General features: G+C 41.2%; 1 protein-coding gene across 2 annotated transcripts; it reads right to left on the reverse strand.

Annotated features, from left to right (window-relative positions):
• Window positions 1-1,026: 1,026 nt before the first annotated feature.
• On the reverse strand, window positions 1,027-91,837 carry TOP1 (DNA topoisomerase I). Of its 2 annotated transcripts, XM_049870135.1 has the most exons (22): window positions 91,529-91,836; window positions 91,178-91,202; window positions 58,888-58,990; window positions 49,894-50,017; window positions 48,683-48,738; window positions 47,183-47,251; window positions 45,825-45,920; window positions 44,762-44,837; window positions 41,223-41,329; window positions 33,682-33,797; window positions 29,792-29,913; window positions 27,978-28,100; window positions 25,949-26,136; window positions 25,544-25,688; window positions 14,558-14,701; window positions 13,566-13,751; window positions 12,521-12,589; window positions 11,867-11,981; window positions 10,290-10,417; window positions 7,138-7,232; window positions 6,754-6,903; window positions 1,027-5,061 (listed from the first exon to the last, which is right to left on the reverse strand). In XM_049870135.1, exons 1-22 carry the CDS (start codon window positions 91,559-91,561, stop codon window positions 4,959-4,961), a joined length of 2,373 nt encoding a protein of 790 aa, XP_049726092.1. In that variant the 5' UTR covers window positions 91,562-91,836; the 3' UTR covers window positions 1,027-4,958. The 2 variants fall into 2 exon arrangements, with proteins under 2 accessions (XP_049726092.1, XP_049726093.1); XM_049870136.1 differs by lacking the exon at window positions 47,183-47,251 and having other exon boundaries at window positions 1,033-5,061; window positions 91,529-91,837.
• Window positions 91,838-144,179: the final 52,342 nt, after the last annotated feature.

The raw sequence follows: 144,179 nt of genomic DNA on the forward strand, positions 1-144,179 counted from the left end.
CCCAGTTTTTTTTTTTTTGCCAAGAATATGTAACATTTTTAGAGATGCGTTCGCATGTCCACATGTAACAATGTATCTAGTTACACATATGTATTTTAAAATTATTATTTAAAACAATTTAGAAATGTTTCCTTTTCCCACTCTCATATTTCTAGTAATTACTGCACTCAAAGTCTACATGAATCTTTGATTTCTATGCATTTGTTGCCATTAGAGCCACATTTCGTGTTGGCTAATTTCTCAAAACACAGCACCTTCACTGCCTTTTGAGACAGCACTTTTGACACATCAACTTTATTGGGGAGTAATTTTTCCCTCAATAAAATGTACCATTTCAAGTGCGAAGTTCGATGAGTTTTAACAAATGTACATGTCCACCTAATGCTATAGGACATTTCTATCACTCCGAAAAGTTCCCTATGCCCCTTCAGCAACCATTAATCTACTTTCTGTCATCACAGAATAGTTTTGCCTGTTCTGAAATTTCATATAGATGGAACCATAGAGCTCGAACTTGTGTCTGCATTTGGCATTTCTGGAGATTCACTCATGTTGCTGCAGAGAGTACTTTTGAGTCAGTATGCGATGCAATGACTGGAAATTTTGACCTAAGCATAATTACGTTTTTGTATAACCTTAAAACAGACCCCCCTCCACAGATATTAACGACCTTCATAATAACCACTTACTGTATTGCTTGAAACAGTATTATAAACATTTCAAATGTATTGAGCATGGACAGGCGAGTACAGTGAGCACAGCGAACTTCCAGGTAATCATCACTCAGCTTCAACAGTTATGAACTCATGGCCACTCTTGGTTCATGTCAAGCTCTATTCACTAACGCCTCCCAGGTTATTTTGAAAGACACCTCAAATACGTTATCCATAGATGTTTCAGTGTTTTTCTAAAGGACCAGGATTCTTTAAAAATAAATAAATAAATAACTATAGTACTATTATCAAACCTAAAAGTTAAAACCAAAAAACCCAACACTGGTTTGCAATTTAAAGTGATCTTTAAAAAGCTTGTTTATACATAATATTTGGGATTGTGAGAAATAATCAAGTCTGTGTTAAATTTCTTTGCCTTTTTGTTTATCGTGTCAGGGGATTTACTTATAAATGTCCAAAACTAGCCTGAACTGAGGTCATTTCAGGGTAATGTTTTTTAAAAAACAAAAACTTTTTGGTTCAAAACAAGTTGAGAGAGTGCCCATCAAGTGAGGGGCTTTGTAAGGACTGGAATATAACATTTAAGGAACTGACAAAGAAGGTGACTGAGAAGGAACAGCCGATGGGGACCTAGGAGTAAAACTAGGAGAGGGTGGCATCATGGAAGCCAGAGAGAGGCGTTTTAGAACAGAGTAGTCACATATTCTATGATTCCACTTATATGAAACTATCCAGAAAAGATGGAGCCCTGGTGGTGCAGAGGTTAAAAGCTCAGCTGCTAACCCAAAGCCTGGCAGTTCAAATCCACCAGCTGCTCCGTGGAAACCCTATGAGGCAGTTCTGCTCTGTCCTGTGGGCACTGCGAGTTGGAATCGACTTGACAGCAACAGGTTTATTTTTTTTTGTCCAGAAAAGGCACATTTACAGAGACAGAAAGTGGAGGCTGGGGGTGGGGAAGGGGACTGACTGTAAATAGGCATGAGGGGTCTAACTGCAGGGGACGGAAACGCTCTGAAGCTGATTTTGGTGACAGCTGCACCATTCAGTGAAGTTACTAAAAAACCACTGTCCACTTGAAATGGGTGAATTTCGTATGTAAAATACACCCCAAGAAAAGCTGTTTAAAAAAAAAGTGGTCAGCAGTGTCCATTATCACAAAGCGCTTAAGTAAAGATGTAGAATGAAGAGCCTATTCATTGGTTTGGTCCCTACGAGGTCACTGGCAGTGGGTCAGGAAACTGGGACAGGTGGGACAGACGCTGGTGGGATGACCAGGTGGTGAAGCCAGCAAGGTGAGTGTAGATGACCTATTCCAGGTGCTTGCTTGTGAAAAGGAGAGAGACGGGTGGTGGCTGAAAATGGTTTCACTTTTTATATGGCAGAAGTCTAAGATTTGACAGCTTTTGGCAAGAAGAGACAGGACGTGCTAACCAGATGTGGGGGCTGAGGGAGAGAGGGAAGCCAAGTATGCCCCTGACATCTGGCTTGGGTGGCATGTGGAAGCTCATTTCTTATAGATGATTCCCCTATCTCCCTTTGCCTACAGCTGGACTCAGCCACACACAAGGGCCTGATGCGAGGGAGTTTCTCAGACCCTGCACATGGCAACTGCTTCTCCTCTATGGGTTTCTGTACTTAGAACATGGCTCCAAGTTAAGAGGAAGGAACAGACCTACTGGATGAATAGGCAACTGGTGAGTTTACTCTTGTGACCGAAGGTTCGAGCATCCTTCAAGGCCCTTTGCGCCGGGCCTCCAACTCCCTGTCCAGTCTCTTCCCTGACCCCCAGTGGCCAGATCAGTTTCCCGTTTTCTGGCTTTGCTCTTCCAGGCCTGCACACACTGCCCAGGATGCATGAAGTTGCACAGCACCTGCCCTCAAAAGACTTGCAGGGAGGCTCTTTCAAGGAAAGATAGGCGCTACCTTCCTGCTCATCAGAAAGAAACTTGTCTACAAGGTTTCTTATACCCGATTTACAGTTGTAGAACAAGATTTGTCTCCTAGTTTTGGCAGGTCCTGCTCAAGTCCCAAATCTGAGGTCTACTTTCTCGCTACTCATCCACCCACTAGTCATGAAGTACACTGACTAGAACCAGAAGAGCCTCTCTGTTGCTATTCCTTACATGCAATGGTCCAGCTATCTCAACACCACAGAATTTAAAAAGCACCTGGTTGTAATCCTCTTGCTCCCTAACAGTGATGACTATTCAACCACCTTTATTCCCTGAGGTGACTGCTGCCTCCCTCACTGGCCAATAAAATACAAGCTACCAAGAAGGACCTCCAGGATTCTTTACAGTGGGCCCAACACCAGTCTATCCAGACCCCAGTCCCAAAGAGATCAGAGACCACCCAAGGAGATAGCTCTCATCCCTAAACATACCTGCGCATGCTATCAAGCCAGAGGGCCTGCCTTTCTGCTAAGCCACCCATTCTGACCACGCTGGCCTCCTTGTTCCATTTAACCTGGAGACCTCACCCTGTATTCTGAATTCCAGACTTTCCTATAACATAGGATGAGGAAGAACGATTTTCAAAGGGACATGGAGCACTGGCAAGTAGTCACAGGGACTTGCCTCCCTCTTTGAACCAATCAGTGCAAGGAAAAGTCTACATTCCACCTGGGAGAGGGCTTCTGGGATGGTGCTCTAATTAGCTTGGTGCCCTTAATTCCTCCCATTCTGACTGTAAGCTTAGCCACATAAGCAAACCCAAAGAAGCTCCTTTATTCTGCTTCTGGGCAGCACACATGGAAAAAAAAAACTGCCTCTCAAATACACTTGCTTCATCTTGTTCAACACACATTACCCATACTCAGCTTCAGATACAATTCTTGTAACCCACCTGTTCCTGTGGATTTTCTGCACCCCCCCTTACTTCCTGGGCCTGCCTCTAGCTAGGGATGTGGACTTTGGATCCCCTTTTGAGCCATACCCACAGCAGCAGGACAGATTAACCACCTGCCAGGCTAGGGCCAGCCTCAGGGGAGGGACCCGCCCCTGAGACCTGAGTGGTCAGACCACATCCCAAGCCCAGCCCCAGGGTTCCTACGCTTGCCTGGAGCCCTGGGTAACAAAGAGGCAGGCACTAAGTTTCCGTTAAGTTGTAGGAATTTATTTTAAATAACCTACAGTTGATTAAAAGGGAATTCATGATAAAAATAGAAGATACTTGAGGAAAGATGTGGGAAATGGACTCTGCACACACGCTAAACTAACAATGCCTCTAAAACTAATGATTATAGCAAAAAATGTCTTCACATTAAAATTCTGCTTTTTATGTTTTTTTCCCCCATTTTTTTACACAATTACAAAAGAAAAAATAAAAGCCCGGAAATCTTGATTATTTTTCCTTTTTTGGACCAAATACTCATTTTCCTCTAAATTTAATGACCTGTGAAGCTTTTTATACAATAAAATCTTTCAAGTGAAAGACTGGGGTTTAAAAAGAAAAAGAGGGATACCTTAAAGGGTACAGAGAATGCTCAGAACAAAGGATGATGGGAAAATGGATTCGGTCACCGATTATTTCATTATCCTCAGACTCACTCGCCCCTCATCCCTCCCGACCCCAATCCACACGATCTTTAAGATCAAGAAAAAGGTTTAAATATTTTAAAATAATTAAAAAGAAATAAAAATTCACATTTAAAAAGGAACACACAAGTCAGGAAATATTTTCCCATCATGCTTTTCTGTGAACAGGTGTCTGAACCAAAACACTGCCGATGTCACAACTGCTTCAAGTTTAATGAAAATTGGTTCCCATGACGATAGATAGTGACGACTCTAACAGGTGCGCTGGGTTTTTGTTCTACTTAATTTTAAATTCCTGAAATGGGGAGAGGGGAGGGAGTTTAGGAATTCATTTCTATTAAAATATAGAAGTTATTGCAAAACCCTAACTGTAAAAACGCACCAATATAATCGGACTTCGTATACAGTAGCTAAGAGAATCCAAACGTTTCAGTGAAACAGTGAATTTGCCTGGCAGAACTCTGACAAATTCCCATCCACTTGCCCTCTTGAAAATAAAAACAAAATTCAAAACAAATCATACAGCTAGAATTTTGATATCTGAAATATTTTTAAATAAGTTGTCCATAGGACAACTGGCTCAGCTCTCCCTTATAATATCTCCAGGTTTATCTTTTCGCAAAGATGTTGGTTTGTTAAGACTTGCTGCCTCTCTCCCTCATGTGCGACGGCAAGCGAGGCTCACAGTTTATCCATCTTCCCCAAACCACACTGTTCCTTATCAGAGAACCCTGCCCCTTGAGACCGGCTAAAACTCGAAGTCCTCATCAGCCATGTCGATGGCCCAGGCAAACTTCTCCCGCTGGGTTTTGTTGTAAATTTTCTCAATCGGGACCCCCCATTTCTTGCACCTGCAAGCAAAGGAGAAAGAAGGGTGATTAGTGTGACCCAGACAGGAATGGCCCAGACCTGGGGCCTAAACGCAGGTGGGCTGCCTTCTCCTTTCCATCAGTCTGGTGAGGGAGCCCAAGAGCAGCTTAACCACACACTAGACATGTTGTGAAGGCTTTATATGATTAATTCATTTAATCGTGAAAACGACCCTCTGAGGAAGGTACTACTATTATGCTCATTGTATAGATGAGAAAACTAAGGCAGAGAGGGTAAGTAATTAGCTTATAGTCTTAATGCAGCTAGAGGGTGATGGAGCTGAAATTCAAACTCAAGTAGTCTGGCTCCAGAGTCCATACTCTCAACCACTGCCACTGCCTCTCAAGAGCTAACTAAACCTCTACTACCACACATGAGCAAATAAACAGGGTACAAGAACTGGGTGGATCCTCTGGCCCAGACGGGCAGGTGCCATAGGAGATGATGCCTCCATCTACGCAAAGAATTCAACACCCCAACTGAATATTTTCCAGAAAGCCACTTTTTCTGGATGTTATTACATGACTGTAAGACAGCGTGCGAACAAGCAAGCAACAGAGAGAAACATTATCTGCCTTTGTAAAAAAAGATCCCTCTGTCTCTCTTTGTGTAGATCCGTCAAATGTGTATTTTCTTTTTTTTTTTTTTCTCTCTTATTCCTACCTTTCTTCTTTCATTTGTAAAAACTTTAGTGAAAAGTGAAAGATGCTCTCAGAAGCCCCTCTATATACACCCACCACATACACCACCTGAATATTCACGAGTTTATTTCGGGCTTGGAATGACAAAATGAAGACAGTAAACAAAACCAGATGACCACCATTTTAGCAGAACAGAGCAAGTGGAGCCGCTAGGATGGGTGATCTGGAAAGTTCTTTGCCTGGCAACCATGGTCCAAGGATTCAAGAGGAGATATATTCATTCACTGCATAAATAATGCGTAAATTTTAAAAATATTTGTTCCAGAGACCAGTCAATTGTTACCCAAAAGAAAAGATGAGGAGGCAAGGAAGGGAAGGGAAGCTATATCAATGGAAAGAGAACAAACAGAATGGAAGTAATAAGAATGCTGACACATTAAAAAAAACTGTAACCAATGGCACAGAACAATCTGTATAAAAACTGTTAAAAAGCAAAAACCAAACCCAGAGCCGTCGAGTCAATTCCGACTCATAGCGACCCTACAGGACAGAGTAGACCTGCCCCGTGGGGTTTCCAAGGAGCGCCTGGCAGATTCAAACTGCCGGCCCTTTGGTTCGTTCGCAGCCGTAGCACTTAACCACTATGCCACCAGGGTTTCCAAAATTGTTAAAGGGGAACCTAATTTGCTGTGTGAACACTCACCTGAAACACAATAAAATATTATTAAAAAAAAAAAAAATGCATATATTTGTTCCTTTTAGTAAGGGCTAAGAGTTTTCTATTCTTGTCCCAAAGTTCTAAAAGGCGCCTGCCTCTTATAAATAGAACATAAACACACTCAAAGGTAACCTAACAGTAACTTATCCAGGATGTTCTGATGTATGTGTAGACAACGATCTGGCACAGCAGAAGCCAGAGGTTTCCACAGAGGACTAAAAGTACGAGGCGTAGGAATGGCATGTGAAGGTGAACAATGTTCTCAGAAGCCCCCCCTATCTTTCTTGAGCTAGCAGCAAGGGCTCATTGCTCACCAAGCCACTGAGATCCGAGGGTCCAGATAATTGAGTTTGGAGGTTCCCAAGGCAATTTGTTTATTCTCCTCTCGGTCTGTGGCCTGAACTTCCAGCTTCATCAACTGCTCCTCCAGTCTCTGCACAGCCTTTTTCTTTGACTCTACCACCCTGGAAAAATGGCAAAAAGTCATCAAGAACCAGGCCTGTCCTCTGCACCAGAACACACTACAACCCTAACCCGTCAATTCTGGGAAGCAAAGGTATAAAAGCCCCAAGTAGAGAGATTTTCAGAAGACATCGCGTGGAAACCCCAGAAAAGCTGGGGTCTCAGGGACTTTGACTGGTGTCATCCACTTTTCTCATTCGACCAACTCCCAGCTTCGCACAATACCAGGTACATACTTCTTGGTCTTTGCATCTTTCATGACCTTGGCATCGGCCTTAGCACTTTTCAGGTCTCTCCGGGCATCTGCCAGTTGTTCCTTTTTGGCATCAATCTGTGTGGGAAAGAACAGCAATAAGAATCAGAAGCAAAACGCACCAAGAGAGAAAAGAAAAGGGCTCTGTCACAAAAGACGGAAAGTAGTCTCCACCAGCCAGCCTAAAACACCAAGGTGTGGCTTCATGAAGGCAAAGCGGGTACATGCTGACTGGTATTTGTCTACATTTTTCAGTGAGCCTTCAACAAATGAGGGTTCCACAGGGCAGGAGCCTCTTTAGGCTCAGGGAAAAGACCTTCCTGGGACTGGGAATCTGGATTCTAATCTTTCAATCAGAGAATACTTTGGTTTTCGACACCTTGGGAGGGCTGTAGATAAGAGCTGTTTATCAAATGGATCCTGTGCTAGGTTTTAGCCTTCATTTTAAGAATACTGTAGGAGATACTCTTTATGAAGCCTGAGACAGGATCCTTGCATCTACTGAGCAAGCCTGGGCTCTCTGCCCAGATTCTGCCAGTGTCCTGGTAAGGAGTTGCCAGCTTTTCAAGAAAAAAAAGATGCAGTGACAAGAATATTCAATGGACCAAAAAATGGCAATTAAAAAAGGGACCCAGGTATCCAAACAGCTCAACCAGTTTGTTCCAAACCAATACATGGCATGACCCAACTTTGTCATTCTGTTTTAAAAAGGAAAGAGATCTGAGGTGGGAAGTAAATTAGAGTAGTTACGACTCAAGAACAGAGGTATGAAAACATTTTCATTTCCAGATGAAATCTTGTGGAGTCCCCATCTATAAAGGAAGAGACAATGGCAGTTTTGCCTTTTGTTGCTTGTTAGAACCCTTGAAGCATCTCTGAAGAACCTGACAGTCCTGTTCAGACAGCAATGAGTATCCAAGCCTGTGAGCTCACTCTGCTGGGGGCAGGAGAGCCCCATACCTGGTATCACCTGCTGACCTGTGAGGTCAAGGGAACCTCTGCAGAGTACATACGTGCCTGACTCACACACTTTGGGCAATTGTTCACTGAGCCTAGAGTCATCTATTATATATACTCATACAGCCAGAGACTAAAAACAGAGGGCACTATTGTGAAAGAATCATTAAATACATTTCACTATGAATGGCTTACTTCCAACATCTATGCTGTCTAAAGCCAAACTAAGGGAACTGATTCTATACATAAATGCATCACAGACACCCCAAGCCAGATTCTTTTAGGGCCAGAAATGCAGCAAACCAGAATCTTTTAACCATTTCTGCGAATGCTAAATTTGCAACGCTACTCAAATTCTCTCAAAGTGTCAAAGACTCCATTGATTCACTTGGCAAACGGGGGCGTGTGTTTGCTTTGTGGGCACACAGGGGATGGTTCCGAGGTTTGGAGGGCTCGTCTGGCAGGCAGCCTGGGCTGCCCAAACAGTGGTTCCAGAGTGAGACCAACAAAAGACCTCCTCATGCTCCAGGGAAGGGTCTCCAGAATTAGGTAAACACCACCTGAATATTCATGAGTTTATTTCGGGCTTGGAATGACAAAATGAAGACAGTAAACAAAACCAGATGACCACCATTTTAGCAGAACGGAGCAAGTAGAGCCGCTAGGATGGGTGATCTGGAAAGTTCTTCGCCTGACAACCATAGTCCAAGGATTCAAGAGAAGATATATTCATTCACTGCGAACATGGACATCCCTTCAAGAAAGCTAGGTGGCACCTACAGTATAAACCATAGATTGCGTATGCCTTCTGACCCAGATGTCCTACTCCTGGGTATTTATCTTGAGGAAATCTCAACAGAATTTGCAACCTGAAAATTTATGTCTTGCTCTATAGCATTTTTACACTCCAGTTGTCCAAATATAGTATTCTGTGGGCTTGGATTAAAGATACCATATTTGTAATTTCGCTAACCTCTAATTAAAATTTAGCATTTCTTCTTTAATTATGAATGTAGGTAACAAACCATAGTGTATCAGTAGTACTTTATTACCAAAAGAAATCATATTTTCATGGCATATTGCAACTGTTGCAGAAAACTTAAAATATCATTTATATTAATTACTGTCTTGAAATTTATAGTAATTACACCCACCTCAAAATCTGATTTATGAAGTTAATAAAGAATTACATCCATTACTATACCACGGACTTGCCTTCCAAACTAGGGGGCTCATCTTTCAGCACTATATCATACAATATTCTGTTGATATCTATAAGGCTTTCCTTGGCTAATTTTCCAAGTAAATCACTAGGCCTTTTTTTCTAGTCTGTCTTAGTCTGCAAACTCCGCTGAAACAGGTTCCCCATGGGTGACCCTACTGGCATCTGAAATACTGGCGGCTTAACTTCCAGCATCAGAGCAATACGACCAACTGACAGATGGGTGCTGATACCTAGCCGTTACTAACACAGAAGTGCTCATCATCAAACGTTAAGTGCCTTGTGGCTTAAACGCTCAGTACCAGGCACAGAGTAGGAGGGAGGAGAGAGGCACACAGAGGAGGAACGGCATCCACTGGTTTCCGTGTCAATCTCTTTCTCTAGTAGGGCAGCAACTCTGGCACAGTCAAGTATTCAACAGATGTCTGATGATCAACTATGTAACAATGATTCATATTGGATGTGTCAAAATAAAAATATTTGTGCTAGGATTATGGGGGACATTATTTTCCAAAATTCTTTAAATATTATTTCATTATCTTTTCAATTTGAAATAATCTAATTTGGGAACAGTCGTATTTTTGGGCTGTAGCAAGAAATTGTGAAGAAGATTCTTTGTATCTATTTCCTCATGTATAAACATAGTAATTAGCAATCTTTCAAAGAGGGTAACGTCAGATTTAGGTTTTCAAAATAGGAAGCGGCCAATGTAGAACATTTCTGTTCGTAAAATAAATACTTTCTGAACAACGGCCATCCTGATACTCGCCATCTTGACCAGGAACAGCTATTATCAATTCCCTTGTTAATCTTCAGCACGGACCTTTCTCCTGAAACAGACCCAGAGATGGCCTCCTAATCTCCCAACCCAAAGATCTGAATTATAAATAACTCTCATTTTCAGATAAGCTACCCACAGCAGACATTTGCTACCCTACCACCCAGATCCAAGATACCTTAGACTGCAAGTTCATCATGGACTTCTCAAAGGTTTTTGGTGGTGCCCTCTGATGGTTACAAAGAATTGCAACAGCTCGATTGGCACGGTTATAAGAAAGGATCTTTGCTGGGATGTTCTCATCCGCTGTGAAGAAAGGTAATAGTAAGAGGGTCAGTTTGTATACCAAGAAAGCACACACAACTTGTCTTCTCCTAGAGCTTTATCCCCATGATTTTAATGGCCCTGATCTCACTCACATGATCAACTCAAATATCCTCTGAGGCACAGGGTCAAAATCTGAGTATAAACAGAGTTATAAGAAAATGACGGCAGAAATTTCATATGTAAGTTTAGCCTGGGTAAATTTTCATTACAAGAGGAATTCTGGGTCTCAGCAGTAGTATAGCTAAACCTAAACCTTGCTCACCCAGGGAGTTCTGGTCAGACTGTTTGTCTGCTTGCCTCATCTCCTGCCTCCCCACCTAACCACCCAATGAAGCCTGAAGAAAATGTGGGACTGGGACAGCAAGTCTGTAGAGAAGGACAAGACCAATGGGCCATGAGTTTCATATTTTTAAACCACAAGGCAGTATATTTTTTAAAAGAAAAAATTCAAATGTCATCTAAAAATTTTTTACTTGAGTTTTGTGGCTCTCTTTATTCTACCCAAAATACTGACCGTCAACATACTCATCTCTGGGTTTTCTGGCTCACACTCTAAGGCCACTTGACACATTTGCAGAGAACAGAAGAACTTAGCAATGACTGAGCTTCAGGAGCCCTGGTGGCACCATGGTTAAGAGCTCGGCTGCTAACCAAAAGGTCAGCAGTTCAAATTTACCAGTCGCCCCTTGGAAACCCTATGGGGCAGTTCTAGTCTGTCCTATAGGATTGCTATGAGTCGTAATCGACTCAATGGCAAAGTTTTGGTTTTAGGAACCCTGGTGGCACAGTGGTTAAGAGGTTGGCTGCTAACCAAAAGGTTGGGAGTTTGAATCCACCAGCCGCTCCGTGGAAACCCTATAGGGCACTTCTACTATGTCCTATAGGGTTGCTGTGAGTAGGAATCAACTCGAGGGCAATGAGTTTGGTTTTCCGGTTTTGAGCTCCAGGAAAAACGTCTGTGGATCTTAGCAATACCTTCTGTAAGGCAGTCCTTAGAAGAATATTACCTACTCGTGGGGGGAAAAAAAATGACAGAAACCCCAGGGAAAGGATTTGCACCTTTATTTTTCTAGTAACCATGACAACCTCACTCTCTCCAATTTAACGGAACATCACAGTACTACGTCTTTACCCCGTGAACTTTACAGTTAATGTATATACAAAACACAAAATGCAGGGATTTTCAGAGCAGATGCGAAATCCCTGTCAGCATTTTGTGAAATCAACCTAGAAGCTGAGGTGGGAGTGGGGGAAACAGCACAGATCCTATGTTTATACAACTAAACCTTAGCTCTCTACTAGAGGTCTTGGGGGGAAAGGGAAACAAGATTACGGAGAGAAAGTGGAACTGATCTAGGACTTAGCTAAGCAAGGACATCAAACACTGTTAGTAGGGGTGTGAGCCCTGTCTGGCCAAGGAGTACTTACGGGCTGTGAGTTCTTTTAGCTGCTGCTGTAGCGTGATGGAGGCATTGTATGTACGGAACACCTTGGCTGTCAAGCCCTCCATGAGGTCCTGAAGATGCTTATTTAGAATACCAGTCTGGTGGAGACAAAGCAGCAGAGAAGATATTGGGATTTGGGTAAAAGCCACACCATCCCTGCCCTTTCTGGCAAACCCTAGGAGTCATTTCTGCCAGTGCAGTCACAACGTTGCCTAATTTCCTGCTGGCGGGAAATTAGGAAGAGAGGGTAAAAAATTTCAGACTACAGGGTTGTACAATACCTCCCTATGAAGTGCTTAAATCTTAAGCAAGCAATAAAGTTAATGTGCCCTTCCCTGATAAGACATCAGGGATAGGTCTTGGGTCTTTAGCAAAGGTGGCTGGGCATCTGCAGAAGCCAGTAGAGGATAAAAGGCAAGGTCTGTCTACCCCTGCCTTGGAGCTCTGACATTCCTTCTGAGCGAATCCTGGCCATGGATTTGCTGTATGCCTTGAGGGAGGAAGAATGTACGGGATGCCACAAGGTGGGGCCAGGCTTAAGGGAGAGCTCAAGTCACCCCCAAGCCACCCTCTTATTTGGGAGCTTGTGAGGTTCCCGCTGGCACTCCCTTCCCAGCCAGAGGAGTACTTCACGCACATTGAGTCTATCAAAAAGGTCATCTTCAGGCTGCTTGTTCTCCATAAATAGTTGTAGGTTCTTAAAAACCTAAAAGAAATAAACAAAGCCTAATTATTATTTAAAACCTTTTGCTTTGAATAATTTCACACTTATAACCTGCACAGCACATGTGGCTCACTCACTGTCTCTACATCTGTGTATGTGCACAGTGATCACTATTTTTTCTGACCCATTTGTGCCTAACTTACATATACTATGGCCCTTTACTCCTAAATATTTCAGTGTGTTATTTCCTAAGAATTTCCTTTACGTAACCATAGTACTTAGATTCATAAATTCACAGTAAGACATACTTTAATCTACCACCCATATTCCAATTTTGTCAGACGATCTAATGATATGCTTTACCTTCAGTACAGGATCCAACCTAGGCTCAGGTATTACATCTAATACTTGTCAGGTTTCTTTAGCACCCTTTAATCTGAAGCATTTCCGAAGCACAGCAAAGCCTAATTACTGACTGAACATCAGACTGAGGATGAGCTGGGTTATGGGGACACTGCACTATGTAGGTCTCTGAGTCAAGTCCAGGACTTTGGGGAAGATCAGGTTGGGGGATTATGGAGCTGCAGCTACAGGCTCAGAGACCTGAGTACGAAAGGGCTACATCTTCACTCAGTCAGGAGTTGAGAAGAGGTTGAGCAAAGCTGCAAAAGTGATAAATGTGCACTATGACCAGGAGATGCTGAGATGTGGTTAAATCATTAAAACAGTATGCTGGGTTAACTGTGACATCGAGTTTGCTCTGAAGGTCAGCTCTCTACAGCATGCTCTGTTGACCAGTGCTACAGGAGACAGTCTCTCATTCCTAGGAAGAGAGCAGAGGACGCCAAGGACAAAAAGAAAGTACGCGGACACCAAGCAGTAGCTCTTCCTTCTTTTTCAAAGTCCTTTTTTTCTAGTGCCCAGCACAGTGCAGAACATACAAAAAAAACATCAAATGCTTGTTGAATGAACAACTGAATGAAAAAATAATCAGGGACCACAGGACACATTAACTTACTCGTTTTTCAACGGGGACCTTGTTATAGTATCTGATCGAGTCCTTCCCAAGAAAGTCAAACTCTACCACGTATTCCTGACCATCCAACTCTGGATGTAGATTGATGTGCTCCACGCGAAGAGAGCAGCAACCCACAGTGTCTGCTGTTTCTCCTTCCTCCTTCTCATTGCCTGCTCTCAGAGCAAGCTGCCAGGGAGGAGAAGGAAAAAAAAAAAGTGAATGAAGAGACTGGAATCTCAGAGGATCTCTAGGAAACCCAAAACAGAAGCCTCCCATTTCTCTTCCGGGACAACGCACCGGCCTACGAGGTCTGGAAACTGTGGATTCTGCGATGTCACCTCCTCCCCTGTGGGGTGAGGTGTGGAGAGACACGGCCATACACAAGCCTCCTTTTCTCTACTTTGTTCTCTCAAAGGAGGATGGGGGAAAAAGAGATACTAAAAAAACAAGCCAAAAAACAAACCAAAAAAAACAAAGCAGGAAATAAAGAAGTGTTTCTACTCTCAGTAAACAGACTCAAAAAGGCTAGTCTAAATTCTGTTTAATTTTGAGACAATTCAGAATCTGTGCTAAAATATACCCATTTTCCTCTGAAGAGTACTAAGAAACTGATTTCCTCCAGAGCACTGTTTTTCAAACTGTAGTTGTCATCTATTATCAAATTAATTTTGTGAATTATAATCATTCTTTTTTTTTTTTGGAGTAGGTTTTATTGTGGGTCAGTCAAAAACAGTTTGAAAGCTACTGCTTTAGAAAATGTAACAGTATTTCTGACACATGCAGATTCACGCACACAGATCCTCCTAGCAGGCAGACTGTATTCAGGATAGGAGCAGACACACTGTGAACGGCTCTCCATTTCTTTCTTACTAGACCAGAGGTTCAGTGACCTGCCACTGTCTCTACAGTACTTAGTAGAAGGCCTAGAGTGGATGAACGCATCTTTGTTGAGCTCTACACATTAGCTGATGCCAAGAGAAAGGTGCTCCCACCTTGTCGATGAAGTACAGGGCTACTGCTCTCTGCCGTACTTTCATCTCTTTGGACTTCCAGTCTTCTCGATATTGGTTCCGGATCTTGTCTACACAATTCTTCAGCCGCCGAGCAGTCTCGTATTTCTGCCAGTCTTTCTCGCCCTGCAAAGACCCAACCCAAAGGTGGATTGCTGAAGGGACGCAGAAGTAAAATATCCAAGTTCAGAGCTTTGAACCAAACGAAGGAACCTGAGCTGAAGCATGGTAGAAAAAGAGTAGTACCGAAGAGAAGGCTTGGGGCATTTAATCCAATGAGAACTCACAATGTCCCACTTAACTGTCAAGCATGCTGGCTCCTGTCTAACTGCTAATAAAGCCTCTGGCTTTCATTCTGAAAAATTTTTATGTTCTTGGGAAAAGCCCACATGGCATGTCCCCAAAACTGACTTTTCTTGTCGGTACAAAGGGTACACAATATCTTTAAGATGCAAAGGGTCTATCGACATTGCCATTCCTCAATTAGCATCACAGCCTTGCTGCCGAATCTATGACCCAACGGCAGTTTTCTGCTAAGACTCAATTCCATTAAATCCAAGATGACCATTCAAAGTTTAATCAAGCTGTCAAAGAAACAGAACCAAAGTCTACAACATGTAATTACGAAGAAATACAACGAATTCCAGGAACAGCTGTAATTATTCACTATTTTCTAACTTCTGCATTTAAACATGTGCCTTGATTAAATAGAGGAAAATAATGTTTCTGGGAAGCATGTTTTTTTTTTTTTTAAACATTAGGTCTTTTGGTGGAAGGTTTAAAAAGTGATTCTAAAGCCAATGAAGAATTATTAAAAAGCGTGTGAAAAGATCCAATTTAAATGACACCAGAGGAAGAGCTGTGCTACCACGCTGGATGGAAATAAGCTCTAAGGCAAGAGTTGACAAGGTACGAAACAGACTACATAACATGAACAACACAGGGAAGGAACTGACGACTCTGAGAAATTCTGCTCTTACCTCCCCGACCCAGCAACAGATAAGGGTGGTATTGATCTCTACCCACGTAAGCATGTTCCTGCCTATGACACGGACACATGGTCCCTGAGGCATAAGAACTGTGGTCAAGTTAACTGGCCTTGTGAACATGCAGGAATGTGGGATACACAGAACAAAGTGTCTTCCACTTCTAGACCTAAACTAACGTTCAGAAATTAAAGCTTACATGGAGTGTGCTAAGGAGTCATCAGCACTCTCCCGGGACTGTGTGTGTACTAGTTGTATGTACTTGTTTGGCTATAAAACAAGAGGTTCAGTAACTATCGTGTGCAGAGGTGATTTAAAAGTTGGGGATACAGAAGAAACATCTAAGTCCTTATTTCTGACATTGGGGAGCTGAAAATTTCTCAAAGTACATTTTGACATTTAAGATGGTAGATTAAAAAAGGTGTAATACAAGCTGTCCTCATGTACGAAATCAGTAATAAATCTCCATGACAACTGTTTCTACACACACATACACAGAAAAAAACAGACCCTAAAGGTTCATTTCCAACAGCAGAGCATCAAGCTCAGGAGTAGGCTCTTGCCCATCACTCCAGTGCACATAGGCCTACCAAAGCCAATCCCCTAGGGTAACATTTGCTCAGTTCCTTAATCATGCCACTGAAATGTACGGTAGGATTCAGGAAAACAAAATTTAGAAAAACCCAACAAATAAGTCATTCACAGAGGATACCACTGCATAGGTTTGATTCTCTTAAGTAAGGACACTGGGATAGGGTAGGGATAGGTAGAAGTGTCTTGTTCAAGTCTAGCAGGTAAGGGATGGCCTTCAGAAGTATGCTTGTCCCTGCTGTTTTCAGTCTCTGAACAGAGTTCCCATTGAGGGCCACCATGCTTGGATACGCTTTTTCAGACTATTTCTAAACAAGGTGAGTCTGGGCGTTCTAGAAAAGGTCTTTATCAAAATCATCTCAGTAGAACAAGGTATTGACTGTAGGGGGTGGGGCGGGGTTGCTTTTAACCCTCTCTCCTCTTCCTCAACTCACTGATCCCTCCATAATGAATAAAAAAATCTAATTTGACTGGTTAGGGCTGACATTCTTCGAGCAACTTTTTTTTAATCTGGTGGGCCCATAATCATTTCTCTAATACAAGCTGTTTATTCATTCAGCAGTGGGTTACTTAGGGTCAGGACATAGACTCAGGGTGGCAAGTGGGAGAAAAGGAGGTGGGCTAAACCCTGTTCTCTAATCCAGTTTTTCTGAGAGATTTGTATTGGAGATGACGACATTTGCAATATTCTTAAGGGGCTCTTTATTTCTCACTAGCCTGGTGACCCCGTATGAGTCTGTCATTGTTTAGAACCCCATAGAAGAGGGAGTGAATGGCATTCTAAACATCAAACATATGTTGCATTAAAAAAAAAAAAAAAAAGACACAACTGGGCTATCTGTCTATACCACGTCCACAGAAAAAAATCCAACCAGAATTTCACACATGCTCACTTTTAAATACGGTTGTCTTTTTATAACTGATTTGCAGAGCTCTTTATACATTCTGGATGCAAGTTCTCTGTCAGCTATACACAGTATGAACATTTTCTCCCAATAATCTCCCCCCCCTTTTTTAAACCCCAATGAAATGATTCCTCTTTCATTCTGATTAGAAATTTTCAATTTTAAGATTTTATGTTATACAAATATACATATTTAAGTGTGCAGTTTGATCGGTTTTGGAAATTACATACACACCCATCTTATGAATGAAGTGCTGCTAATACTCTTGTAAAGTCCTTTTGTGGACACGTTTTCATTTTACTTGGGCAAACATATAGAACTAGGATCAGTATCTCATTGTGGTTTAAATCTGCTTTTTATTGATGATTATTAATGATGCCGAGCACTCTTATGTGCTTATTTACGTATGGCCAATTCTATATCTCCTTTCGTCAAGTGTTTGTTCAGGTCTGTTGTTTCCTTTCTGATAAGGAATGTTTGTCTTTTTATCACTGAGTTATAAAGAGTTCTTTGTATATTCTGGATACAAGTCCATCAGACGTACTTGCTGCAAATATTTTCTTCCAGACTATACTTTAACAGTGTTTTTTGTTGAATATAAGTTTTAAATTTTTATTGAGTCCCATTTCTCAATTGTTAGCACTTTCTGTCCTAAGAAATCTATGTCATCTTCAAGGTCATGAAGATATTCTACAATGTCATCTTCTAGAAGCTTTAATGTTTAGGTCTATGATAATCCTTGATGAACAGATTTAAAACTTCTAGAATCTTATACCAAGAAGTCTGGCTCAGAATATAATTGTTTTTTTAAAATAATTAGGTCTTATTTTCGCTAATAAAACGCACCAAAATCAGAGCTTTCCAAGACTATGAATTTTATAGAGACATTTTTCTTCACATCTAGCCCTTTAATCCCCAAGCAGTTACATTTAAAAGACTGTAGGTACACATATCTTTGAAATCTTTTAGGATTATAGGTTCTAATGAAAGAAAATACAGAAGTGTGTATTTGGCATTGAGAGTATTTTAAAAAGATTAAATGCAATGTGATGTCAACTTCGACACTGAAGCTCTTCATCTAAAAGAAAATCACAATGGTAAATTTTGTTTATAAAGTTTAAACTGGTTTGAAGAATTTTATTTTTTCTAAGGGCTACTTTCCCAAGTTATGAGACTGGGTAAAGCTTCCAAAGTTGGGTAAAGCTTCCAAACTTCCTTTTGTTAACTACCAGATTCATGGCTTATCTGGGATCAGAGAGCTTCCTTGGTTGGAATCACAGGTTCCAGAAGACTGTCATTCCACTGCTATTTCCAATCCTCTGGGCACCAGATACATGGTTGGAGAGGAAGGAAATGGAAGCACTTGCAAGAAAATGTTTACATAAAAGAAATCCTGGAAGGAAAAGCAGGAACTAGGATGAGCATAGAAAGATGTGAATGAGCCCAAGACAATCTTCTCAGTTCCTGGAGTACATGTTACTGTGGCTCTCAAAAGTCCTGATCTTTTCAATGATCTTTGAGGCTAGGAGCAGTGTAATGACAGCAAGTAGGCCAATCCAAGTTTCTGGGAAGGGGCATGGACAGGGTACATCAAAGGCGCATATTTTAGCTGTGCTCTTTTTTAACCCTGACTACCCAATTTTTTAAAAATTCCTCAAATATCCACAATTCACAGGTTTGAGTTAAATTTCTTGATGGAGCAGAGATGGAAACAGAATAGTGAGAAAGAAAAAAATTACATGGAGAGGTGAGTAAGTAAAATATAGATACAAGAGCAAGGAAAAACAATCTTGGGACAGGAGAAATCTCCAAAGGCTGAGCAGAAAGATGTAGAACTAAGCTCCATCATGGTGGTCTCTCATAAATCAGACCTGAAGTCCTCCATGAAGTAAACCTACCAATTAGCACCCTTCACACTCTACTCTAAAAACTTATTCTTTTTAGACTTCTGGTTAGAGTAAGTCAGTGAAAATCTGCTTTAACCAGCTTTTTCTTCCTCCAAGCGTAGAGCAATGAAAGTGTTCCATGTAAAAAGGGCACCTGGAGCCAGGGTCTGTGTTAGGCTGGGTTGAGGCTGGGTTTGGAGACTCTCTCTATAACAAGGAACAAGCAGAGGGATGGCAAGGAAAGAGGAGGAAAAGAAAACGGAAGGGGAACAGGCAAGAAACTATATAAAAACCACCTTTCACTCAAAAGGTTTTACAAACAAATTCTAAAAGACACGAGAAAGATGGCTTAGAAAAACTGCCAACAAAACAGTAATTAGTACATGAATTCACTTCCGATAACATTTTATAAAACAATCTGACAAAGACATTTGAAGAAGTATGTTTAGCATGTGCCAAGAGAAAAAAGATAATATCCACTAAAAATAACAAAATATTTAAAAATCAAAACAGGCAAAATGAACTAAAATCTGGTAGATACAGATATAAAAAATAATTAGAAATCCCAAAACAAATAATAATTGAAATGGGATAACTTCAGACTAGATACACTTTAAAATTGGTCAATTGGAATTAGGTCTAGAGAACTCACTGACAATGATGAACTCAGACCTGAAGAAATAAAGACTATGAAAATATAATTTAAAAAAACATGATCTGTAGATTGAAAAGCTCCAATACTCATCTAAGATGACTCTACAAGAAAAAATGGAACGGGCAGCCTTAAAGCTGTGGAAGAAATAATGGATGAGAATTTTCTAGAATAAACATCCACAAAAATAAATCTATACCTAGGTACAGGGTAGTGAAACTGCAGAACATCAATAACAAAGACATGTTCTTTGTTGGAGAAAAGACAGATAACGAGTTAGCATGACAATAAACACATTTTCAGGAAAGCAAGGGGGAGAGTTTGCTGCCTATGGAGCCTCGTGAAAAGAAACGTCAGGAGTATATACTTCAACAAGAAGAAAAATAAACCTAGAGGGAAGGAATAAGATACAAGAAACAATGTGTATAGAAATTAATCAAATATTTGACTGTTACAGCTGTTGACTAGGGTGAGGATAAAGGTTTTACAGATAGTTGTGTTTAAAAACAAAAAGTAGAAGTTAAACAAGCAAAAGAAATGTGGTTTAAGAACTGGAAATGAAGAACTAAAACTACCTTTATTTGTAGAAATCTGCAAAAGACAGAGTTACTTAGAGTTGAGTAATGCTGTCAGATATAAGATCAACATTAAAAAATCAACTGCACTTCCACTCTACTAATAACCTACAGTGGGAAAAAAAAAATCCCATTCACAACAGCAAAAAAAAAAAAACCTGAAAGGTTTTCAAAGTTTTTAAAAATGTGTAAAACCTCTGAGAGGAAATTATTTACAAATGTATCTTAAAATTAAACAGTAGAGGGCCAAGAATCGTCAAAGTCAACTTTGAAGAAGAGATGAAGGAAACCTGTCTTATCAATAGTTAAGACTTTATAAAGCTGTAATAAAGATAGTACGCTACTGATGCAGAAACAGACAAATAAACGCACAGGACAGAGAGCCTAGAAACAGACATACATGTAGAAACTTGACATATGACAGAGGTGGTAATACGCTTAATTTTTTCTGGGACAACCGGTTATCCATTTGGAGAAAATGTATTAAATCCCAACCTCATACCATATACAAAAATATATTCTTCGTGGATCAAAGATCCAAATGCAAAAAAACAAAACTTCAAAGATGTTGGCATGGATACGGAAAAACAGAAACTTTCACACACTGTTGGTGAATGGTGATGATGTAAATTTGTTTACATACTTGAAAGAACAATTAAGAAACATCTAATAAAGCCTCTTTAAGAGAAATTCACACCCATATGCACAAGGAGAATGTGTTTATTCTAACACGGTTTATTACAGTGAGACTGTAAATACCCCTAAATGGCCCTAGACAACAGAATCGGTATGTTTTATATTTATAAAGGATACTATTTAACAAATACATGAGAAGTATGTCAAGGTAATAAAATCTCAAAACAGAGCTCAATGAAATTAGCAAGCTGCAGAATGATCCCAACAACCCAGCCTTTAAAGTTAAAACTTGCAGAACAAATACTATATATACTTTATATATACATAAGTATACTATAAAAATACAAAAACACAAATGAGAACGAAAACATCAAGTTCATGATCATAATCTCCAGGGGAGGAGGAGAACGGTATTCGGGGATTATCAGCTGTGTCTGTCAGAATATTTTTTATGAAACAAATGAACAATGCCAAGATTTAACAAAGCCAGAGCATGGGTATATGAGTGTTCATTATACTATAGGCTTGTATATTTGAAATATTTAATTAGGAAAATAAAACCCCTTAAGCTTTTATCTTTTTAAGAGTGAATGTCCATCCAGGTGGCTCTGTCAAACCCTGTCCTCTTTTGCCCAGTGGGAGACAGCTGAGGGAGGACTGGCAGAAAGCTGAAGAAATCACATTTCTCTTTGCAGCAAAGACACTGCTTTCCAAGCCTTTAATCGCCTTCAAAGAAGGCAGCGGTGGTTCAGTGGCAGAATTCTCTCCTTCCAAGAGGGAGACCTGGGTTCAGCTTCTGGTCAGTGCAGCCCACACAGTGCAATGGAGGCCTGCATACTGTTATGATGCTCAACAGGTTTCAGGGGAGCTCCCAGACTAAGAGACTAGACTAAGAAAGAAAGGCCTGGTGACCTACTTAAGAAAACCCTATGGGTCACAATGGCCCAATCCCTTTGTGCATGGGGTCACCATGAGTTGGGGGCCGCCTAGGTGGCAACTAACAACAACAACCATCTTCATGAGTATTCTTGGGATCTCATACCAGTTGACGACAGTCAGGCACTTTGTCCTGAGTATAAAGTTGCAGGCAGGGGCTAACTCTGGGTAACTTCCAGGTCGCCATACACAAACCTTCGCAAATGCCTACTATGTACAGGAGTTTCTTGGATATCGTCTGGAATAAAACCGGCTGCTGGCTCTCTGCCCTTGAGATGATCCACTTGGCCTATCTAATAAGGACCTCAACCCTCTTCAGAGACTTTTCTGCAATCAACTCTAATTTCCACCTGTAAGAGCACACAGTATACATCATATATTTGGAATCAGTTAACCTCTCTCCATCCCTATTACAATCATCCTAGTCTATGTCATTACCACTTCTTGCCTGGAATCCTGTAACAGCCTCCTCTTGGTCTCCCTACTTGTTTGTGTCCAATCCAGTCTCCACAGAGCTGCAGTCAGAATGATCAATTATGCCACAAGCTTCTTAAACACAAACCTGGTATTACTCCCCTCTTTAAAACCCAGTTCAGGGTCTTCTTATTGGACTTAGGATAATGTAACATCTCTAAAAGAAGGGATCAGAAGATCTGGCCTCCTCTCACGTCTCTTTCTTGCTCATTGTACTCCAACCATCCAAAAAACCCAAAACCAAACTCAGTGCCGTCGAGTCGATTCTGACTCATAGCAACCCTATAGGACAGACTAGAACTGCCCCATAGAGTTCCAAGGAGCGCCTGGTGGTGGATTTGAACTGCTGACCCTTTGGTTAGCAGCCATAGTACTTAACCACTACGCCACCAGGGTTTCCTACTCCAACCATACTTTCCTTCTTTTAGTTCCTCACGACTACCAAGCTCCTTCTCACCTCACGGGCTTCAGATAGATTTGAGTATGGGTCTAGAACATAGACTCGCCCATTCCTTCCATGGGTAAATCCTACTCATCCTGTACATCTCATCTTAGATGTTACTTCCTCAGAGAGGCTGTTCCTGAACCCCAGAGGCCAGGCCAGGTCCCCTGGTTTATTTTCAAATGGTACCCTATACCTTCCTTCATAGCACTTATAACAGCTGATATCTGTAATTATGTGCAATGCCTGTAAATCTTGCTGAAGTAGTTATGTTCAAGATATTCCTCGGTTCAAAGCCTTCCAATGATTCTCCATCAAATGCAAAACATAGCTGTCATGGATTGAATTGTGTCCCTCCAAAATATCTGTCAACTTGGCCAGGTTATGATTCCCACTACTGTATGACTGTCTACCATTTTGTCATCTGATGTGATTTTCCTATGTGTTGTAAATCCTATCACTATGATGTAAGGAGATGGATCAGTGGCAGTTACACTGATGAGACCTACAACATTAGAGAGTGTCTTAAGCCAATCTCTTTTGAGATATAAAAGGGAGAGCTGAGCAGAGCGACACGGGGACCTCATACCACCAAGAAAGCAGTGCAAGGAGCATAGTGCACCTTTCAGACCTGACGTTCCTGCACTGAGATGCTCCCAGACCAAGGGAAGACTGATGACAAAGACCGTCCTCCAGAAATAACAGGGGAAGAAGGCCTTCTCCTGGAGCCGAAGCCCTGAATTAGGACTTCTAGCTTACTGGACTGTGAGAGAATAAACTTCTCTTTGTTAAAGCCATCCACTTGTGGTATTTCTGTTATAGGAGCACTAGATAACTAAGACAATGGTCTAGCCTCCTTAGCATGGCATTTAAGGCTGGCCTCAATTCGGCAGCAGGATGTCATAGGAATAAAATATTTTTATTTTATTTTATTTTTCAATTTGGCGGCAGGATGTCATAGGAAGGCATCCAGAAGCTGAAGATATGTAAGTTAGAATCCAACCTATGCTATTTACTAACTATTGAATCTCGAGCAGGTTTTTTGGCCTCCCAGAGACTAAACTTCCTTATTAATAAAATGGTGACGTTAGAACATGTCTGGTATGGTTGTTAAGAGAATCAAATGTCAACTTATGTGAAAAAGTTTAACAGTAACACATGTATTATTTTGATAATTTTTATTGTAGTAAAATATGCACAACATAAAATTTACTATTATTGACATTTAGTACACTCACAATGTTGTGCAACCATCATTACCTGTTAAAATTTTTTGCTTCTTTTTTCACACCCCCATACCTCAACCACATAAGACTCCTCAAATATATTCTGTGCTTTCCTTCCTCTCTGTCCATAATGAAATCCTCTCTGATTGGAATACTTCTTTTAACACCTCACTGTAACCTAATTTCCTTCATAAAGCTGTTTTTGATCTCTAACTGCTGGGAATTTTATTTTTATTTTTTGCTTTATTTATCAAAAGCATTTAATTTTTACCTTTCTTTTAATACAACTGAATTCTTACCTGATTTTCCCACAAGCCTACAAGCTCCCTGAGGGCTAAGACCATTGTTTATCCATTTTTGTATCCCCACAATTTTGTGCTATTTCAGAAGAGGAATGCAATGCATTTCTTAAAATGACTTGGACTTCTGCTCACCATAACGGTTCTCATTTTCTGATTCTATATTTACTCTAAACTATGAAAAGTGATGTTTTCCAACTGAATGGAAGAAAACATTTTTCATTAGAAGTAGTGATATATAGAAGAACACAGGGCTATAAGCTAGAAAATGTGCAGTTTAGTCTCAGCAAGTCACATAGTTTTTTGAGCTGTGGCTTTCACATCTTATTAAAAACCAAAAAGCTCAAATCCGTTGCTGTTGAGTCGATTCCAACTCATAGCGACCCTATAGGATGGAGCAGAACTGCCCCATGGGGTTTCCAATGCTGTAATCTTCATGGAAGCAGACTGCCACATCTTTCTCCCGAGGAGCAGCTGGTAAATTCAAACCACTGATCTTTTTGGTTAGCAGCCGAACGTTCTAACCACTGCACCACCAGGGCTCCCTTTCACATCTTAACAGATATAAATAATCTGTGAATCAGGATTGAGAAAATCTTAGACATAATCACAGTCGAAGTCTACACAGATCTAAGTTCTTGCCTTTTGTAGGTTGCTATTCACCCTTCCATAGCATGTCTGAAGAAGGAAGTTCGTGGGACTCTCCAAAGCCAGGGAATGGCTAGCTGGCTAAGTAGAACGGACTGCCCTTCTAAAACAGTTCAATAACAACATTAATAGCAATAAATAGCAACACATGGGTATACAACATAGTTTATAATGTGCTTTTTCACACCATCCATGTGGTCTTGGTAAAATAGGTGGAACCTACCCAGATGAGACCTTGGGAAGCCAGAAGTACGTAAGACACTCTAGATTTCACAATTTCTTTTCTGATTCAGAGCAATTACATTCCTTTCCTCACAGCCAGGGAAGGAGAGGAAGAGGGAGAGAGCTTTAGAAGCCAGTATATGTTTACCACACTCTTGATCACATTCTGACCACTGGACAGTAAAGCAAGGAGGGCAGGGGCTGCATCTATCTTGTTTACCAACACAATTCCTAGAACCACACACACACTGTGCGTGGCATATATTACGCTTTCAGTAAATATCTTTGAATCAATAAATGAACAGTAAGATGACAGCATGATGTAAAAAATGAATACATCCTCGGGAACTCATAAAATATCTGCCCCTCCTTTTCATGTGAAGGGTTTTTAGTTTGTCAAAGTGAATTTAGATGGCGAGAGCATCACATTTCAACAAAAAGAGAGATTATCAGTCCCAGTAACTGGTGCAGCTCTCAGCTATCCCCTTACCTTGATCCGTGAACTGGGGTTCAGCATGATGTATTTAATGGAACCTTGGATATTCTCTGTCCAGGAGACCAGCCAAGTAACCTTGTTATCATGTCGGACCTCTTTCCACTTATGTCCTGGAGGAGGGGAAGGAACCTTGGCGTCTCTGTGGAAATATGACAGGAGGAGCAGTGAAATAAGAAGTGAGGAACAGTTTTGCCTTTCATGACTTGCTGAAAATACACTTCAAAGTTTCCTCCTCACCAGTCAATACCTAAAAAGCACTTGGAAACCTATACCTGGCAGTATCACTATACCCCTAAGTGTCTCCTTCTCAAACAGTCCTCTGTTAATATGGGAAATATTACCAACTACAAGGAAGCCCTCCAACTCATTTCTAGCCCAAAGGATGATCTGTGTGCTCACTTGCTACAGTTGATGATTATATCCTCAGGCAAGATCCGTCTCTTCAGCATGCCCATCTTGGGGTGGTTGCCACGGCCACGGAAAAGCCCAGGAGGCTCTATCTTGAAGTTGGCAATTCTCTCTCTGTGGTTATCCATAACACAGAAGCCATATTCTTTCAATAATTTTTCATTCTCCTCTTTGATTTTCTGAAAAACAGAAAGTACTCAAAATGCATTCCAATTGCTGACCTACTGCTAACATATTTTATCTCTTGGGAGGAAGAAACAGGTCAAGGCAGAGAAAGTCTACAAATCACTAAGAGAAGCATTCAGATAAAGGAAAAATTCTAGCGGATTTTTTTTCAAATTTACATATAATAAAACTTCCCAAAGGATCTACCAGTAAAGAATGTACGCCTTTTGGTTGAGTAGTATCAAAATGGAGAAAGCAGAAAAGTCTCTGATAGGATCTCATAAAAGAACATCTCCATATTTTCAAGCTGGCTTCAGAAGCATTTAGTTGAACAGTATTTCACACGGGTTTTCAAGTCCAGATGAGCCTGTCACAGATTCTTTTCCAGGTATATAGGTATGTACACTGTACACTTTGTAATTCTTGCTCCAAAAAGGAAAAAATTAAAGGGTTTTGAGCCTCCTTACCCTCTGTTGACTCTTCATCCCTCTTATACTTGGTGATTCAATTTAACTAAGTCCTGCTGACTTGTGGGTGGAAAGAGTCAGAACTTGCTGGCAGCAGATGTCTTTGATGGGGCTCTGACAAAGTGATGCTTATAAAACCTCCCTATCTTTGGAATGGAGTCTCTGGATGGCATGAACAGTTAATGTGCTTAGCTGCTAACTGAAAGGTTTGATGTTAGAGTTCACCCAGAGGGGCCTTGAAAGAAAGGCCTGGCAATCTACTACCCCAAAATCAACCCATTAAAAACCCTGTGGGGATCACAGTTCTACTATGACACACAAGGGTTTGCTATGAGTCAGAACTGACTCGACCGCAAGTGGTTTCATCTCTGAGTCACGCTATTTCAAGAACAAAGCTCCAAGTGGTTTTCAAGTTGAAACACTCTCCCCAAAGTCAATGTACCAAATTTCAGTCATTTGGGATATTGGGGATAAGGCTAAACTGAGACTGAAAAGTCTGATACTTATTATTCCTACAGTAATTTATTAATTTTTAAACTAAGAATCAAATAGGTACTATCAAACAATGAGATACAAATACAAGGACCTAAATTATATAAACATGCAAGTCCTTTAAAATACTGAAACTATAGTGCTCTAAACTGTAAAGAATCCCTTAGTCCTTAACTTCTGAACCTGTTTAAGAAACTGAGTTTCTAGTCTGGATTCCTCTAGATCAAAAGTTAGCAAACTTGTTCTAGATAGAAAATATTTTAGGCTTGAGGGCAATTACTCAACTCTGGCACTGTCACATGAAAGCAGTCGTTAATAATAAGTAAACAAATGGGTGTGGCTGTGTTCCAATAAAACTTTATTTATAAGAACAGGTAGCCCATTTATAAGAATCTGCAGAGGCAGACAAACTCTCCTTTGCTCAATCGGAGTTGAGGCTTTCTGTTTGGTATAATCTGATATAGACTCTGAGAGGAAAATTATCATGGGTGGAAGATGGAGATTGATGAGCATGGTAAATTCCAGAGTAAAACAGATCAAAGAACAAAGAGGTGCATGGCCAATATTATTTGATCTGTCTTAATCCTTAATACCCAGTAGCCACTGCAGGGCAGGGCTGCTCACCTTAAAGACTGTATTATTGGAATTACTAACTGGTCTTTAGATCAGTGGAGCGCCAGGGCTCTTATATTTAGCCATTAAACAAAGTGCTATTCACCGTTTTCACTCTAAGTAAAACCTCTAAAACTTAAACATTACTAGTGAGAGAATCCTAAATCTTTAATACAGAGTGATGTAAAATTACTAAACGTGCTACGTCCAAAAACCAAGAAGAGAATTAGATGAACTGATCACTACTCCAAAATCATCCCGACGTTTAAAAAAGTCTTAGATACCAGCTTTTCTTCTTTGCTCATCTGTTTTCGTGCTTCTGTCTGGGCTTTGAAATACTGGCTCATCTGAGCGAAATCACATTTGCTTAGGCTGGTGATAACATTCTTCTCTTCGTTAGTCATTTCCTAGTCAAAAGAAAAAGGGAAAATGGTACCACCACTGTGGAAAACAGTTTGGTCCCTCAAAAAAGTTGAACACAGAATTACCATATAACCCAGCAATCCCAATCCTAGGTATATACCCAGAAGACGTGAAGGCAGGAACACAAACAGAAACCTGTACACCAACGTTCACTGTAGCATTTTTCATAACAGCCAAAAGGTGGAGATAGCTACATAGATAAAGGAATGCTACTCAGCCAAAAAGAGAAATGAAGTTCTGATATATGCCACGACATGGATGAACCCTGAAGTCATCATGCGGAGCAAAATAAGTCAGGTGCAAAAGGACAAATAATGTATAATCTCACTAGCATAAAATAAGCAAATATGAAGAAACCAAAGATTATTAGTGGTTACACTGGGGGTGAGAGGGAGTGAGAAAGGGGGAGTTTTGCTTAGGGGGCAATGAATTTATGTTAATGATGGTGAAATGATTTGGAAAAGGACAGCAAGAATGGCTGCACAATGGGAAGAATGTAATCAATGTTACTGAATTAACTGTACATGTAGAAATTGTTGAGATGGCACATTTATTATGTATATTTCACTACGATAAGATTTTAGAAATTAAAAATTTTAAAAGAAGGGGAGTAAGATGGAAAGAAGGTAAATATACTAATAAGTTCCTATATTTCTTTGCAATTACAGTGAAGCACCATTTCTTCAGACAAAGGTGTCTGGAGAAGTGTGTGAGTTTTGGAGAAAAAATTGTTACTTTGTTTTATTATAAAACACTTATCTAAGGTTTTAAATTATTCATCACTGAAAAAGATTCTTATACAGTTTCTTGGGCTCTTTGGTACACTGCCGCAAAGCCCCAGAGATATGAGTACCCTGGTTTGAGAACTATGAATACATATCATTTAAGTAACGAGAAAAACATTCCCATACCCATTCTTGCTTACATTATCCTTGCTCTATTTACTTAATAAATCTTATTTTCAGAGCTAGTTCAGAAAGTAAACTTCACCTCAGCCTCCATCCACATTACCAAAATTGAGGGTGAGATTGTTCTGAAATCACCTGCGCAGCTATAATACATATGCTTTCAAGAGTAGAAACTGCCTAAAGCAAATGACCAAGAATCAAGAGGGAATGGGATGTCGGATTAACATCTCTTCCTGCAACAGAAGACAGACCTGCAGAGACAGAGAAACTTTGCTTTGCTCAATTAGAACTGAGGTTTTCTGTTTGGTATAATCTGACACAGCCCCTCCTATAGCCATATGAAGGAGTCCTGGTGGTGCAATGGTTAAGCACTTGGCCACTAACTGAAAGGTTGACAGTTTGAACCCACTAGCTGCTCCACAGGAGAAAAGACCTGGCAATCTGTTCCCATAAACCTTACCACCTAGGCAACCCTAAGGGGCACGGCTCTACTCTGTGCTATCAGGTCACTATGAGTCAAAAGCAACTCGATGGCACACAACAACAGCCATGAGAGCTGGGAGGAAAGAAATATAAGCATTCTTGTTGGCTAGAAATCCTATGTAATATAGCAAATGAAGAAACAAAAGATAAACAACTTTTAATACAACAAAATTCATAAAACCCAAATTTGTATATCAGAGTTTTTTTGTAACATTATAGTTTTATTACTTAGTACTCGATCATTTTGGCAAGGTGCTAGGATATTAATATATGCGCTATAATACCTTTCTCCAGTCTTTAAAGAAATTTTTCCTAAATATTTCCTTAGTAGTATATTCATGGTCGAGCATTTTTGCAAAGAACGTAGCTACTTCTTCTGCTTTGGGGCTCAGCTTCATGACTTTACCTAGAGGAAAAAGTGGTTCCAAAAAGTTAGGTGTAGTATTCAGATTTTAAGTATAAGTATTGAGCTCTGGAGATTTCTTCTTTAATAATGGTTTACCTTCCTAAGGTATTCAAAGGTCTGGTGACACATTGTAACAACAACAACCAGAACAACATACTGATTTATATCTACTTGTATAAATTCTCCTTTTCTTTAGCAGATATTTACCTGGGTCATTCTCTGAAGACTATGCCAGTAAATTGTTCCCAGGTGCCTGCTCAGGACAGGTATGACCTGGGGGAGGCCCAGCCACTCTTCCTTTTCCTTTCAGCAAACAAGTTCCTTTACACCTCTTCAATGGTTTTTAAAAATCAAATCCTCAGAGGGGCTCCTGCCAATGCTAAGCTAAGCAGCCTCTGTTCAAGAAGGGGAGGAAGGGATAGGGCAGGGAGTGGAAGAAAGGAATTGTGGGGAAAAAAAATAGGCATCTTTCTTCTTCAAAGTTAGTGGGTGGAATATGAATAAAAATATATATCCACAGCAGACAAGCCCAGAATTCCCATAGGAAATAGCCTAATTACTAAGATCTACCTCTAGAGCCCTACTACTCAAAAAGTGTGGTTCACAGACTAGCAGCACAGCACCATCACCTGGAAGCTTGTTAGAAATGCAGTATCTTGGGCCCCACCCCAGACCTACTGAATCAGAAACTGCATTTTAACAAGACCCTCAAGTAGCCTGGGTGCACCCTGAAGTTTGCCATGTGCCACTCTGGAACACAGGGGTTAGGAGGCTACCTCCTTCAGGGTAACGGTGCTCCTCCAGAACACAAGGGATGACTGGGGATCTTTGCGGTGTGCAGCCATTTAGGGCAGAGCTGTTTTAATGGAACCTTGAAATGTTAACGCAATGAAAACTACTAACTGGAAAAGAAAATCTGAATGGGGTCTAGGAGTTCTGCGTACCTTAACTAGTTAATAAAGCAATAAAGGAAAAGTCCTTGGGAGTTTAATCTACTTTTCAAATAGAATATTTTTAACAATACTCTTAGGGCCAATTTCCATTTTTTCCCTCCTTGAAAATCCAACTTTACAACATCATGTGGAATAAACCCATGCCATAATAATAATAGCATTTGGCTATACTCAAAACAAAATGAGATTAAATAATAATTCCATTGCTTTACTATAACCATTGCATCGGTATTAACAATTCACCAAGGTTTTTCACATTCATTACAGAAAACTAAGAGCTACGGCTGCTAACCATGCACTCCTTAGAAACGGTATGGGGCAGTTCTACTCTGTCCTATAGAGTCGCTATGAGTCGGAATCGACTTGATGGCAACTTTTTTTTTTTTAATAGTAAACTAAAGTGTAACCAGAATTAATTTCAAAACTCAGAAGATACCTCATCTCATGACGGTTGGTAAGTTATAACCCCTAATTGTGGGAATTCACGGAAGTGTAGCACAAAATTCAAACTGTCCTGATAGACATAAAAAGCTTCCTTGGAAGCCATAACTTAAAAGCCCAACAGGTGGCGCAGCTTTCCCCCTCAACACCCCTAAGCTCCTGCCTTTGAAGGAGGCACTTTGGGTTGCTTTCAAGGTTTCCGCAGTTCTTCAGAACTCCTTCACTCAGGTCTGAACCAGAGGTGCCAATAAAATTGTTACATGCTTCCAAGATAAAGGAAAATATTACATCCCTAATTAAAAAAAAAAAAGAGGCAAGAAATAATGTAAACTTCTCCTGGGTCTGTATGGTATAAACTAAATAGTAACAGTTTTGGGGAGAAAAAAGAGGGGACTCTGGGCAATTTTTCTGAATGCTGCCCCAAGAAAGGGAGCAATTTTGACTCCTCCTGTTTCAGGTACAAAGCTGTTTTAGATGAGCTGTCAAAAGATGAAACAACAGCTTCCTGCAGCAAACTGGTGGGTGATTTAAAGGTTCCTGGCAACGATAACGCTTTGTGGAAAAGGCTGAGCTCCAGAAAGAGGAAACTGCTGAGTCAGAGCTAAAAACTGGAGGTCCTCAGGAGTGGCAGAAATCCACTGTCTTAGACGTTCCATACCCCACCTTCCTTCCCTGGCAGGCTCTAAAGTATTCTGAGAATTCTCTTCCCCAGGGAGTAAGCAGCACTTAAACACCATCAGTTTGAACTTTAATCAGTCAAATTTGACTTCTTGATGTACTACAGAGTTCATACTAAAAGGGAGTAAAGAAGACCCAGAGGGAAGACCAACTAAGAAAATGCTAGAGCCGGGATCTGGTACCCTTGTAATGAAGGACTGAGCAATGATGGAAAGGGACCGTGGCATCCAGTGATAACTGGTCCAGGCCTTGGCTTCTCATCTTGAAAAGTAAGAGGAGCCCCAAGACAAGGAATCCAGCTTTCCCTGAAATCATCTTGATCCTCGTAATTGTGCTTTCTAAAGCTCCTGGTGACCCTAGACAAGGGCGTCAAAATACCTGCACTTTTATGATTGTCCTCTTCAACGTTCTAGGCCCTTTCTCTTCATTGGAAGTTTTGGCTTTGAGTCGTATCTAAGAGTCACCAGGAATGACCTGCTGTGAGGGCTGAAAGAACTCTGTCCTGTGCCATCTGGTCAACACAAGTCAAAATGTTTATCTGTTAACTAAGGCTGTGGGTTGCTGATAAACTGCAAATGCCATGAGATCAGGGAACTGTCAGTGCTGTCCACTGCTGGGTCTTGGGTGTCTGAACACAGGCATATTCAATAAATACATAACTTTAAATAGTGAACTCCAGCTTGCCAAATTTAGCACATCCCTCACTTGCAGACCGAGCCCTTCAGTATAAACTACTTCTTAGACCTACAAGCATCTGTGGCCCTGACACCACTGCTGGTGGGCAAAAAGATGCAGCAGAGCTCTCTTAGGGATGACCACTGCTGCTTTTCAGCAGTTCTCCTACCCAGTACATCTCAAAGTTTGATTTAGCACACCACCTGGTTCAGAATCATCCAGTCCCACTTTGTAACTATTAAACCAGCCCAGACCCAATCTGGTGAACCTTAAGTACAAAGTTTTCAGGAACAATGCTCTAGCCATTTCTGGACAGGATGCTTGGAACAGGGAAATCAGCTGAGAATTACCATCTGCATACTGTTACATCACCAACAGGAGTGTCAAAGACCACTCTTAAATCCTTCACCCCCAGGATGGAAATACTGGTGACAACGGGCAATTCTGAGAGTTCAAAGACAACCAGGCAGAACATTTCTCAGACTTAACTGCTGAGATATCAAAAGCATAGTGTTGTGTTTAATAGAATGAGTGGTAGCTGGCTACTAGGTATACCTAGAGGTTGACGGGTGATTATTAATCCTCATCCAAGTACCAGTTCTATTTCTAGTGATAAGCAGCTTGTCAGCTTACTTTATACTGCTAAAAAAAAATACACCTCCATTCAAGTGAGGCTTTTCCAATTAACTCTCTTGCAAAAAAGTAGCTCCCCAGAAATAAAGTCCAGATGAAAGCATTCCGCTTTTGGACCATATGCTGTGAGCCATGTAGAACCTTTTTTTGGACCATGTAGACAAGACACCAACGGGCCCTTTCTCACAGCACTTTTTCAGCACCAGATGGGCCTTTAAGAGTGAAGTAAACATCTGATGTCCCTTCCACAAAACCACACAATGACAATACAACAAAATGAAATAAGCAAAAAGGTTCATACAGCACAGGATTCTTCCTTTTCTTCTATCCCGAAATACAAGCCAATTCTTGTTTTGGCCAAGAGCCGGACAACCCTAGAACAACTTACCATCATAGTAAAACTTGACGTTCTCTGGAAGAGGCTCATATGGTGGAGCAAATACAGGGCCTTTATGCTCTAGGAATTTCCACTTGATGCCTTCAGGGTAACGCTCTTCTTCCCACCTTCAAAAGAAACGGCACAACCTCATTTAGTGATCACCTTGCCTAATACTGAGATTACAACCTAATAAATGATAAAATAAATATCTGTTCAATTGACTCATGCTCTGGAATGACTATGGGCCCACATTCAAAGACCGGATCAAAATAACTGCCAAAGGTCAACCAGATGGTATCCTTTGCTTTAAAAAGTCAACTGTCACAAACAACATGGAATAATCAGGTGAATAGAAGGAAGCACATCTCAATGGTTCAGTTAAAAGATACTGGATAACCCAGCAATTCCAATCATAGGTATATACCCCAAAAACGTGAAAGCAGGAAGAGCCTCAAATAGAGACTTGTACACCAATGTTCATTGTAGCGCTATTCAAAATAGGCAAAAGGTGGAAACAATGCCCATAGGCAGATGAATGGATAAACAAAACGTAGTACATATATACAGTGGAATAGTACTCAGCCAGTAGGAGAAATGAAGTCTTGATACACATAATATGGATGGAGTTTGAAGACATTATGCTGAGTAAGTCAATCACAAAGTGACAAATGTACAAAAAACTCAAGAAAAGACATGTAGAGAGAACAAAGCTTATTACTGGTTACCGGGGTGGAGGGAAGGAGGAAACGGAAGGTTAATGGTGAAGGAAATTTGAGTTGATTAAGGGTAGGATTGCACAGCCAATTACTGTAATTGCTGTCAATGAACTGTACACCTGTAAAAAGCTAAATTGACAAAGGTTGCGTAATATATTTACAACAACAACAAAAAACAAAAAGAAAAAAGTAGCTGCTGAGGCTGACTCGTACAACCAAACACCTCATGGCATTTGGTTTCTTGGTTTGGAGACTCAGGGTCATGGTTTCACGGGACATCTCAGTTAACGGGGCTAATAACATGTTTATTGCCTCTGATCTAGCTCCCAGTTCATTACATAGTACCTGGGATCTTAAAAGCTTGCAAGTGGAGTTGACCCAGAACCGAAACCATTCCCGAAGCCTATTCTTCAGACAACGATTAGCCAGGACTATAAAACAAAAAATACAAGGGGGGAGTGTGCTTCTTAGTTCAATCAGATACACAAGACCAAATGGGCAGCTCCTGACTGGAGGCAGGATGAGAAAGCAGGAAGGGACAGAAACTGGTTGAATGGACACAGGGATCCCAGGGTGGAAAGGTGGGGGGCGGGGGGGGGGGGCGGGTTACATTGTGGGGATTGCAACTAATGTTACAAAACAATATACGTAAAAAATTTTGGAGAAATTAACTCAAGCTGTAAACTTTCACCTAAAGCACAATCTAAAAAAAAAAAACGGGGGGAGGGGGGAAGCTTGCAAGCAGCCATCCAAGGCACAACAATTGGTCTCTATGCACCTGGAAGAACAGAGAAAAAAGGAGAGTCAGGAATAGGAGGATATAGAATGTGTGGCTAATTGCTTCCATGAACAACTGCCTCCTTTGCCGTGAGACCAGAACAACTGAATGGTGCCCAGCTACTATTCATTACTTAATGTTTTGATCAAAGATTCCATAAAAGAATTTTGATCAAAAGGGAGAAAATACAGAATTTTAAATTCTCATGCATTTCAGACTTCCTGGAGCCATGAAAGTTGGATGAACTTCTGAAACTACTGCCCTGAGATAATCTTTAAACCTCAAATCAAAAATATCCCCTGAAGTCTTCTTAAAAACAAGGAATGGTTTAGCTTAACTAGTAAAAAATGTCTGCCTTGAGCATTATGTTCTTTTAAGAACTATCTATGTGGGATCAAACTGATAACAGCAAATCAAAAGATTAAACAGGGCCCTTACCTGTCAATTCTGACTCATAGCGACCCTATAGTGCAGAGTAGAACTGCCCCCATTCGGTTTCCGAGGAGCAACCTTTTTTTTTGTTAACAGCTGTAGCTCTTAACCACTTCGTAGAGGGCAGTAATTCACGTTAATGGGGGAAAAGCAACTCAGAAACGGAGGGTGAGAAAGTTCACACAACTCGAAGAATGTAATCAACGTTACTAAATGGTACATGTAGAAAATTGCTGAATTGGTGTATGTTTTGCTATAGGGTCCCTATGAGTCTGAATTGACTCGACAATGGTTTTTTTTGCTCTGTATAATCTCAGCAACAAAAAACAAAATTACATACTTAAAAAAAGACACTGGATAAAAGAGTATCACTGAAGGCGCTCAGCAAAAGTGGGGGATATGGAAATGCAGTTATGTTTTACCACAACAGTATACATGACAGAGGTATTATTTATGCTACTGATATTCAGAACAAGGCCTCTTGGGAGTTGAGATGCCAAGAGAAGGAACGGGGAAAACAACCCTATGAGAAAGTGTACAATTGAACAGGAAGGCTGGGAAAGAAAATTTCAACTGGAACACAGTGTGTTTATGGTACTTAATGGTAATTAAAGATAGCCAAATGGGCCATAGAGATATCCAGCAGACACTGATATATAAATCTAAATAGATGCTCAGTGGAAACAAGTTTTTAAAAAATGTTTCATTTTCAAAATTATCAAATAGAGGGACACAAAAAATACAGTAAACATATAACCACCACCTATATCACAATTGCTAGTATTTTGCCAAATTTCCTCTTGTTGCTGAACCACTTCAAAGTAATTTGCAGATATACCTCACCTCTAGGTATTTTAGCAAGTATCTCTGTAAAAAATTCTCCCACTTAACAATAATACTATTATCACAACAAAATTAAGAATTCCCTAGTATCATTCTAATACCTAGTCTGTATTAAAAAAATTCCCAACCATATCCAAAACGTATTTTATAGACCAGGATCCAATTAAGAACCACCTGTTGCAATTGGTTTACGTGTCTCAAAAGTCTCTCGTTCTCTGGAATAGCCTTCTCCCCACCCTCACATTTTGTTGTTTTAGAGTCATCCAGTTGTCTTACAGACAGAATGTTTTAAAATGTCACAGATTTTAATCTTTACTATTTCCACCTGAAACCTAAAAGGCCTACAGTTCTACAGAATCTTTCCGAAAGCCAATTATGCATATTCTATTACCTTCCTATCATCTTCTAACTCCAATATGTTTTTAAAACTTCAGAAATATCAAATAAAAATTACATGTATCAAACTGTACTGTTAACAACAGCATTACTATAAAAGGCAAGTCAAGATTTGAAGACCCTTGATAACCAACTTGCCACTTTACAGATAGAAAATCAGGCAGGATCTGCCAACTAGTGGTTGGCACAGAAAGGTCTGGACACAGGAACCCTTCCAATCCCCCAAGTTCTTTCATCTCATCATACCAAAAACTCAAAATAGGCTTTTGCTCCCCTTTGCAAAAGTATTAATAATAAAGACAGAAAGACATTTAAAGTAGAGAAACAAGTACGATTTTCTCCACATCAGAGAAAATATGTTTGTACGAATACATGTCTGTGAGAGCACTTGCAAGGCAGCTATCCAGAGCAGCCACTGAGTAACCTGAGGAGATTTCAGTGTGTCGAGCTTTCCCTTACCCTGGGACTTGGCTCCATTCTCATCAACTCCAGTGTTTTCAAATTAAGACTCCAAACTGTTTTTATAATTTCTCCTCTTTCAACATGTTTGTCTTCACCCACAGAAACTTTACCATTTAAACATATTAAGAGGCTCAGTAAATCACTTAACACTAACCCCAGTTTAAAGAGGAAGACAGAACACATCCTCCAATATGGGCTGATGTTACTGGATCAACGGTTATTACTCTACGAATGAAAACATACAATGTTGTACTGAATTGTACACTCAAAAATGGTTAAAATGGCAAACTTTTGAGAGATATATTTAACACAATAAGACGAATGAACGAAATAAGGAAAAACATGCACTTAGACATCAAAATGACTTCTCTACGGCAGGCTTGACTTAGGAATTCAAGTTGGGTGTCAATTTTACCATAAAACTTGCTTGAAAGGCAGAAAGAGGAAAAATGCTAGAAATGAGTGTAAGACAGGACAATAAACCACTGTTGGGAATCAAGTTCCTTCAAAGTTAACAAGCACCTCACAGTATACTGGAAAATGCATTTCTAATTTTTTTTTAATTCAGAAATAAAGGTCATAATACTACAGCTTTCTGGAAGCTAATCTTTGGAATCAGTTTCTCTGGTTTGAGGAGAATGTCAATAACCCATATTCAATAAACTTATCACTATCACTGGCTGTATTCATGAGTCCTGGTCTTTAAACACTAACTCCTTATAACATTATAATCCTAACTCCTTACAGCATGTTGCCTTCTGCTAAAAGAGACTCAAAACTCCATTTTTGAAGTCACACCTAAGACCTGGCCATAAACTCCTGGAGTTTCTAAGCCTTTGTGAAGAATCAACTGTTTAGAACTGAGATGGGGCTTATGTTCCAACAGGTCAGCCCTGATAAAGATATACTTAACCCAAAGCAGTGCTGAAACCCTATATAGCTACAATGGGTAACAGTTACAAATACGGGCACCTGGAGCCTTGGCAGCACAGCGGTTAAGAGCCTAGCTGCTAACCAAGAAGGTCAGCAGTTCGAATCCACCAGCTGCTCCTTGGAGACCCTATGGGGCAGTCCTACATGGTCGCTATGTGTTGAAGTTGACTCAATGGTAACAAGTTTGGTTTTGGTTTGGGCGAAACATTTTTATGGATGAGCCTGCGTGTACTGCTACCACCTACGACATTGTTTCTGTGGGAAAAATGTGATACAGCAAAGAAACCCAGAGGGATTTGGACCATTTCTCATTCCCACAATTATCAAAGAGAGAGACGTTAAGGATCTAAGTAAGTTATTTATTTATTTATTGTCAAGATGGATGAGTCTGCAGACTTTGGAGGGAGGCAAAACATCTGTGCATTTGCCAAGCTTGTAAAGTGTATAAATTATTTTTATGAGACAGCAATAGAAATAATAAAAATCAGAGCATCTGCCATCTAAATTCTCTTACTAGGTCGTCATTGGCAAGCTATCAGTTAAGAAGCCCATCACTTCTATTCTCTACCTCTCAACACTTCCAGAAAACCACCAAGCATTGTGCTTGGGAAGAATGCTCAAAGTTTAACAATCAGACTTGAGAAAAGCATACATTAGGAGTGTAGCCAAGACTGCTCACCCCCAAACCAACCATCTTTTGTTAAAGACTAACCAGTTCCCCTTAAACCAAAACAAGATTAAAAATCAAAGGTCATGGTCCCTCAGAATTAATGTGTGGCAACACTGATAAGGATTTTCAACCCACAAAAGCAAAATAGGCTACTAAAACCCTCAAGGACACCTAATTCTACATACACAGGCTGGGCCAGGATAAGAGTTTATCTGCTTCAGGGCCCAATGCAGCCAGGGCTCCAAAGGAAGAAGAGAGATGAAAATAGCAAGGAGCTACTGATGACAAGGAAATTAATTTGTTCATTCAACAAGGATTTGTTGAGCATCAACCAAAGAACCCTGAGATAGACTGATGAATTACCAACTCACCACTCTCACCATTGCCAATAATAACCTCTAATTTACACAATCATTTTATTAATTAAAAAAAAAAAAAAAGGCATTTTGTTAAAGGTCATAAAAACCTTTCGATGCTCTATGAGTAAAACTCTATGAAAGATCACGGAAAACTTTCAATTAGTTTTAAATAAAAACCAGAAAAATAAAAATACATCATCTTTTGTTTTCTGACTCTGATCTCTGGAAAGGCCCAGGATTCTTTTGCTCTGTGGTTTTCCTTGACTAGACATTCCATTTAACCCCATGTACGTTCACACCAACAATGCCAATCCATGGCTATGATGAGCAATTCCGCCACTGTGGCTCTGGTACAACTCTCAGCCATTTCCCAGGTCACGTATCCTTCCCCTTTCTTCAGACATTAATGTTCTAAATTATAAAAGCAATACAGTAAATGCATACAAAAGGGTCTGGAATACTACTCACGAAACTACAAACAGTGATAACCTCAAGGTTGAAAAGGCAAATGGGACGAGGTAAAGGAGGCTTTCACCTGTGGATCATTTGAATTTTCTCAACACAATATGAATTACTACTACTGTTATAAAACCACACCTGTTGGCCATCTAGTTGATTCCAACTGACAGAGACCCTATAGGACAGAGTAGAACTGCTCCATAGAGTTTCCAAGGAGCACCTGGTGGATTCGAACTGCCAACCTTTTGGTTAATAGCCGTAGCACTTAACCACTATGCCACAGGGTTTCCATTACTGGTAGAGTAGTTAAATAATAAAGGTTAAGAAAAAAAGCTGTTGTTAAGTGCCGCCAAGTCAGTTCTGACTCACAGTGACCCTATGTACAAAAAAAAAAATTTTTTTTTAAGTATAAAAAAAGACATGTTTATCTTGTAATTCCAAATACCAAAGTTTATAAAGTAGAAAATAAAAGTTCCCCACCTAAACACACTTCTCAAAAGTAACCTGTTATTTCTAAACTGTCCTTCATAAAGAATGTCTCTGAATCTTCATTGCCACTGTGAAGGAGAATACCTGTTTTTCTCACATTCACTAGACATTTTCACTTACTGATCTTTGTCAATCTGAGAGGCAGTAAACAAAAAGACATCTCCCCCCTTTTTTCCCCCCATCTTTGATTACTTTTAAGGTTGACCATATCTTAAGATGTTTACTAATCATTTGGAGCCCTGGTGGTGCAGTGGCTAAGAGCTACAGCTGCTAAGCAAAATGTCAGCAGTTTGAACCCACTAGCCACTCCTTGGAAACCCCATGGGGCAGTTCTATAGGGTCACTATGAGTCGGAATCGACTCAATGAAAACAGGTTTTGTTTTTTTGGTTTTATTAACCACTTTTTTTCTGTTTCTCACTTTTCTACTAGGTTGTTCTTTTCATAATTGTTTCAAGAGCTTTTTTCAGATTAGGATTATCAGTCCTTTGTATTGCAAATATTTTCCTCAGGTTTTTTTTTTAATAGTTTGTCTATTTGTCATTTGGATAGAAGATTTTAATTCTGATGTAATTTATGGCTCTGGTTATAAGTCTTGCTTCAAAAGGTCTGTACTGCAAAATTATAAAAATATTCACACACGTTTTCTTAGGGAGTTTTTTTTTTTTTTTTAAACAAACAGGCAGTATTCCCAAAATGATTTATAGAATAATTCATCTTTTCCCCATTTTAAATGTGACTTTCTTTATAAGCTAAACTCCATACACATAATCTACTTCTATAATTCATTCTGTTCAGTGAAGTGGGACCTAGTTTTGAGACTCAATAGGTTTAAGGATTTCACAAGGGCCTAGGAAACATATTTCTTAAGAATTATTCTAGAGAGATTCTCGTAAGTACTTTTGTTTTCCCCCCTCTAAGTATCAGGCTATTAATTTTAATAACTCAATACTCTCGCTTAATTAGGCTGTGGAATAAAAGAGCTGACACTTGAACCCAGTGCTGAGATGTTACCATTTCCACTTCTGCTCCTCTTCTTTCTTCGGTTTCTTTTTCTTGTTATCTGGTTCAGGAACTTTTTTATCTTTATCTTTATTCTTGGGTTTTTTCAATTTACCATCCTACAAAGAAACATGGTGAGAAAGTACTTAAATAAGGACCAATCACACTTCTAGAAGTAGTTTTTGGTGGCCGTTACGAAGAAAAACTGGAATCATATTAGAACTGAAGATCTTAGGTACAATTCCATCGTTTGACTGACGAATAATATTTACTAGGATTTGCTCTAGAGCAGCGTTTCGCAAGCTTCCCTGACAAGTGATTACCTAAAAAAGTGATTAAAATAATTTGTTTTTAGGGGAAAGAGCCTGGGAAACAATTTTTTAACATTAGGGGAGCTTGGGAAACCACTGCTAGAGAGAGTAATCCCAGTGCACTATCCTTATTTTTTTTCCTCACTTATTTTTAAATTGACTCATCTTTAAACCTCTTCCAATACCATCTAACGGTGAGTGTGGGAGGCTTTATATTAGGTACTTAATACTCAGTTTGAAAAGGATATTCCTGATTCATTCTAGTGGGGAATACTTTCTATCATATCACTCCTGCATGTATATACAAAGTCACAATGCAGTGAGCAAATGATTACTGATTCCTATGATGGTATTTCCTTATGGCTTCTCTTTGAACTGTGATCTTAGATAGCCTGGTTAGAGGGGCAGAGTAAGACAGCATCAAACATAAACAAGTGCAACTCCATAATACATGAGATAAATCTCAACACGCATACGCCCAGGCAAATATATGACATTCGATTGGTGGGGGTCCTGCTTAATAGAATCTAAACTCTTCTGAAGAATATTTTCCTTTGCCCCAACTATTCAAGATAATTTAAGTCATTATTCAACAAGTCTTGTACAGCAAGGAAAGGTAGTTTTGAATCATCTTAAAAATCAATTACAGATTGGCAGAGCTGGAAAGAGCTTTACTGACGGTTTCATTTGACCTCTTCAGGTTACAATCAAGAAAACTTTGAAGCAGAGGTTTTGTCACTGGCTCAAGGTCGTACAGCTGATAGTCACCATGATGAGAGCCCAAACTTACAGGAAAAATAAAAGAATGTGACTCATGGGAATGACTGGAATAGATAAACAGTCTAGGACTACCTAGCAGGATGGCAATCAAGAGAGGAATAAACTTAGTCTATGAGCAAATGACCTCTGAGAGACAGGAGGAAGGTGAAAGCTCATAATATCACACATATTTTTAAGCAGACATAAGAATATATGGAGAAGGTACTAGAGGATCACATTAATTCAGATGTTTATTATTTAGGCTGCAACACACCACGAGAAAAGGGAACATATTTTAGTGAAGACATTGTCTTAATGGCTTCTGAACAGGCATGCAGATGGTCCCATCAGGAAACTACTGGCTACATTTTATGTTTTCAAGCTTAAAAATGGGATATTTAGTTACCAAGAGACTTCAGAACAATTCCCAGAAACAAACAAACAAACAAACAAACAAAACAGTCAGCAAATGAGATTTAATGATTGATCCTGCCATCTGGGGTCCCTGCCACAGTAAGACTGTACATTAATTCACGGGGTCTTTCATTCTGCATTTTCTTTTCAGAAAGGAGAGAGTTGGTAAACAGAACAATAAAAAACGAAGTCAGCCATTCTTTTTTTCCAGATGGTTTAACAGTTATTACTAACCTCTTCTAAACTTGGAGAAAAGCTATTATCTTGCATAAATGTAATATAAACATAAATGCAATATAGAAAGCATGGAGAGCTAAAATTTTACGTTTCTTTATTGACGAGCCTGTACTGATTATCTACGTAACAGTGAAGTGACTGGCTACCAAAATCACTGCTCAACATTCCACTCTCAACTCCTTGAGTTGGCTCTCATTAACTTGAATTTCTGCCAAGAAGACCCTAGTTGTCAGAGAAATTACGATTCTCTAACTCCAGGATCTGATTATCTCCCTATGGCTCACCTACTCGTTAAAATTCTTAATATAATTTCCTTAGATCTTTTTCCCCTTTCCTTGTGGAGTTAGAGGATCAGCAAAGTTCCATAGCAGGCATGATAACATAGCAGATAGTGTGCTGACTCTGGAAGCAGACTGTGTGAGTTCAAATCCTGGCTTTACCACTTATTAGCTGTGTGACCATGCACAAAAGATTTAACCTGTCTACACCTCAGTTTCTACATCTGTAAACTGGGCATAATAATAGTGATAATTTTCTCTTGGGGTTGTTGTAAGGATTAAATGATACATATTAAACATGTAGAATAGTGCCCAGCACACAGTAAACACCTATTACATTTATTGTAATTACTAATATTATCCGCATCACTACTATGGCAGATTACTTTCTAAGACTCACTGCCTCTTACTATCATTATTTTTAACACTGGTATTTCAGACTCTTGACTTTACGTTTGTGAACCCATTTTGCCTAAGTCAGTGGCAAACCTCAAGTACAGCATAAAGGCTAAGTAATCACTCAACCCCTTCTTCTCTTAGCAGAGTGCAAAAATTTCTGACACCTTTTTCTTTACTTGCTAATAACTCTTCAGTTTAAGAAACAGTGTTAAAAGGAGAACCATGTTATTCTATTTTAAACCTACCACAAGCATCAGGTAGAAGCCTTAGGAAAGTACTTTAACTGAAATGAAATTTTAAGAAAGGTCATAAGCCAGGAGGAGAAAGGGGGAAAGAGCGTGCGAGTTTCAGACAGAGGGAACAGAATGTACCACATAAACCAAAGCACGAAAGAGGCTGGTATGGAAAAGAAAGAAAGGAGGCCAGTGTGGCTGGAACAAGATGAGCTAGAGAAGAGAGGCACAAAATGAAAAGAGGTACGCAGGGGCCAGATCAGGAGGAGTTGTGGTAAACAGCTTGGATTTTATCCAATGTCTGAGAGGGACACATTAAAGAGCTTTAAATAGGGATGGTTAACCCAAAGTGAGTAATAAGCAAGTCTGTTAGACATAAGAGTGGCGCAGTGGTTAAGAGCTCAGCTAGAAACCAAAAGGTCAGCAGTTCGAATCCACCAGCCGCTCCTTGGAAACCCTTATGGGGCAGTTCTACCCTGTCCTCTAGGGTCACTACGAGTCGGAATCGATTCAATGGCAACGGGTTTGGTTTTAGCTTTTAAGGAACACTTAAGGGAAATTCTTCAGTGTCACAAGCCAAAATGTGGTTTCTTGTTAACATTTCCTCTGTATGTATGAAGACGACACAGCCTCTCCAGAAACATCTTCTCAGTTGGTAACATAACTATCAGCTAACACCTGGGAAGACTAAGACAGTAGAGTCACCGGTTGAGGTCAACTTAAGGCACTTAACTTTGGGAGCTTGGACAGAGCTTAAAACTAACAGTGCCACAGCTACCACTTTCGTGTAAGAGGTTTTTCCAGTGTTACCAACACAACAGACCAATAAATTCCTAAAATCTATTTGCCTTCAAAAATTGTTTTAAGGAAAACCCCACTTCCAAACTCAAGCCTCAAAGGGCCTATGTCTCTTTACTAACCTCTTCTTCCTCTAGTTTTCGTTTCTTCTCCTTCTTGATATCGTCTGTTTTAATTTTCTTAGGTTTGTAATCAGCACTAGAAAGGGGGACATGAATATGCAGTTAACACAATTGTGACTCAGAAGTTCTCAGCCACAGGATTAGGACCTCCAAATTCTTGGAAGCCTCCAAGGCAGGTGTGGCTTTATTATTCTTGGCTAGGCATTCCACAGTCAAGGGCAACAGAAGTGGAGAAAGTAAATAGTACAAAAACTAGATCAAGGACCAATAGTTATAACCCTATATAGAACAAAATAAATTTATACTAAACCCTGGCCTGGAAAGGATAAAGGATGAAGGGATAGACACAGAAATAGGCACCACCATGAGATGGAAGTCTGGGAACCAAATGCACAGTGAACAATAATAACTGGCTGGGAAGGGAAGAAAGCAATTCTGTACTGCATAAATACAAACGTAAGTTCGCTGTTTATTCCCCTCCTCCCTTTCCACCTACTTTCTACCATAAATTCTTTGTAGATTTCTAGAGAATAAGCTATACAAGATTGAAAATAATGAACAGAATTTATCCTCACTGATTGAACCTGTGAGCCTCAAAGAACTGTTTTTGAGTTGAGAATAATTTTATTACTTCTATACACTGAAATTTCACTTAGAATGTGCTGACAGGCACAGTTTGCTGGGGGAAACTGCTTTAGAAGTGAAAATGTCTGTGGTAAGCTATGATAAACTTAAAGTAACTTAAATAATTTTAATGTTCTTCATGAATTCTGCAGCATTTGAAATTTATACAATAAATATGTATTACCTTTTTCATCAGGAAAATATATTTTTTTAAAAATGTAGATATACATTCTCCATTGAAGTCTCAGGTACACTACTTATTTGCTTAGCAAGCCCCACTTCTCACAATTTAAAGAGAAACCAGTCACCCAGCATTAATCACAACTTCCAAATGAGTAAAAGTTAATTCATGCGGATTTTCTGTGTACTGCAGGGACATATGTCATATTTATTCCTTTAACAACTCTGTCTCAAAAGTCAAATAAGAAGAAATACTCACTCATCCTCATCTCGAGGTCTCTTCAATGGCTTTATATCCTCTTTAGGGGGGGCAAAATAGCCATCATCTTCAGGTTCATCTTTAATTCGTGGGGGACTAAAGAGAAAAGAACTGTTAGTCGACAAGGAGTGAGAGAATATCAACATTACATTAAATACAAAGTAAGGATAAACCATCCCACTAAGAAGCTAATAGAAGGTAACAATAACATATTTGTACATATTATAAAGGTTTTCATGAGTAATTTCTCTCACTTAATTTTCACTACAACCCTGTAAACTAGATAACACTGTACCCATTTTACAGATAAAGGGGAAATGTCAGGATTTGGGCTCAGGACTACTTAACTAAGTCAGTGTCTACATCTTAGTTACTTTTCACAGCATGACTAAGCCAAAACAGGAATAAATCTAAATTCATTCCTTGTCTTATATGAGGGAGCTATTATATATATGATCCCACAAATGATCTGAACCCATTATTCTAATATTCTAAAAGCTAAAATACAGCCTTTATAATAAAACAGTAAAAATTTGTTTTCCAAACTTGATAACTTGAGGTTCTAAAAATCTGGCAACGATGTACTTGTATATTCAGTCACATGAAAAAAAAAAAATAACCAACACAAAATTAGGACAAAAGAAGGGCACATTCTAAGCCAAATCTACTCATTGTTCAACTTCCTACTTAGGTTTACTCACTTTATACACAGACAGTGCCTCACCACTATTTTTTGCTAAGATTTGGCTTTCTGAATATAAAAAAAAAGATACTCTGTTAGACAACTACCTTGAACCAAAAAGGCGAAAAACAGGAAAAAAATAAAAATAAACCCATCAAGACCAGCAACCATCATAGTCTCGGGATATACCCTCACTTGGTACGTCTCTTCAGTATCCCGTTGCTCACAGCTTCCAGCTCCTTATAGAACTCACTCACTTAATATAGGGAATGGCCTGCCTCCCTACACAAAGCTGCCATCTCTATAGGGGTCCAAAGGACAGACAGACAGACTCAGCAGCAAAGGAAATTCAGTATATTCATGGGGTTTCACGCGTAAGCAAGCCCCTCTTCTCGTCACTCAAAACAAGCATACTGGACCCCCTTACTTGTGATGGAACTGAATGTTTAAAGAGATTAGCTTTCCTTCCTTACTTAGCACACTCCCCAAGTGGCAATTTCTACAGCTGTTTCTCCCCACGCCCCGCTCAGCTCCGAAATCACTAACGTGTCCCCACCCAAGTAAAAAATCTCCAAAAGCTTCTAGAAAGGCTTCTTTTCCATTTACCAACTAGCTAAGTAAATGCTAGATCCTATTATTGTCACGGGTGAAGTTAAAAGCATGTGGGAAGGCTTACTAGGCCTGAAGGAAGCAAGTCCCAAAACAATGCACCGAAAACAGCATTCCAGTGAAGCATCTGGAATCCCTACAAAGACACATAGGTAAGCTAGCAAGCTGTGCAGCAAAGTGAATACAGAGACCACTGCCTGAGGGTATGTCCCTAATCTTCTAACCCACAAAGCCTGAAACTGAACCCAGGGTTACACACCAAGCCCAGAGAGCCTATTCAAACCTTAGTTTAGTAGAAGTCCTATAGGCAGTCTCTTAAACAGAGATTAGCTACCCTACGCCAGTCATTTTATCTAAGAAATCAGAATTCCTAGGGTAGCTTACAGCTGTAATGTTTCTTGGATTTTATTCTTCTGCATTTCTTAGAACAGCTATAAAACATGCCGGAAGAGGGCATCCGCCTTTCTCCTTGTCTAAAGGACTCAGAGCGGATGGTATAATTTTTAAAACTCTTCTCAAATGAAACTAGAAGTTCAAAGTTTCAAGGAAGCAAATCTCTCAAAACACTTCGCCTGAGGCAATAATGCAAAGAGTTCCAACAACTCCTAATAAATCCATTCTGTCATTCAGTAGAGTGAGAATATATGACCAAAACTAGTGGGGACCTTAAAGGCCTATTTTAAGGGAGGGTGTAAAGCTGATTAGGAAAACAAACTCTAAGGGCAAAAACAGCATAGGAAAAGTGACCTCTAGGTTGTGCGTTATTTTCCTCTATTTACAGAAAAGAGGTAATGTATTTCTATGCAAAATCTATACCCACCCCTAAAACGTAGGTCAAGTAACCTACGTGTGAGTCTCAGAATATTACCAAGGAGAAATTTGAGTAGGGGATTTTCCAGAAAAGTCTGCAATTACTACTCGTCTGAAAATTAAATTCAGCTCAAGAACTCCATCTGAAATTCAGGTGAAGTACATCTATAAGATTATTACTCCACACATGAACCCATGGTGAACTGCAGGTGTGTGCAGGTTTAAAACCTATTGCACAGCCTCCTAACCGACCTCTAAAGAAACCTAAATCTAAGTTTAAATCTCTTCCTGCCAATAGGCAAACCCATAGAGACAGAGGACAGATTAGCGGCCAACAGGGGCTGAGGGGAGCGGAGAATGAAGAGTGAATGCTAACGGGTGTGGAGCTTCTTTTGGGGGTGATGAAAATGTTCTGGAATCAGAGAGTGGTGAAGCTGCACAACCTTGTGAATATATATTAAAAACTGTACACTTTGAAAGGGGAATTTTATGGTATGTATATTTCATTTTAACTTAAAAAAAATCTCTTTCTGCCAATTTTCTCCATTCAAAATAACCTGGAAAATGTGGTCAGTGTCATTAAAGTACTCCAGAAATGTTCAAGTTGGCTTAGACCAAGTCCTCTCACTGCTGACTTCCATGGAACCATCAAGGTAGCCAGACGTTTTAGGGAAGCTCAGACAATACTGCAAAGTGGGCAGCTGGCCCACTGGGCATCCACAGAGACAGAGAAGCCAACAGAGCAGAGGGGTCTTACCTAGAGAAACCATTTTCCTTCTCCTTCTTTACTTTTGCATCCCCAGAGGCTCTAATCTAAAAGGTAAAACAACAGTCACTGATTAGTATCTTGAAAAGAATGAAATTTTAAGACGACTTTCTCTCATTTGAGAATATTTGGCTTCAACTTTTGGGGCATCTTGATCCCAGGTTGGCTCTTCTTGTTAGTAAAACTGAATGGGTGAACTAAATGCACTTCACATTTTTCTAGGAGTAGTCTTTGAAAATTCTTCAGGGTGGGTATTTGCCCAATTCTGGAAATTTTTCCCTTCAAAATTTTTACCTTTAAATGATGGCAGGTCCCCTTCCCTCAATAAATATACTCCACCTCCCAAGGATTCGCCATTGGCAGTGCAGAAAGGAAACAAAACACAAAAAACAAAACAAACAGGAATAGTCTTCTATTTCTTGCCTCCTCTCATTAGGCCAAGTATACTCAAATTCTCCCTCTCCTTCGACTCCCACTTTCTAGACTTGTCAGAAATCCTATCTTTCAAAAATTTTCACACACACACACATACATGTATCTCTGGACGGATACAAAAGATAATCAGTAAAGACAGAGGACTATGAGTCAGGGATGAAAAGGTGATATATTTTTTCACTATATTCACTATTTCATATTATCTGAATTTACCAGGTATCAACAGTATTGGTTCAAAAACTAAAATAAGCAATCTTTTTTTTTTTTTTTTTAAGTCCACATACAGTACTATCCATTTGTAGCCAGATGAGCTAGTCATTTTGAGAAGACTTGCACTGGTTACGCTGGTACCACCACCAGCCACAACAGGCACCAGAATAACCAAATTTTCACTCAGGAAGAATCTTCAATAAACAGAGGACCAATATGACATCAGGGCTTCTCCCAAAAATGAAATTCATTTCCCCTCCAAAAGAAAACAACAGACATTTCTGGAAACCTGACATCCTCACTTTACTCATTTGCCATATAAAACAAATAAGGTAATGATATGGATAGATTTGGTACTGTAAAAAATATGACAGTAAAGGGCTTGGTTTTCATAGTTTAAGACAATGGTTGGCTCTAGGTCTCCTGATGGAAACCTTTTTCCTCAAAAGTCAACGAATCTTATGTTAAAGAAAATTATTGTGCAATGAAGGTACTTTCATTACCTGCTTTTAAAAGTAAACAAAATAAAAGTACATCTCATATCTCTTCCTCTATACCTTTTCCTCCTTTCGTTTTTCCTTGTCTCTGTCTTTGTGTTTGTCTTTATGCTTTTCTGAGCTTCCATCTTTGTGTTTGGTTTTCTCCTTCTCTTTATGTTTCTTTTCAGAATCTTTATGTTCACTGTGAAAAATAAGACACAAAGAGTTAGCCCAAAGTAGGGACCACAGGGGCTCATTTCACAAGATCAACTCACAAGATACTCTAAGATAACATGAACCATAGAAACTTAAAATGCTTTAAATAAACAGACCTGATGGAAGGTTCAAGTAGAGGCCCTTGGCTACATCTAAATTGCTTTATCTTGTTTGATGTTTTTATTTTTACAAAGGAAAAAGGAACCCAATATAGAAAGTCATTCTAAACATACCAGGCCATGTTCTTAAAGCGACTTAGGAATGCACAGCAATCTCACTGTGCTTTCACAGCATTCCACCGGCAAAGACCTATAATGAAAACTTCCCCCTGAGCATTTATATCCCTGTAAGGGGGGGGGGGGTGGGAAAGACACTTACCAAAAATGCACTTGATGGCTCTGTGCCAGATTTGAGACATATCACATACGTAGCTAAACCAGGGCCTTGTGGAGTGAAGCAGCCCAGTACAGTGGATGTTTCCTTCTAGATGGGGCTTGTAAATCCAGCACAGAACAAGGCATGTTCTGTGACCTGTTGTGCTAAGAAACGGCATACGCTAAATGTTTAAAAGCCCTGCTTTTAAAGGGCTCTGTGGACATACCGTAGGACGACAGAAAGGCACCACTCCTTTGGAAAGCAAACCATGAGATTACAATGCTAGAGCCATTAAAACGCTCCTGTGCTTTGACCTTGGGATCTAGCTCCTGAAAATTTCTCTTAGGGAAATAAAGATGCTTATTTTGGTTCTTCCCATAACAGGAGCAAGAAGAGAAAAGGGGAAGAAGAAGAAGAAGAAAAAAAAAAAAACTGGGCACAATGTAAACAATTAACAAGACAGAGAAAATGATATATCAAATTATGTAGCTACTATGCTATAATCTGTGAATACAGCAAATATACATGGAAAATGTTTATGACACAAACTGAAAAAAGGAGCATATAAAATGACTACAACTATATAAAAACATACATGTGGACCAAGATGAAAAAAGCAATAAGCAGTAATCACAAGCCATAGTTTGAGGCAGCAGGAATATTGGATGATTTTTCTTCAGTGCACTGGGGCAGCCAGTTTGGGAACACTGCTCACTGTACCAACTGATGTATTCCACAGGTTAGCAAAAGAGAGCTCAAACTCAAGTGTCACGGGAGGCCTGCCCAGATGTGGAACAGCTGACAGCAAACTCAGCTAAAGAGGCCGGTGAGGCCAGTAGGTTTCGCTTTTCTCACGATTTACTGTATTTCCCATCTGTTACACTTAGCAACTTCAGCCCAGAAAAATAGATTTTACCAGCAATGAACTCATTAAGCTCTATGCATTCCATGAAGTTTGCTCTAAAGGGATCTGGCCAGGATACTTGGCTCCACAGAAGGCCAAAGAGGGAGAAACAGATGATGGCATCCAGCTAAGCAGAGAGCCATGGAACCCGGATCAGAACAGCATCTGCTGTCACACATATCTCTGTTCACAAAACGGGCAACAACTTGAGAGAGGAGTTTGGGTTATAATTAAGCAGAAACTCTAGAAATCTAGGCAGGAGAACGGGACTCCAATAAGGACTGGTAGTAGAAACACTTTCCCTTGTTTATATATTCCTCCCTCCCTCTCCTGCTCGTTAGATTGTTGTTTATATGTGCTACACACTTAAATATCAATTTTACATGAGCAAATATTTTAAAACTAGTTCCAGTCACTTGGAGGAGCATGGTGACCAAGCTCCCCCACCATTCTTTTTGTTCTTAGCAGCAGTCTCACGTCACTTTCTACTCCATGGTATTCTCATAATCTGGGTTCTTTTACCAAAAGGCAATGTTTTATCCAAAATTTTCCTTTACTTTGTACACTCTCAATTGCATTCCCGCTCTTACTACCAGTTCTCATTAATTTCTCCAGCTTCTGAATGACTAGATTCTGATTCTTCAGGGGTTTACAGATATGCACATGGTTTTGATATTACCAGCAAAATGCTTGAACTTAATATTTCATTACACGAGCACTGTAAGTTTTTCTTTTTTAAACATTTAACTTAAGAGGGATTAATGGTCATTTACAAAAACTTTCCTCTATCAGCAATAATTGTGGAAAAACACATCTATCTATATTATTGATGGATGATTATACCTCTCCCCTTAAGTATAACAAACATAAAAACCTTTCTAAGCAAGCATTATGTTTGGCGTTTTCACACTTAGCATTTCATTAAAATCTCCTAACACTCCTGTGAGGTAGGTTTTATCATACTCCTACACTGATTTAGAAACTGAGGCTCCTGGTTAAGACTTACTCAAAGTTACGTTAGAGAGAAGCACAGATGGGATTTAAACTTGGTACTTCCATCTCCAAGTTCAGAGCACCCTCTACTAAACAGATGCCATTTTATTTCCACTAAATTGATAAACCCATTGCCGTCAAGTCGATCCCAGCTGTGTAAGGTCAAAACTTTATTTTACCAGCAAAAAGAAACTTTCTAGAATACAGATCTTAGGTATCTGAAATGACAAAACCTTTGGATAGCTTTTCATGAAACTATAAATGACTGGTTGATTCAGGGAGCTAAGTTCAGGAATACTCCATCTTCCTCTATGTTCTACCTTTCCCCCTTGCTCTCTTTCTCAGTGAAAACAATTCCTAGAACCTTACTCTGTTTCACTAGGAAACAAGCCTTCTGGCCTTCACAGCATGGGCACCTTCAACTGTATACACACCCTCCGGTTTTCAGCTTTGCTGTTCATTATCATACCAAACAGACATCAGGGAAAAGAAATGAACAAATAACAAGGCAATGAGACAGTACCCAGGCTACTCTAGGAAAGCCAACAAAGTCAATGATACTTCCTCTGCCTGCCAATCACAGGGAAACATAGTCAGGAAATTCAAAGTTCCTGCTAAAGTAGTAATTCCTTTGTATGTCATAATCACAAAGACCATAATGGGATGAAATTATCAAATTTGACTTTTCAAAGAAAACTCACTCTCCTCTACTCTCAACTATTCTCCACTAACTGTTTAGATGCAAGAGAGGAGGTTTGGATTTTTTTTTTTTAACCAGCTGAGCTCAGATGGGAAACCCTGGTGGTGTAGTTGTTAAGAACTACAGCTGGTAACCAAAAGGTCGGCAGTTCAAATCTACCAGGTGCTCCTTGGAAACTCTATGGGGCAGTTGTACTCTGTCCTATAGGGACCCTATGAGTCAAAATCAACTCAATGGCAACGGGTTTGGTTTTTGAGCTCAGATGATTCAGGGTTAAGAACAGCTTGTGGTACAAGGCATTCCATTGAGAGCTATCAGCAATGTGGGTTTATGGAGCCCAATCATTAGGTTTCTGAACACAATGCTAACATCATGTCTACTTGTCAGGTGCTGTTCTTGTCCCTGCCTCAAGGAACAGGGAGTTCTATCCCTCATTTATAACCCTCACACTGGCAGAGGCACTGGCAAACAGCAAGCACTACTGCCAGTCTTTCATTGGAATCTACATGAAGTCGGTAGCAAAGGCACTTGGGGGACAAAGTCCTGGGATACAGAAGTGTGTCTAAGACTTGCTATGAAAGTTAGAAGCAGGATTTGGCTTTCAGTAGAAAATGGAGCCAATCTGGGGCCAATTAGGCTGACTCGTTACCATTCAGAATTTTCTAACATGTATCTTTTCCAAAAGTTTTAAAACTAGTTTGACTTTCATGATGGCTGAAACTGCTGCACTTTCTGCATTGATAATAAAACGAAGGGAATTCTTACCAGTACAGAAGTTCACGTGTTGACTGCCTTCAAGAGATGCTACCCTTGTGTTTACACTGATCCTGCTACTTTCCCATACACAATAAATACAATATGTCAAAGTCACAAAATGAACTTTAAATACAACGGAAGGCTACAATACTGGTCAGTTCAGAGGCTGGAGAACAGATGAACAAGGTATACCCAACCTTTTCTATCTACTGATGTTAAACTGCCCATTTCCCCCAGACAGGCTGATATAGGGATATATAGATAAATGAAGGCCTTGAGCAAACAGCTCAGAAAAAAAAGAACAAACATATCTTTTAAATTTGATTACTTTCAGAAAAAATCTCCCCTAATCTAAGAGCCAGATGCTTAATTCAAGTGCATTTACCTAAGATCCTATATTCCCTCAATTCTAATTCAGGTAGGATTTAGAACTGAAGAGAAAGCAGAAACCAAAAGCAGCATTATTCTCAGATGTTTCTCACACTGACAGTGTAGATTAGCACTGCCAATATGGCTGGAAAAGCACTTCCCTTGCTATTTCATAGCAGTAGTTTTCTGCCTTCCCTGGTTTTCCACAAATTTGTCACTCCAGTCTGAGTGCCAGGTTTAAAATTGGCAAGGGATGCAACACAGTCAAAAACCAGCAGAAGGAATTTTACTTTTCACATGTGATAGTCCTTTATTTTCTGCAAGCACCTCCCCCTGACCCCCCCAGGTACTGCTTTTAATAATATTTTGTTCATGTAAGAGATCTAGTGTTAAAAGAATTCAGCCTTTTAACAACGGCACCTGGTGTGATCCTACAATCTCAGTGATTCCCTGGCATCTAAAAGAGAAGTCCTTTTTTTTTTTTAAGTGTATTTATGTATTTTAAGAAAGGATCTGAAATGCTAAATATTGATGCTAACAGAAAGGAGCAGCATCAAAGATAAATGATAAGAGAAACGGTTTTTATCTGACTTTGGAATGAACACTTCTGTTGATGTTACTGTCAAACAGGAGACAGTCAGAGATGGGGCTTACAGATGGTCAGAATTTAGTGAGATTAAGGCTTCTGATTCCAAAAAATCTAGGGGTCTGGGGCCTAAAGAAAAGGGGCAGTGTCTAATATTATCTGCTTACATGCATATGAGAAAGGGATTCTTATATTTAACACAGATAGTCTGCTTATACAACTAACTTCCTGAAAGGAAAATTTTTCCTTGTTTACTGGAAGGAATAAAATAGTGGGGAAAAACATACCTGGTCTCTCATCCTCACTCTGCTACCACACTGCTGTGTGACCTTGTACAAATCACCTCAGACTACTAACCACACAAAGAGAGAACATGATATGATCTTAATACCCTCTTCCTTATTTTGCACCTTGAGCGAGGGCAATAAAGAGGAAACCAAATGAATAAGATGAAATCTCCTGAGAGGCAGGCCCACAGGCTCATTCTGCCACAGCAGGAAAGCTGTTTCCCCACCCCAAGACACTGTATGTCTGCAGTGCTGTCACTACAAAGGTGAAAGATGCCTCCTGAACTGAGGTCCTAAGTGAGCGCGATGACAAATGACTGATGCTGATATCTAGCAGAGAAGAAAAGAACACAAATGCATTAGTGTAAAACTTGTTTCCTCATAATAAATAGCCACAAAATTAGCTAGGGCTGATTAGTAAAGAGCTGATGTAAACTGAAGCATTTTGGAATAGAACATGCTAAATCCTAATTATTCTGGGCTTCTAAGGTGATTAAAAAATTCTCAGGGTTTCTTTAATGTGATGCAGAGGTAAAAGGAAGAAAGTCAAAACTATTAGAAAGATCAGGAGTAATTTAACAAAAAGGAATACAACACACAGTATTTTACTAGAATATAACCAAATACACTTGCTTTGTTGCAAAGAGGTACTGTGCCTGCAGAGGTCAAAAGCGGAAGCACTTGATAGTTTACAACACATCATCTGGTTAAATGGGTCTTAAACTTACTCACATGTAAATTAGACACTCAGGGCTAAGTTTAGTCATATGTAAACAGAAACTCAGACCAGGGTTTTCCAATATCTCTGGACACAGGCTATCATTAAGTATTTTGATTAAAAAAAATTTTTTTGATTAGAAGTGAAGAAAATACTAAATTGCACAAAAATGTGTGAAATAATTTCTGAATTTGTTTATGCTACCATCTTGGAAAAGGATGACACATACAATCTCCTCAGATTTGTACAGCAGTGATTTTATTGACCCTCCCCTCATGATCCCTCCCTGCAGCATGTATTAATATGAGGAAGCTGAGTTGAGTAAGGTAGGTTAGGTAATCTATTCAAGATCACATGAGATGTATATGCCTGAGACAGGACCAGTTGGAGCCCATTAAGGTGTTGTGGGCTTTTCAAGAAAAATGACACCAAAACTACACCCTTTATTTTTTTAAAAGAGAAGATTTTGATAAAACCAGGCAGGACCAAATTTCTGTCCCAAAGCCATTTATGCCACTTCTACCTCATCTTTCCCCCACCACAATCATAAATAACGGTTGGCGAAAATAGGATGTGTGCCAGAGAAGATGAGATCAAGTTTAAAAGCATGTGCTTTAGATATTAGCCTCTTTTTTGTTAACGTCTTTTTAGACAGACAGATTTCTGGTTACAAAAATTAGCATATTTGTCATCTGATCGTTCCATAAGCATGTCTGTCATTTCCTCAGATAGTAAGTTCTTCATCGTCAAAAAGTATCTCTCATATTTCTTTTGGCACCTCACATCAACTAGCACAGCATAAGCACAGCAGGAAGAATAAAAAGAGCTGTTTGAAAAATGGGATAGTCAAAGGGAACTATCCTGTAGAAGACTGAGAATGTGACTAGAGAGAATAAAGATGACTTTGTATATATCCTATCTCACTGATTCAATAAACATATACTAATAAAAAAATTTTTTTTTTTTAATAAGCCCCAGGTAAACTTCGCAGATGTAAAAGTAATTGACAGACCCCAACTCTATTCCCGGGGATTACAGAGTCCAGACAAGACATACAGGTAAACAGAGACAATTACAATACCAACACCACTTGGTACCTACTATTATAGGGGTGGTGGTGGTGTTAGATGTTTTTGAGTTGATCTTGACTCACAGGGATCCCATGTGACAGAGCAGAACTGCCCCATAGGGTTTGCTTGGCCGTAATCTTTGCGGAAACAGATCACCAGGTCTTTCTCCTTTGGAGCTGCTGGGGGTGGGGGTGTGGGGGGTTTTGAATCAACAATCTTTCAGTCAGCAGCTGAGTGCTTAACTGTTGCACCATGAGGATATATTCAGGTAAACGTGATGACAGCACACAGAGGTGGCACTTGGGGGTTGGGGGCAGGAAGGATACCTGGAAAACGTAAAGTCTAAGTAGCAACTAGAAAATGTTATTAAGAGGTCAACAGAGTATTCCAGGATTGGCAACATGTTCTAAGGCCGAGGGGCATCTGAAAGCACGCTATGTTTGGGGAAATGAAAAGAAGATCAGAGTGACTGGGTATGGAATATAAAAGAGTATATAAGAGGGGGTAAATGGCAAGACAGGTAGCAAAGGAAGACAGCCAAAGACCAGAGTGTTAAAGAATCACCACCTGCATTAGCAGGAGGAGAAGAAAAGGTAGCCGGAGAAGTGGAAAGCATGGTAACATGAAAGTCAAGGAAAGAAGATTTTGAGCTGGAGGGCTGCACCCAGGTTAATGTTTTGTGTGCAGTTGGAAAGAATGTGTATTCTATAATGTGTATTCTATAACGTGTATTCTATAAATGTCAATTAGATCAAATTGGTCTTCCATAACCTTACTGATTATCCACTCGTACTACCAATTATTGAGAAAGGGATAACAAAATTTCCATCTATAATCATAGATTTGTCTATTTCTCTCTGCAGTTCCATCAGTTTTTGCTTAGATACTGAAGTTCTGATATTAGTGCATAAACATTTATAACCGTTATGTCCTCATGATTAATTGACCCCTTTTCATCATTATGAAATGAATTTTTTTATCCTTGGCAAGCCTTCATTGGTCTGAAACCTACTTTGTTGGATATTAATATGGTCTGTACAACTAAAAATTAGAGAAGAAAAGATGTATGTGAACTGAAATGAGATTCAACTACTGAGATTAAATTCATTACAGTAATGAAAATGGGAACTAGATTATGAGGTGGTAACAAATGAGTGAGTGGTGGGGGAAAAAGGCTGCAAGAGTGGCAGATTGCTTTTGAAGAAGCATTTCCATAGAAAATTAACCTGGTTATTTTAATGATTCATAAAAATACAAGAACAGACTTAGAAAGCAATTCTTTCTATAATCAGCCAACCTAATAAAGTAGTTCTAAGAGACTCTAGGCTGAAAGCACTCATTGTAACAAATGATGGATTTTTATATTTCCTTCTCACAAAGCTCAAGCCACTATGGGTATACTATATGGTTTTCTCACCTTTAAATCCAAATGGAAGCACAGGCCATCATTTTCAACAAGTTGTCCTATACCCAGAAATATCCTAGGGCTTTGGGTTTAACCACTTGCCGCCTCCCACACCAAAAAATAGGACCAAAACAAATAAGGAAAACATCTTCCTGGGGCTTGGCTCCTAAAGGTTACATTACTAAGTATCATTTACATTGATGGTCATGGACTTTCATGGGAGCTAAACCCCTCTGATAATCTGATGAAAGCTAGGGACCCTCTCTCCAGAAAAATCTCACATACCCAATTTTCTGCACATAATTTCAGGGGCTCACACACCACTGAAGCCCAAGTTAAGAATCCTTAATTTATACCCTTTAAAGTAAAAAAAAAAAAAAAAACAGGTCTTCAATCCAGTTACCTTTTATCAAAACAAGCACTCTGGACACTTGATTAAATGCCATCTTGAATTACAATGAATTGACAGCTGACCTAGCTAAAAACAATGTTTGGATATTGAAAGAAAATTCACCATCTTGCTTTGTACATCCTGATCTGAACAATGGTAGCTCACGTAAGGCCTGACTCCAGGATCAAATACAGTCTCTGCCTGCTTTGCCATTCATCCAATTTACCTGTGGCTCGAGTTAATGTCTACTTCAGGTGAGTCAACCCACTGCTATATGACTTACTTGCTCACTCAGTCCTTACCTGTTACTATGCTTGGACTTATCCCGATCCTTCTCCTTGTCCTTCTTGTGCTCTTTGTGCCGATGTTCTCGGTCTTTGTGTTTATCTTTGTGTTTGTGAGAATCTGTAACCGTAACAGGAGTCAGTTAAAAGGAGTCATGCGCTCTTTCTTGCCCACCTACCTGGACAAGCTGGTCAAGATGCACAATGAGTACTGAAAGGGTATGGTAGCCTCAACACCACATTCCACTGGGAAGGAAAGATTTCACAAAGAAGCCCAAACAAGGCATCTCATTACCCTGACTCTAAAACCAAGACATGTGTTACACACAAGCTGGGAGGAAATGCCAATCCTACTGTGAAAGGAAGCAACAGTTTGACATTTTTCTCCCTAGATCTTGCATTAGGTAAGCCTAAGCTATAAATATTACAAAGAAATAAATTTTCAACACAGTTTTTCAAGATCCGATGTTTATATAACTTCTGGGAAACCCAAACTTAAGAGATAGGTTTTTAAATCAACTTTAACGAGACGTAATTTCTATACAATAAAATATACACATTTCAAAGATACAGTGTATGCCCACCAATGGATGAATGGATAAATAAAATGTGGTACATAAACACAATGGAATATTACACAGCCATAAAGAATAATGAGTCCTCAAAACAATGTGGATGAATCTGGAGGACATTTTGCTGAGTGAAATAAGTCAATCGCAAATGGACAAATACTGTACAACTGTACTATTATAAAACAAGAATGAAAGCCATTAAAAAAAAAAACCCAAACCTGTTGGTGCTGAGCCGATTTCAACTCATAGCGGCTGTATAGGACAGGGTAGAACTGCCCCCCAGTTTCCAAGGAGCACCTGGTAGGTTCAAACTGCCAACTCTTTGGTTAGCAGCCATAGCACTTACCCACGACACCACCAGGGTTTCCAAAACAAGAATAGATATACTGTATATACAGAGCCAATACCCATTGGTCGTTACCAGGGATGGGGGATAGGTGAGGTGGAAGTACTTTTGAGATAGTAGACACTTGTTATCTCTGGTGATGGGAAAGGTCACATCAAATGTGGGTGAAATGTACACAGCTTGATGAAGGTAAATGATTTCACTAAGAAGTGCACAGGAGAAAAGGACATTTTTGATAAAAGATACAAGAAATATAATTTTACACCACCACCAACAACAAAAATACAAATGTGTGGTTACACCAGTTACGTATATACTCATATGTGTGTATGGATATGAGCATGTGGGTACATGCATGTATATCCATATATATAATAAACCACATAGGGACACAGTTACGGTTACTTCCTAGACATAACCAAACACCTCAAGAGACTTCTGGGTTTTAAGGCAGAGCCCTGTGGAACAACTCAGTTAACTGGCATAATACAGTTCATAATGTGTGTATTCTACATCCCAATGTGTTAAGTTGTGCCTGAGGTCTTAAAAGCTTGCAAGTGGCCATCTAAGATACAACTATTGGTCTCTACTTGTGTGGAACAAGAAAGAAAGAAGGAAACCAAAGACTCAGAGAAGAAAGTAATTTATAGGACTAACAGTCTACATGAATCATGGCCTCACCCTGAGACCAGAAGAACTAGATAGTGCCCAGCTACGACTACTGACTGTTCTGATCAGGGCCACAAGAGATGGATCCTGATAAAATGGGAGAAAAATGTGGAACGAAACACACATTCTCAAGAAGTCCAGACTCTTCAGACTGTTTGAGACTAGAAGACTCCCCCAGACTATCGCCCGGAGATACTCTTTAAATCTTAAACCAAAATTATCCCTTGAGGTCATCTTTTAGCTAAATAACAGATTTTAGCTCATAAAATAAAGAATATCATCAGTAAGTAAGGAGTACTTTTAAAAAATCATATATATGAGACCAAACGGTCAAAAATTTCTCTGAAGCAAAGATGAAATAAGAGGGGGACAGGGAAACTATAGTACTAGAAATGGTACAACCAGGCACAATGAATAAGAATGATGACACGTTGTATAAAATGTAACCAATATCACTGAATACGTGTAGGAATTGTTAAATGGAAACCTAATCTGCTGTGTGAACTTTCCCGTTAAACACCGTATTATTTTTAAAAAAAGATACAGCACAATAAGCTTGACAAGCATATACACAGGTGTAATCACCACAACAATCAAGATTTATAACATTTTCATCACCCCAAAAGGCTTCCCTCGTGCCCCTTCCCAGTCAATCTCCACCTTCGGTCCCCTAACCCAAGGCAATCATGGATCTGCTAGCACTACAGATTAGATTTGTGCAGATTTCCTAGAGTTTCACAGAAATGAAATCATACAGGATTTACTCTTGTATCTAGCTTCTTTCTCCATGTTGCTGGATTTATCAGTAGTTCGTTTCATTTTATAACCCTGGAGGTACAACGGTTAAGAGGTCGGCTGCTATCCAAAAGGCCCGGTCTTTGGTCATTAGTGTTCAAATCTATTCCTGAGCTGGCCTCTAAATGCAGGTGGGATTTACTCAAGGTCATACTTTGGCTCTCGTAGACCTGCTCTAATTTTCTTCAGCTATAATTTCAATTTGTATATGAGCAACTGATGGTGAATATTTTCTCCCAGACTTTCAAAGAGCAAAAGCTTTAAATTTTTATGAATTCTATTTTATCAATTTTTCCTTTTATGGGTTCTGTTTTTTATGCCCTAAGACATCTTTGCCTACCCAAAGGTCGCAAAGATTTTATTTTTTTCTAGCATTTTTCAAGGTAAGGGTCAGAGTTTATTTATCTATAAAGATGGCCAGTTGTTTCAGCACTGTTTTTTGAAAAGATGAATTTTCCCCTTAGAATTGCCTGGCCTCTTTATTGAACATCAAGTGACCATATAGATGTGGGTCTATTTCTGGACTCCCTATTCTATACTTACCTACACATATTCTATGGAATACCATTGTTTAGAGTAAGTCTTGAAATCAGATAGTATAAGTACTTTAACTCTGTTCTTTTTCAAAATTATTTTGGCTACCCTATGTCCTCCATATTTCCATATAAATTTTAGATTCAGCTTGTCAATTTCTATCTTCCGAGGTGTCTAATCTGTTTATCGAGGTGAGTAAATTTATTGTACACTTTTCATTTCTATAAGCTCCATCTGGTTCTTTTTTATATCCGTCATTTTTTTGTTTAACTATGCTTTTATTTCCCTTGACCTAGACATAGTTATAATAGCTATTTTAACACCCTTTTCTTTAAATCCTAACACCTCCCTCATTTCTGGGCCTATTTCAATTGGCTGATTTGTCTTGTGATTATGAGTCACATTTTCCTATTTCTTGGCAGGTTTAACAATTTTTTATTGGCTGCTGTGCATCACTGGCTTGATGGATTTTGTTGTCATCCTTGAAATAAGTGTTGTACTTTGATTTGGTAGGCAGTTACTTGTGGTTCCGTTTGACCCTTTTGAGGCTTGTTCTTAAGCTTTGTTAAGACAGGTCTAAAGTACTTCTACCCTAAAGATAGTTTAGCCCCACTAACTTATGGCCCTCCTGAGGTCTCTACTGAATGTCCAGACTGATAACAAGGACTCTTCACATTGGCTGAAGAAAACCTGTGCAATTCCCAGCCCTGCCTAAGGTCTGGAAAATGTTCAGTTCACAGCTTCTCAGCTGCTGTTTGATGTCACAGAGTTTCATCATAGGCACGCGCATCTTAGTGTTCAGTAAAGACTCAAGGAAACCTGTATATAGATTTCTATAAGTCTTCCTCTGTGTAGCTCTCTTTTGCCATTACTTCACTCCACAGCTTCTAGCTGCTTCAGACTTGAACTCTAATTTCTGTCTCCTCAGCTCGGTGAGATTGTTATGCTCTCTTTGGGATCTCCAAGGGCAATGGTAAAGCTCACGCCATTTGTTTCCCTTCTCTCATGGATCGGAGTTGTGGTCTTCCTGTTGTTCACTGTTTGAAAACAATCGTTTTAGACGTTTTACCCAGTTTTCTAGTTGTTTAAGGCAGGAGGACAAACATTGTCCCTATTACTCCATCATGGCCAGAAGTAAATCAAGAGTAAGTATTCACTTCTGTTCAAAGTTAACAGACTCTCAAATCTTGGTGGAGGTGAGTTATCGAGTCAAATAATGAAATACCTCAAAGACCAAGGTTATGTAAAAATATATCTGCAAAAGGGATATTTGCTATTACTTGCCCTTAAACAATTTCCAACGTGAATCTGCAGGGCATCTTTTGGATCAGTTCCTGACTTGCTATCAAAACTCTCCAACTTGCAGAAGTCTCAAGTCTAACATCTTAGAATGCTGAGCCAATCCACACAATATCGGTGGCCCAGGTTTACTTGACAGTAATATCCCTTTACTTCTTCCTCAAACAAAAAGCTTATGGTTAAAATAACGATAACGCATGTCACCAGTACTACAGCCTGTAATGAAGCATGTGCTGTTTGATTATTTATAGGCCAGACCCAACAAACAAATCTCAGAACATTAGGACCTGCTATTATGGCCAAGGGTATTGCAGAGACATAATATAAAAAAATACTACTCTGTGTATAATTCAACCCACAGGAACATACACATATACAAAAAAAAGACTAGAAAATGGACATCAAAATGTTAAAAATATTTATATTTGGGTGGCAAATTTATAGGTAACGAGGTTTTGTATATATACTTTGCCTTGTTTTCAATTTTTTTTCTGATAATGAATCAGTTTTATAATAAAAAATTTTTATCTTTAAAAATTACCAGGCTTTAAAAATTTATTTTTGACAAGTACTTGTATAAGCCCTGGTGGCATGGTGGCTAAGTGTTTGGCTGCTAACCAAAAGGTCTGCAGTTCTAATCTGCCAGCCACTCCTTGGAAATCCTATGAGGTAGTTCTACTCTGTCCTATAGGGTCCCTAGGCTAGATGCAAAGGGGTTTGGTTCCCCCCCTCCTCCCCAGTATAAGCCAGGGCTTTGAACCCATTTATTCTGTTCAAATCCCTGCTGAGAATCTGCATTTCTAACAAGTTCCCAGGAAGTTATACATAAGAATCATCTGGGGTGGAAAGGCAAATTCTCAGCAGGTGTTCAAACCAGAACGAACTGGTTTCAAGCCATGGTATAAGCACAAGGAAAAAACAGCTTAAGTCACTAAAAAGCACTGAACTTAAGGAAACTAAGTGAAAGACAAAGTGGAAATACTTTCAGGTAAATTTCAGATAACCAGTATGCCAATAACATTTTTTTTTAAAGCACAAAGCTTCAAAATTGATTTTAAAGCCAGGTCTCCAAGCCTTTTACAGCAAGTGCTATCTCAAACCAAAAAACAATAACATCTGATGAGAATTAGGACTGTAGCTGAAAAGTCCCACTGGCACCAAGTAAGACCTAGGTCAAATATCTGAACCACAATTGTCCCTAAGTTAAAGAGTAGTCATTACATTCCTACTACATGCTCAAATTGTGCTACATGCTGTCAAAGGTACCAGAAAGTACAATATATGACTTCCTCAAACATCTGCATGGCTATTATATGGAAGAGACATAAACCTATGCTTCAATTTTTTCATAATAAACATCTCTAAGCTTCTTCCCCTCTAGCCCCTTATTTTTTGCTATTATATAAGGGAAGCAGGAAGGCTAGCTTAGCACTAAGAAAGGGCTTGTGTTAAGGAGCAGTAAAAGAAACAGTCTGACAGATAAAATTAACCCGAGTCAGGCTCTCCTACTGTAAGGATGACAAGGAGCCACTTCAAGCAGAAAAGGACCAAGATAAAAGCCATATTTAAGGAAGATTAATTGAAAGGAAATGTGGGTAGAAGCAAAATAAGTAGCTAGAGGTTTGTGCAGCAATCTAGAAATAGAGTGACAGCAAATGGACTGAGAGGAAGGAAAAAACACAAAAGCACGTTCAGGAAAACGGATGTAGACCTGGTACTGGGAATGCACTGGCTATGTGTAATAAATGCAGGGAAGGAGTCAAAGAAGACTCAGTCTTTGGGTCCAGGAGACTGAGAAAATGAGGGGTCTCTGTAGAAACAGGAAAACTGTACAGAATAGAGATGGTGACAAGGAAAAAGATGGAGAAATGGTGAGTCTAGCTGAAGTCATACTAGATTTAAGGTAAGAGTGGAACATCAGACTAAAGATACTGGTCAGAAGAGAAACGTGGTGAAACAGAAGCCAATAAAGGCACGCTGAGCTATATCCCTCCTGGTGAAACCATGGGTTTGTGAACGGCATACTAATTGCCTCAAGACTACTTTTAGTACACAGTCTTTCCCCTTAACTAGGATTCATCTAAGAATATATACTGTTAAAATGTTTTTGGAGAAAGGCTCTTGCAACTTAAAGGATTTGATAAATGCAAGAATAACTGTGTAGAACCGACTGATACATTAAAAATGAAAGATGCAAATCACCGCATATTAAACTACCAGGAAATCTCACAAATTCCAGTTGCCTATGGCAATGGGTTTTTTATGGGTAATGGCTACTGGTAAGTTGTTTGTTTTTTCCTCCTCAATTTCTAGCATTCAGAAATTCTAGATAAAGGACATGGAAGGAAGGCCCCTAAAAAAGACAGCCTTGAGAAGACAGAAGGAAGACATGTATCAAGTAACTCCTTTCACTTATACAAGGACTTGATGGTTACCATGCAAAAGAAAATGGATCCTTTTACTACTGGATTCAGAATTACATTCTGAGAGTTAGTTCAATTTATAACCACCAAATATCTTCTTTAATTTCAAAGCACCCTGCTAAAGACTAGATGACATGGGGTCTGTCTTCAAGGAGTTTACAGTTCAGTAATGCAATTAAGAGATGAACTCAAACAGCCATTGCCAAAGGCATACACTAAGGAGAAAAGACTACTAATACAGGTGCCAGACTATGCTAGGGTACTTACATACATTCTCATTCAATTTCCTTAATTCCCTTATAATAAAATAGGGAAATATTATCCCATTTTACAGAAGATAATAGCTATCCCTTACTATGTGTATACTCTGTGACAGGCACCATGTTTTATGTAATAATTACCCAGTGCCTTCGAGTCGATTCCGACTCATAGCGACCCTATAGCACCTCTAATTTTTACAACTTGGGGGAAGGGATACTTATTTCATCAAATCTAAGACATATTTTTGCCTCATTTAGTATCTCTGAAAATAAGATGCATCTAATTGGTATAATTCCGATGGAGGGGGTAATCTGGCAATTCCAGTAACAAGTCCAGCAAAATCTGATCCAATCGTTATAAAGCCCCTTAATATGCTGTTATCTAACAAAACTAACTCACTGCCTCTCTCTCTTTTGATCCAGCAATCCCATGTCTTGGAATTTACCCTGAGGATACATCTCCTAGGTGTACCCTGAGGAATGAGGGGATAGTGATGAAGGTAAGAAAGAGGCAGTACTTCTCAGTACAAGTAACAGGGACTGAAATGAGAGTCAGAATGCAGAATGGTAGATTAAAAGATAAAAAAAAATAGCAAAAGGATTAATGAAAAATGGCTTTAGGATAAAGTGGGAATATTCGGGGGGATTCTATTAGAATTTTTCTATCTTCAACTTTTAGAACTACATCTGAAAATGTGCTAATTGTTTACATGTTTTATAGTAAGTACTACTTTTATAATAAAAAAGGCAAAAAAAATTACGCTAGGCTATATATACATAAAGGCAGAGAAAATTAAGTCAGCAGAGAAGAAACCTTTTTTAATATGGTACTTGCTGAAACGGGATTAATAATAGTTTTTTCCTATCCCTAACCCACTGCTCATAGCGACCCTATAGGACAGAGTAGAGCTGCCCCATAGATTCCAAGGAGCGCCTGGCGGATTTGAACTGCCGACCCTTTAGTTAGCAGCCGTAGCACTTAACCACTACGCCACCAGGGTTTCCTTCCTATCCCTAGAATCCCAAATGTCAAGTGATTCAAGTAACAGTGCTTTTATGATATCACGATGCTCCTGTATTTAGAAATTATGCAAGCTTTTTTATAAAGGTAACAGACATTTCCCCAAATGTCTATGCATGAAGCATGTAGGCATGAAGCATCTCTTATGTCAAAATTTTCTGCTTCTCTGCCCTGCTGCTATTTTTCAAAAGGCAGCAGGATTTTTAATTTATGGGCATTTTGAAAAGAAAGTCTTAAGAATAAAAATATTGGATCTGGGTCAACTGCTCCATTGTTTCCAAGTGACAAGTAATAACGATGAAGGGCAATAGCCTGGTGCCACTAGAGAACAGGAAGAAATAAAGAGCCTAGATCTGTGAGGGGCAGTGAGGAGTTAGCCACAGGCTGCCTGGAGGAGGCAGTGTTTGAGCTAAGTCCTACTAAAAGCTAAGAGGGAGTTAGCAAAGCAGAGAAAGGGCATTCTTGGCAGATGGGCCAAATTACTGTCTAGAAATGAGCCACAAAAGTCACTATCATTATGGTTGTTGAAAAATGATTCTCTCATAAGCAAAATTAAATGAGATGTACTTCCTGCCAGGTAGGAAACGGTGGAATTAATTCTTGTCAGAGCATATTGAAAAAACAAAATCTCAAAGTTATGTTAAACTTACCTCCCTAAAGCCATTGTCCCAAAAGCAGTTTCTTTTTTTTTTTAAGAAAACAGATACACTCATACTTCTAGCTTTAGAGTCCTTATCCTCTGCTTAGACAGTAAGGAAACAAAACACCTAGTAATAAGTGGTTCTAGTATCGATGTCTGATTTCCCTATGGAGAGTGAACTCGTCGATTTATGCCTGAATTGACACAGGTTCGGCCACTAAGGGGCTGACTGTACTTGGTTTCCAAACCTGTAGCTTCTTTGTCATCCTGGGATTAGGGCAGTTTTCAGGGACTTTATAACAGTTGGATCAAATTTTGCTCTACTTATTCGACACCAGAACTACTTTTACCCAAGGTTGGACAGTAAGTGGCAGAACGAGGATGTGAATCAGATCTTTTTCACTTTATTGAACCAGTCCTCTTCCTCCAGCTTCCTTCAGAGGTCCTTTCCAGCATCGTATGCTGCTCTGTGATGTCTCTGATCAGCATCAGTGTTTGGCCATGACCTTCTGTGCTCCCCTTCATCATTCTTGAACATGTTTAACAAAGTAGTTTGCGGATTTAGCTTCCTTTTTCATATGCTGGAAAGGCGTGGGTAAAAGTCACTTTACTGGGTCTATAAGAAGGCTGCAGAGGTCAGTGGTTAAAAGCTTCAAGTACCTGTTCACCATTTACTAGATACCAGTGGCTTTGGTGAATTTTTCAAACTGGGGCTCAGAAAATTTAAGCAACCTTAAAGAATTTTCTTTCAGAAGTCAATTACATGCTTTGTGTATAATTGTAATAAAATTCTTGGTTAATCTCCAAGAAATTACAAACATACTAACAGCAGTCAATGAGGTAAAACTATCATTTAACCCAATTGTTTCATATAACTTAGAATTCAAGCTCTATGTGTACACTTGAGGCAGCAACCAGGCCCATTTACCCTGCCTGGCTGGCCAATGATGGATAAAAGGTTGTTATCAAATTTGGTCTGATTTTCTTTCCTGTACTCAGATCCAGGAAGGAAAGGCGCTTATGAAGTGAAACTTTGGCCTGCTCTAACAATCCTGTAGTTCTTTTGGCTTCTGGGTACAAGATTGTTAGAGAAGGCAGTGATGAACATCAAGGAACATTCCCTTACAGAAACACATTTGCATTAGTTTGGTTGCAGTCAGTAGGTGGCTAATACTGTTGCCTACCCAGGGTCTCTAATGCAGTCACAATGTAATCCAAGCATAAACATTTACACTTTCTCAAGAGACAAAAGGCTAGGAATCCACAGTCCTAGCTAGGAATACTGATCACTAGACAAAAGGCTAGCAATGCTGATCACTTTTATCAACCACTTCCTGCTCTTAAAGCATCGGCCATTCTTTTAAACTACTGGAATGATCACACCAGGGCAGAAGACTCCTTTGCTTCCTTATAAACAAAGGCAGAGACTGTTCCAATATAAAGAAGGTCTCTTTGCCATGTTTTTAAGTCAGACTCCTTTACGCAGATTTTTGACGATAGGTTTTGAGACTATGAGCAGCTGTATAATATCATAATATCATGGGCTCCTCCAAATACAGTCATCAAGTCAAGTGCGGGGGGAATGGGGTAGAGTTACAGAATCAAGAACTGCCTTCCCCAAAGAGACACTCATAGTACATCTTTGTCAAAAGGTAACTTCTCCTCATCTCTCACAAATACACAACCGATGCTTTAGGAAAGTGGACATTAGAACCACGTGGGTGAACACACTGGGTGATGAAATTAAATCTTTTCTACTGAGATCAACTCTTAAATCTTTTCTTTTCTCATTGACCTTCAAAAAACCCACAAACATAACATCTCCAGAAACTGGAGTTTAAACAAACTCAACATTTCTACTTAATACTTTTATACCCGGTATATTCTAGTACTTTAAAAGACAACTGTTTTTGTCTAGGACAGATAACAAAAAAGCTGGTCTCAGTGATAAAGACTGGTATCCGGGAGTGTGGTCAGTATCAGCAGTGTGTGAATCTCCCCAGCAACTTCATGCCCAACTAAAAGCAGTCAGGAAGCCTGAAAACCAGTCACTGGAGGGGGGAGGGAGAGTGGTTGAGGGGTAGGAGAATTCTACTCCCTACCACCACGATTGTGAGGATGGTGTAGGACCAGGCAAAGTTTCAGTGTTTCGATGTTGTACATAGGGTCACTCTGAGTTGGAACAGACGCAAAGGCACCTAACAACATAACACCGCCACCACCACCAAGGAGCCATGGTGGCATGGAGGTTAAAGTGTTCGGCTGCTAACCGAAATTTCAGTGGTTCAAACCCACCAGCCTCTCCACAGGAGAAAGATGTGGCAGTCTGGTTCCGTAAAAATTTACAGCCTGGGAAACCTTATGGATGGTTCTACTCTGTGTTACAGGGTCTATGAGTTGCAATCTACTTAATGGCCACAGGTTTGGGTTTGGTTTTAGTTTACCACCACCACCTCCACACCCACACCTGTCTACAGTCAGCCTTTACCAATGTTGGTCCAGTTTCAATCCACAGAACCAACTGATGATTCACCTTAACGGTGACTGATTCTAATTTGTAGCCCATACCAAAAACCAAACCCTTTGCTGTCGAGTCAGGTCCAACTCATAGCGACTCTCTATGACAGAGTAGGACTGCCCCACAGAGTTTCCAAGGAGCGCCTGGTGGATTGGAACTGCTGACCTTTTGGTTAGCAGCTGTGGCACTTAACCACTACACCACCAGGGTTTCCTGGTAGCCCATAGAAGAGTCCTTATTATTTTACAGTGATTCTCACTGAGAAAATTTTCAAAATTCCAAGGTATAGTAAATAGCCTTTCAAAGTAAGCAGGACAGAGGCTGTTTGCAGCTAAAAGCTCTTTAGGATGGGAGAGCTGTGAAATTTAAAAGAAAAATGTTGGGAGGAGTCAGCTCTAAAGAAAATCCTTAAAACCTCAAGAATGACAGAAAGACTAGTCCAGCATTTCCAAGTCTCAAAGTCCAAATTATCTTTTGTTCTCCCCAAATGTGTATTTTGGCCTTTTGATGTGGACAGACTTGTTCATTACTTAAACTAATGGAGTCCCATTAGGGGCCCGGTAGTCTCAAACTAATAAGACAAAAACCATCTCCAGCTGAGAAAATAAGATGGCAGATCAAAGTATAAATACTTCTCTCAAGGAAGCTGGGATTCACAACGTCCATTCATTCATTCATTCAAGTATTTCCTTAGTTCCAACTCTGTCAGGTAATATTCTAGGTGTGGGAATACAGCAGGAAACAAAACCGAGTCCCTGCCCTCATGAAGTAAAGGTAATATCTGTCCAAATTCTTCCAGTGAGTAACTTTGAAGAGGGAGGGGAAAAAGTGCCTCCATAACTATACCCAAATTTCCCTGGACTTGCCCCAGTGAAGTTCCAGAATCTGACTCTAATGTTGCAACTGGAAAAGACCTTAGTAAGAAGTTAAGAAGGCTAGGCTAAAGAAAGGGTCAAAGTTGCTCAATCAAATTAAAGTTGCCAATTACTTTGCAAAGTGTCATCATTCTCCTCACTATTCAATACTGGGCAGGCATGTAGAAATACATTGCGTTAAAAGACTAAAAGTTGTTCTAAGTCAGAAACCCAGCATTTTCAAATTCTAAATGTATCAATACATTTTTCAAAGTGTCTGTATGTTCAGAAGAGATGCTACAAACTGATTTAAAAATACTTAAGCAAACCTACCTTGGTTCTCAGACATCAGGAGTTATCTGAGATTAGTAGCCAAACATCTTTCTGAGGCTTGTCATGGAAGTTAGTGCATTATGCTTTTACAACACTACAATTACCTTAATCTGTCTTTTCAGCCCCTTCCTGTCTATGCACCCTAATTTAACTTATTTTACAACCTTCTCTCCCATTCTACCCTTCCATTATGTTTCTTAAATCTAAGTTCATCTTCCTTTCTTCCTATTAATTGTTTAAAAAGTAAGCAAACTAACAAACAAGAATCCAGATTTAAGTAATAAATAGGACCACCAAATTGTTTTTTTCCAAGTGTATCTTACAGAAAGGTCTTCTGAGCTGGAGACTCAAGACACTACTAGAGCCAGAGTTTTATCTTACAGAAAGGTCTTCTGAGCTGGAGACTCAAGACACAATTAGAGCCAGAGAGTAGCTGTTCATTGTCATAATATTATGCCAAGAACTAAATGAGGTATTTTAAAAAGTCAATTCCACTTTCTGATAGTAGGAAGACATTCTGGAGCACAACTCCGAGTCCTTTAATGCAATATCCTGGTGTGGAGTCTTAGGTAATTTTTTTCTCTGCTCTGAGTCTCAGTTTTCTAAATTTTTACACTTCTAGCCACAAGAATTCTACTACCTTTAAGAATAGTTTTGTTCCAGGAACACAACAGAGAATCCCTGAGGGAGAAAGAGAGCAGTGGGATGCAAACCCCAAATTCTCATAAGACCAGACTTAATGGTCTGACTGAGACTAGAAGGACCCCAGTGGTCATGGCCCCCAGACCTTCTGTTGGCCCAGGACAAGAACCATTCCCGAAGCCAACTCTTCAGACATGGATTGGACTGGACAATGGGTTGGAGAGGGATGCTGGTGAGGAGTGAGCTTCTTGGATCAGGTGGACACTTGAGACTAGGTTGGCACCTCCTGCCTGGAGGGGAGATGAGAGGGTGGAAGGTATTAGAAGCTGGCGAAAAGGACACGAAAAGAGAGAGTGGAGGGAGAGAGCAGACTGTCTCATTAGGGGGAGAGTAATTGGGAGTGTGTAGCAACGTGTATATGGGTTTTTGTGTGAGAGACTGACTTGACTTGTAAACCTTCACTTAAAGCACAATAAAAACTATATATATATATATAAGGAATTGTTTTGTTCCAAGTGGATTTTGGTAAAAGAGTAAAATTTAGATTAAAATACAATGACTAACCCTGGCTGTGGGTTACTCCACATAGTAATAAAAATGTGTGAGAGCAGTAGTTCTCAAACTTTCCTGTGTATGAGCACTGGACTCATTTCCAGACAGACCTATTTTAACACAAGCACTCCAGGTGACTATAATCCAGACTGTCCAGAGCCAAATTTTGAAAACCCTTGCCTTACTGTTAGCTTTGTCCCCAAGCCCTCTGAGTAACAATTAACAGCAAATACCAGCTACCAGTAAAAGTGGACACGCTACTATTTTCAGTTCCTACTTCAACTGGGTCTGTTTCTTTAAAAGGCAGGCAAAAGGTGCTGAGTTAGTCTCTGGGGATTTTTCTTTTCCAAGTTCACAGCTGAAAATACTAAAGTTTTTCTCACCTGCTACTCTTCCAACCCCTATTTGAGAGGAAGAAGGAAAAGCTATATAAGGGGTGAACACAGACATCCTAACTTAAGACAGGGAGTGGGGTAGAACAGACAATTTCTTGTTGTTTGTACATCAATGGGTAACTGAGTACTGCCAGTGGGACTCGGCTGGGAAAACAAAATGCCTTGAAAAAAAGACAGTTTAAGCCTTAATGAAGCTGCAAGCTCACAGAAAAGTCTTGACACTTGGCTTATACAGATTCCTTCAAGAGCTAAAAAGGCTACCAACTAACATGAAAAAAGTCCTGTGAGCTTCCTGTGATATACCCAAACTCCATGCAGTCAGGTAAGCAAATTGGCACTTGCTCATTAATCCAGAGGATTAGCAAATTTAATCTGTAAAGGGACAAGTAGTAAAACAGTTTAGCCTTTGTGGGCCACATATTGTGTCACATGTACTCAATTCTGCCTCTGTAGCAAAACAGGCAGCCATGCACGGATCATATGTAAACAAATGAGTGTGGCCATGTTCCAATAAAACTTTATGAACACTGGAATTTTAATTCTATAATTTTCATGTTACAAAATATTATTCTCCTTTTGATTTACATTTAAAAATGTAAAGACCATTCTTAGCTTGTGAGCCATACAAAAGCAGGCATTGTTTGCTGAACTCTGCACAAATCAATAGTAACTAGAAACTAACAAAATGTCCCTTTCTCAAGTTCAGTGTATAACTGAAGAATATTCCCTATAACTACAACTCCTATTAAGCCTTCTACTAAAGGATATCCAGGCTAAGCCTAGCCCCCACCTCCCTCCTTCCTTTAAAGAGCCTATGAATGATCATTAATCACCTTGATTTGGAAGTGGTTAAAATCTACCACTGCTCGGCAAAACTAGGCAAAACGAGACAAATCACATGAATGAGAATGCTGAAGAGGAGCCCAATGCAGGGCCTACTGCTAGTTCTGCTTGTAAACAGCAAGCTATTTAAATTTGTTACTTTTTCTTTAAAATGAGAACATCATGCTTGTTCAAACAATGGTGACCACCTCTGATTAAATTCCTGGGTAAATAAGCAGACTTCAGGGATCCTTCTAAAATAAGTGGGTTTCTGGTTAATCCTTACCAAAAAGATCCCTTTTCTTGACTACTCAAATAGAGGTTTTACTGATTTCTGGAATATTCAGCTCCAAACCAAGCTGAACTGCTACAAAATAAACTATCAAGGAGTCTCTGCTGCATAGGCAGGCCAAGCTTTCCTTAATAGGGGAAGAATTACACATTAAAGTGCTGCAGAGCTCACCAATGATACTAGTCTATTACGGATCCATCATAAATGAAGGCCAAGTCCTCTAAGAGATGAGAACCCTTCATCTGATGCCACATGGGTAGTTCCACTGCTGCCTAGAACTCCCAGGAGGCAAGTGAGTCATCCAAGCTCCCCTTTACCTTGTTTTGTGTCATATGTAAGAACTCAGGCTGTGGCATGAGAGAGACCTAGATGAGCCTCCCAGCTCTGGTGCTTACAATTACACAGCCTTGAGCCAGTTAACACCTGAGCCTCACTTTCTTCAATAGTAAAGTGGAAATACTAATGTTAACTACCTCATGATTGATAAGCAAGAGTGCAGAATACTTGAGACATTGCCTGGAACACAACACAGTACTAATGTTCAAATATCAGCTATTTCATTCTTATTCCAGTTCCTTCTTCTACCCTAAAACAACTCATAATTTGACACTAAACCTACAGAGCCCAAATCTGTTCTTAGTCTTTAAGCAACTGACTCAAGCTGTTATCTGAGATCTTATTTGTCCACTATGTATCAGTGGTCCTCATAGAGGCCAAGGTTACAATCCCATTTTGTTTCATCAGACTGGCAGTAATGTATGTCTATTGTAATATACTTCATGTGCATGCTGGGATAGTGAGAAGAGGATCCCGAATCGGGTGAAGAAGCTGAGTTCTGGTCTGCTTTTTTACTATAAGCAGCGCGTTGGGTGAGTTAAGTCTCTTGGGTGCTTTTTACATGTCTGTATAATCTTAGATTCTCTACCACTTTATAGTCAGCCATACACTTACTACTAATTACAATTTAACAAATGTGAATTAACTTTTTGTTTTATGCAACATGCTAAAAACTAATTTCAAATGAGGTTGTGGACTACTACCAACCATTTTAAAGGATACTGAGCAATAATGGTGTTTATAATGCAAGATAACCTGTTTCATCAAGTGCAAAATGGACATGACCTACCTACCCTAATAGTAGCTGAGATAAAATGAGAAATTTCTCTTTATTCTTCAATCACAAGACGTAAATATGGAATTTTTTACTCTTATGTCCGAAAGTAATTAACCAGTACAGGACCCTTAAGATGGGCACTTGCATTTCACGTACTCCTCTGCAGTGAGTCATGTTTTCACAAGGACACTCTTGCACTGAAAATGCTTTTCCTTTTCCAGGAGGGAGAACTTAAAAGGGAAAATGGACTTGTTTAACCTGAAAATGTACCTTGCTCAGGCCAGCTCAATTAGGGCAGGCCCGTTCCTGCAGGCTTGTCCTCCTTTGCTTCTATTCAGTAAGCCCCTAATGTCTGGGAAGTAGTGAAAACACAAATTTCCTGTCCAGAAATCCACAGCTCAGCCCGAGCTGCTTTTGTTCCCAGTGGGCACGGGCCTCAGAATGCCCCTATGTCTACCCCTTGTCTGGCCATAAAGGTATCAAATGGGTTGTTTCATGTATCCTATTACCAACTCCACCAAGGGCCTTCTCTGTCTACAGTATGACTGGACTGTGCTTCACAAGCATGGCCATTCTCTGGGAGACTAGCTGTAGTAAGAGTCAGCCTGTAACACCACCTACCAAACTAATTATAACATATATACATATGCATATATACGGAAACCCTAGTGCCCAGTGATTAAGTGCTACAGCTGTTAACCAAGAGGTCGGCAGTTTGAATCCACCAGGCGCTCCTTGGAAACTTTATGAAGTAGTTCTACTCTGTCTTATGGTGTCGCTATGAGTCAGAGTTGACTCAACAGCAATGGGTTTTATGGGTTTATACATATACATATATATATATATATGGAAATCCTGGTGGCATTGTGGTTAAGTGCTAAGGCTACTAACCAAAAGGTCAGGAGTTCGAATCTACCAGGTGCTCCTTGGAAACTCTATGAGATAGTTCTACCCTGTCCTATAGGATCGCTATGAGTCATAATCGACTCGGCGGCAGCAGGTTTGGTTTTCTTGGTTTTTATGTAATATATAAAAATATATTATATATATGTAATATATATTTTATTTTACATCGTATACAATATATTTTTTACAAATAGAAGAAGGCTTTCTGGTGATAATCATGTAACTGGCTCCTTAAAGACTTTTATGTTCCAAAGGACCACCCCCCCACACACACACATTATGAATTACTTCAGCTTCACAGATAAAAAGAAATACAAGTGCTGAACAAGTACTGAACCCTACCCATGGGTCTTATGAAAGAACAAGAAACACTACTAAGAGGCTAAATTACTACAAAACTAGTTTTAGGTTTCCTATAAATGTCAGGACTATAGAACTTCACCAGAAACTTTATTTTAATTAGTCAACTTAATCTCATTCTTGTCAGTTATTTGACTTTGGAGATATAGTAGTATCGGTGCTACCAGGAGCTTTTATATAGATTGTACTTAATCCTCACAATTACGAAGTAGCTATTCCTACTTTATGGAACTGCTGGTGGAAGTGTTATGGCTGCTAACCAACAGGTTGGCAGTTCAAATCTGCCAGGGGCTCCTTGGAAACTCTATGAGGCAGTTCTACTCTGTCCTATAGGGTCGCTATGAGTCGGAATTGACTCAACGGCACTGGGTTTTGTTTTGTTTTTTTGTTATTCCTAACTTTACAGATAAGAAAAGTAGGACCAGAGTTGTGACTTGTTCAAAGCCACACAGCTAACAAGAGTTGAGCCAAAGTTTATCCACCTCTAAAGTCTATATTTTTTCATTGGTGAGCAGGTAGACTGTGTCTACTGTCTTTCATTAGGTGAGGAAAAAAATGAAGCTGAACTTCAAATCCTGCTCTATTCTAGTAGTTCTGAAACTTTAGTATGCATCAGATCACCTGGTGGACTTGTTAAAACCCAGACGGCTGAGCCCTCACACCCAGAGTTTGAGTCAGTACGTCTGGATGAGGCTCAAGAATTTAAATTTCCAACAAATTCTCAAATGCTGCTGATGCTGCTGATCAGGAGACTACATGGCAACCAGTACTCTGTTCAACACTGCCATTTCAGCTAGTGCCTTTGGTAGCTACAGATCCCAGTTAACTTAATCTAAAGGTAATGACCTCCATAGTCTGGATCCACTAAGCTATGCTAATATCCCTAACTTACCTTCTGAAGCCCTGCCTTAACCTCACTAGAAATATTAGCATGACAACACTCACTCTGTGCTCTGCTTAGTCACCCAATCCTAAAAGATGGCACTGGGATTAAAAGGCTTGTTAAATATGGAAGTAGGAAAAAGTACTAGGATTCTGATGAAACAGAAGATAAAACAGCAGCAAAGGTAGTTAACTACTCAGCTATTTCAATAATCAATTATCAAACTTTTATAAACACTGAAAAACACTGTGTTCTGCTCCTTTAAAAAAATCCTGTAAGCTCAGTAGCTCAATCAATAAAAAAAACAAGTTGCCCTTGAGTCAATTCCAACTTACGGTGACCCCATGCGTTGAAAGATAGAACTGCACTCCACAGGGTTTTCGAGGCTGGACCTTTTGGAAGATCGCCAGACCTTTCTTCTGAGGCAACACTGGATGGGTTCGAACCACCAACTTTTCAGTTACTAGGCAAGTGTTTATCTGCTTGCACCACCCACAGACTAGCTTGACCAACAGGACACTTTAATCAAATGAAGCCAAGTAAGATAATCAAGTCCATAAAGACCAGTTTCTTTCTCCAAAGGTGATTTTATGGTCACCTGCATTTATCGGAATCATTTGGGACTGTTAAGGGTATATTAAAAATGCAATTTCTCAGTACCCTTCACTACAGAATCAACTTCTAGCAGTGAGATTATGACTATGCCTTTTACCAAGCACCTCCTGGTGAGCCTTGTATGTATTAGTCTGAGGACAACTGAATGAAAACTAGTGAAAAACTCAATGTTTCCCACTTCATCTTCAACTAGCTGTTGAATTAAGGGACAAAAGAGCTCTCATTTCCCAACTTAAACATTTGTTGAAAGCACTGACCACGTAGGATAAGATAGTGTCCTTGGCCACTTCCTAATAAGTAAGCAAAACATACAAATTTCTAGAGAATAGAATGAAAAATTGCAAGAGAGAATCAAAGGTTCAGTGGAAGCCAGAGAAAAGTGAATAATTCTGGCTTGGGTTTAGGCAGTGACTATGGACAAGCTTCACTGGAAAGGAAACTGAGTATCTCTCTACTACGAGGCTCTGGGATGTTTCTAGCTCTCAAGGAGTTCACAATACTTAGCACCTTCCTAAAAATAAGCAGTAAAATGGAGAAGTGTTAGGTATACCTACCTATCTAAACCTTACCAATTCTTAATGATTAAAAAACATTCCAGGGTAAATGTGCAGGAAATAACATGATCTTAGAGGTGTGGGGGAAGAATGCACACTGAACTTTATTTCTGGGAAATAAGGATGGGGTTTGCTGTAGGTCTTAAAAATCAAATTTTCAATAAATGTACTTAGCATGATTATCACTTTTGCACAGTAGCACCTACCTTTGTGCAGTCAGTATAGGTTTTAGTTGACATTCTGCTAGTCTTCTACAAGTACTTTTTGTTTCCAGTCATTTATGGCCACAATTCATCATACTGTACTACAACTTTAAACTATGCCTCTAAAAATTTTAGCTCACCACAGTGTCTGAGACCAAAATTCTAGATTCGCTCCAGTCTTAGAGTAGTAAATGGGTGAAGGACCTGAATAGGCATTTCACCAAAGAGGACGTATCTTGAGGCCACCAAACACATTAAAAGATGTTCAACATCATTAGCCATCAGAGATTTAAATCGAAACCACACTGAGATACCATTTCACTCCCACTAGGATGGCTAAGATTAAAAAAAAAAAAACAGAAAATAAGGAATGCTGGCAAAGACATGGGGAAACTGGAACCCTTATCCATTGCTAGTGGGAATGCAAAATGGCACAGATGTGGAGAAGAGTGTGGCAGTTCCTCAAAAAACTAAAAATAGAACTACCATATGACCCAGCAATTACACTCTTACAAAAACTTGAAAGCAGACTCAGACTTGTACACCAATGTTCACTGCAGCACTATGCATAAAAGCCAAAAGGTGGAAACAACCTAAATGGCCATCAATAGATGAATGGATAAACAAAACGTGGTACATACGTACAAGGCAATACTACTCAGCCAGTAGGAGGTAAGAAGTCTTGATACATGCTATATAATATGAATGGAGCTTGAAGACATTACATTGAGTGAAATAAGTCAACCACAAAATGACAAATACATACTAAAAAATAAGAAAAATGTATAGACCAAAGTTTATTAGTGGTAACCAGGAGTGGGGGTGGGAGTTAATGGTGACAGAAAAACTGCATTAAGGGTAGGGTTGCAGAGCCAATTACTGTAATTGCTGTCAATAAGTTATACACCTGTAAAAAGCTGAATTGGCAAAATTGTATGACAGATATATTTACAACAACAACGAAGAGAGTAGCTGCTAAGGCTGCTCATGTACAACCAAAAAAACCTCCTGGGATTTGGTTCCTTGGTTTGGAGGTTTAGGGTCATGGTTTCACGGGACATCTCAGTTAATTGTCCTAACATATTTTGTGCTTTTGTTCTACCTCCTATTTTGTTGCATAGCATCTGGGGTCTTAAAAGCTTGCAAGAGGCCACCCAAGGCACAAATGGTCTCTATTTGCTTGGAGCAACATAAGGAGGAGTCAGGAATAGGAGGAAGAAATGGAATGTGTGGCTAATTGCCTCCATTAACAAGTGCCTCCTTTGCCATGAGACCAGAAGAACTGGATGGTACCTGGCTACCATTACCACACATTTTGATCAAAGATTCCACAGAAAAATCCTGATCAAAAGAGGGAAAATGCAAACAGAATTTCACATTTTCATGGACTCCAGACTTTCTGGAGCCATGGAAGTTGGATAAACCCCTTAAACTATTGCCCTGAGAGTCTTTAAACCTTAAATCAAACACATTCCCTGAAGTCTTAAAAACCAAACAAAGAAAATTGGTATGATGGCTAATACTAATTTAACTAGTAAAAAATGTCTGCCTTGAGCATTGTGCTCTTTTAGGGACTATCTACATGGGATCAAAATGATTAACAGCAACTCAAAAGAACAGATAAGAATCTTAGGGGGCAGGAAGCTTGTTAATGGAGATGAACAACTTGGAAAAGGAAGGTGAAAACGGTTGCACAACTCAAAGATTGTAATCTGTGTCACTGAATAGTACATGGAGAAATAGTTGAACTGGTGTATGTTTGCTGTACATATTCTCCACAACTACAGTCATGCGTCACTTAATGTCCAGGATATATTCTATGAAAGAGGACATTATGTGATTTGGACATTGTACAAACACCATATCCTATATAGGCAATCCCTGGGTTAGGAACGCCCGACTTACCTACAACCCGTAGTTAAGAACCAACCCCCGTAAAGCCTATTATATTAAAAATTCAAGGTGCAAACAATAGTTCATAATAACAAACAGGTGCTACTTTGTGACATGCATCAAAACATTATTATTATTACTGTATTATGTTAAAGATGTTTTAGTGTATCTGGAAGCATTTCATGTCTTTTATGCATAAGATGGTACACTACATAACAAGACAAACATTTGACTAACTGACGTTAGATACGTCTGCTACATCTCGTTCTTCAACTGGGATTTCTGAACTCTACTGTAACCTTACGGGTCCACAGACGTAAATGCAGTCAGACGCTGCCCGATAGATGTTGTGTGGCTCATGGCTGTACAAAAAAAAAAAAGAGTTCTCCAAGGACGGAAAAAAGTTTTACAGTATTTTCAGAACTACAGGGGAGAAAAACTTGAGCTTCTTGCTTGCCCAAATAGAATATTTCTTCACAGAGAAAACCAGTATGCTTTTGCTGATAGACAACTTTTTTGACATTCTGAGATCAGGGTGGTGCTAACATCAATAATGGGCCATAAAGTTCTGAAGAATGGAGAAGATGCCCATTTTTTTATGGAAAAAACCAAAATGATTATGATCAAGCTACCATTACCTGAACTTGTGCTGTCCCTAACCCATCTGGCCCTTGACTTTTGGACTGCTAGACTGGAAGACTTCTCAAAGAACTTGGGTTCCTGGCCTTGGAGGGCTTTCTATTAGGAAATCAGGTCTCAAAGGCCAGCAGTTACAGGGACTAACTAATGTGTGTTCCTCCTCATTCCTTTAGTTTCCTTTCCTGGCTAACTGGAACCATGAAAAGTTAAGAAATAGATGCTGAAGTTTGTTCAATTTCCTTTGAGGATCTTGTTTCTGATTTCTTATTTCTGATTAAATAGCCAAGAGTCACTGACACTGCATCCATTTCCGTAAAAAAGCCCAGACTGTAAGAATAAGGCACAGAAAGTCTAACACTTAGTTTCTATCACTTTTCTAGTATTCAAGTCACTGTTAAGTAATACCGCTATGCACTCTGCATCTTCCCCTGAGGAGTTTAACAGCTTTAGTGTATGACCCACATCAAGACACTTCAAAGAGGTACTAATAGTTACATATTCTTTATTCCAGGCAATTCAGTTCAAGGATTTAAATTATTTTAAACCTATACTCGAATTAAGCTACTGTCACAGGAACTGTCGTAGAGAATGTGAGCATTTCTAGTCATCCTGACAATCTACCTGTTCAGAGAAACTTGGAAACTACTTTTCTACAATTCATGCAACACAGCTGTCTGACACAAAAAGATACTAGGAAATAAGTATACAGAATTCAACTTTAAACAGTTTCTTCTATTACAAGTGAAAAGGTTTAACAGGCATATTTGATAACCTAAAAAACTATTGTCTAGAACAGTTATAAAATTAGTACGTGGACATCTTTAGAAATCTAAGTTTCTAGGTTTCTAATTTCTTTAATGGGGAGAAAAAAAAAAAACCTTGATTTTGAACAAATGGAGATGTCACCTTCTTTCACTGATAGTGAAACGTTAACTGTCAGAAAGTACCTCCCATCCCCATTCACCCTGGTATGACAGGAGCCATTATACTGAGGTCCAGTAAAAAATCGGGAACCTCAAAAGAGGAAGTGTACCTACCTACAACTTACTGACTTCAACGCATTCACCCTGAGATCCGTAAGAGTTTTGTCTTGTTCACCTGTGTCTAGTAGTTACATTTCACATTTCAATGTCTGAATACATGAACGTAGCAACCTAAATTTTCGGTTTTATAATTTAACACAAATTTTTTAGCTTCCAAAATAAGTTTCTAAATACCACACTATCCCAAGGGCAAAGGGGAAAAATTACTTTTAAACTGTAAATAAATTTATGAGAAACAAAGCGGTTTGTACACATTAGGTGCTTTTCACTAAGTGAGTGAAGTTGTCATAAAGCCAAAGCAAGTCAGTACCCTCCTGAGCCAACCTGTCTCAGATTCACAGCAAAGGGATCATATTCAAGCCTCTCTAGTGATCCCCCCTGCACAACCCTCATCTTAGGTAAAAATCTCACAGTAGACATATACTCAAATTTAAAGATATTAAAGATGCCCCCTTTGAATAAAAGACTAATAAAGCAATTTCTGAAAAAGATGCTTGTTTTTCTTTGGTTGATTTATTTTTTTTTAGCATTGGCAAGGAACTAAAATTTTATTCTAAGCTTCATCTTTCATAAAGTAATCCTCACATGCTCTTTAATCTTGTATGGTTAAGTATTATACCTACTCTACAGATGAAGAACTAAGGCTCTGAGATTAACTTGTTCAAAGACCTAGCTATTGAAGAGAAGATGAACTCAAATTCTAATTCACTTGACTCAAAGTCTCTGTCCTTCCCACTATATCATGGTTGCCTGATTTTGGCGTAGGGGAAGGACCACCCCCACCCTTGACTTCATTCACATTCTACACCAAAGAAAACTGGTATGAGAAAGAGGTCCACGCGTTGAAGATTTTAAAATCCAAACCTCTGTGGATGTTCTCCTTATATACTGAGGGTGATAAAGCCATGCAGTATTAATATTCATCTCCCCAGTTTTTTTTTCATATACTTTAAGAACCACATTCTCCTGTGACATTTATTCTTGAAGACTTTGAAAAAGTAGAAGACCCTATTCTGTAATTTTTATTCTACAAAATTATTTTCTCTCGCCCACCTTTAATTGAATATTAATTTTGAAGTCTATTCTTGTTGCAAGGAGCCCTAGTAGGGCAATGATTAAGCACTGGCCTCCTAACCAACAGATCAGCAATTTAAACCCAGCAGCGAGTTCCTCCGTTCCCCAGAAGAAAAGATCTGGTGATCTGCTTCCATAAAGATCACGGTCTAGGAAACCCTATGGGGCAGTTCTGCTCTGTTACAAGTGCTCTGAGTTGGAGCTGACTGGACAGCACACAACCACAACTTCTGTCGTGATGCTTCTATGGTGGTCCTTTTGATCAATGGTATAAGGTCTCTAATAAGAGCCGTTAGGCTTAATCTATTGGACATTGGTGAATATAACCCTAAAGGATTTTGCTTTATTTCCTTTAAGTAAAAAGTAGCACTTCCAAAATAACAAGTTCAAGACTATTTGGTATTAGTGAGAATTATGAGCTGTTATTTAACTCCTACTGACTATACAAATTTTGTTCATATAATTTCCAAATGCCTATACTCATACACAACTGTTAGCAAGGAGTTTGCGACTAAATTCTCACAGTGAAACGTCATTTAAGGTGTTCTTGTTCCCAAGAATTATTACTTTACAGGAGTTGTGTTGCTCCCTTTAAGCAACCATTTGAATAAGTGGAAAATTAAGGTATCTCAGATTTGTTCTGAGTCTTTTCAATTAAAAAGGGGGGATGGTCTTTGAAAAAAATATATGGGCCTAAAACATATTGAGTTTCATGATTTAAAAAAAATCACAAATAATGATCTCAGTATTTCACTTACTAAATGCATCTAAAAGGTAAGGCTCTGGATATCTTCGACAACAACAAAAAATCCACAGTTCTATTAAATGGCTGAGAAATTAGCCACATCAACAGAATTCCATCATTTCTGAGGCTTTCTTCTCCATCGCTGGAAGTTCAATGATCAATTTGTCTTAGACTTGTTTTTGGAAAAGCAGGAAATATACACATTTGGCTCTTACTTAGTCCAAACCTAGAAACAGTTATACCACCTTTTAATACCAATATTAATTAAACACATAGAATAAGCAATTGCTTTATAACTGGAAGAGATCAGTGTAGGCTATGCACTTCGTTAACCAACTCTTTGCTGTGTAATTTTCATGAAGATTTAAAATGTTAACAGGGAATACCACAGAGGGACAGAGTCACCCACATTGTTACCTCAAACACAACAAACTAAAGTTCGGTTTCAGAGTAGAAGCTAGCTGACCAAAGTTTAAATCTGAAAGCGTGTGGACAGAGAGGCATTTTCATATACACATTTAATCTTTGACAGCTTGTGCTGCATAGAAATATTATCCTCGTTTATAGACGACAAAACAAGATTCAAGTGCCCAGGCCAGGTTTCATTGTTAACAGGGACTTATCTAGGTTATTCTGATTTTTATTCCAATTTTCTATTTTACTGCAGCTGCTCAAAAGCCTAGTATCTCTCCCCACAGCTTCCCTTGTCACCACCTATACCCTTCAATGTCAGGCTGGTGCCAGCTCTAATACCAAAGCATCTGCTGAAGACGTAACATTCCAAGTACAAGGGGTCCAGGCTATCTGTAAAAAAAAATTGAGGGCAGACTGTAACATCTGTGTTAGAAGTTTACCAATTACAGCTTGAGTAGGGTTTCAGTCTCTGGACCAGGGCAGTATGCTACCAAAAAGGGGAAGTGGGAAGGGGCAAAAAGAAGAAAAGTTTTCCTTTCCTAGTTTCTAGTTCTCCCATAAGCCTCTGCAATCCGTACTATCCCCATTAAATTGAGATTTAATATGTATAAAAATGGAGTGTCTAGTAAGCACTCAAAATTAGTTCCCTTCCTCCCACTTCCCCTTCTGTTGCTGAGCAAGGGCTCAGCTGACTATGAAATGAAGGAGATCCTTTATAGGAGCTGGGTGAAACAAGGGGTCTTAGCCAACGAGATACGCAAGTGAACATGACCTGGATCCTGAAGCCCGCTGGATCAGTCTTCAGTCCAACCAGTAATAAGCCCACGGAACTTTATAAATCTGGACTTTTACTAAGTGACAAAATGGTGCATTATTCTAGTACACACCTAACTTCCAACATAAAACCTTTTCTTTGTAAATTCCAAACAGCCAAAATGTCTCCCCAGAAAACGTCCTCGGCATCTATCTTTGTTAAGTTGTGCAAAGGAAAAAAAAAAAAAAAGTACGTGGGAACAAAGGTTGGCTGGTTTGTTTTTAAAATACAGGAAAATGTCAGAATACCCAGGAATCTGTTAAATTTGTTCTCGACATCATGGACAACAACAAAGACAGGAGAACTAAAGTCTACAATATTGCTGACTGCTTTTATACCTTTTGTTGGAGTTCATCTAGGTGTATCTCAGGAGTGCTAAGGAACTGAGTTCTTTACTTCCTTAAATCCACAAAAACAAAAAAAGCTAGCTTCAAAGGCTCAGAGAGGGCACTAAAGAACTGGTAATGACACAGCCCCACCACAAATCTGATAGGGAGGAGCAGAAAGGAGACGTAAATAAAAATATTAACTATATTGTTGTTGTGTGCTGTCAAGTCCATTCTGACTCACACACATTTCAGAAAAATTCTCAAGTACAATACATAAAGGTAAAGGTAGCAGGGAAATAAGTGAAAGGATCTGAAAACTTAGGAGAACAATCAAAAATAAATAACTACCAAAAAGAAATTACAACTAAAGTTGCCTATCTCCCCCTGGAGTTTCTTCCTTTATTAAAATTTGGACACATAAATGATACTCAGATACAGATAAAGACACTGAATATACGCTTTGATATGGATGGCCTTGCTTGATGATATTACAATCTTCAGTATACCCCAGATATCAGCAATGTCACCTCTGTGAGTTTGAAAAGTATTTAAGATATTAAACACATAGAATAAAAATTATGTTCAACAACATGTAGTTGCTGTGAAATCATTTCAGCAAACATCCATTTCCTAGAACACTATCAAAAATACCATTAATATCTAACAGATATTCAGCTATATATAAGCTTTTCCCACCTCATCAAGCTGCTGGCCACCTTGCCAGCCCTCCTTCTCCACGGTACCGAGGCCCTAGCCTAGGCTATCAACAGCGGGCACACCGCCTGCACCTACTCAGACCAAGCGGGGGAGGAGAAAGGGCCAGCAAAATGCTAATTTTTCCATGCCAACAGCCTCTATTTTAGATTTCCTACTACAGTTACTGGCTTGGAGCCATGAGGACGGAAAACTGCTTCTCTAACTGCAAATTTACAAGGCAAGGAAACAGGGAGAAAACACTTGTTCCAAATATTACTACTTCAAGTTTAAATACAATCTGAAAGCTTTCTTTTAACACAATACCCCACTTCTTCAGGGGCAAGCCTGGAACTTGGCCCATCCTAAACCTTTCACCTTAAGAAATCAAATTCCGTTTGCCCAAATGCCCTTATTATGCAAAACTAATGGTTTCAAAATAATAAAGGGACAGTCAAATAATCTAAATCACAGGACACAGAAAATTCACTAAAGTGACTCTTGTCTACCTCCAAATGCAACAAATTGACTATACTTTACTGTTCCTTATTTCTTTCAGGGCCCCCCCCCACCCCGCCAAATACTCCTTTGAAGCATTCCTATAGCCACATTCAAAAGAAAATAATTACATGTAAATTCATTTATCAAAGGGAATTTGAACTTTACTGACTGTACGTATGGCAAAAGTTATTAAACATCTGTAAAATACATACGCACTCACACGTCAGTATCATCTGAAGGCTCCAAAAATTAAAAACACCCAGAAAGTACAAAATAATTTCGCATCCTATTAGCGGCAGCAGAGAACCATTATTGTAAGTGATATGTAACATGTATAAAGTTTTTCTAACACATTTACAGGCTCAAAAGTCAGACATTTTTATGCATCACCCTCCCCTCCCACCCCATTGAAAACAAACAAAAACTGTCAGTTAATACCACAGCCCAATTTTGGAATATAAGCTTTAAAATGTTAGTTAAAATAAACCCTGGCACTCATATAGACGGGTACTAATTTACTATGCCCCAGGGCAAATTAATGAATCTCTCTTTCAAATACAATTCCCCATTTTTACGCTGACAGTGAGGAAAAAAAGTCAGACTCAACCTCCCCTCCTCCCCGCTACTATTGGTTAAAATGAGATTAGGGTACTGACCCTGGGTTCCTATTTTCCATTTTACCTTACCCACTGACCAAAGAAAATTAGGAGTTGGTGACAGTAATATCTAGTTTTCACCTTTCAGACCACGAGGTACTTCTGATTCCTTTGGAGTAACTCCTGGACTTGGTTTTACCAGAAGATCTTAGTCTAAAATTTGTTTGTGAGATCTGAGAGAACTTTGAGATCTGCTAGTCATCTAAAAAGCACGTATTGACAGGTAATCGTGTTTCACTGCAAAGTATAATATATTCTACAGCAGCTCACTAATCCTGAAAAGGTGCCCCAAGGAATCTGGCTGCAGTGGAAGGAAAAGACAACAGTGAAGCCGAACGCTTAAATGTTTCTGGACTGGGTCTGAAGATGTGCCACATTTCTTCGGGAGGTGCCATCGCTCTTCAGTTTTAAAAATATGATAGGAATTTTCAAATCACATCATCAGCCTTCCCACCCTCAACCTGTGCCCAACAGCACAAAAGTACAACTACCTGTTAGCATCAGAAACAATTCATACTTAGTCCACTCATCGAATTTAAATCCATCAAGCTAACTAGAACCAACACAAGATGTCAAACCATGAACCAGTAACACTTCCTGGAATAATCACTGAGGAAGTGAAGGATTCACTCATACCAGTGAATCAACATATTACTGATGAGCAGTGCTGGGGGGCAGGGAGCTCCCCAACTTCAAGTCCTGGAAACAACAAAAGGATCACTAACACCCAGCCTGATGTTACCACTACCAACTCTACAGATACACCAAGCAGCCTATACTTATTGTAATCGTGCCTTTAGACCCACTACAGTTAGTGCTACCAACACTTACAAAGGAAGTCTTTTCATCTAGGTAAGAGAGAAGTTACAGCTCTGCTCCTGAAATTCCCAGCTCACTCTCAGTATTACAAATATATTTCACAAAAAGCAGATTTTCCCAGCAGTTGAGTATGGGCCAGAATGTTCTAAATTCCATATTAACTGCAACTAACTACATACTATTGTAAAGTATAGGCTCCAAAGGAAAAACAAGTCTCTTAGACTTAAGGGGCTGAGGGCAGGCAAGATAAAGGATGTTTGATTTTAATACATGAACTTGCACATTTAACCTGTAATACGGGCTACGCCCACTCAAAATCATGCTTAAGCAAACTCCTCTTAATACAAAAATCAATAATGACATGTCTGAACACAATTAAACATTGATTTTTTTTTTAGAAACTGTCTTATCATAGTTAAATAAATCAATCACTAGTTACCAGTATACAACTTGATAGAGCATGCACACAGTTACTAACACATCTTTCTTCTAGATAATATTCAAAAAGATAATTACTCCAGGAATAACATTCTTCTGAGGAGAAAGTAAAGACAGTGAAAGTGTTTCTTCTCTTGAAGGAACACATTTAGCTAAAAAATAAGCAAATGACAAAGTACCAAATCCTTCCCTTTTTTTCTTTTAGACCCCTTTAAGTAAAGATGTGCAGCTTTTAATTTCTTCATACTAGAACCAGTTCTACAGTACAGTGGCTAAACTCACGGGCTTTGGAGTTCACAACTTGCTGCCCTTGGGCAAGCTAGTAAACATACCTAAGCCTCACCTTCCTCATCTATAATATGTAGGTAAATAGTACCTAACTCATAAAGATTCTTCCAAGGATTAAACCAGATAATGCATGGAAAGAGCTGAGAATTGTATCTGACAGATAGTAACTGTTCAATAAATATTAGCTATTACTGCTATTACATGTGTACATATGCTTTCCGAAAGTCTACATGGCCAGTTCATTCCATTCTCTATAAAAACGGCAGTAAGGATCAAAAACCTTTCCAGCCCACTAATGCTCTACATATTCAATAGTTCCTTCGTAGAATTTAGGTTAAGAACTATGGAGGTTCACTTACTCATGAGGATAAAGGGCTGGCTGTTTTTCATTACTAAATACACTACCTACTCAGCCCCGCCTGAAAAGTCACAAGCGTACTTTATTAATTTATTAAAATGCTACCTTTCTCCACGGGAGGTCAAAAGGACTTCCTACATCCTCACCTGCCACATTCTTTCTTTGCTCCCACATCCCAAAGAAACATGCCTTGGGACTGTCTGGACTGCAGGGGCCCTATCTCCTCCCTCTTTTAAAAACCTGACAGGTTGGCTAAACGGGTAGTTAAGAAACACTCCAACCACTGACAATTCTCTCAGGACCTAGTCTCGCACAAGACCCAGCTCAGACATCACCTCCTCCAAAATTTCCCCACCCCCTGACAAAATTAAGTCCCCTATGCTCCCAACACCTTTTGAGTGTAAATATGCCCCAGCACCTACCTTATAATTAACTATTTATGTCTCCTCCAATAGACTGAATTATATGAATTATGTGAAGGCAAGAGTAGTGTTGTGGTGGAAGAAGGTTCAGCTCTAACACTAAGCACAGGGCTTAGCACATATCAGATGCTCAAGAAATGCTACACTTCAACTGGATTCTCTCCTAGTGGAGTGCCATCTCTTGCTGGATGCTCTGCTTCAAATTCTGAACGTAAGACTGCTCTCAGAAGAGCAGGCTGACATGATGGACTGCACTGCTTATTACAACATCAGAAAACCTCTTCATCAGCTTCTCCCATTGGAGAGGTTCCCGGAACCCAAACTCAACTAAGCAGGATTATGTACCATCAGAATCAGTGGGAATTCCCAGCACACTACAAAGGAATACTATCTTCTCCTTCGAAAGGATTGTTGGAATGCCTGCAAGGGTGAGCTTTTTTATTGGAGAATCTACGCTGGGTAACTGAAGAAATACTTGAAAAATAAATGTCTTAATTTGGCTGCAAAGAGTTCAAAAACATGAAAGTCTGGGAAAAGCAAGCTGGCTCTTGGTATCTGGAAACCAGTGGGTTCTGAAAAATGAACAAGAAGCAGGGGTAGGTGCTGGCCACTTTTTCTTCCGATAAATAAAATCTTTTCCTTCCCCACAGTCCAAATGAAAAGGCCCATACACCAGGTCCAGATGAGATGCTCAGTAACCTTTCCTCATAACAAGTACACTAAACTACATTTCTAGGAAAAACTGCCTTAGGAACCTCAGTCACAGTGAAAAGTTCCAGACCCGAATGCTCTAATTTTTTCAAAAAATCAACATGCCAGAGTCCAACATTTACACTGGGTGGCCTAGAGAGAACTTGCAAACTTTTTGAAGGGAGCTACTACTACCTTTACAACAAACAAAATCTTGAAATATGAAGAATTCCACAAAGAGCAGCGTTAGTTTCAGCGCCATAATTCCTATCATAAACATCTTACCGAAAAAAAAAAAAAAATCAACAGTTGCGAAGGGAATCTTTCATTCTGGAAACAGAAAGGGAACAAACAAGCCGCAGAAAGGGAACACCAAAATAAAGTTCTAACTGGAAAAAAATAATAATAATTCCATCTCCCACCCTTCCTTCCCTAGTGGGGTCTGTGATTTATAAGGCTTTGCTCTGCAGAAAGCTCTTTCTGGGCAGCCCAAGGAAGGAGCCGAGGGAGGGAGAGAAAGAGACACAGGCACAGAAAGGAGAGGAGAGAGAAAAAGAAAATGGCGCAGAGACTAAGTCCCGACCGTCGACAAGGCGACTTTCCCGGGAGGAATCCGGGCCCGGAGAAGCTCCCCGACGCCGGGCGACGGGCGATACGGGGTCTCCGTTACCCCCTCTTCGGAGGCCCGCGATCTGGGGGGGCTTGGGTCCCTGGAAAGGGGGTCCAGAGGCGGCCCGATGGGAACAATGGGGCCGGTGAGCTCGGAGCCGGGACTTAGTCTCTGGGACGCCATGTCTGTCCTCTGCCCGGCTCGGGCCGGGCGCGGGGTAGCCGGCCGGCAGCTGGGGGCCCAGGGTCGGGGCAGGGTCGAGGGGCTGGGGCACACTCACCATTCAATCGGAAATCCGCTTCGATCTGGAGAAAGAAAAGGAGGAAATATGAAACGACAGGCAAGTTGATCCCCCCACTCCGGGCGGCGAACGCGCGCGGCCGGGGGCTTAGCCCCCCGTGCCGCCCGGGACGATGGGGCCCCGGGAACGGCCTACGAGGGCAGCCATCCCCCCTGAACTGTAACTTCACGGCTTCCACCCGCGGCCTAGCCAGCCAATCTCCCCCGGCAGGCGGCCCCTCGCCGGGGACTCCGGCCTGTCAAAGCGGCCGAGCCGTGTCGGGGCCTGTGCCGGGGGTCGCGGGAGGGCCAGGCGGCGTCTGGGGGCCGCGAGGCTCGGGCCGGGCCGTACCTGGGAATCGTTGTGGAGATGGTCCCCACTCATGTCGGCCGGAGCGGCGAGCGCGGCAGGCGGCGAGGGGTGCGGAGGAGACGCAGGCGGTCAGGACCGGCTGTGCTGACAGACGGGGGGCTCGCGGAAGCTCCCGGAGGCTCCCAGAGGCGCGGATAAGCAGCGACAGCGGCGGGCCTGAGACTCCCGGAACCGCTGAGGCGGCGACAGCGGCAACGAAGCTGACTGACTGCCGGGCAGGCGGCGAGAGCAGACCCCAGCAGTTGTGTAACAGTCTAAGTTCGCATTTCGGCTCACTGCGCCTGCGCGGCCGCTTTTAAACGGGACGTCCGCGACGTCAGGGACTCGCGGAAAGAGGCCGAGGGTTGTAGGGCCCGCCCCTCGCGATTCGAAAGGCGGACCCGGCTCGGAATCGCAAGCCACGCCTCTAGTCCTCGCGCGGCGCTGTGATTTGCATATGGAGCCGGCTCCTCCCATGGCCGCCCACCCAGCGCTATCTTCCTTTCCTCACCCGGCGCCTTTTCTCGGAACCCCGGATCCCCCCACCCCACCCGTTAGGCAGTGCGCAGGCGCCGCGGGGGCTCCGCCTCCGGACCCGGGCTGGCGCAGCGGCCACGTGGTGGGCCTTTAAAGGCCGCGGCGGGACCCGGCCAGGCCGAGCTGGTAGCCCGCTCCGGCGTTTCTTTGGAGCCTGGGAAGCGCGGAGCTGCGAATCCTTTGGCGGTGCGTGATCCAGAGCTCGCACCGGCGCCAGCTTGCTCGATAACCTAATCCTGAGGCGTCTGGCGGGAGGACCTCCTTAGCCTTTGTCCAAGGTTTCCAACTTGTGGATTATTTCACGCCCACTTTTTTTTTTTTTTATAACTTTTATTAAGCTTCAAGTGAACGTTTACAAATCCAATCAGTCTGTCACATATAAGTTTACATACATCTCACTCCCTACTCCCACTTGCTCTCCCCCTCTTGAGTCAGCCCTTTCAGTCTCTCCTTTCTTGACAATTTTGCCAGCTTCCCTCTCTCTCTATCCTCCCATCCCCCCTCCAGACAAGAGTTGCCAACACAATCTCAAGTGTCCACCTGATATAATTAGCTTACTCTTCATCAGCGTCTCTCTCCCACCCGCTGACCAGTCCCTTTCATGTCTGATGAGTTGTCTTCGGGGATGGTTCCTGTCCTGTGCCAACAGAAGGTCTGGGGAGCATGGCCGCCGGGATTCCCTTTTTATGAGAATTTGGGGTCTGCATCCCACTGATCTCCTGCTCCCTCAGGGGTCCTCTGCTGTGCTCCCTGTCAGGGCAGTCATCGATTGTGGCCGGGCACCAACTAGTTCTTCTGGTCTCAGGATGATGTAGGTCTCTGGTTCATGTGGCCCTTTCTGTCTCTTGGGCTCTTAGTTGTTGTGTGGCCTTGGTGTTCTTCATTTTCCTTTGCTCCAGGTGGGTTGAGACCAATTGATGCATCTTAGATGGCCGCTTGTTAGCATTTAAGACCCCAGACGCCACATTTCAAAGTGGGATGCAGAATGATTTCATAATAGAATTATTTTGCCAATTGACTTAGAAGTCCCCGCAAACCATGTTCCCCAGACCCTTGCGCTTGCTCCGCTGACCTTTGAAGCATTCATTTTATCCCGGAAACTTCTTTGCTTTTGGTCCAGTCCAATTGAGCTGACCTTCCATGTATTGAGTGTTGTCTTTCCCTTCACCTAAAGCAGTTCTTATCTACTGATTAATCAATAAAAAACCCTCTCCCACCCTCCCTCCCTCCCCCCCTCGTAACCACAAAAGTATGTGTTCTTCTCAGGTTTACTATTTCTCAAGATTTTATAATAGTGGTCTTATACAATATTTGTCCTTTTGCCTCTGACTAATTTCGCTCAGCATAATGCCTTCCAGGTTCCTCCATGTTATGAAATGTTTCACAGATTCGTCACTGTTCTTTATCGATGCATAGTATTCCATTGTGTGAATATACCACAATTTATTTACCCATTCATCCGTTGATGGACACCTTGGTTGCTTCCAACTTTTTGCTATTGTAAATCACGCCCACTTTTTAAAAAATTATTTTAATTTGTCGGTCAGCCAAGAGTCTGGTTTAGCCTCAGTTTTCAGCCGAGCACATGTACCCTGAGACACAAGGGGCCTATTTTCATTCCTCCCATCTTACAAATACTGAGCATCTATGAGTCAGGAAACGTGCTAAGGTAGAGGGTGGCGCAAGGGGCCAAAGGGGCAGGACCTGGAGCTAAACAGGTCCTGGCTCTGACCACCGCTGAATCCGCAGTAAGCTGTTAGGATCGTGAGTAGGGTAAAGGACTAATGTCTGTGGAGCATGTACCGCATACCCTGCGCTGAATTCTCAGAATAGCTCCGTGAGGTCGCCTGTTTACAAAAGTCAAACTGTCTCAAAGATAAGTGGCCTCCACAACCACCTACCTGACGTCTGCGCTGGGATACCTCACGAGCTGTTCATCCGTTTCCACTCAGCTGGAAAAGCCCCACCCTAGGCATCTTCCTCTCCCTCGTTCTCATTAGTCCAGAGACTCTTCAGTCCATCTCCTTTTTCCCTCTTGCCTGCACACATGCTGTCCCGGTTTACGTTATCTCTTGCTTGGATTATGACAATATGCTCTTAACAGGGCTCCCAGCCTCCCTTCTGGCTCTGCTCTCTAGCAAACTGTTCTCTAATAGAAGCCAAAGTGAGCTTTTCAGCACACGAATCTAATCATGATTTCCTTCCCACACTTCCCATCTCTATTTTTTTAGTAATTCATTTTATTTTTTTTGTTGAGCATGTACACAGCAGAACATATACTAATTCAACAATTTCTACATGTACAATTCAGTGACATTGATTATATTCTTTGAGTTGTGTAAACATCCTCACCCTCCTTTTCTGAGATGTTCCTCCCCCACTAACATAAACTCACTGTCTCCTAAGTTTCTGATCTAATCTTTTGTGTTACTGTTGTTAATTTGATCCCACATAGATAGATCTTAGAAGAGCACAATGCTCAAGGCAGACATCCTTTACTAGTTAAATTAAACTATATTTTGGTTTTAAGAAGACTTCAGGGGATGTTTTTGGCTTAAGGTTTAAAGATTATTTTAGGGCAGTAGTTTCAAGGTTCAGCCAGCCTCCAAGGCTCCAGAAAGTCTGGAGTCCATGAGAATTTGAGATTCTGTTCTATATTTTCCCCCTTCTGATCAGGATTCTTCTAGAGAATCTTTGATCAAAATGTTCAGTAGTGGTAGCCAGACACCATCTAGCTCTGGTCTCATGGTAAGGGAGGCAGTTCTTCATGGAGGTACTTCCCATCACCCTTAAAGTTCAAAGGTTCTGCTGTTGTTAGGTATCCTCAAGTTTGTTCCAACTTATAGCGACACTTTGCACAACAGAACGAAACACTGCCTGGTTCCGCACCGTCCTTACACTTGTAGTTATGCTTGAGCCCATTGTTGCAGTCACTATGTCAATCCATCTCGTTGAGGGTCTTCCTCTTTTTCACTGATCCTCTATTTTACCAAGCATGACATCTTTTTCCAGGGACTGATCCCTCCTCATAATATGTCCAAAGTACATAAGACATAGTTTTGCCATCCTTGCTTCTAAGAAGCATTCTGGATGCACTTCTTCCAAGACAGACTTTGTCATTCTTTTGGCAGTCCATGGTATATTCGATATTCTTCACCAATACCACGATTCAAAGGCATCAATTCTTCTTTGGTCTTCCTTATTCATCGTCTGGCTTTCGCATGCATATGAGACGATCGAAAACATAGTGGCTTGGGTCAGGCACACCTTATTCCTCAAGGTGACATCTTTGCTTTCCAACACTTTAAAGAGGTCTTTTGCAGCCTATTTGCCCAGTGCAATCCGTCTTTTGATTTCTTGACTGCTGCTTCCATGCGTGTTGATTGTGGATCCAAGTAAAATGAAATCCTTGACAACCTCAGTATTTTCTCCATTTATCATGATGTTGCTTATTTGTCCAGTTGTGAGGATTTTTGTTTTCTTTTTGTTGAGATGTAATCCACAGTGAAGGCTGTGGCCTTTAATCTTCATCAGTAAGTGCTTCAAGTCTTCTTCACTTTCAGCAAGCAAGGTTGTGTCATCTGCATAACACAGGTTGTTAATGAGTCTTTCTCCAATCCTGATGTCCCATTCTTCTTCATATAGTCCAGCTTCTTGGATTCTTTGTTCAGCATACAGACTGAATAGGTATCGTGAAATGATACAGCCCTTACTCACACCTTTCCTGACTTTAAACTATGCAGTATCCCCTTGTTCTGTTCCAGTGGCTACTCTTGATCGATGTACAGATTCCTCATGAGCACAATTAAGTGTTCCAGAATTCCCATTCTCCTCAATGTTATCCATAATTTGTTATGATCCACACAGTTGAATGTCTTTGCATAGTCAATAAAACACAGATAAACATCTTTCTGGTAGTCTCTGCTTTCAGCCAGGATCCATCTGACATCAGCAATGATATCCCTGGTTCCATGTCCTCTTCTAATACAGCTTGAATTTCTGGTCAATCCATCTCGATGAGGGCCTACCTCTTTTTCGCTGACCCTCTGCTTTACCAAGCGTGATGTCCTTTTCCAGGGACTGGTCCCACAAAGGTCATACATGAATGAAGTAGGTTAAAGGCCCTGTGTAACCTGCTTAATTCATGTATGACCTTTGTGGGTTTTGCCATATCCATTACAGTAAATAAGGAAGACCAAAGAAGAATTGATGCATTTGAATTGTGGTGTTGGAGAAGAATATTGAGCATACCATGGACTGCCAGAAGAACTGTTTTGAAAGAAGTACAGCTAGAATGCTCCTTAGGAGCATGGATGACGAGACTTCATCTTACGTCCTTTGAACATGTTATGAGGAGGGACCAGTCCCTGGAAAAGGACATCACAGTTGGTAAAGTAGAGGGTCAGCAAAAAAGAGATAGACCCTCATTGAACTGGATTGACACAGTGGCTGCAACAACGGGCTTAAACAGAGCAAGAATCGATGACTGTGGCATAGGACCAGGCATTGTTTCATTCTGTTGTACATAGGGTTGCTCTGAGTTGGAACTGACTTGACAGCACCTAACAACGACAACATTACTACTTCCACTACTATTACTTGACATTTTAATTGACCCCTTTTTAAATTTAACTTCATTCTAAGTAATAACATCTATGAAAAAAATTTGTATGAAATAATAACATTAATAAAATCTATTAAAAACATGAAAAAATATTCATCCAACGACTATAAAATCACCTCTATCACATTTAGTGGTAAATGCTTTGGGGTTAAGACTTGTGAATACTTCAAAGCTCAACCTAAATGTCACTTTTTCGAAGAAGCCTTCCCTGGCTTCTTTGAGACCCCTGACCTCTGCTCCCATACCCAGGTCAAGTGTTCAAATTTTTATTAAGTTACTAATGGGGTAATTAGTGGTTTAGTATCTACTTCCCCTGTAAAATGTAAGGTCTGTGGAGGCTGGGACCTTGACCATCTTGTTCAACACTTGATCCCCAGCACCCAGCAACAGGTCATCCTACAGAAGAGGTGGACAATCAATAAGTGAGTGGAAGCAGGATAATGCAGTGGTTAGGAGCATACACCTGATAGTCAAACCAACCTAAGTTGGTTATTGCCTGTGTGACCACCAGCAAGTTGCTTAACTTCTCTGAGCCTCCGTTTCCTTATCTGTACAATAATGATAATAGTGGGTATCTAATATTCCAAACTCGTTTCCATCAAGTGGATTCCAACTCATGGTGACGCCCTGTGTTTAAGTGTAGAACTGCTTCATATGGTTTTCTTGACTGTAATATTTACGGAAGCAGATCACTAGGTCTTTCTTCTGAGGTGCTACCGGGTAGGCTCAAACTGGCAACATTTAGGTTAGTAGTTGAGCACAAACCATTTGTGCCACCCAGGACTCCTGGGTATCTAATAGATTATCAAAACAAACAGACCAAAAGTTGCTGAGAATACATGGCTGGCAAATAATGAGTCTTGGATTCAAACCCAGATCTGCCTGACTCCAAAGTTATGCTCTTTCTCTGAAGCAAGCTGCCAGAGCCAGTTTATCCTTGCCCTTGGTCTTTCTCCTCATAGTGTTTCCATCTTGGAATCAAGCCTAGGCCACCAAATGGGACATCTGGCCCCCACCTGCTTGCTGCAGTTAAATTAAGATGATTTGATGACTGCTTTCAGGAATAACAGTGCCTGCTACAGCTACATCTCTCCTGCTCCCTTTCTTTCCAGTTCCAAGGGAGAATCTGCATTTGCTTTCCAAGTTTCTGAAAGGGAAACCCCAGCTTAATATGGAAACAGAGCACAGATTCCAGAATAGCATACCAAAGGTGGGCCCGGTGCATAAACACGCAGGTAACCAGGAAGTCTTGTCGTCGGTGCACAAACTTGCAGGTAACCAGGAAGTCTTGTCATCGGCTGAGCTTCTCTGCCAGCATGTGTAGTTAACAGTGCTCAGAGGTCTCCAGGGCAAAAACAAAAGATTTTTGTTCACTGACTTACCCAAGCCCACATGGCCACTTTCCCTCCTAACACTTCAAACCACCATCCCCACAATATGGTCCATCTAGCCCTAGTACTTGAAAAGATTATAGGTGATGTGTGAAAACATTTTAATTTAATAGTTATGTATATATTTCAATGCACACGAGAAAAGAAAATTAACCACCATGCCAAATCAATGATTTTAAGGATATAACTGTTTAGGATAAGGAAAAAAAAAAGTTGATCGATGGGTTTAAATAAAAAATATCAAGGAATGGCACAGATGGGACAAATAAGACCCAGGAAGGTCACAGGCAACACTTTGGAAACACTGATCTAAATCGAAACTCTTGAACCAAGCAATTAAGAAAAGGAAGGTGCGAATGGTTGCACAACTTGAATAACATAATCAGTGTTCCTAAATTGTACATGTAGAAACTTTTGAATTGGTGTTATGTTTTGCTGTGTGTATTCTCAACAACAACAAAATAAATAAAATTCAGGGAAAAAAAAAAAAAGACTCAAGGACCATCCCAGCCCCCATAAAAGCTGATAAGCAGGCCTGTTCCGCAAAGTATGCACTGTGAAATGTGGACTGTTTATAGATTTTCCACTGAAAGAAGAGTTCCATGCACAAATACACACATTGTTATGATTGAACTTAAACAGGTCTCTTTTCCACAGTACTTCTCAGAGTTTTCACTCTAATACATTTGTGAATCTTAAAAGGAAAGGATGTGGTGTACAACATATCCAAAACATATTTAAGCATAAGCCAAAAAACCAAACTCATTACCATCTAGTTGATTCCAACTCATAGCGACACTTTAGGACAGAGTAGAACTGACCTATAGGGTTTCCAAGACTATAAATCTTTACAAAGCAGGCTGCCACAGCTTTCTCTCACGGAATGGCTGGTGGATTTGAATTGCCAACCTCTTGGTTAGCAGCTGAAGCTGAAATATTTAAGCATTAAAAAAGCAAAACAAAACAATAAAACTATTGTGATTGAGTTGATTCTGACTCATAACAACCCTGTAGGACAGAGTAGAACTGCTCTGTAGGGTTTCCAAGGCTGTAATCTTTACAGAAGCACACTGTCACATCTTTCTCCCTTCTGTGGGAGTGGCTGGTGGTTTCGAACCACCGACCTTTGGTTAGTAACTGAGCACTTAACCACTGCACCACCAGCGCTAAACAAAAAAACCCAAACCCATTGCCATCGAATTGATTCAGACTCATAGTGGCTCCATAAGACAGAGTAGAAAACCTCCCCGTAGGGTTTCCAAGGCTGTAATCTTTATGAGAGCAGACTGCCACATCTTTCTCCCATGGAGCGGCTGGTAGGTTCAAACTACTGACCTTTCAGTTAGCAGTTGAGTGCTTAACAGCTGTGCCACCAGGACTCCTCCACCAGGGCTAGAAAACCTTTTTTTTCCAGACTGCCTCTTGAGACTTGTACTCTTGGGAATGACTGTACCTTGGGATACCCTGAGCTAGGTGGTCACCTAAGATTCAGCCCTCACTCATTTGCTTCTCGGGCTTGTTCTCATCTACCTGGCCCAACTCTTGGCTCCCAGTACTTAACACTTATAAAAAAAAAAACAAAAAAAAAAAACACTTATAGGGCTGTCCAAACAACACCTGTTTTTCAGGGACTTGTTCTGCACAGATTCCCTGGATGATGCAAATGGTTCACATGTTTGGTTGCTAACCAAAAGGCTGGTGGTTCGAGTCTATTTAGAAGTACCTCAGAAGAAAGGCCTGGTGTTCTACTTCTGAAAAATCAGGCATTGAAAACCCTATGAGGCACAGTTTTTCTCTGACAAACATGGGTTGCCATGAGTTGGAATCAACTCAATGACAACTGGTAAACTGGTCCTGCACATTTTCCCCAGACCACATGGGTGTGGAGGCATAAATGTACCACAGGTTCCTGTCCCTCAAGCTAAAATCATCTGGACCAGTTGTTTTGACCCAAGCTGTGCCACACAGGTTAAATTCCTTGAGACTTTGGAATTGGGAAGGAGAAAGTGATTTGGTCTCTCTCTTTGTGGATGAATCTGTAGTATATAAATCAGGAAGCTGTTTCTAGAGGACCAGAGAAGTAGAGAAAATTCATATGGATAGATAGATAGACAGATAGGTAGGTAGAAAGATTATAAAGATATGCAGGAAGAAGAAGAGGTAAAAGATAGAAGACCTAGATAGAATTAAGGGTGCTGGTTCCTACTCTCTCCTGAGGTCCAATTGCATTCCTATTCTGGTAGCTTTTAAATAAATTCCTCCTGTTACTTAATCGAGCTCTGATGTTCCACTTAAGACCAATGGCTCTAACCAATACTTATCTACACTTACCTCCTGAGCACTTTTCAGGTCTCTGTTATTGCTTTGGCCCCCACATTGTGTTCCTCATGTCATGGCCCCAGAATTCCCCTCCTTGCATTTGACCTTGTCTGCCTATACTTTCTCAACTTGGCCAATCCTTTGAATGTGGCATCTTCTGATAGTTCTCCCTGCTTGCAGTGCCTTGCCTAAGGACCTGCTGCCCTTTTGGGATTTGAACACCTTCAGGAAAGAACCTTCTTGATGCTTTAGAAGGGAGACTCAGGCTGGCAATCCTGGTAACAACCAGAAACACCCTTTGTCAGCTGGACATGCAACAGCTCAGCAAAGTTCAAATGTTGTGAAATAAAAAGAAGACAACCATCAAAAAAAACTGGCAATCCTTGACTCATGGAGTGAAAGGTGGTCAGGCAACAAGTACGTAGGAGCCTGGGCATGTGGCTCAGGGGGGTCTTGTACCTCCTTTGTGTTCTTGCCAGAAGCTATCTTTTCTATAATGAGGACATTATTCATTGAACCACTATTCCCTGAGCACAGCTATGAGGTAGACAGGTACTATGGTAAGCCCTGGGATACTGATATTAATAAAACCTAATCCCCATTTTGGAGGAGTTCCTGGTCTGATAAGGAGACAGACATGTTCTCCAACTGTTACCATAAGGTACAGGAATGATAGTGAAAAGGTGGCCAACCATGAGTTGCTATGGGAATACTGGGGTGGGGGAGGCACATCCAACTCAGCAGTAGTGGCAGCAGGGGCAATATCAGGAAAGGCTTCCAGCTAGATGCTATTCTTGAAGGATGAAGCAGGGCTGGCCAGTGAGAAAGAAGAGGAGACACTCCAGGAGGAGGAGCAATACATGCAAAGGCAGAGAATCAGGGGTGTGCGTGGCTTTGATCAGGATGCACCAGAAGGTGAACATGTAGGTGTCACAGAATGTGAGGCTGGGCAGGTGCCAGAGGCCCTCCCAAAGACAGTGGGAGCTACTGCAGGGTGAGCTACCAGAGTGATTTGCGCAGGTGCAAGAACAAGCACAGGCAGCAGAGTAGGGACAGTTTAACAGAGCTGACACTGGAGACAGGAAAGTCAGTTGGGAGGCCCATAGAGCCTTGTGAGTGTTTCAGAAGCACCGTTTACCATGGCAGGTCATTTGGAATGATTTGAAGATGAAGACTGTGAAAGAGACAGCAGGATTTGGGCCAGGGTCTGGGATACAGGCCAAAGTGAGGTTGTGACAGCAGCTCTGTCTGAATCACCCTCTCACAGCGTGGGCCGCTGGGAGATCCTGCTGCTGCTTAGGCCCAGCTGCCTTGAGCTAGAGAACCAGCAGGTGGGGAGAAGCAGAGAGATGGAAACCAGGGCTTCAGGAAACACTGGAACATTCGAGGAGTGAGAGAAACTCCAAGCTGCCTCAGTATGATTCCCCAAGAAAATAGAAGTGGCAGTCTCACTCAACAACTAGCAGGTAACAACAGCTTAGCTTTTGAAAAGCTCTATCTTCCCATTACCTCCAACTAGCTTTCAAGTCCTCAATTCCATCCGCTCTACCTCCCCGGAGCCTGGTTCCCTTGAATATCTTCTTTCCTTCCTTTATGAGCAACTACTCCTTTTCTGTTTGCTGTCACTTCCCATGTCTTCCCTTGACCCTGTTAAAGATAATAGGTAGCTGCCATCAAGTTGACTCTGACTAATGGTGACCTTATATACAACAGAACAAAATGTTGCTCGGTCCTGCATTATCCTCATGATCGCCAGCATGTTCGAGTCCATCCTCGTGGCTAGTGTGCCAGTCCATCTTACCAAAGACCTCCCTCACCCTTGCTGGATCTCTACTTCAGCAAATATGATGTCCTCCTTCAGCTAGTGATCCTCCTGATGTCCTCCTTCAGCTAGTGATCCTCCTGCTGTCCTCCTTCAGCTAGTGATCCCTCCTGATAATGTGTCCAAAGCAAGTGAGCTGCACAGTGTTCTGTTGTGATCCATAAGATTTTCATTGGCTAATTTTCAGAAGTAGATCTCTAGGACTTTCTTCCTAGTCTGTCTTAGCCTGGAAGCTCCATTAAAACTTGTCCACCACGGGTTACTCTGCTGGTATTTGAAATACTGGTTGCGTAGCCTCCAGCATCATAGCAACATACAAGCCAACACAGTATGACGAACTGACAGGGTGGTGGGTTAAAGATAATAGCTCACGTTATTTGATCACTTACCATATGCTCTGCCCTGTGCTAAGTGTTTCACATACATTATCTTATTTAATCTTTGTGATCACCACATGAAGCAGGTAGTACTAGTTCCACATTTTACAGACAAGGAAATAGAGGCTTAGGAAGATTAAGTTAACTTTCCTAAAGTCACTGGTAGAACACTGATTTGAACCCAAGCAGTCTGACTATGGGGGCCAGTCTCTTAACCCCAATACTGCCTCCCAAGTTGCCCTCAGGTCACTGTTGCCCTCACCGTCATTTGAAATATTTGGAAAGAACATTCTACCTTTGCTGCCTCTCCTGCTTCATTGCCCATTTCTTAAACATCATTGATCTGGCTTCCATTCTAATCAGGGACTTCCTAGCTTCCAAATGGAGTATCCTCATAACCTTCCACCTTCCTGCAGCACTCAATGATGTAGATGGCCACATTCTTTGGGCCTTTCTATTTGTCTCTAAAACCAAACCAACCCATTGCCATCAAGTCGATTCTGACTCATAGCCACTCTATAGGACAGAGTAGAACTGCCCCATAGGGTTTCCAAGGAGCGGCTGGTGGACTCGAACTGCCAGCCTTCTGATTAGCAGCTGAGCTCTTCATCACTGTGCCACCAGGCCTCCGGAGACCATTAATTCTCCTGGTTTTACTCCTACCTCGCTGAATGTCACATCTCTGCTTCCTCCTCTTCTCCTAGCATAAGTTATACTCTTCCAAAGGTCCTGTCCTCAACCTTCTCTGTATATACTCTCCTCTTCGTAGCTTTTGGACTCTATATTGACTTCTATAAGTAGCCTCTCAGGCAGTTGTCTCTAGCTGCAACTTCTTTTTGGAGCCATAGAAATATTTACCTCTTTGCCTATCACAGAGTTTAACTTTTCCTAGAACCTGCCCCTCCCTTCTTGGTGAATAGCTATACCCCCTCCCAGTAACTCAGCCTCAAAACCTTATAGTCTCTTAGGTCGACCTTTGATCTTGTCCTTCACATCCCATTGGTAGGTACTACGTCTGTGAAGTCTGCCCAAACACCTTCTTCTGTAACTATCTGTCCCTTCTTCCCCATAGTTCTCTTTGAGTCCTGCCTCCTCACTGGCTTCCTTGCAGGAAACACACACACACATACACACACACAAACACACTCACTAGCTATGAGGCAGGTGCCATGCCTGGTACTGGGGATGCAGCCATGAACTAGACAGACAAGGTCCCTGCCCTCAAGGAGTTCAGGCCTGGTGGGTGGGACAGACAAGGGAACAAGTAATTGCCACTTATTGTGATAAGTGCTTTGGGGATACAGTAAGGTGTGTTTATTGTAGGAGCCCTTTGGACAAGCTGCCATCCCAGAATTGAAGAGTCAGGCAAGCTTCCTACCGAAAGTAACATTTAAACTGAGGCCTGAAAGTATTAACAGAAGCTAACCAGGGGAAGGTTAGGAAAGATAGAAAAGGAAAGGGAGGGAGCTGAGCACTAGAGGCTGAGAGAACGATGTGCAAAGACTTAGAAATTGGGAGAGTGTGGTTCATTTGGAGTCCTTGGTTGGCACAAACAGTTAAGCGCTCAGCAACTAACCTAAAGGTTGGTGGTTCAAATCCACGTAGATGTGCCTTAGAAAAAAGGCTTGGTGATCTACTTCCAAAAGGTCGCATCCATTGAAAACCCCAGGGAGCACAGTTCTACTCTGAAACACATGGGGTCACCATGAATTAGAACTGATTCAATGGCAACTGGTGTTTTTTAATGGTTCATTTGGGGAACTATTGGTAATTCATTATGGCTGAGGAGCAGAGTGTGAGGAGGGGTGGTGAGAGATGAGGCTGGAGGGGTATGCAAGGCCCAACTCATGTAGGTTCTCTTGAGTTAAGTTAAGGAGTTTGAAATTTATCCTGCAAGCAATGGGGAGCCACTGAGGAGTTTTAAGCCATGGAGGAACATAATCGATATGCATTTTAGAAAATATTATCCCACAGTATGGAAAATGGATTTGAGACTGTCAAAATGGAAGGCTTGGTAGACCACACAGTTAAGAAGGTTGTTGACATGGTCTAGGCAAAAATGATGGTGATGGTGACCTGGTCAGCAAAAGAGCCATGAGGGTGGAGAGAAGTATTTAAATTGGAAGGATATTTATGACCTCGGGTTGATGTAACAGTGATTTATTATAAATATCAGGGAAAGTGAGAGGAGAAGGATAAAGGATGTGGATGAAGGTACCATTCACAAAGACTGGTTACACTTGGAGAGGACCTGACTTGGGGGAAGAGGATGAGTTCAGCTCCGTACATGCTGAAAGTTAGCCAACAAGAGTTATCTAGTAGGCAGCTGGATACATGAATTTGGAACTTGGGAGAGAGACTGGAATTGTCAGATTGAGGTGGTACCTGAAGTCATTAGGCCAGATGAGGTCATCTGGGAGGGCCTGGAAGGACAGCCTGATTTTAGGGATGGGCCTGAGTGAGAAACTGAATAGATGGTGAGGAAGTAGAGATAGCAAGTTTAGACAAGTTGTTAAAGAAATTTAGCTTTAAACAGGAGGAGAAGTTAATGTAGTAGCTGGAGTAACCTGGGATGAAGAGAGAGTTTTTCTTTGTTTTATGATGAACGAGACACGCTCGTAATTTCAAGTTCAGACCCTTCCCCTTTTATAGTTAGTATTTTTTTAATTGTGTTAAATATATACGTAACAAATTGTTTGCCTTTGCAATGTTCTTTGCTGTACAATCCTGTGACATTAGAAATGCTTATTCTGTTGTCCGACCATTGCCATTATCCATTTCCAAATTTTCCCACCACCTTGGAAAGAAGCTTGGTGCCACTTAAGCACTGAGTCTCCCCATCCCCTCCTTCCCACCTGCCCCTGGCAACCACTAATAAACTTTGGTGTCTATACACATGGCTGTCCTAGATATTTCATATACAGTAAAACCTGTGAAAGCTGGAACCTGTGTAAGGCAGAAACCTGTCAGAGAAGGAAAACTCAACTGAACCCTGTCAAAGGCTGAAAACTCACAAGACCAGGAAAAACAAGGCAGTGCCGTTGAGTTCTGGCTCTCGCAGTTTTCACTATGAGTGGTATCATACAATATCTGTTGTTCAGGTCCATTTGGACCATCCTAACTCCTTTGACAACGTGCTAGCACAACTGAGCTGTTGTACCAGGAATTCTGGGTCAGATAAGGCAGTCCCTTGAGAGAAGACATCCTTCTTTGTCTCTAAGAGGCCACAGGTGGTTCGAAGTTCCCCTCCAGGGTTCTGGACCCTTTCCTCCAGAATTCACTTACCTGAGATTTGATTCAGAGAACTAGTTTTTCAGGATGGCTTATTCAGGCCCCTGAAGATATTCTTCTCCCAAAGGGCACAGTCCAGATCTGCAGGGTCTGTCTCTATCTTTCCAGGACTCAACTGCCCATGACAGGAGAGGGTCCAAGAGAACAGACACCAGCTCCTTCTTCATCCAGCTGGAGAAAGACAGTCAGAGCCTCAGTGGATATATGTTCCTCCTCAGAGTCTGCAATGTGGTTAAGTTTCACTAATATTTCCTGGTGCCTATTTGATATCAGGCCCTAATAGTAGTACTGTGATGAATTAGACACGACCTCCACCCGGAGGAGCCCATAGTCCGGTAGATGAGATAGACAAGTAAACCACCAACTACAATACGGTGTTCTATGAGTTGTGTGAGAGAGGCCCTAGGGGCTGGGAAGCCAGGAAGACTCCTCCAGAGACCAACCTCAAAGGTTTGTTGGGAGAAAGAGACCACTGAAGACTCTAGACCTTCTGGCATTTTCCTTCGTGTACCCCCACCAACCCATCAAAAGTTTAGCTCTCCTGTTATTTTGGGGGGAAATGGCAACACAATCTATTTAAAATAGTTTTTTTTTTCTTCTGTGAATTTTTTCCTTCCTGGTGAGCATGTGTGTTCAGAAATGGGGGACAGAACATTGGGAAAATATTTGGACAAAACCTTACAGAACATACAAGTCTATCTTTGGAACCCCCCAATTTAAAATCAGGTGAGCCCACTATTCTTGGATGTTGGAGATCCCCTGGGCTCAGTCCTCAGACTTTTTTCCTTCTTTCTTTTCATTCACATCACATCTACTTTTGTGGCTTTACAAACCAATTATATACTGAGACCACCATTTATCTGTCAGTTTGTCGAACTGTGATGGTTTGTTTGTTGCAATGATGTTGAAAGCTGTACCACTGGTATTTCAAATACCAGCAGGGTCAACTATAGTAGACAGGTTTCAGCAGAGCTTCTAGACTAAGACAAGCTAGGAAGATAGGCTTGGAGATCTAATTCCAAAAATTAGCCAGCGAAAACCTTATGGATCACAACAGAATATTGTCTGATAGATCCAAATTCCAACAGCATCCTTTAATGAAATGGAAAAACTAACCACCAAATTTATAAGGAAAGGAAAGAGGCCCTGGATAAGTAAAGCATTATTGAAGAAGAACAATGTAGGAGGCCTCATACGACCTGATCTCAAAACCTACTGTACAGCCATGATAGTCACAACAGCCTAGTACTGGTACAATGACAGACACGTAGACCATTGGAACAGAATTGAGAACCCAGATGTAAATCCATTCACCTATGGACAGCTGATCTTTGACAAAGGACCAAAGTCCATTAAATGGAGAAGAGACAGTCTACTGAATAAACAGGTCTGGCAAAACTGGATGTCTATCTGTAGAAAAATGAAACAGGACCCATCTCTTGCACCATACACACAAACTAACTCAAAATAGATCAAAGACCTAGATATAAAACCTAAAACTATAAAGCTCATGGAAGAAAAAATAAGGACAATGCTAGGGGCCCAATATATGGTATAAAGAGAATACAAACATAGCTAAAAATGCACAAACAGCAGAAGATGAGCTAGATAAATGGGACCTCCTAAGAATTAAACACTTATGCTCATCGAAAGACATCTCCAAAAGAGTAAAAAAGAGAACCTGCAGACTGGGAAAAAAAATTTCGCTACAGCATATCCGACAAGGGTCTAATCTCTAAAATTTAACCTTTTGGTTAGCAGCCCAGTTCTTAACCACTGTACCGCCAGGGCAGTTTGAATCCACCAGCTGCTCCTCGGAAGCCCTACGGGGCTGTTCTACTCTGTCCTATAGGTTCGTTATGAGTCGGAATCAACTCAATGGTATTGGGTTCATTCATCATTAGAGAGATGCAAATCAAAACTACAATGAGATACCATCTTACCCCAACAATAATGGCACTAATAAATAATAATAATAAAACAAAAAATAACAAATGTTGGTGAGGTTGTGGGAAGATTAGAACTCTTACATGCTGCTGGTAGGAATGTAAAATGGTATAACCACTATGGAAAACAGTATGGCACCTCCTTAAAAAGCTAGAAATAGAAATACCATCTGATCCAGCAATCTTGCTCCTAAGTATATACCCTAAAGAAATAAGAGCTGTGACATGAATAGACATATGCACACTCATGTACATTGCAGCATTATTCACAATAGCAAAAGGATGGAAATAACCCATGTGCCCATCAGCGGATGAATGGATAAATCAACTGTGGTACATACACACAGTGGAATACTATGCAACGATAAAGAACAATGATGGAAAAAAAAAAAAAGACAATGATTCCGTGAAACATCCCACAACATGGATGACTTTGGAGGATGTTATGCTGAATGAAATAAGTCAGTCACAAAAGGACAAATATTGTATGAAGCCACAATTATAAAAAAAAAGGAAAAGATTTACACACAGGAAAAAAAAACTTTGATGGTTACCAGGGATGGTAACAACCTGTGATATGCAGATGACACAACCTTGCTTGCTGAAAGCAAAGAGGACTCAAAGTGCTTACTAACGAAGATCAAAGAGAACAGCCTTTAATATGGATTACACTTTGTAAAAAATGACATTGGGGCAGTGTCTGACTTCCCCTAATTTCACGAGGGGAAAGGAGAATCAAGATCAACAACACAAGGCTGATTCCTATGAGGCAGTGGTCAGACATGCCTTCTCCCTCCCCCATCTTTACCAATTCTGACACTAACTGTCCCTCTTTACTGTCACTCTCTACTCTTTTACTGGGTTTGATAATTCATTGCAATGGCCACAAAGACCTCACAGACCACACTCACGATTATGGAGTTTATTAGGTAAGTAGCATGTTACGATTCGGATTGAGAAGTGCTTAGGATACAGCTCTTCCATCAGGACAGCCTCTTCCCAGTTAGACTCACAGGTGAGCCTCTCCCTGGCCCTTAGTCTTTGCCCAAAGGCACTCAGCTTTCTCGCTCTGTGGGCTAGGAAGCCCACTGCACCTACTCCTGCGGATCTCTCCTGGGAGTCTCTCCTGCCAGTCTCTCCTCCCTTGGTGATAGTGGGGTCTTCTCTTTCCTGCCTCCAGGGTGGCTTATTTCAAGCCCAGAAAGATGGCAAAGCTGACCAGTTCCCTTGGTGGGCTACAATTACCCTATCTGCACAGTCCTGCCCAATCACCTGGGTGGGAGTGGTAAGACCACGGTGAGAAAGGCCACACAAAAGCAATCACAACACACTCTTCAATATAAAGAAAACAAAAATCCTCACAACTAGACCAATAAGCAACCTCATGATAAACAGAGAAAATATTGAAGTTGTCGAGGATTCAATTTTACTTGGATCTACAATCAACACCCATGGAAGCAGCAGTCAAGAAATCAAAAGTCATATTGTGTTGGGCAAATCTGTTGCAAAAGACCTCTTTACAGTGTTGAAAAACAAAGATGTCACTTTGAGGACTGAGGTGTGCCTGACCCAAGCCATGGTATTTTCGATCACCTTATATGCATGTGAAAGCTGGCAATAAATAAGGAACACAAAAGAAGACTCTATGCCTTTAAATTATGGTGTTGGCAAAGAATATTGAATATACTGTGGACTGCAAGAAGAACAAACAAGTCTGTCTTGGAAGAAGTACAGCCAGAGTGCTTCTCTGAAGTGAGGATAGCAAGACTTCATTTCATGTACTTTGGACATGTGATCAGGAGGGACCAGTCCCTGGAGAAGGACATCATGCTTGGTAAGGTAGAGGCTAGTGAAAAAGAGAAAGACCCTCGACAAGATGGGTTGACACATTGACTGCAACAATAGGCTCAAACATAGCAATGATTGTGAGGATGGTGCAGGACTGGGCAGTGTTTCGTTCTGTTGTAAATAGGGTTACTATGAGTTGGAACCAATTCAATGGCACTTAAAAACAACAACAAGAAGGATGGGGGAGGAATTACTAACTAGATAGAAGACACATGTTAATATTGGTGACGGTAAAGGCAATACACAATATGGGGGAAAGTCAGTACACCATGACCAAGGCAAAGGAAGATACTGAGAAGAACACAAGAATAAAGGGCACTAAGGTAATTACTATAACAGACAATCCTGCGACAATAGTATTAACAAACAATAATTTACAAATGGATACATTGGCAGATGTTGTTGTTGTTAGGTGCCATCAAGTCAATTTCAACTCATAGCGACCCTGTGTACAACAGAATGAAACGTTGCCCAGTCCTGTGCCATCCTCACAACCGTTGTTATGCTTAAGCCCATTGTTGCAGCCACTGTGTTAATCCATCTTGTTGAGGGCCTTCCTCTTTTTCACTGACCCTCTACTTTACCAAGCATGATGTCTTTCTCCAGGGACTGATCCCTCCTGACAACATGTTCAAAGTATGTGAGATGTAGCCTTGCCATCCTTGCTTCTAAAGAGCATTCTGGTTGTACTTCCTCCAAGACTGCCAAAAGAACGAACAAATCTGTCTTGGAAGAAGTACATAGGTAGATAAAAAAAAAAAAAAATAGGTATGATAAATAGGCATGGGAGGGTATAAGGGAGCACACCCACCTGCAGATACATGTTTGGTTGTGGATATTTCTACATACATAATTGTAGGTGCTACGTGCATATTAATATAGACAATAGAGCACACAAGGGTCACAGTTATGGAAACTTCTTAAGACACAACCAAACTCTTCATGGGACGAGGTTTCTAGGCTCAAAGGTGAAGGACCATAGACTCAGGGGACATCTACATCATTTGGCATGACATATTTCATAAAGACAAAGTTGCATCCTACTTTGAGGAGTAGCATCTGGGGTCTTAAAAGCTTGCAAGCAGCCATCTAAGAAACAACTATTAGTCTCTTACCATCTGGAGAAAGGGAGACTGAAGAAAACCAAAGACTCTAGGGAGCAATTAGTCCAAAGGACTAATGGACCACATGTACCGCAGCCTACATGGCCCCAAGACTAGAAGAACTAGATGGTACCCGGCAGCCACTATCAACCACCCTGGCTGGGATCACAACAGCGGGTCCCAAACAGAGTGGGAGAAAAATGTAGAACAGAAAAATCAAACTCACAAGAAAGACCAGACTTACTGGTCTGACAGAGACTGGAGGATATCCCAAGACTATGGCCCTAAGACACCCTTCTGGCCTGTAACTGAAGCCATTCCTAGAGAACACCTTTCAGCCAAACAATAGACAGGCCCATAAAATAAGCAATAACACCTGAGATGAATGTGTTCCTCAGGACGATCAATTATACGGTATCAAAAGGACAAAATTTGCTCAAAAGCAAAGATGAGAAGGCAGGAAGGGGTAGAAAATCCAGACAAACGGAAATGGAGAACCCAGGGCAGAAATGGAGAGAGTGCTGACACATTGTGGGGAATGCAACCAATGTCCTGGAACATTTTGTATACGAACTATCGAATGGGGAAATAATTTTTTATTTTATTGTTGTACTTTAGATGAAGGTTTACAGAGCAAGCTAGCTTCTCATTAAACAATTAGTACACTTATTGTTTTGTGACATTGGTTGCCAGCCCCACATGTCAACACTCTCCCGTTCACAACATTGGGTTCCCTATTACCAGCTTTCCTGTCCCCTTCTGCCTCCTAGTACTTGCCCCGGGCTAATGTGCTCCTTTAGTCTTGTTTTGTTTTATGGGCCTGCCTAATCTTTGGCTGAAGGGTGAACCTCAGGAGCGACTTCATTACTGAGCTAAAATGGTGTCCTGGGGCCATACTTTCAGGATTTCTCCAGTCTCTGTCACGCCAGTAAATCTGGTCTTTTTTTTGTGAGTTAGAATTTTGCTCTACATTTTTCTCCAGCTCTGTCCCAGACCCTCTATTTTGATCCCTGTCAGAGCAGCCAGTGGTGGTAGCTAGGCACCATCTGTTTGTGCTAGACTCAGTCTGGTGGAGGCTGTGGTAGTTGTGGTCCATTAGTCCTTTGGACTAATCTTTCGAATGGGAAACTAATTTGCTTTGTGAACTTTCACCTAATATACAATAAATAATAATAATAAAATAATACCTTTTAATAGAGTGCTAGAAAAATGAACTCCTAGGTTGGAAGGCACTCAAAATACACAGTGGTTATGACAATGGACTTGAGCATAACAATGATTGTCAAGATGGCACAGAACGGGCAATGTTTCACTCTGTTGTACATGGGGTTGCCATGAGTTGGGGCTGACTTGACAGCAACTAGCAACAATAGCAACATATACTGAGAAGTTCTAAATTTATATTTATAACTAGGACTCTGGCCCTGAATCCCAGACTTGTATATCCGGTGGCCAACCAACATCCCTAACTGGATTTCCAAAGGGCTTCTTAAATACAGCACACCCTAAACCAAACCCTTGTCTCTGCACTCCTCCCCCACAAACCTGCTGCTCCCTTGGTCTTCCCAAAGTTCAGACCAAAGAGCTCAGAGTTGTTCTTGATTCTTTCTCTCACCTCACCCTCTGTCCCCCGTATTCAATCTATCAGCAATTCCTGCTGGTACCACATTCAGATATCCAGATGCTGAACATCTGTCACCATTCCCTCCCTTCCACCTTTGCCTAAGCTACCATCATCTCCACCTGGTTTAATGCAGGAGTCCCCTCACAGATGTCCCCTGTTTCTTTGCTTATCTTCCCATGGTACATACTCAGAACAATAGCCAGAACATGAGATCATGTCGCTCCTGTGCTCAAAACCCACCTGGGACTCCTACCTCACTCAGGGTAAAAGCCAAAGTTCTTACAATGGCCCTCCAGGCTCTGGTGTGCCTGCCCCCATCCCGGACCTTATCTGCTAGTGTTCTCCACCTCAGTCACTTCTCTCCAGCCATACTTTTCTCGACAGCCTACAACACCTACAATACCCCAGTCACGCTCCAGCCTTAGCATCTTTGTAGATTTTTCTGTCTGGAATATTCTTCCCCTGATCTCTCCATGGCCTATTCCCTCGCTTTCCTTCAGGTCCCTGCTAAAATCTTTCTTTTCAGCGCAGCATTTCCTGACTACTCTATTTAAAATTACAATTCCTTGGGCATTAAACCCAACCCAGTGCCATCGAGTCGATTCCGACTCATAGCAACCCTATAGGACAGATTTACCAGTATGGGATCGGAAACCCTGGTGGTGTAGTGTTCAAGAGCTACGGCTGCTAACCATAAAGGTCAGCAGTTTGAATACACCAGGCGCTCCTTGGAAACCGTATGGGGCAGTTCTACTGCCCTGTAGTGTTTCTATGAGTTGAAATCGACTCGAAGGCAACGGGTTTGGATTTTGGGGGGTTTTATATGGGATAAAAAGTTGACAACAACTCAAAAGTTTACATAAAAGCCTTAGGGGGCAGTGAATTTATGTTAATGGGAGAGGAACAACTCAGAAAAGGAAGGTGGTTACACAACTCGAAGAATGTAATCAATGTCACTGAATTGTACATAAACTTGAATTGGTGTATGGTCTTGCTGTGTATATTCTCAACAAATTCCCCCTTCTCCCCCTCCCCCTGTTGCTGTTGAGTCAATTTCGACTCATATCAACCCTATAGGACAGAGTACAATTGCCCCATAGGATTTCCAAGGCTGTAATCTTTACAGAAGGAGCCCTGGTGGCACAGTGATTAAGCACTTGGCTGCTAACCGAACGGTCAGTAATTTAAATATACTAGCTGCTCCTTGGAAATCCTATGGGGGCAGTTCTTCTCTGTCCTATAGGGTCACTATGAGTCAGAACCTACTTGACGGCACATAATAACAATCTTTACAGAAGCAGACTGCCACATCTTTTTTCCCTTGTAGCAACTCGTAGGTTCGAACCACTGACCTTTTGGTTGGCAGCCAAGCTCTTTTAACCACTACACCAGCAGGGCTCCTTTCCATAACAAAAACCAAAAAATAAAATAAATTATTAAAAAATTACAAACCTTCCCCTCAGTATTTCCCGTTCTCCTTCCCTGCTTTATTTTTTCTCCAAAGCACTTGTCACCATTTAAAATATTACTAAATATTTTACTTGTTTTCTCCATACTAGGATATAAGCTTGAGGAAGGCAAGGCTTTTTTTTTTTTCTGTTTATTTCACTGTTAAATTTTTAGCATCAAAGCAGTGCCTGACACATATAGAAAGCTTAATTAATATTTGCTGAAAAATTGAATTAATTGTGGGTTGCAAGGAGCTCCTAACATGCATCAAGCAGATGGCCTGGAATGTGCCAGGAAACACTTGGAAGTGAGTGACATGATTCCCATTTTGCAGATAAGAAGACTGAGGCTTAGAGATACTCCCATAGTAATCTGTGCATGGCCACAGTTCTAGCACTTATCACATGACATGGTCATTGTCCATTTCCCCATCGAGATGTAAGCTTTTTGAGCTCAAGAACCATTTCTTATTTACTGCTGTATCTCCAGACCTAGTGAAAAGCTCAGCACATAGTGAGTACGTGAAACATATTTGCTGTATGAATAAATGAACGAAGTGTCCAAACCAGGTTACAAACCCACAATTGTCAGATAGAAAACCCTCTGCCCATCCCACTCCAGCCTGGGGTGTCCTGAAGAGGGCCAGAGGCCTGGCAGTTAAGGGTTCCTCCCTCTGGCAGAAGGCCCTTCTTGTACGTCCTTAGACGCAGAGCCAGAAATACTTCAGATGGAGAAAATGGTACACTGCTGACAGTTCTTTCCCATCACACCAGGCAAGTGGAAATAATTTCTCCCCTCAGTCCCTCCACAGTTCTCCAGATACACAGTCAAGGTCTCTTTTACTTCCTGGCAGTCTGCCCCTCTCATTTCCCCAATCTTCAGCTGCTGGGTTGGGTTGCCTGTCCATCATCCACTCACCCAGCCAAAAGCCAACAGCCTCTTGGAGCCTTCTCTGGGGCACAGCGATAACTGGGCTAACCACCCCACCCCACTGTGAACTGGCCTAGTTCTTCATTCCAACAAGCTCTCTCTCCTTTGCCTCTCCTCTCTCTGCTCTCCTTCCTCTCCATCCCGTGTCTTAGGCTCAAGGGAATGGCTCACTCCATCTGTGGATGATTGTGGTCATCTTTTCTCATCTGCTTCCTTCCCTCAGCCCTTTTCTTCTCTTCATTTCTCTAGAGCAGTAATTCTCTAGATCTGTAATGTGGGGAGTCATGGGTCTTTGAGAAGCTGATGTGGGTTGTGAGCTCTCTCTTCCTGAAAAAACAAAAACAAAAACATGTAGTACACCTAAATACAACATTTTGCATAGAAGTTGATAAAAAGTTTTAGAATTTGCTTTTGCGATGACTAAGAACTCCCCCTTTCTAGGTGGTCTCTCTTTTCCTTCTCCTTTCCTCTTTAGATTTCTGATGGTTATTGACTCCTAAATCAGTCCACTTGGTCTCCTTTCAGAAGCAGAATTTTCTCCCTCCCATATTATCAGTACCATTGTTATTATTTTTATTGTTATTATTATTAGCAACTACAAGATTTGTACAACACTTTTCATGCATCAACTGATTTCATCCTCTCAACAACCCAGAAAGGAAGGAACTATTATTGTCCCTAGTTTTACAGATGAGAGAACTGGTTGGTTCGTGTTTTGGCCACATCACAGAGTTCTGAGTCCAGGGTTTCTTTCCCCTGCATCATGCTGTGTTTTCTGTTATTCTTAACTGCTGTTTCTTTTGACCTCCCCCATCTCTACCACCTGAAACCCACCTTCTTCACCACCTCTCTGAAGTTTCCTCTTTCTCCCCCATCCACACCTTCAACCGACCACAGGTGGCGTCTCTGCAGTTGCTTGAGCACATGTGAGCCATGCAAGGGTTTCGTTTCCCCTTCCATTCTTAGCTGAGTTGTGTCAGCCTTTATGAGCCTTGCTGGCCCTAAATGGGGCACTCCAGCCCTTTCTCACAGCAGGCCTTGGCACTTCTGGGACTGTTACACCTGAAATCAAGTAAGAGAAAGGGAAAAGACACCTAGTTGAGCACTTGCTTTGTGCCAGGCTCCATGCTGGGCATGGAGATACAGAGCCCAACATTTAGGGCCCCAGCTTCCAGGTACTTCCAGGCACTGGACTGATGGGCGCCTGGAAGCTCCAAGAGAATTGGTCTAGTTCCATATGCTGTCTGTCTGTAGATGGTTAGAAGCCTCTCAGCAGTGTGGCTGACCTTTAGTTACCTTCTGAGCCAGCAAAAATGCTTCTCAGGCCCTACATGAGAAACACCTGGCTGATGGTTAACCTCTTCCTCCCCAGCCCAAATCTCAGACGAGCCTGATAATTTCAGTTGGGTTAATCTATTCTCCGCACATGCTTTTCTTAATGCAACGAAGTAGTATATTATCACAAAAGCAAATTTCTAAAACTTTTTATCAAAGTGCAATATACATACGAAATGCACACATATCAAAAGTGTAGCACTTGATAGATTTTCACATACTGAACGTATCTATGTAACCCATACTCAGTTGTGAAACATAACATTACCAGCATCCCGAAAGCCCCCCTCGCCCCCGTGTATCCTTCCTGTCATTCCTCATGGATAACCATTGTCCTGACAACTTCTAACAGCAGACTATCTTGCCTGGTTTTGTCTCACAAAAACAATTTTAAAAGAAAACAGACCATCCTATTGTCCACTACCCAGACAGACATTTTGATTGATTGCTGATTGATTGATTCAGTTATTCATTGACCAGATGTTGACTGTGTATAAAATGGATCAAGAATCCTCTGAGTTGAATTAAGGACCTGAAGCCTCAAAGAGGCTTTGGCTGTAAACTGATCCTCCACTCCACTCTCCAGAATCCCAAGGTGTGTTCTTCACAAAGGGTCCTGAGCCTGTCTGCATGCACATACCATCACTTCCTATCAAGTTCAAGTTCTCATTCATGTCTGCTGCTGCTTTTTTTTTTTTTTTCCTTCTCTCCAGTTCTGAAAGAGGGACATTAGTGATTCAGGGGAGGAGACTCTGAAAGCATTTCCACCTCAGACAGAACTCCTTAATCACGCCTGCTGTTGTTAGCTGTGAGTCAGCACCCAACACATGGCGGCCCCGTGCACAACGAACAAAACGCTGCCTAGCCCTGAACCATCCCCATGATCGTTGTGATCCATGGGGTTTTCACTGGCTGATTTTCAGAAGCAGATTGCCAGGCCTTTCTTCCTAGTCCTTTAGTCTGGAAGTTCAAGCATCATAGCAACACACAAGCCTCCGCTGACAGAAGAGTGGTGGCTGTGCATGTTGGCCACAAATCGAACTCAGGTCTCTTGCATGGAAGGCAAGAATTTTCTCATTGAACCACCAATGCCCGCTGATCACTCCTTTGTTACTGTTGTTAGTTGCCTTTGGTTACCGGTTCCAACTCATGGTGACCCCTGTGTGCAGAATAGAGCTGCTCTGTAAGGTTTTCAAGACTGTGATCTTTCAGAAGCAGATTGCCAGGACTGTCTTCCAAGGCATCCCTGGGTGGTTTGAACAGCCAACCTTTCGGCTAGTAATAGAATGCTTCACCATCCGAATGGCAGAGAAATCATCGTTTCACAAGTCATCTATTCATTTTCTAGACAGACCTGGCCAGTTAGCTTTAGACTTTTTTTTTTTAAAAAAACAAACTTTTGTGTTTGAGTGCAAATGGGTTGCAATTTTTGCTCACTGATTCTAGTCCTGCCCTCTATGGCCTCCCAGAGTTAGTTAATTCAATAGGTTTTGGGTACCTTCTCTGTGCTAGGCTCAGCGGAGTATGAGGTGGGCTCCTGGAACCCCAAGTTCTTCCTGAGTTCTTCCCAGTGAGTCATGGATGTGGCTAAACCAGCATTTACCAAAGGACATTCCACAAGACACTAGTCTCCAGAGATGATTCACAAAAACAGAGATCTGAGCTCAAAAAGTGGGGGAAGTGGTACGTAATTTCTGGTCTGTTTCTAGTATTGCATCTCAGTTCAGCACAGTTAATACTGGGAGGTATTTAAAAAAAATCCTGTTTCACTTTGTCAGTGTTTTCAGGCCTCATTTGACTTAGAATCCTTTTCCCACAGAATGCCTGTAAATTTTTCTCAGAACTAGTTCTCAGAATTATTATCACAGGCCAGTTCACTCTAAACATCCTCTAATACTATGCTGTCCAGTATGGTAGGTTCTGCCGCATGGGACTATTGAAATGTGCCGGGTTTAAATTGAGATGTACTGTGAGTATAAAATACACGCTGGCTTTTGAAGTCTTAGTACAAACATAAGAACAGAACATCTCACTAATAATGTTTATACTGATTATAAGGGGCAGTGGTGGTTCAGTGGTAGGATTCTTGCCTTTCATGTGGAAGACTCAGGTTCGATTCCCAGGTTACCTCATACACAGCTACCACCTGTCTGTCAGTGGAAGCTTGCATCTTGTTATAATACTGAACAGGTTTCAGAGGAACTTCCAGACTAAGACAGACTAGGAAGAAGCCTTGGTGATCTATTTCTGAAAAAACAGCCAGTGAAAACCCTATGGATGACAATGATCTGATCCCATTGTGCATGGGGCCATCATGAGTCAGGAGACAACTAGACAGCAGTTAACGACAACAACATATTTATTATATGTTGAAACAATATTTTTAAAGTATTGGGTTAAAAGATACTATGAAAATTAACTTAATGTATATTTTTTTTTAATGCGGCTACTAGAAAATTTGAAATTACACATGTGAAGTGCATTATGCTTCTATCGGCAGCGAGTATTGCCAATGATGTGACGGATGTTTGTTGGGCAACAGGGGAGGGGGTGGGTAGCCCAGTAGAGGAAGTGTAGGGGAACTGTGGGACTCGTTGGAGGGGTGGCTCACGCAATTTCAGAGAGGTGGTCAGAAGGTGATGACTAAGCTAAGACCTGAAAGATGAGGAGTTAGCCAGGGGAAGGCAGAGAAAACAGCATGTGCCAAGTGAAGTAGGAACTGCAAACACTCTAGGATGTCGAAGGCTTGGGGAACAGGGGGCAGGTAGTGACCCAACATGAAGCCAGAGAGGGCAACAAGGGCTAGGACTTTTGGGGGCCTGATAAGCCCTGGTGAGGGGTTTATCTTGCAGGCACTGAGAAACCACTGAATGGTTTTAAGTTGAGTGAAACTATGCAGATTTGCATTTTAGAGAGATTACTAGGACATCTGGGTGAGGCATGTATGAGTATAGGGAGAGACTAGAGGCAGGGAGACCCGTTCAGAAGCTGTTGGGGTCATCTAGGAGTAAGATGACAAAAGCCTGGGCTGTACTACAGACCTTAGAATTGAGGAAAGCCAATGTCTGGGAAAGGAGCCCTGGTGGCGCAGCAGCTAAGCACCCAGCTGCTAATCAAAACATTGATGGTTCAAATCCACCCTGTAGCTCTGCAGAACAAAGACCTGGCGATCTGCTTCCATAAAGATTACAGCTTAGAAAATCCTATGAGGCAGTTCTACTCTGTCACATGGGGTTGCTGTGAGTTGAAATCAACTCGATAGCACCCAACGACAATGTCTGGGAAGAAGAGTCAGAGGTGAGATCCCTGGTCCAGGCTACTACTTGGATATGGAAATTGGGAAGAGGTGGAGTCAGGGTTGCTATGCTGGTTTTCTGGTGGTGAGGCTGCAGTGGGAAACAAGGAGTCTGTGAAAGGGGAGAAGGTGAGTTCAGGTTGAGTTTGAGAAGCCTGAGAGCAATGCACGTGGGGATGCCCAAGACAAAGTGGACAGCTGGGTCTGGTTAGAAGAGTTATGACCTGGAGGTGAGAGTAGGGCCTCTGAGCCTCAGGTTCCTCATCTTCCAAGTGGGGACATTATCTACGTCACAGGGTTAGTGTCATGATTAGATAATATAACTTGTTGAATGTGTCTGGCATTGTGAAGGCACATAGTAGGTGCTCAGGGAGCATCTGTTCTTTTTTTCCTTCAAAAGATTTATCATTTCCATATCCTACATGGTCATACTCACAAGGTCCTTGCAGCTGCCCCTTCCTTCTCCAGTACCACAGGACCCATATTTGTGAACCCAGCTCCCCTCTGCCTGCATAGTCCTGGAGCAGGAAGGAAGCGAGCAGGCTGTACTGTACAGTGGAGAAGGTCTTGGGCTGCAAGGCAGAAGTATAGGCTACATGACCCAACTCCGTCACTACCGCAATCGACAAACTTTGCCTTTTTCTGAGCCTCAGTTTCTGCTGGTTCAAGGAGGGCCCTGCCAGCTGAGCCCTTCCCTGGTTCTGCCCCTATCTCCTCTCTCCCAGAAAGCTGCTTCCCTACACTTGGCTCACTTTGAGCCTACTGGCGGCTCTTTTCCTGAGGCAGAAGGCCAAAATCCTGACAAGATTAAGAAGAGGTTTTGGGACTGGGCCAGGCTGGGAAAACAGGAAGATGACGAATAAAACTCCCCTCTTTCTGGGGGTTGTTTATTCCAGTTTTCCTCAGCTGCATTTTCTGAGCACACAGTAACCCTTGACTTTTCATCCCGTGCCCAGACTCTGGCCCTCTGCTGGCCCCACAGCACCTGGGACACCCCTTGGTCATAAAGCTCACCAGACAGGCTTGGTCCTGTGTCCACTTGGCTGACTGCACTGAACTCCTGGAAAGCAGGAAAAAAACACAGACATATCTTGATTGAATGCCTACCACGTTCCACGGGAGGAACTGTCTTCTCGTATAAGCCTCTCTGTAGCCCCACGGCCACCACCATCTATCAGTTTGATGTACTCTGGAGGCTGGCATGTTGCTATCATGTGGAAGCTATGCCACTGGTATTTCAGACACCATCAGGGTCAGCCATAGTGGACAGGCTTCAGCAGTGCTTCCCAACTAAGACAGACTAGGGAAAAAGGCCTAGAGATCTGTATCTGAAAATTAGCCAATGAAAACCTTATGGATCACAATAGAATATTGTATGATATAGTGCTGGAAGATGAGCTGTCTAGTTTGGAAAGCACTGCACAATAGCTGCAACAATGGACTCAAACATACCAAGCACCAGGAAAACGGCGCGGGACCAAGCAATGTTTCGTTCTGTTAGACACAAAGTCACGGTAAGAGCTGACTTGACGACAACTAACAACAACACCCTTAAGGGGTGGGTCATGTTCTTCCGACTTTGCAGTCTGGTAAACTGTGGCTCAAGGAGGTAACCTTACCCAAGGCCACCCAGCTTATAGGTGTTGGATCCAGAAATGGGAGGAATGGAAGGGAGAAGGATGTCATATCAGTGAAGAGTATATTCCTTCGGAGGCAGAGGAACCCTGCTTGGTTTGAATTCTGACTCTGTCACTAACAGCCTGTGGAATTTGGACAAGTTTCTAGTGGAAGGCAGTGTGGGATAGTGGTTAAGAGCATGGGCTCTGGAATCAAATGTCATTTCCACCATCTGCTAGTTACGTGACCTTGGGCAAGTTCCTTCTCCTCTCTGCACTTCAGTTTTCACAGCTGTAAGAGAGAATAATAATAGCTCCTACAGCACTGACTCGATGTGCAGATTAAATGTGATAATCCTTGGGGAGCATTTAGCACAGTGTCTGGCCCGTAGTCAGGACTCCATCCATGTCAGTTATGGTATGAATGCAGGCCTCCCTGACTCTGGCCACCACCTGTTTCCCTGCCTGTCACCCGTCACCCTGGTGGCGCACTCAGCAATTGGTGAGTGGTAGGTGCTCGCCAGCTTGCTGACTGAAGGAGTGGTTGGGAATTGACTCAGTGTTTCTGAAAACAGGCTTCTGGAGATGTGTGGGAGTAGGAATTTGAAGGAAGACAATTTTCAGGAGAGTTTCCCAATCAACCAGCAAGGGATTGCTCTTTGCTCTATTGTATGAACCTTAACATATTTCCTGATTGTTCCCCTTAGATTACCTAAGCAATCTATACTCACTGTGAACGGTTCAAATGTTCCATAAATACATAAAACAGAGAGTTAGAGACCTAGGTAACCCCACCTTTGAAAAAGGAGCCCGATGTTGATCTGATGCATGTCCTTTCAGACTTTTTCTATGCCTAGCCCTATTTTTTGAGCTCTACTGTGTACACAACTCTGGTTTAGATACTGCAGGGCTCCCAAGGAAGTGCTGTACCTTTGGGGCGGGCACAGTCAGGGCGGGGAGGCAGAATTTCACGGAATACTTAGTCAGCAATTAAAGCTCAGAGGGGCCGATGACTCACTCGCTCAGCACACAGTTAACATTCAGGGTTCAGGGACCCGGAAATGACGATTCAAGGTCTTACCTGGCTTCAAAGTAAGACACAAGATTTAGCAACCCAACAAGGAGACTCCCTGGTGTTCTGTCCCTTGGTTATGTCACTGTCCACCTAGGTGCAGTGAAAGGGCAGAATGATTCTACCACGCATGGCCTGTCGCTCAGAAAGTAGTATCTTCCCACTCCGTTCACACTGTGGGTAGGGAACTGAGCTGGAGGTGCTAGGCAGGCTGGGCTTCTGTGGTTTCTGTGGCCTTGGGCAAGTTGCTTCCCTTCTCTGAGTCTCAGGTTCCTCATTTGACAAATGGGAAGAATCTTCCTGCCTTGAAAGGCACAGTTCACCCCTTTATTTATTCATTCATTTACAAAAGATGTCATTTCAGGAGAACGTGGAAGGATTATTCAATAAATGTGGCTGTCTAGGAAAAAAAAAGAGTTGGCGCCTGTGTTAGAGTGTATTATTGTTCAGCAAATATTTACTTCTCCAGCTCTCCCCACTATGGGAGAAGAGTACGTCCTCATCCTGCTGATAGTGGTCTTGGCCATGTGACTTGATATGCGTGGAAGTGACAGGTGCCAGCTCCAAGGCATCAGATGTTTCCATTCACTCCTCTTGAGCAATGTCCTCTGCCTCGAGAACACTAAATCCCAGACAGTGGCACCTCTTTCAGCCTGGGTTCAGGAAGAGAAGACATGTGGGGCAGACCTGCACTCAACCTGCAGCCTGGAGCCCAGCCCAACTCTGCCCAGGGGAACCCTGTGGAACCCCAGCCAACCAACCCACAGACCTCTGGGTGAGAAACGAATGTTTACTATTGTAAGCACTGTTTTGGAGGTTGTTCTTACGCAAAACTGTTGCAGCAAAATGTGACTAATATGGATGCCTAGCTTACACCTGGAGTCCCTGGGTGGTATAATTGGTTAATACCCTGGGCTGCTAACCAAAAGGTTGGAGGTTCAAGCCCACCCAGAGGCAGTTCTGGAGATACACTTCTGAAAAATCACCCGTTGAAAACCATGTGAACCCCAGTTCTGTTCAGATACACGTGGGGTTGACTCGATGGCAACTGATATATATATGTATATAATGGGGGAAACCCTAGTGGCATAGCGGTTAAGAGTTCAGCTGCTAACCAAAATGTCGGCAATTTGAATCCACCAGGTGCTCCTTGGAAACCCTATGGGGCAGTTCTACTCTGTCCTATTGGGTCGTTATGAGTCGGAATTGACCCAGTGGCAATGGATTTTTGGTTTATACATATATATGTATAAACATACATATACACACATATTTGTAGCCTTCTTTCTCACATAAATGGTAGCATATATACACACTTATCTTCTTTCATTTAATAATATATACTGAAGATCACTGTACTGTAGTATATAGGGAGCCCTGGTGACACAGTAGTTAAGAGCTTGGCTGCTAACCAAAAGGTCGCAGTTTGAATACGCCGGGCTGCTCCTTGGAAACCCTATGGGGAAGTTCTATTCATCCTAAAGTGCTTTGAGTCAGAATCTACTTGATGGCAATGGGTTTGGTATAGTATACAGAGGAGCCCTTGTGGCACAGTGGTTAAGAGTTCTGCTGCTAACCAAGAGGTTGGCAGTTCAAATCTACAAGCCCCTCCTTGGAAACCCTATGGGCAGTTCTACTCTGTCTTGTAGTGTTGCTATGAGTCAGAATCAATTAAACAGCAATGGGTTTGATTTTGGTATAGTATATGGAGGGGGGCCTGGTGGTGCAGTGGTTAAGAGCTCAGCTGCTAACCAAAAGGTCGGCAGTTTGAATCCACCAGTCACTCCTTGTAAACTGTATGGGGCAGTGCTACTCTGTCCTGTAGGGTCGCTACGAGTGGGAATCAACTCGACGACAACTTTTTTTTTTGTAATAGTATATAGAAGGAGCCCTGGTGGCGCAGTGGTTAAGTAGTCAGCTGCTAACCAAAAAAGGTCGGCGGTTCAAACCCATCAGCCGCTCTGTGGGGGAAAGTGGTGGCAGTCTGCTCCCGTAAAGATTACAGCCTTGGAAACCCTGTGGGACAGTTCTACTTCATCCTACAAACTCACTGTGAGTCGGAGTCAACTCCATGGCGGTGGGTTTTATAGCGCTCATTGCTTTTTAAAGCTACTTAGTGCCCTATTGTGTAAAGGTACCATGATTGATTCACTTAACCCCCTCTTGATGGACCTTTGGGTAGTTTCTGGCCTTGTGCTATTACCAAGAGCACTGCAACAAGTGTCATACATAGGGTCGCTATAAGTCAGAGCCGACTTGTGCATAATTACTTCCAGGCTTTGGGCAGTGTATTTTTGGGACTGATTCCTAGAAGTAGTATTGCTGGGTAAATGCATATCTAATATCGACTTTTTAAGTCCTAGTCAAAGAATACTTTCTGTGTGAATCTTTCACATTACCTCTCTGTGCCTCAGTTTCTCATCCGTAAAATGGGGACAATCAGAATACCTACCTCAGAGGGTTATTGGGAACATGAAATGAGCTAATGGCTTTAAAGTTCTTAGAATATGCCTGCTACATAGAAAGTGTTCAATACATGTTAGCTACTTTTTATTATTATTAATAAGGAGATAGGAAGCACAGGGTCTATGGCAGGTTGGATGCTGGTATGAATCTCCAAGAAGGGACTCTTCACTGGCCCCTCCTCCCCCTGCAGGAGTGGTAGGAATAGCAGAACCTAGAGTTGAAGTTTGGAGATTAAAGGAGAGATTCAATGAAAAGGACATGGACCAAAAGTTGGATGCCAACATGGACTATGGCCCCCTAAGGCCCCAAATGTCCCCCGTCCCAATGCTTGGATACCACCTATGTACTCTGACCTGCCCCAGAATTAGATGCACTCTGGAGGAAGAGAGGAGGAAACCCTCATTTGATTGCATTTAACCTGAATTTATTTACAATAAATCTCTGCCACTAGGCAGGATGGATGCTTGAGATAGAAATTCAATTCAGTTATTAAAAAATAAGGTATTTTATGAATTTGTTTCATCTGAATTTATGGCCTGTGAAATTCAAACTCATTACAACATAGAGTTACTAAAGCATAAGAAGAAGAGGAGGATGTCAAAGAACGGAAAGGGAGGGAGAGGAAAAGACTGGGAAGTAGCTTTTCTTACCTTCCATGTGGGTCTAGAACTGTGCTGTCCGACATGGCAGCCACTAGCCACATGTTTGGCACTCATCTGTCAGTTTGTCATGCTGCAGTGGCTTGTGCGTTGCTGTGATACTGGAAGCTATGCCACCATTATTTCAAATTCTGGCAGGGTAACCCATGGTGGACAGGTTTCAGCAGAGCTTCTAGACTAAGATAGACCAGGAAAAAAGGCCTGGCGGTCTACTTCTGAAAAACTGGCTAATGAAAACCTTATAAATAGCAGCAGAGTATTGTCTGATATAGTTCGGACCAAGCAGTGGTTCAGTGTGTTGTACACAGGGTTGCTATGAGTCAGAGCTGACTTGATGGTCTGGGTATTATGGGTAGCAACAACAACAAGCCTCATGTGGCTCATGGCTACCATATTGGACAACTTGGTTATAGAAGATTTGTACCATTACGTAAAGCTTTATTGGACAGTGCTGGTCTACCTTAGACCCCCAATGAAGCAAGTATACACAGAAATATTGATTGAACATGTATGGGGTGGTGGGGTATAGACCCTGGTAGCAGCGGCTCCATCCTAGTACTCCCATTTCTGGTGTCCAAGGAAATGGGTTAAAACTGGTCCTCTGCAGGGCCAGAGCAGCTGCCCACACCCATATGGCCATCCAAGTTTGTGTCTTGGGCTCTCATTCCCTCCTCCAGGGAGCATGTCCCTGTAGCTCCAGCTTTTCCATCCCCTTCTCTCCAGCCATTATCCTCAAAGTCATGCCCCACCTCATTTCCCAGACCTCCTTCCCAGGATCCCAGCCGGCCCTCACTCTAGTTGGTCTATTTGTCCTTCATCCCACCTAGGGTGGGATTGAAGTGGCTAGGAGGTGCCTGGAAGTGGAGGCAGATAGGGCACCCCTGGCTGGTTCCTATAGAGTCTCTGCTGGCTCATATTTTCTGTTGATATAGCCAGCCAGGTCCCTAAGTCTCTCAAAAGGTGGTGAAGGAGTCTGTTCTCCCTTCTCTTATGTTTATTTTTGAAATAGGGAAAGTGGAACTTCCTAAGACCATGAACTGGGATGACAGTACCTTTCTACCTTACGGCCCTCCCAGTCCTGCAACCTCAGGTCTCCAATCCCAGTCCCACTTAGGCACCCAGGCCCACCCCACGAACAGCCCTTTCAGAGATTTCCTCCAGAATTATAGGTCCTGGAGGGTCTGGGTACCCAGGATTCAAAGGAAGCCCCACTGCTCTGTTCTGCTTGGTTTTGTAGGGATCATGTGACAGCCTCGTTGCTATCCCAGTTCCACTCAACAAACGCATATTGGTCATCTACTCTGGGCCCAACACTGGGAATACTAGGGTCTACCAGACAAATGAGGACATTCATCCTAGTGGGAGAGACAGATAATAAACAAGAAAAGGCAGGTCCTGGCTGAGGAGTAGGCTGGTGGATAGATGAATTCCAAAGTTGGAGATTCTTCTAGGCTTGTAGGGAGACAGGGCCAGAGGCTGGAAAAGGAGAGAGCATGACTGTGAATTCTGTGAAGACAGGGACTGTCCCTGGTTTGCCCTCTATTGACTCCTTAGTGCCTGGCCCAGAGTAGGAGTTCATTAAACAATGAATGAATGAATGACCAATGGTACCCGAGATTGGGGAAAAAGATGGGGGCTCCTGAGCTGGGCTTACTTCTGTAGTTCTTCTCCACTCCTGTTCCAGAGGTCCAGTACCCCAGTCCCAGACTGGCCCGCTCTGCTCTTTGGATTCACTCTCTGGCAGCAGCTCTATCCATCCTGGAACTCCTCACTTAGCAATTTGTTGAGTGAAGACACCAAGTGGTCAGACCCTGGAATGGCAGTGGTCAAACAGGGGTTAGGGAACAAACTGTGACCATTATTGACTGAGCCCTCATTCCAAGCTGAACCCTGATGCAGCCACAGACTGAGTCTTGACCCTGGTCCCACACTGAATCTTATCCAGAGTGAGCACAGATTCCAGCCCCTAGAATAAGCTCTAACCCTAGTCGCAAAGTAAGGCCTTGTCCCTCCAAAAAGCACTCCTAATTTTATTGTACTATCACGGCCTGAGGCCACTTAAATTTCTTAAACTGAATTGTAACATACATTTAGAAAAGTGTCCATATAACAAGTTTACAGCTTAATAGATTTTCACAAACTAAACACATCCATGTAACTAGCACCCAGATCAGGTAACAGGACATTGCAAGCACCCCTGAAGTCCTCATACTCCCTTCTAGTCACCAAGGTTAACCATTATACTGACTTCTTCCAGCATATACTGATTTTGCCTGTTTTTGTACTTTTTATGTAATTGAATCCATACAGTATATTCTTTTCGGTGTCTAGCTTCTTTTGCTCAATGTTATGTTGGTGAGATTCATCCATATTGTTGTGTGTAGCTGTCAATTTTTCACAGTCATTGGTATATAACATTTCATCGTATGAATTTATACCACAATTTAGTTATCCGTTCTACTGTTGATACATGGAGCCCTTGTGGCACAGTGGTTAAACGGTTGGCTGCTAACCAAAAGGTCGGCAGTTCAAATCTACCAGCTGCTTCTTGGAAACCCTATGGGGCAGTTCTACTCTATCGTACAGGGCTGCTATGAGTTGCAATTGACTTGCCGGCAACGGGTTTGGTTTTATTTTGGTTGATGAGCCCTTGGGTTTCCAGTTTGAGATTATTATAAATAGAGCTGCTATGAATATTTTAGTATATGTCTGTTGGTGAACACAGGTAGGCATTTCTGTATTGAGGAGTGGAATTGCTGGATTATAGGGTATGCATTTGTTTAGCTTATAGATGGCAACAAATAGTTTTCTAACATGGTTGTACCAATTTCATATCCACTCCAGAGTATGTGAATTTCGATTGCTCTATATCCTCGCAGTTTTCACCATAGACTTTCTGTCTTTTCCATTTTAAACTTTGTAGATGGCTTGTACTAATGATACTTGAGCCTAGGCTTCAGCCTGAGATACAGATAGCTTATATGTAGGTGTTATGTTTCTACTGTTAATAATTAGCAGTGGTCTTAGTGGAAAACTGTCCCTGCTATCTTATCATCAACATGCAGAAGGAACCCAGCCCAACACTTCTAAAACCCAATGAAAAAGTTTTAGACTTTTTGTCAAAAATTGATAAATCTCAGTTTAGTTAGTAATGTGTTACCAATATTAATTTCCTATTCTTGATAGTTATATTAGTGTGGTGTAAGATGTAACATAAGAGGAAGCAGGGTGAGGGATATAGGGAATTCTGTAATAGTTTTGCAACTTTTCTGTAAGTCTAAAATTAGTACAAAATAAAATTTTTTAAACAAAAAAAAGTTAAATCTCTCAAATTTACAAGCTCATGAAGGACTACTTCTATTACTTAACTGCTTATTCTTAGCGTTTCTTATCTGATTGTAGCACATTATCTCGAAGGGTTCACCAGAAAGTAACTGTTTTTACTAGACTGGGCTTCAGTATTATATTGTGGGCCTTCACTGAGGAGGGAGCCCTGGTTGTACAATAGTTAAGAGCTTGGTTGCTAACTGAAGTTTAAACCCACCAGCCGCTCCTTGGAAGCCTTATGGGGCAATTCTACTGTGTCCTACAGGGTTGCTATGAGTCAGAATCAAGTTGATGGCAACGGGTTTAGTTTTTTGTTTTTTTCATTGAGGACAGAGCAAAAAACCCATTGCTGTCCAGTGGGTTCCGACTCATGGGAACTGTCTTAGTCATCTAAGGCTGCTATAGTAGAAATACCAGAAGTGGATGGTTTTAACAAAGACAGATTTTATTTCCTCACAGTCCAGTAGGCTAGAAGTCTGAATTCAGGATGCTATTTCCAGGGGAAGGCTTTCTCTCTTTGTCAGCATTGGAGGAAGGTCCTTGTCATCAGTCTTCCCTTGGTCTGGGTGCATCTCAGCGAGGAAACTCAGGTCCAAAGGAGCCATCCACCAAGTTGAAAATGGAAAAGACAGAAGGTCTATGGTGAAAACTGTGAGGACATGGAGCAATCGAAATTCATGTACTCTGGAGTGGGTGTGTAAATTTGTACAACCACTTTAGAAAACTATTTGTGATCGTCTACGAAACCTAAACAAATGCATACCCCATAATCCAGCAATTCCAGTTCTTGATACAGAAGTGCCTACCTATGTTCACCAACAGACATATACTAGAAAAGTCATAGCAGCACTATTTGTAATAACCTCAAACTGGAAACCCTAAGGGATCATCAGTGCTCTGCTCCCGGCGCTGCTTTCTTGGTGGCATGAGTTCCCCATGTCTTCCTGACCACAATTAAATTCATGACGGTGACCCTATAGGACAAAGTAGAACTGCCCTGTCGGGTTTCCAAGGAGTGGCTGGTGGATTTGAACTGCTGACCTTTTGATTAGCAGCCAAACACTTAACCACTGCACCACCATAAAAAACAGATCTGGGAAACCAGTTGCTCATTTACTGTCAGGACCTTGCTGAGGACAGTGTCCATTCATTTTGCCCATAGTGAACTTTCTATGAGATCCCCAGAAGAAATTCCTTCTGTCTCTTAATAATAGGAATGGGCATTTTCCTCAGGGAAAACTTTTTTTTTAGGTGACAGGCCTTGTGAATAATGGGATGGATCCTATTTCCCTTTTTACAATGACTGCTCTGAGGCTCAGAGTCAGATTTGTGGCCCATGGTTTGCAAGTGCCTAGAGTCCTTGAGTGGTGCAAATGGTTAACGAGCTCAGCTGCTAACTGGAAGACTGGAGGTTTGAGTCTACCGAGAGGCACCTCTGGAGAAAGGCCTGGCGATCTACTTCTGAAAAATCAGCCATTGAAAACCCGAGGGAACACAGTTCTACTCCGGCACGAGTCGGAATAGACTCCACAGTAGCTGGTAGGACTCCATGATCTCTGTTCTTCGCATTAACACACCATTGGTTGCTTTTAGCTTTTCTTCTCCTATTTTTCCTTTGTCTCTATTTTTTCACTTTTTATGTTTTACTTTTAAAGCCCAAATTAAAGTTTTTGGGGGCACAGTACCTCAGGAACATGGAAATGAGTCTGGGCGGAGCAGAGAAATTCAAAGGCTCCTGGTGGAGACAGGGTGGCTTCTAGGCAGCAGCACTTGATTGTAACCTGGATTTGTCTGTGGTCCCCAGAGGGGTCTCCATTCCACGGCACGGCCTCCCCTCCACACTCCCGCCCAGGAATTAACGGACCAGGCTCTGATCTTGGTATATGACCGAGTTCCCTTTTGACTGTGAAGGCTGACTGCATGCGAAGGCAACAATCAACCTGTCACCTAAACAAGAGGAGATTTATGACTTTTAGCTGAAAAGAACTGTTCTTACAAAAGGAATACGGATTAGTTCCCAGCTTCTGGGGCCTCTGCAGACTGGGGGCAGGAAAGGTCTCCTGAGCATCTCTGCCTCGTTGTCCTTCTTATACAGTCACCATGGCCTGGAGTCAGCCCCAGAGCACAGCCACAGCAGGCAAAGCAGAAGCTGGGGCTCTGAGAGAGGGCACATGGATCTGGGACCCTGGGGACACTAATGCTTGCTTTATTTGGATCAGTTTTACACTTTCTACAGTGCTAGAAGGCAGCCCCTCAGAATGGTCCCTGGGCCAGTTGCTTCTCTGGGTGGTCTAAGGAGGTAAAGAATTAGTCTTTCTAATGACAAGCGGGCGCAGAGGGGTGGCAAAGTCCTTTGTGGCCTGGATTTCCCCCAGCAGGTGAACTTGTCCCTTGGCTGGTATCACAGACAAATGTTGAGGCCACCATGGAGGTGAACATAATGTCTTGTCCAAACTCTAGAAGGCTCTAGAGGGGTAATTCACTGCTTTTCTTTATCTTCTAAGGGGCCTTGGTGGTGCAGTGTTTAAGCACCTGGCTGTTAACTGAAAGGTTGGTGGTTCAAACCCACCCAGCAAATCCATGGTAAAAAGACCTGGTGATCTGCTCCTGTGAAGATTACAGCTTAGGAGATCCTATGGGGGCAGGTTTACTCTGTCACATGGGGTTGTTACGAGTTGAAATTGACTCAAAGTCGCTGACAACAACAACTTTATCTTCTAGTGGAACATTTACCAACATTTCTTTGGGCTGAGAAGTGGGTTTTTTCCCTGTAAAGTCAGCCTTATGGTACAGCAGAGGGAGGAATATCCTAAGAGTTTGTAACTACAGACCCCTGTGGTTGGCAGAATAATGCCCTCCGCAAAGGTGTCCACATTCTGATCCCCAGAACCTGTGACTATGTTGTCCTACATGGCAAAAGGGACTTTGCAGATGTGTTTAAGTTAAGGATCTTGAGATGGGGATCTAATGCTGGATTGCCTAGGTTGGTCTCATGTAATCACAAGAGCCCTTCTATATGGGAAGCAGGGTCAGAGTCAGAGAAGATGGGGTAATGGAAGCAGAGGTCAGAGTCATGTGATTGCTAGCTTTGAAGATGAAAGAGAGCATGAGCTGTGGAATGTGGGAAGCCTCTCGAACCTGGAAAAGGCAAGAAACAGATTCTCCCCTAGAGCTTCCAGAGGGAATCCTGCCCCGAGGACGCTTTGATATCAGCCCGGCTTTGACCTCCAGCTTTGACCTCCAGAACTGTAAGATAATAAATTTGTATTATCACTAAGTGGCAATTTGTCATACAGTAATAGGAAACTAATACAACCCCAAACCACACACAGACACAGAGACACACACGTGCGTGTGCGCGCACATACTCACACACACACACACTCTTTCTTTTTGAGCATTTGGTTTGAAATAGCTTTCTCGGCTTTTCTTCATGTGGCCAAATGTACTCAGTTATATGAAGAAAAGAGATGTCTATAGGGCTGGGATTTGGTCAGCTGTGGATGGGGAAAGAAAGGGCAACTTGGCAGAGCCCAGAGCCGACAGCGCCCATTCTAGCACATTCCAAGGAGAGGGGGTCAGAGCCAATGGCCATTGAATTTCCCTGGAGCTGCTGGCCAGGACAGCCCTGATGGATGGGTTCTGCCATCCCAGCTGGATACCACTGAACATCCACTTCTCTTGGCTTGGTTGCCGGGGCTGCTCACAGGGAGAGGATGCACTGGCCTGGCCATGGCTCACTGCACATGCCCAATCAGGCCCTCCAAGCTCCACCTTCCCCTATGTGCTGACAATAATAAAAAACATTTATTGAGAACTTTACTATGTATCAGCACTTTACGTGGATTAACATGGAATTCTCACCAGAACCCTGTGAGGCCGGCCCTGCTCGACCCTATGCCTGGGTCAGGATGGCCTTCCCAGTGGCCAGCTCTGGGAAGTGGTCGCCTAATCATGGCTCCATGCTGTGTGGGCCTTGGATAGCCAGAGCGAATGCCTTTGGCCAGCACCACATCCCTTTCCATTTGTCTTTCCTGATTCCTGCAGTCGGTATTCCTAAAAGCTGCCTCAAATCTTTCTGGAACAACGTAGGGGATAAATAAACAAATTGATGGTTAACTAAAAAAATCTGACTCCTGCTGGCCGAAATGGGCCCTCTAATTCTAACCTCATACTTAACTTTAGCTCTACCCCCACCTTGACCTCTGAAACTGGCCCCACACCAACCCACTAATCCTTCATTGACTGGGTCCTAACCTTGGACAATCTCTCGATTTACAGGACTAATTATTGAGGGCTCACTGTGTGCAGTCTAAGTGTTTTCCATTCACTAACTGATTCGATCTTGCCAGTAACCCTTGGAGTTAACTATTACTAAACCAAAAACCCAGTTGTCATCAAGTCCACTTTGACTCATGGTGATCCCATGTATGTCAGAGTAGAACTGTGCTCCGCAGGGTTTTCAGTGGCTGATTTTTTGGAAGCAGATTATTAGGCCTTTCCTCTGAGGCACTTTTGGGTGGACTCAAACCTCCAACCTTTCGATTAGCAACTGAGTTTGTTAACCACTTGCACCATTCCATTTTAGAGTGAAAGATGATATGTGTAAAAAGTATGGGTTAAGACTCGAGCTCTGCATGAATAGATCAAAAGTGATACATTAAATTCATTTGTTCTTTCCTTCACTTGTTCTTCAACCCCGTATTAACCTCCTGTTACATACCAGGCTGGATGCTAAGTTCTGAGGCTACCAGCAAACATGGCAGATAAGGGAGTGGGCTCCAGCCTGCAAAGCTGCTGGCACAGCTTCATCTCCTCCCCACCTGCCCAACTCATTGGCGATTCACCCTAGGGTGGGTGTCAAGAGGAGTTAGCGGACCTCTCAGTTTCGGGCACAGACTCTCCAAGACCCTCCCTCCTCCCCAGGGGACAGAACAATTGTGGAGGTATTGAGAAACAGAAGTGAAACCTCACCTGAGAGAGGATCAGGTGAATTCAAATAAATTTTCATCTCCAGAGTCTGGGTTGGAGGGTGAGGAGCTGTGCAGCTGCTTCTGAGAGCACCACGTGGGCCCTGCATGGGGAGGGGCCTCCGGCACGTTGTGGCACTGCCCAGCTGGGTACCAAGGCCAGCAAATGTCCCTTGTCCCTTCCCACCCACCCTGCCTCGCAGAGGAGGTAGACAGGAAGTCAGGCTGTTTTAACTGGGCTGTTTCCCCAGCAATAAACTCAGGGGGTGTCAGCAACTGTTTGCTGAATGAACAGATGAACCCCACTTGGATTTCAAGCCCAGCTGGGCAGCTTAGCAGCTGTGTGGCGTTGAGCAAACTGCTTCCCTCTCTGAGTTTCCCCCCTGTCATCCATCAAAGGACAGCAGTGAGATCTAACAGGGTGGTTCATTCATTCAGCCTTAAAAAAAATCTTTTTATTACAAAATAAACGTAGATAAAGAAAACCACACAAGACAAATGCATGGTTTAATGGCTTATTTCTTAAGGCAAACATCTTTGTAACCACCACCCAAGTTAACAGAAATTTGCAAGTCCCACCTCCCCAAATCTGTAAGTCTCTTCAGTTTCCCCTTTCCAATCTTAACTTTCTCGCTCCTCCCACGATTAACTAGTAGCCTGACTTTGATAGTAATCATTTCCTTGTAATACTTTATTTGTACATTCATGGATATTATTGTTTGTTGTCGTTGGCTGCCTTTGGGTCACCCCTGAGGCATGCTGACCCCATGTACAATGAAATGAAATGCTGCCTGGTCCTGCGTCATCCCAATGTACACAATTCTATGAAGAAAAGAGAAGTCCAGAGGGCTGGGGACTATGGAAGTGGAAAAAAGGGAGACTAGGTAGAGCCTAGAGCTGCCAGAGCCCATCTCAGCACATTTCAAGGAGAGGGGATCAGAGCCAATGGCCTTCAAGTCTCCCTGGATCCATAGGATTTTTACTGGCTGATTTTTGGAAGTAGATCACCCAACCTTTCTACCTAGTCCGTCTTAGCCTGGAAGCTCTGCTGAAACCTGCTCAGCATCATAGCAACATGCAAGCCCCCACTGACAGATGAGTAATAGTTGTGCAAGAGGTACAGTGGCCAGATTGAACCCAGGTCTCCCTTGTAGAACGTGAGAATTCTAGCACTGAACCTTCACTGTCCCCAGATACTATTGTTTAGCCTTGCTCATTAAAAAAAAAAGTGCCTTTTAGTCTTAATCTACAGGTGCCTTACTACCTTTCTTTTCCTAACAAATTATCTGTTAAAGGACCTGGAAGTTTGGCCTGTAGAGTCTCTCTCAGTCTGGATTTTGTGGACTGCACCCTCATGGTGCGGAAATCTTGGTGGCATAGTGGTTAAGTGCTACCGCTGCTAACCAAAGGGGCAGCAGTTCGAATCCACTAGGCACTCCTCGGAAACTCTATGGGGCAGTTCTACTCTGTCCTGTAGGGTCGCTATGAGTTGGAATCAACTCGACGGCACTGGGTTTGGTTTTTGGTTTTGGTTTATCCTCATGGTGCAGGTCAATGTGTTCCTCTATCCTTTGTGCTTCCTGTAAATGGGCAGCTGGGGCCAGAGGCATGATCGGATTCAGGTTCAATCCCTTTGACAAAAGTCCCAGTGGGGTTGTGTTCTTCCATCAGAAGGCACATGATGTTGGGGGTCTCTCCTGTGTTGGTGGCAACTGTTTATGCTCATTACCGTCTAGTCCTTTGATTCTCTGGGGTTTGCAAAGTGGTGACATTCATGTCCCGTCATTTCTTTGTTGGAAAACTTGTACAAAGTGATACTTCCCTCATCTACTCTTTATTACTCAGTGGTGCAGCTCATATAAGAAAGGCAAGCCAAGTGCTTGATTCTTTCCCTTTATCTACCAGTTTTAAAGATAATGATTTGGTTCTTTTTTTTTTTAAATCATCCTCTGAAGGAGTTTGAGTACTTTCTTGTCAATATCGTTGAACTCTATGATTTAAAGATATCTGGTGAATTTCAATCAATTATTCTTTTAAAAACATTTTTGTATATGTTCTCTCCATTCTCTATATTTTAGTAGAAATATTATAGCTATATTGTCAGAGCATATATCCATTACATTCTATACTCTCTTTTCAATCCTCATTTACTCTTAGTTGTACAAGTAATTATGTGTTTAGTGTTCATCTCTATCATGGATTGAATTATGTCTCCCCAAAAATGTGTGTTTCAGTTTGGCTGGGTCATGATTCCTGGTATTGTGTGATTTTCCTATATATTGCAAATCCTGCCGCTATGATGTTGATGAGGGAGAATGAGCAGCAATTTTGTTAGCGAGGCTGGACTCACTCTAAAGATTGGATTGTGTCTTGAGGCAATCTCTTGAGATATAAAAGAGAGAAGTGAGCAGAGAGATAGGGGGCCTCATACCACCAAGAAAGGTGTGTGAGGGGCAAAGTGTGTCCTTTGGACCCAGGGTCCCTGCGCAGAGAAGCTTCTAGTCCTGGGGAAGATTGATGAGAAGGCTGACAGGGAGATATAACCTTCACCTGGAGCTGACACCCTGAATTTGGATTTTAACCTACTTTACTGTGAAGAAATAAATTTCTCTTTGTTAAAGTCATCCACTTGTGGTATTTCTGATATAGCAGCACTAGATGATCAAGACAATCACCATTTTAAAAAAGTATTTTTAGTCATTTTTGGGGCCCTGGTGGCACAGCAGTTAAGTCCTTGGCTGCTAACCAATAGGTCAGTGGTTTGAACCCACCAGCCACACTGTGAGAGAAAGATGTGGCAGTCTGCTTCCATAAAGATTTACAGCCTTGGAGGGGCGAAGCCAACATGGTATTATAGACAGAAGTACCATGCCATCCCTCTGTAGCGAAGACCTGAAAAACTAAGTAAAACAGGCACAAACATCAATCCTGGAACCCTAAGCATCAAATGAAGGAATAAAGAACTTGATCAAGCACTGAATGGAATAAGAAACTGACAGCAAACAGAGAATGAGGAGAGCTATGGAGTGGAGGTCCCCTACTAGCTAATGCAGCACAGATTCACCATACTTGATCACAGCCACCAAGGACCATGGACAGGGAGTATGGAAGGCAACAACCTGGAGCTCCCAAGAGGAGACAGAGCACCCGCTGGACCTGCCCTGCTTCACCACAGTGGAGTGACAAGCCCTGCCCACCTGGACAAGGTGATGAGAAGTATGTGCCCACAGAAAAGCAAGCAACAAAACATGCCTAGCCCACCTGCCAGATATAACCAGATAAAACAAAAAAGCAGGATGGAACAAACAAATCTACAATCAATAAATGAAAGAAAATAATTCCTGAATGTCCTGGAGACAAGACAATATCAAAACATATTTAAAAAAACAGGATAAGATGGCTCTACTAAATGACCAAAATAAAATACCAGATGAATTTCCGGTAGAAGGAAAGGTACTAGAACTACCTGATAGGGAATTCAAAAGTCTAATATTCAGTGCTGTCCAAGAGTTTAGGAAAGAGATGAAGGAAAACACAGACAAAAACAAGGAAAAAAATAGGCAAAATCATGGAAAATAAAAACAAAATCAGGGAAAACGCAGACAAAGCAATAGACTAATTCAGGAAAATAATACAGGAACAAAATATCAAAATAAATAAACAACTAGAAATCATACAAAAACAGCAATTAGAAATCCAAAAGATAAACAACAAGATTTCAGAAATGAACAATGCCATAAAAGGTTTTAGGAGCAAATCTGAAACAATGGAAGACAGGATCAGCAAAATTGAAGACAAATCCTTGGATACCAGTTCTTTTGAGGAAAAAATCAGAGAAAAGAATGAAGAAAAATGAAGAAAACTCGAGAACAATGTGGGATACAATCAAGAGCAAAAATTTGCACTTGACTGGAGTTCTAGAACAGGGAGAGAAAATAGAAAACACAGAGAGGATCATTGAAGATTGGCTGACAGAACACTTCCCTAATATGAAAGATAAAAAGCTGATCACCCAAGAAGCTCAATGAACACCAAGACATATTATAATTACACTTGTAAAAACCAAAGACAAGGAAAGAATTCTGAGAGCAGCTTGAGAAAAATGAAAAGTCACATACAAAGGGAAAGCAATAAGACTGAGCTTGGATTACTTGGCAGAAACCATGCAGGCAATAAGACAATGGAATGACATATACAAAACCTTGAAAGAAAAAAATTGCCAACCAAGAATAACATATCTTGCAAAACTCTTGCTCAAATATGATGGAGAAATTAGAGCATTTCCAGATAAACAGAAATTAAGGGAATATATGAAAACCAAACCACACTTAGAAGAATTGTTAAAGGGAGTCCTTTGGTTACAGAACAAGCAACATCAGACTAAAACCTGAATCTAGGACACAGGACAGCATCAGTCAGATACCAACCTAGGTAATGAACTCTCGAGGATAAAACAAAACTAAAAGATTTACAACAGGGAACCAGAGACGTCAATCTGCAAATTACAACAATGTCAGAACAATAAAAGAGGGAATAAATGGTGTAGGTATAGAACTTGCAAATGGAGAGGAAGTCAAGGTGATATGAAGTAATAAAAGACTGGTTCAAACTTAGGAAGATAAGGGTGAATTCCAAGATAAAGAAAGTTAACAAATCTGCTCATCAAAATAAAGAAGAAAAACATAAAGTCTCAGTAAACACAAAATCTGCAATAACCAAAGAAATGAAAACAAAAACAACAACAAAAAAACCAACTCACAAACAAAAGGAATTCAGCACAGGAGAGTAAGAGGAACGAAGAAAACGTCACCACCACAAAAAAATAAAGCACTACAAAATGATAGAAATAGAGGTAGGAAATCTGAACAGACCCATAACAAGAGATTGAAAAGGAAATAAAATAACTCTCAACAAAAAAAGTCCTGGCCCAGATGGCTTCACTGCAGAATTCTACCAAACATTCAGAGAAGAGTTTGCATCAGTACTACTCAAAGTGTTTCAGAACATAGGAAATAAAGGGATACTTCCAAATTCATTCTATGAAGCCAGCATAACCCTGATACCAAAACCAGGCAAAGACACTAAAAAACAAACAAACAAATAAAAACAAAAGAAAATTACAGACCAACATCTCTCATGAATATAGATGCAAAAATTCTCAACAAAACTTAGCCAAAAAATTCAGCATCATCTCAAAAAACTAATATATCACGACCAAGTGGGATTCATACCAGGTGTGCAAGGATGGTTCAACATTAGAAAATCAATCAAAGTAATCCACCATATAAATACAGAGAAAAGAATCACATGATCATCTCAATTGACACAGAGAAGGCATTTGATAAATTCCAACACCCCTCCCTGATAAAAACTCTCACTAATATGGATATAGAAGGGAAATTTCTCAACATAGTAAAGGGCATCAATATGAAATCAACAGCCAACATCATTCCCAATGGAGAGAAGCTGAAAACATTTCTTCTGAGAACAGAAACAAGACAAAAACCCATTGCCGTGGAGTTGATTCTGACTGATAGCCACCCCATAGGACAGAGTAGAACTGCCTCATAGGGTTTCCAAGGAGAGGCTGGTGGATATGAACTGCCAACATTTTGGTTAGGAGTTGAGCTCTTAACCACTGAGTCACCAGACTCCAGGAACAAGCCAAGGATGTCCTTTCTCACCACTCCTATTTAACATTGTGCTGGAAGTCCTAGCTAGAGCAAAAAGGCAAGAAAAAAGAGATAAAGGGCATCCAAATTGGCAAGGAAGAAGTAAAATTGTCCCTATTTGCAGATGATACGATACTATACATAGAAAATACAAAAAAACTTCACAAGAAAACTACCAGAACTAATAAAAAGATTCAGCAGCATAGCACAATGCAAGGTAAACATATAAAAATCAGTTGGATTCCTGTACACCAATAAAGAGAACTACAAAAAAGAAATCAGGAAAGCAATACCATTTATAATAGCCCCTAAAAACAAAACAAAACTTAGGAACATATCTAACCAGGGGTGTAAAAGATCTCTACAAAGAAAACTACAAAACACTATTACAAGAAACCAGAAGAGACCTACACATAAATGGAAGAGCATACTGTGCTTACGGATAGGTAGACTCAACATTGTGAAAAGATCAATTCTACGCAAAGCAATCTACAAGTGCAACGCAGTCCCGGTCCAAATACCAACAGCATTCTTTAACAAGATAGAAAAACTAATCATTAACTTTATATGGAAAGGGAAGAGGCCTCAGGTAAGTAAAGTGCTACTGTAGAAGAAGAATAAAGTAGGAGGCCTAGCACGACCTGACCTCAGAACCTGCTATACAGCTACGGTAGTCAAAACCTGTTACTGGTAGTCAAAAACCTGTTACTGGTACAACGACAGACACATTGATCAATGGAAGAGAATTGAGAACTCATATGTAAACCCTTCCACCTACAGTCACCTAATCTTTGACAAAGGCCCAAAGTCCATTAAATGGGTAAAAGTCTTTTTTAGCAAACGGTGCTGGCAAAACCGGATGTCCACCTGTAAGAATGTGAAACAGGACCCATACCTCACATCATACATAAAAACTAATTCAAAATGGATCAAAGACGTAAATATAAAACCCAAAGCTGTAAAGATCGTAAAAGAAAAAATATGATCAGTGCTAGAGGCCCTAATGCGTGGTATGAACAGAATAAACCCAGTGCCGTCGAGATAAATGGGCACACCAGTCCAAGGGCAAGGACGAGAAGGCAGGAGAGGATAGGAAAGGTGGATGAATGGAAATGGGGGAACTCAAGGTCAAGAAGGGGAGAGTGTTGACATGTTGTGGGGTTGGCAACCAATGTCACAAAACAATATGTGTATTAATTGTTTAATGAGAAACCAATATGCTCTGTAAACCTTCATCTAAAGCACAATGAGAAAAAAAAAAAAAAAAAAGATTTACAGCCTTGGAAACCCTATAAGGCAGTTATACTCTGTCTTATAGGGTTGCTATGAGTCGGAATTGACTTGATGGCAATGGATTTGGGTTTGGGTTTAGTCATTTTGGTTGTCTGAAGCTTGGTTTCTAATAGGTTCTTCAGGAGGGGCTCATGAGAACAATATTCCCTGAGTTTTTGAATGTTAATAACAATTTGCCAGTGACCGTTTTAATTTCAAGTTAATTTTGCTGGATATAAAGTTAATTAACTCACATTTTCTCTCCTTAAATCTCTTAAATATGTTATATGTTACTTCATTTTCTTCTGCTACGAAGCATTGTTCTTAAAAAGTCTGATGATAATCTCATTTATTTTTCTTTAGAGTTGGCTGCTTTTTTTGTGTAGACGTCTGAAGGATTTTTTAAAAAATTTCTTTTAAGTCCAGTAACTTTATTATAACATGTTTCTTCATGTTGGTTATTCTGGGCTGATATTTTCAGGTTTGCAGTATACTCCTTCAATACATAATTTCAATTTTTAAAAATTTCAGTAAGTTTTCTTGAATTATAGAATTTAACATTTGTTCTGTCTCTGTGATTTGGTTTTCTTCTTTAGGGAATGTTATTATTTGTATGATGGAACTTCTTTGCTTAATTTCACAGTCTTCAGAATATTTTTGAAAATCTCTTTGTTTCTTATTGACTTACATTTTTTTTTGCTCCTTTTCACCTTTTTTTTTCCTCTCACGATATTATTTTTTTTGGATTTATTTGTTCTCATATTCATTCTAGGTTTGTCTTCATTTTTTAAAAGATTTTTTCCTTGGACCTCTTATTCTTTCCTGAGTTATAAGATCTTCTAATTCTGATTTACGTTGTTCTTTCATATCTGGTATAATTAAAAAAAAATTTTTTTATTGTACTTTAGATGAAGGTTTACAGAACAAACTAGTTTCTCATTAAACAATCAGTATACACAGTGTTCTGACATTGGTTAACAACCCCACGACATGTCAACACTCTCCCTTTTCAACCTTGGGTTCCCTATTACCAGCTTTCCCTTCCCTCCTGCCTCCTAGTCCCTGCCCCTTTGGTCTTGTTTTGTTTTATGGGCTTGTCCAATTTTTGGCTGAAGGGTGAACTCAAGAGTGACTTCATTACTGAGCTGAAAGGGTATCCGGGGGCCATGCTCTCAGGGTTTCTCCAATCTCTGTCAGGCCAGCAAGTCTGGTCTTTTTTTTTTTTTTTTAATTAATTTTTATTAAGCTTCAAGTGAACATTTACCATTCCAATCAGTCTGTCACATGTAGGTTTACATACATCTTACGCCCTTTTCCCACTTGCTCTCCCCAAGTCTGGTCTTTTTTGTGAGTTAGAATTTTGTACTACATTTTTCTCCAGCTCTGTCCAGGACCCTCTATTGTGACCTCTGTCAGAGCAGTCAGTGGCGGTAGCCGGGCACCATCTAGTTGTACTGGACTCAGTCTGGTGGAGGCTGTGGTAGATGTGGTCCATTAGTCCTCTGGACCAATCTTTCCCCTGTATCTTTAGTTTTCTTCATTGTTCCTAGCTCTCAAAGGGGTGAGACTGGTGGAGTATCCTGAATGGCCGCTCACGGGCTCCTAAGACCCCAGACACTACTCACCAAAGTATAATGTAGAACATTTTCTTTATAAACTATGTTATGCCAAATGAGCTAGATGTTCCCTGAGACCGTGGTCCCCACAGTCCTCAGCTCAGTAATTCGGTCCCTCAGGGAGTTTGGCTGTGCCTATGAAGCATCTATGACCTTGCCTTGTACAGGTTGTGCTGGGTTCCCCAATATTGTGTACTGTCTTACGCTTCTCCAAAGTTACCACTTATCTATTGTCTATTTAGTGTTTTTCCATCCCCTCCCCCCATAACTATCAAAGATTGTTTCTTTTCGTGTGTAAACCTTCTCACGAGTTTTTAGAGTAATGGTCTCCAATTGGTTCTTTTGTGATTCACTTATCTCACTCTGCACAATGTTATCCAGGTTCATCCATGTTATGAGATGCTTCACAGATTCATCCTTGTTCTTTATCGATGCATAATACTCCATAGTGTGTATGTAGCACAGGTTGATTATCCATTCATCTGTTGATGGGCATCTAGGTTGTTTCCATCTTTTTGCTATTGCCAACAATGCTGCAATGAATGTGGGCGTACATATGTCTATTCATGTGATGACTCTTATTTCTCTAGGATATATTCCCAGCAGTGGGACTGCTGGATCATAGGGTATTTCTATTTCTAGCTTCCTAAGGAAGTGCCATATCGTTTTCCAAAACGGTTGTATCATTTTGCATTCCTACCAGCAGTGCATAAGAGTTCCGATCTCCCCGCAGCCTCTCCAGCAGTTGTTATTTCCTGTTTTTTTTGATTCGTGCCAGTAATGCCAGGGTAAGATGGTATCTCATTGTGGTTTTGATTTGCATTTCTCTAGTGGCTAGTGATTGCAAGCATTTCCTCATGCGTCTGTTGGCCTCTTGAATGTCTTCTTTGGTGAAGTGTCTGTTCATTTCCTTTGCCCATTTTTTAACTGGATTATTTGTCTTTTTGTTGTAGAGGTGTTGGATTTTCTTGTAGATTTTAGAGATTAGACCTTTGTCTGATTTGTAATAGCCAAAGTTTTTTTCCCAGTCTGTAGGCTCTCGTTTTACTGTTTTGGTGAAGTCTTTTGATGAGCATAAGTGTTTAATTTTTAGAAGATCCCACTTACCTAGCTTATCTTCTGGAGTTTGTGTGTCGTTGGTTATGGTTTGTATCTTTTTAATACTGTGCATTAGGGCCTTTAGCATTGATCCTATTTTTTCTTCTGTGAACTTCATAGTTTTTGGCTTTATATTTAGGTCTTTGACCCATTTTGAGTTAGTTTTTGTGCATGGTGTGAGGTATATCGTGTTTCATTTTTTGGCAGATGGACATCCAGTTTTGGCATCACCATTTGTTAAAAAGACTGTCTTTACCCCATCTGATGGATTTTGGGCCCCATATCTGGTGAAAAAAAAATAAAAATTCCTTTTAGCTCATTTTAAAATAGAAGTTTACAGTTTTGATCTTTTCTGAGGAAAATGTCTTGCTAGTGTGCTTTCACTCCTTATAGGGATACTATTTTGCTCCTTATTCTCCTTTTGCTTGAATTAACTTTGCATGGTATTTGACCTTGAGGCTTTTCTGTTGCTTGTTTTTATGTGAAATTAGTTTTCGTGGACTTGAAGTAGGTGTGGTTCAGCACAGCATTTCTAACTTCAAGAGCTCCCTCTCCTGTTGTTTTCATGTGGTGTAGAAAAACATGACGGCCAGCTGTCTGAGGTTATTTGGATCAACTTCCTTCCACCGCTTTTATCTGAATCTTCTCCTTCCTTCTATTGTCCTGATCTTGCTCCATTTTGATCCTATTTCCAGCATTTTCTTCTCTGTATGGGACCTTGTCCTGGAAGTGAACCCAGGTGGGTCAGTGTTGAGAGTTTTTAGGGCTGAATTGCTCTCGCTACTTCAGTCCTCACTGGGGACTCTTGTACTCACCTGCTATGGGATTGGGCTGTTGGTCTTCTCAAATTGTCCCTCTTTGCTTGCCAGTGACTACCTGCTGGGTACTTTGGGATTTGCCTGTTCTCAGGTTCATCGGACATACCCTTGCTTTTCTATGCCGGTTAAGGGATGCAGTACCAAGGGCCAGCATCCCAGGGGACATGCCAGGGG

Source organism: Elephas maximus, chromosome 25, assembly GCF_024166365.1.
Source record: "Elephas maximus indicus isolate mEleMax1 chromosome 25, mEleMax1 primary haplotype, whole genome shotgun sequence".
NCBI lineage: Eukaryota > Metazoa > Chordata > Mammalia > Proboscidea > Elephantidae > Elephas > Elephas maximus.

What these genes read in the sequence shown, in the direction of transcription:
- TOP1 (XM_049870135.1), bottom strand. Translation starts at nt 91,561, where the DNA reads ATGAGTGGGGACCATCTCCACAACGATTCCCAG. An exon ending in GCTAAAAGAACTCACAGCCC is followed by an intron (nt 10,418 to 11,866) that starts GTAAGTACTCCT and finishes CTTTCTTCACAG; the next exon opens with CGGATGAGAACATCCCAGCA. An exon ending in AAAGATGCAAAGACCAAGAA is followed by an intron (nt 6,904 to 7,137) that starts GTATGTACCTGG and finishes CCATTTTTCCAG; the next exon opens with GGTGGTAGAGTCAAAGAAAA.